General features: G+C 35.9%; 12 protein-coding genes, 3 long non-coding RNA genes and 3 pseudogenes across 45 annotated transcripts; 6 read left to right on the forward strand and 12 right to left on the reverse strand.

The window, feature by feature from the left end:
* Positions 1 to 18,020: 18,020 nt before the first annotated feature.
* On the reverse strand, positions 18,021 to 20,793 carry LOC148695488 (small ribosomal subunit protein uS14m-like). The gene is made up of 2 exons (XM_088697730.1): positions 20,290 to 20,793; positions 18,021 to 18,297 (listed from the first exon to the last, which is right to left on the reverse strand). Exon 1 carries the CDS (start codon positions 20,644 to 20,646, stop codon positions 20,302 to 20,304), a length of 345 nt encoding a protein of 114 aa, XP_088553856.1. The 5' UTR covers positions 20,647 to 20,793; the 3' UTR covers positions 18,021 to 18,297; positions 20,290 to 20,301.
* A 2,445-nt stretch (positions 20,794 to 23,238) lies between these two features.
* Positions 23,239 to 27,908, reverse strand: LOC137734082 (LEAF RUST 10 DISEASE-RESISTANCE LOCUS RECEPTOR-LIKE PROTEIN KINASE-like 2.1). 2 transcript variants are annotated; one of them, XM_088697724.1, is made up of 6 exons: positions 27,031 to 27,908; positions 26,757 to 26,789; positions 25,136 to 25,165; positions 24,801 to 24,833; positions 24,652 to 24,681; positions 23,239 to 24,577 (listed from the first exon to the last, which is right to left on the reverse strand). In XM_088697724.1, the coding sequence occupies exons 1-6, from the start codon at positions 27,797 to 27,799 to the stop codon at positions 23,451 to 23,453; spliced, it is 2,022 nt and encodes a 673-aa protein (XP_088553850.1). In that variant the 5' UTR covers positions 27,800 to 27,908; the 3' UTR covers positions 23,239 to 23,450. The 2 variants fall into 2 exon arrangements, with proteins under 2 accessions (XP_088553850.1, XP_088553852.1); XM_088697726.1 differs by lacking the exon at positions 25,136 to 25,165 and having other exon boundaries at positions 27,031 to 27,875.
* Positions 27,909 to 28,203: 295 nt separating this feature from the next.
* Positions 28,204 to 30,575, forward strand: LOC137734083 (rust resistance kinase Lr10). Of its 2 annotated transcripts, XM_088697727.1 has the most exons (4): positions 28,216 to 28,645; positions 28,823 to 29,006; positions 29,198 to 29,224; positions 29,320 to 30,575. In XM_088697727.1, the coding sequence occupies exons 1-4, from the start codon at positions 28,328 to 28,330 to the stop codon at positions 30,432 to 30,434; spliced, it is 1,644 nt and encodes a 547-aa protein (XP_088553853.1). In that variant the 5' UTR covers positions 28,216 to 28,327; the 3' UTR covers positions 30,435 to 30,575. The 2 variants fall into 2 exon arrangements, with proteins under 2 accessions (XP_068329457.2, XP_088553853.1); XM_068473356.2 differs by having other exon boundaries at positions 28,204 to 29,006.
* Positions 30,576 to 33,578: 3,003 nt separating this feature from the next.
* LOC137734085 (uncharacterized) lies at positions 33,579 to 44,523 on the reverse strand. Of its 9 annotated transcripts, none has more exons than XR_015964581.1 (4): positions 44,276 to 44,522; positions 43,978 to 44,055; positions 42,063 to 43,747; positions 40,871 to 41,923 (listed from the first exon to the last, which is right to left on the reverse strand). XR_015964581.1 is itself a non-coding variant. In XM_088697732.1 (4 exons), exons 1-3 carry the CDS (start codon positions 44,432 to 44,434, stop codon positions 42,105 to 42,107), a joined length of 315 nt encoding a protein of 104 aa, XP_088553858.1. In that variant the 5' UTR covers positions 44,435 to 44,523; the 3' UTR covers positions 40,871 to 41,918; positions 42,063 to 42,104. The 9 variants fall into 9 exon arrangements, 6 of the variants coding, with proteins under 6 accessions (XP_088553860.1, XP_068329460.2, XP_088553858.1 ...); XR_015964582.1 differs by having other exon boundaries at positions 40,871 to 41,918; positions 42,063 to 42,189; positions 44,276 to 44,521; XR_011068562.2 differs by having other exon boundaries at positions 42,063 to 42,189; positions 44,276 to 44,520.
* Positions 38,828 to 39,588, reverse strand: LOC148695489 (rust resistance kinase Lr10 pseudogene; annotated as a pseudogene).
* A 1,996-nt stretch (positions 44,524 to 46,519) lies between the features above and the next one.
* Positions 46,520 to 47,946, reverse strand: LOC148695490 (rust resistance kinase Lr10 pseudogene; annotated as a pseudogene). Its single transcript, XR_015964580.1, has 2 exons — positions 47,918 to 47,946; positions 46,520 to 47,818 (listed from the first exon to the last, which is right to left on the reverse strand). The product of XR_015964580.1 is annotated as a rust resistance kinase Lr10 pseudogene (transcript).
* Positions 47,865 to 48,908, reverse strand: LOC148695491 (uncharacterized). Its single transcript, XM_088697199.1, has 2 exons — positions 48,107 to 48,908; positions 47,865 to 47,947 (listed from the first exon to the last, which is right to left on the reverse strand). Exons 1-2 carry the CDS (start codon positions 48,837 to 48,839, stop codon positions 47,865 to 47,867), a joined length of 816 nt encoding a protein of 271 aa, XP_088553325.1. The 5' UTR covers positions 48,840 to 48,908.
* Positions 48,909 to 50,373: 1,465 nt separating this feature from the next.
* On the forward strand, positions 50,374 to 52,691 carry LOC137734087 (rust resistance kinase Lr10-like). 2 transcript variants are annotated; one of them, XM_088697728.1, is made up of 3 exons: positions 50,374 to 51,073; positions 51,257 to 51,283; positions 51,373 to 52,691. In XM_088697728.1, exons 1-3 carry the CDS (start codon positions 50,416 to 50,418, stop codon positions 52,482 to 52,484), a joined length of 1,797 nt encoding a protein of 598 aa, XP_088553854.1. In that variant the 5' UTR covers positions 50,374 to 50,415; the 3' UTR covers positions 52,485 to 52,691. The 2 variants fall into 2 exon arrangements, with proteins under 2 accessions (XP_088553854.1, XP_088553855.1); XM_088697729.1 differs by lacking the exon at positions 51,257 to 51,283 and having other exon boundaries at positions 50,403 to 51,098; positions 51,368 to 52,614.
* Positions 52,692 to 68,789: 16,098 nt separating this feature from the next.
* Positions 68,790 to 72,638, reverse strand: LOC137735707 (S-adenosyl-L-methionine-dependent methyltransferases superfamily protein). 3 transcript variants are annotated; one of them, XM_088698056.1, is made up of 3 exons: positions 70,757 to 72,638; positions 70,496 to 70,672; positions 68,790 to 69,838 (listed from the first exon to the last, which is right to left on the reverse strand). In XM_088698056.1, exon 1 carries the CDS (start codon positions 72,576 to 72,578, stop codon positions 71,154 to 71,156), a length of 1,425 nt encoding a protein of 474 aa, XP_088554182.1. In that variant the 5' UTR covers positions 72,579 to 72,638; the 3' UTR covers positions 68,790 to 69,838; positions 70,496 to 70,672; positions 70,757 to 71,153. The 3 variants fall into 3 exon arrangements, with proteins under 3 accessions (XP_088554182.1, XP_088554181.1, XP_068331251.2); XM_088698055.1 differs by having other exon boundaries at positions 68,790 to 69,856; XM_068475150.2 differs by having other exon boundaries at positions 68,790 to 69,879.
* Positions 69,007 to 69,921, forward strand: LOC137734171 (rust resistance kinase Lr10 pseudogene; annotated as a pseudogene).
* Positions 72,639 to 79,052: 6,414 nt separating the features above from the next.
* Positions 79,053 to 82,082, reverse strand: LOC148695492 (uncharacterized). 4 transcript variants are annotated; one of them, XR_015964135.1, is made up of 5 exons: positions 81,707 to 82,082; positions 81,412 to 81,485; positions 81,172 to 81,302; positions 80,295 to 80,358; positions 79,053 to 79,293 (listed from the first exon to the last, which is right to left on the reverse strand). It is a non-coding gene; the product is annotated as an uncharacterized LOC148695492 (long non-coding RNA). The 4 variants fall into 4 exon arrangements; XR_015964134.1 differs by having other exon boundaries at positions 81,395 to 81,485; XR_015964133.1 differs by lacking the exon at positions 81,172 to 81,302.
* Positions 82,083 to 87,544: 5,462 nt separating this feature from the next.
* LOC148695493 (uncharacterized) lies at positions 87,545 to 88,705 on the reverse strand. Its single transcript, XR_015963913.1, has 3 exons — positions 88,426 to 88,705; positions 88,089 to 88,145; positions 87,545 to 87,665 (listed from the first exon to the last, which is right to left on the reverse strand). It is a non-coding gene; the product is annotated as an uncharacterized LOC148695493 (long non-coding RNA).
* Positions 88,706 to 91,325: 2,620 nt separating this feature from the next.
* LOC148695494 (uncharacterized) lies at positions 91,326 to 104,161 on the forward strand. Of its 12 annotated transcripts, none has more exons than XR_015964572.1 (6): positions 91,326 to 91,500; positions 91,619 to 95,150; positions 96,145 to 98,992; positions 99,142 to 99,460; positions 99,841 to 99,893; positions 102,656 to 104,161. It is a non-coding gene; the product is annotated as an uncharacterized LOC148695494 (long non-coding RNA). The 12 variants fall into 12 exon arrangements; XR_015964573.1 differs by lacking the exon at positions 102,656 to 104,161 and having other exon boundaries at positions 91,619 to 93,566; positions 94,621 to 95,150; positions 99,841 to 100,100; XR_015964567.1 differs by lacking the exon at positions 102,656 to 104,161 and having other exon boundaries at positions 91,327 to 91,500; positions 96,145 to 96,547; positions 98,315 to 98,992; positions 99,841 to 100,100.
* On the reverse strand, positions 94,221 to 103,354 carry LOC137735711 (transcriptional activator DEMETER). The gene is made up of 19 exons (XM_068475155.2): positions 102,616 to 103,354; positions 100,663 to 102,462; positions 100,222 to 100,575; positions 99,434 to 99,524; positions 97,916 to 99,335; positions 97,707 to 97,786; positions 97,521 to 97,605; positions 97,333 to 97,424; positions 97,190 to 97,258; positions 97,020 to 97,056; positions 96,847 to 96,929; positions 96,096 to 96,533; positions 95,703 to 95,739; positions 95,568 to 95,625; positions 95,242 to 95,381; positions 95,089 to 95,154; positions 94,789 to 94,903; positions 94,665 to 94,703; positions 94,221 to 94,392 (listed from the first exon to the last, which is right to left on the reverse strand). Exons 1-19 carry the CDS (start codon positions 103,352 to 103,354, stop codon positions 94,271 to 94,273), a joined length of 5,865 nt encoding a protein of 1,954 aa, XP_068331256.2. The 3' UTR covers positions 94,221 to 94,270.
* A 5,904-nt stretch (positions 104,162 to 110,065) lies between the features above and the next one.
* Positions 110,066 to 115,060, reverse strand: LOC137735599 (glucomannan 4-beta-mannosyltransferase 9-like). Its single transcript, XM_068475029.2, has 9 exons — positions 114,134 to 115,060; positions 113,798 to 113,896; positions 112,548 to 112,800; positions 111,868 to 111,978; positions 111,641 to 111,777; positions 111,274 to 111,387; positions 110,966 to 111,165; positions 110,669 to 110,863; positions 110,066 to 110,547 (listed from the first exon to the last, which is right to left on the reverse strand). The coding sequence occupies exons 1-9, from the start codon at positions 114,413 to 114,415 to the stop codon at positions 110,385 to 110,387; spliced, it is 1,554 nt and encodes a 517-aa protein (XP_068331130.2). The 5' UTR covers positions 114,416 to 115,060; the 3' UTR covers positions 110,066 to 110,384.
* A 6,742-nt stretch (positions 115,061 to 121,802) lies between these two features.
* On the reverse strand, positions 121,803 to 126,860 carry LOC137735007 (DEAD-box ATP-dependent RNA helicase 5). The gene is made up of 7 exons (XM_068474359.2): positions 126,545 to 126,860; positions 125,528 to 126,172; positions 125,176 to 125,264; positions 124,319 to 124,418; positions 123,387 to 123,638; positions 122,668 to 122,834; positions 121,803 to 122,239 (listed from the first exon to the last, which is right to left on the reverse strand). The coding sequence occupies exons 1-7, from the start codon at positions 126,704 to 126,706 to the stop codon at positions 121,954 to 121,956; spliced, it is 1,701 nt and encodes a 566-aa protein (XP_068330460.2). The 5' UTR covers positions 126,707 to 126,860; the 3' UTR covers positions 121,803 to 121,953.
* A 2,948-nt stretch (positions 126,861 to 129,808) lies between these two features.
* LOC137735410 (GABA transporter 1) lies at positions 129,809 to 132,872 on the forward strand. The gene is made up of 7 exons (XM_068474835.2): positions 129,809 to 130,115; positions 130,738 to 130,968; positions 131,102 to 131,199; positions 131,466 to 131,655; positions 131,741 to 131,871; positions 132,054 to 132,287; positions 132,376 to 132,872. The coding sequence occupies exons 1-7, from the start codon at positions 129,998 to 130,000 to the stop codon at positions 132,754 to 132,756; spliced, it is 1,383 nt and encodes a 460-aa protein (XP_068330936.2). The 5' UTR covers positions 129,809 to 129,997; the 3' UTR covers positions 132,757 to 132,872.
* Positions 132,873 to 134,661: 1,789 nt separating this feature from the next.
* LOC137733158 (GABA transporter 1-like) lies at positions 134,662 to 139,594 on the forward strand. 3 transcript variants are annotated; one of them, XM_088697480.1, is made up of 7 exons: positions 134,662 to 134,785; positions 137,546 to 137,776; positions 137,919 to 138,016; positions 138,215 to 138,404; positions 138,491 to 138,621; positions 138,733 to 138,965; positions 139,142 to 139,594. In XM_088697480.1, exons 6-7 carry the CDS (start codon positions 138,777 to 138,779, stop codon positions 139,520 to 139,522), a joined length of 570 nt encoding a protein of 189 aa, XP_088553606.1. In that variant the 5' UTR covers positions 134,662 to 134,785; positions 137,546 to 137,776; positions 137,919 to 138,016; positions 138,215 to 138,404; positions 138,491 to 138,621; positions 138,733 to 138,776; the 3' UTR covers positions 139,523 to 139,594. The 3 variants fall into 3 exon arrangements, with proteins under 3 accessions (XP_088553606.1, XP_088553607.1, XP_088553608.1); XM_088697481.1 differs by lacking the exon at positions 139,142 to 139,594 and having other exon boundaries at positions 138,491 to 138,590; positions 138,733 to 138,850; XM_088697482.1 differs by lacking the exons at positions 134,662 to 134,785; positions 137,546 to 137,776; positions 137,919 to 138,016; positions 138,215 to 138,404 and having other exon boundaries at positions 138,498 to 138,590.
* The last annotated feature ends 1,618 nt before the right edge of the window (positions 139,595 to 141,212 follow it).

The following is a 141,212-nucleotide window of genomic DNA, read 5'->3' on the forward strand; positions in this document are numbered from 1 at the left end:
ACCACACGCTCATCTTAGATCCAAGTTAGGTGCACAGTCCTGTCGTACAGACCACTTTAGGTGGTTCCGACTCGTAGGTGACCCGCGATTATTCGCCCAGCCTTCACGTGATCGTAGCACTCGAGCGTACTTATTATACACCTAGTCCTGTCGTACAGATCACTTTAGGTGGTTCGGACTCGTGTGCAGGTATAGTTAGTGAGATGGAGATTCGAGCTCTAAATTCAGCCGTACATGTCACATTATGTGACTCTGGCTAACAGATTCATGGCATTGATTTTGACATTTTCTTGAGCACTTGCATTTATTCGAGGCATTTGGCATGGCATATTTCTGAGCATGACTTATATATATATATATGTATATTCTACTTTTCTGGGAAGTATACATGTTTTACGGCGAGGGGTTAGAACTTCTTTATGAAATGGTTTTTGAAAAGCTTTGTTTTTGCCCACTCACACTTTTCGTTTTGCGCCCCTCCAGATTCTAGTTAGCTAGTACTTGTGGTGGCTTCCCAGAGGATTTCCCCGGCATATCTGACAGATTATCACCAGTGTAGGACCACCTTTGGGGTGTGTTTTTGTAGTGTTATTTCTCCCGGACTGCATTTGGTCTTCATGCTCTGAACTTTCTTTTCACACTTACGCTTGCACATGTATGTTCTTACGTTGTGTATAGCTGGTTTTTATTTATTCGTACTTTTATTATTATTTTATTCGCTTCCGCACTGTGCACATGGTTACGTCACTTCCACGTGACGGCCAGCATGTCCTGATCTCGGTCGGGGTGTGTCATAAAACCTAAAACTATTTAGCCTAGAAAATTTAGGTTTTAGCCTAGAAATAGCTTTTCTGCTCCAACCCTTCTGGTCTAAAATTTTAGCCCGAGATTATCAAAGAATGAATTAAGGCTTTTTTTAAAAAAAATTAACTTAAAAAAAATTATGTAGACTATCCTAAATTAATTATATGAACATTTTAACCTAAAAATATTTAAATGCCGATAAATTTTGAAAAATGACTAAATCAATACATGAAAATCATGATAAACCACATGAACTTAATACAAACGACATTTAATAAACCACATAAACTTAATACAAATGACAATTAATAAACCACATAAACTTAAAAAAAAAACAAAAGACAATTAATAAACCACATAAATTTAATACAATCGAAAACTCATAAACTGAATAATAATATCCACCGTCTTGACCTGGTGATAGACTTGGGTGATAGTCTTGAGATGAATCATCATCTTGAAATATACTCCTTGTGGCATTCCTTTGTAAAATGTCTTATTGCTTACCACGTAAGTATTTCTTCCTCTTTGGAGTGTATTTGTCAAGGTCCTCCATCATCAAATTAATTTCGAACCTTTCTTGCTCCCTATCCCCTTGTTCCTTCATGGCCAAAAGCATTTGGGCCGATTCTTTTTACCGAGAGATATGGTTTTCATTCATTCTTACCATTTCACTAGCAAATTGTGCACGTATCAGATCTTGGGACTTCCCTTTTCTCTTTGCTTTCTTTTGCTTATCTCTACTCGTGGGTCTTGCAAAAGAAGAAGTTGGGGTCATTTGTTCAACACTTTCATTAACATCATTTGGGGGTGGGGCTCACTATGAAATAATCTTCCACATTGTTAGTTCGCATCGGTTCCCCACCTCGGACAATCCTTGAGGATGTTCCAAGCATGATGCAACTTAAAGGCTTGATTTTTTGGTGTAGTTCTTGTCTTGTAAATTGTCATTGCTTTGTCACCTTATTCAACAAATACATAAAAACAATTAGTTGCAAATTACTATTATGTACATGACAACTAAAATATCAACAAAGAAACTCAAAATTTCTGAGGTGCGTCTTCCACTAGGCATGTCAACCGTGGCTCTCTCCAAGCTTCCCTTCCACAAAGTGCATGCTTTGTTGATAATCTTCCACGGATCATAAACACCACCAACTTCCCTTTCGACCGGCGTTAGAGTTTTCATGGAACTTATCAAACGATTTTAACCCACAAAACCTTTCTATTTTGATTTGTGCCGACGACACCATCTTCGCTAACAGAAATCCATGCCAAACATAAAGCAATATCTTCATCAAAGGTCCAATTATGACCTCTAACATGCTCTTTTTCCATCTTGAAAAATTTAGAAATGAGAAGAAATGGTAGAAAGAAAAATTGGAAGAATTGTAGGAGAAAAGTGAGTTTTTTTGTGGGTGTTTGAACAAATACATAGGTATTTATAGAGTTTTTGGTTGAATTTCAAGTTAAATATTTTTTTAAAAATTATTTTAGCTGTTGGATTTAAATTTAGACCGTTAGATCTTTTTTTACCGTTAGATTTGATTATATTTGATCTAAGCCATTGGATTTAATAAATATATAAATATAAAACTATTAAAAAAAATAATTTGAACCTGGACCGTTGGATTAACCAATGGGCCATTTAAATGGAGTCGTTGGATGAAGAAAAGTAGCCCAACGACTACTTGATGGTCTGACATAGGGGGAAGAACCCCACTTAGGTTGGTACAAAAATCTGAAAAAGCCTAGCGCGTGCAGCGCGTAGGCGAGTAGGGATTGGGCAGTGGGCTTCACAACGCTGGTTTCAGTCTCAGTTGGTGAGGCCCATTTTGCTTTAGACCATCTCCAATGGTGGGCTAAAGCCTAAAATTTCCCTTTCCCCCCACACCCCCCCTAAAAAAAAAACCCACTCCAACCCATGACCTAAAATTAACCTAAAACCTAAAACCCAAATGGAGGGCAAGTATAGCCCCAATTTTAGGCCATAAAGCAAAATGCGCCCTAGCAACTGAGACTGAAACGGGGGTTGTGAAGCCCACTGCCCAATCCCTACTCGCCTACGCACTGCACGCGCTAGGCTCTTTCATATTTTTGTACCAACCCAAGAGGGGTTGTTTCCCCTTTGTCAGACCATCAAGTAGCCGTTGGGCTACTTTTCTTCATCCAACGACTCCATTTAAATGGGCCGTTGGTTAATCCAACGGTCCAGTTTCAAATTAACTTTTTTTTATAGTTTTATATTTATATATTTATTAAATCCAACGGCTTAGATCGAATATAATCAAATCTAACTGTAAAAAAAAAGATCTAACGGTCCAAATTTAAATCCAACGGCTAAAATAATTTAAAAAAAATTATTTAACTTAAAATTCAACTAAAAAGTCTATAAATACCTATGTATTTGTTCAAACATCCACACAAAACTCACTTTTCTCCTACAATTCTTCCAATTTTTCTTTCTACCATTTCTTTTCATTTCCAAATTTTTCAAGATGGCAAAAGAGCAGATTAGAGGTTGAAATTGGATCTTTGATGAAGATATTGTTTTATGTTTGGCATGGATTTCTGTTAGCGAAGATGGTGCCGTTGACACAAATCAAAAAAGAAAGGTTTTGTGGGGTAAAATTGTTGATAAGTTCCATGAAAACTCCAACGCCGGTCGAAGGGAAGTTGGTGGTGTTTATGATTCGTGGAAGATTATCAACAAAGCATGCACTTTGTGGAAGGGAAGTTTGGACAGAGCCACGATTGACATGCCTAGTGGAAGGGGTGCCTCAGAAATTGCGAGTTTCTTTGTTGATATTTTAGTTGTCATGTGCATAATAGTATTTTGCAACTAATTGTTTTTATGTATTTGTTGCATAGGGTGACAAAGTAATGGCAATTTACAAGACAAGAACTAAACCAAAAAATCAAGCTTTTAAGTTGCATCATACTTGGAACATCCTCAAGGATTGTCCTAGGTGGGGAACCGATGCGAACCAACAATGTGGAAGATTATTTCATAGTGAAGGCCCACCCCCAAATGATGTCAATGAATGTGTCGAATAAATGACCCAAACTTTTTCTTTTGCAGGCCCCCCGGGTAGAGATAAGCAAAAGAAAGCAAAGAGAAAAGGGAAGTCTCAAGATCTGATATGTGCACAATTTGCTAGCAAAATGGTAAGAACGAATGAAAACCAAATCTCTCGGTAAGAAGAATCGGCCCAAATGCGTTTGGCCATGAAAGAACAAGGGGATAGGGAGCAAGAAAGGTTCGAAATTAATTTGATGATGGAGGACCTCAACAAATACACTCCAGAGAGGAAGAAATACTTACGTGGTAAGCAAAAGGACATTTTACAAAGGAATGTCACAAGGAGTATATTTCAAGATGATGATTCATCTCAAGACTATCACCCAAGTCCATCACCAAGTCAAGATGGTGATAGGAGCATATTCATGCGACTTAAATGGCTTGTTCTCGTACATTTACGTTATGTTTCTTTAGTTATTTTAGTCCTTTATGCTTCTTTTGTGTGTTTTCAGGATCATAAGATGTGTTTGACGAAAGGATGCATTTTGGAGTAGTTTGGGGCATTAAATGGATTGCATATGCTTAAAGCCAAGTAGATGGACGAAATTGAAGACCAAACTATCATCACCACATATCATACACTTATCATAACAACATATCATACACTTATCATCACCACATATCATTCACTTATCATCACTTATCATAATCATTCACTTATCACTTATCATAACCATACACTTATCACTTATCATAACCATACACTTATCACTTATCATACCCATAATCATCTACACCTTGCAGCCATAATCATTTACACCTTGCAGCCACATTCATCTCCAAAAACACCATCATTGCCGTGCACCTCCCTTGCCATTTTCAGCCATCACACTTCATCATTGCAGCCACCATTCACCCTAGTTGTCAATCACATACTTTCCCATTGTATAATTCATCCACATGCATCTTTAATCAACAAACAAATCAGCCACAACACACAAACACACCATTTGCCGTGCACATCACCATGCAATTCTAGCATTCCACCAAGTTTTCCTAGCTGTTTTTCACATGCATTCATTCATAATCATTCACTCACCTTGCAGCCACATTTCCACCCACCTCCTAGCTGTCATGTTCCCTCTTATTTACCTATAAATAAGCATCCATTGCAGCCACAATTCATTCATTCCATTCACCACAACACAACACACATCACAAAATCCCATTCTTTGCCGTGTATATCCCTTCCAGTTTTCCAGCATTCTCTCCTCCATTGCAGCCACTCCAACCATTCCCCACTCCATTACACATACACCTAAAGCCCTAAACACTTCCTTAGACCTTGTGCCGCAACGAAGAGGAAGAGAAGAGGGCCTAAACGTTCATACAATTCAAGTTTGAGTTGTTGGAATGTTTAGGTGTTTCTTTGATTTCAATGTTTAATTTCAATTCTCTTTGTCTTGTACGTATGAGGAACTAAACCCCCTTTAGCTAGGGGGTGATTCGAAACTATGTTTATGCTTGCAATATGAATTGATTATCTTTGGTTGGAATTTCATAAGTTGTGGATTCAATTTGTTTAACCGTTTGATTGATAACTTATTTATGTATGTTTATTGAGAGTGCACGCTTAATTTTCATGCATGAATACGACGCTAGAATATAAGTGAGTTTCACCTAATAGTTATGAACTTATATTCACAAGTAGTGGAGGTTGCTTATAAACAATCGCGTTAAATGAATTCTTGGCACTAGTTTCATGCTCATCATAGTAACGAATGCCTTGTCAACACTTATAGTTTTCATAATGCTTAATGATCTTTGATTGTATCTTTATTGTGCTTTTCACGTAAAGGACTTTTGGAGAATGTGGTGAATTGCGTTGCGCTAACCCATCCAATTCATTAACTTAAGGAGAACTTGACGGTTAATTTAAGCGGACCTAATTGACCCGGGGCGTTGAGTTTCATAAGCAACTTTGCTAATCCCTTGGTTCTTTTCTTTTTGGTTTAGTTGTTTTCGTTTTAGTTTCTAACTTAGTGTTGTTTTCTTTGTTTGTTGTTACTTTTGATATTTGATTTGGTTATCTTTCTTTGATTTTAGGTACTAGAGAAGTAAGATATGGATTTTGCTAGCATTCAAGCTCAATTGGCAAATCTTACTTCTCAATTGTCGCCGTATGCCGAAAGGACCACAATGCAGAGTGTCCCTACATTTGGTGCTTCATATAGGCAAGGATTTCAAGCCAATCAATGTCCACAAAGAGATTGGAGGGATCATTCAAACTCTATGTGGTGGGAAGCTCAACAAGTTCAACGTGAAGCATATTGGCAGCCATATGAGGAGTTCTATTCAAGACCTATGCAGCCACCACAACTTCATATGCAATATGCTCAATTAAATTCAAGTTCGTCAATAGATTATAATCAAAAGCTTGATGAATTAATTTGTTTGGTGCAGGGCTTACAAATTCAAGGGCAAAGTGAACTCTCTAACTCAACTATTGAAAACTCGAAGGAAGATTTTGAAATCCATAATGCTATCACTTTGGGAAGTGCTATAGAGGTTGGAGCTGACCTAAAAATGTCCAAACATAGCCTAGAAGTGGATGAGGAGCTGCTAATTGAGGAGGAGGAAGAAGACATGCACACGGCAAGGGTAGAACAACCCTTGTCGTAGCCCCCTAAGCCCTCTAAACCACCCACCACAAGTAAGGACGTCCCAATTCCATGTTATTCTGATGTTATTCCACCCAATGTCCCTTTTCCTAGCAGGTTTTTGATTCCCAACCAAGAAGAGAGTAAAAAGGACATCGTGGAAGCCTTCCCAAAGGTGCAAAATGCTATTCCAATTCTTGGTGCAACACATCAAGTTTTAGATGGTGTTGAATTCTTCAAAGGACTTTGTACACCAAGAAGAATGATTCAAGAAAAGGTAGTGGCTGGAGAAGATGTAGAAGGCATCAAAGAGGACATATTTGAAACCACAATTCCCAAAGAAGTTGGATTTTATGACACGGGACAAGTCATAACTTTCGAAGGGGTGTTTATTCTTGAGTTCATTTCGGAGCACACATGTAAGCCGCCTCCCCGAATTTCAATTTTCTTTTATACTAACATGTTGTTAATGATTCAGGCACCCAATCTTGAATTTAAACTATTACCGGATCATTTCAAGTATCACCTTCCATTCAAAGATAAATTCCATGCCATTTGATTCAAAAAAAAAAAAAAAAAAAAAAAATATATATATATATATATATATATATAAAATAAAAATAAAAATGGCAGAATGATGGAGCCTTCACAAAGGATGTTTACGTGAAACCCCACTACGAGGCATAGAAGCGGGAGGCATAGAAGCGGGAGGCATCGAAGCGGGATCATTCGAGGCCACAATACTTGGTGGAACGCTGGATGACCCAAGAAAAAGGTGCCTCTGGAGATAAGCAGCAAGCCTTTGACGATCACTTTGAATCCGACCTTCAGATTCTTGCAGCTCATCAAGCTTTCTCTTCATACCCGTCGAATAGTTGTTTGCAAGCACGTGCAAACTTCTATTCTCATACTTCAGCTGCTTGATCTCTTGCTTGAGATTTTCCACCTCTGCCATCAACGATTCAACCTGACGGGAGCAAGCAAGTAGGCGTTGGCCCATGTTGGACACAGAGCCTACACACTGAACACTGAGAGCGAGGGACTCTTGAACGGCCAATTCATCGGACCGTCCTGAAAGCAGCCTACTATCCTTAGGAGTGATGAGGTTCCTAGCTACTATCGTAGCTGTTGTTGCATCCGTAATCATGGAGTCTTCACCTGTAAGAGGACCGTTAGAAGATAAGAAAGATGGGCGCCATACATTACCTTGACGGGGCACAACCGGATCGCTGCTGAGACTCAAATCTAAGCAAAGGTTCGATGTGTTAGTCATTTTTCAAAGGTGTTCAGAGAGAAGGTTGGATGGAGTAAAATTTCAAAAGGCCGGAGACGATTTTCAAGAATGGGCAATCTTCAGAGTGTGTATGTTGGAGGTGATCAATACCTCTATAAAAAGCCAAGGCGCCGCGACCACCGATTCAAAGAGTCGGATTTTCCTGCGTAAAGTTCGGCGACGATCTCTCGGCTTTTCAGAAAACGCGTTCAACTTTGTCAAAAGATCTCTGACAAAGTTGAAAACACGTGGAGGCCATCATCGCAACTACACATCTTTTGCCGACAAGCGCAAAGTTCGGCGACGCTTTCTCTGCTTTTCAGAAAACGCGTGCAACTTTGTCAAAAAGAGGCGCTCGTTCAGAAATCGAAGAGGCGTCGTTCAGAAATCGAAGAGGCGTCGTTCAGATATCGAAGAGACGTTTGTCGACAAGGGTAAAACAACAGTACCACCACTTGCTATTGAGAAATCCCTATATATGTCGACCTTCATCTCTTATGGCAAGGCAGACCTGAAGAAAATGCCCAACTCTTCCTCACCTCTGAGGGCGCACTCCCAGCAAAGCCTTTCGAAATACTCAATTTTTTATTCTTCCCCAAAGATGATACCAGATGCCTGGAGTATAGATGACCCAGGAGGAAACGGTAGATTGAAGCATGTGCTGATTCATTCACCGCTTCTTCAAAAGCAAAGGTATCTCATATCATCAAGGTCAAAAGCAAAAGTATCTCATATCATGCTCTTTCCCTGTCTTTTTCTTTGTTTTTGTTCTTACTCGCATGGCAAAGTGAAAGAAGCAATCAGCCGGCACTTGGAGTCAGTCTTCCGATCTGGTTCTGACTGCCTGGAATCTATTCCCTGGTTGCTTACCTAGCGTTGCTCTCGAGTAGTCATCTTCAACGGTTGATACACTTCCAGAGAAGGGACCACTTCTGCAAAGGGGAGCAAGTAAGGCAAGTGAAAATGATACATTGAAGCATGTGGAGACAAGCAACAACTGCATATGCTGAGCTATCCTCTAACCCTCTTCAATACGAATTGGAAAGATTGAACAAAGAAACAGATAAAAGGGGTAAGCTCAGACCTTCGGGGGAGACCAAAAGAAACCTGCTGCCCAGTTCAAGAGTAGCACAAAGGAAAATCAACGATGGGAGGAAACCAGTTCAAGATTAAGCCTGTGGAATCATCAAGATCAAGCCTCAATGCAATCACCAAAGAGAAGATGGAATTTACACTCCATAACCAGATTTGCGTCCCTAAACTCTTCTCTTTGTTAGTTACATTCTGCCATGTTTAGTATGTTTAGTGCTGTTTGTGTGTTTACTTATGTTTTGTGTGAATCTATGCTTAAAACATTGAGGACAATGTTTGATTTAAGTGTGGGGGGGGGGTAACATTCTGTTTTGAGATATTTTTGCATGAAATTCGTAGGGTATTACCACCTAACATGTCTAAACTTGTTTCCCACTGTTTTTAAAGTGTATTTAAGCTATTTTAGAGTGTTTTAGAATGTTTTGTTTTATAACTCCGAAAATCACATAAAAATTTGAAAAACATGTTTTGAAAAGCCTAAAAAGAGTGTTTTGAGTCGTTTTTGTGTGTTTGTGTCTTAGGGTACCTTCCAACACAATGATAAGGATTTGGTTTGTAATTGCATGACGGTTAAAAAGAGTTATAAGCATAGAGAAAAGTTTGATTTACTCTTGGTATATGCTTGGTTATGGTTATAATGTATGACTTCACATGCAATCATAAAAGAAAAATTCGTTTTTGGTAACATGCTTGAAGGAAGGAACTCAAACAAACGCTACAACCCTGTGAGACTCGAGCCATTACCTTCTTTGGAGAGTTATAATCTGTGATTCTTTGTTTTCTAAAGTTGTTGCATGATCTCATTATTCCTTGCTTGGTTGCTACTTAGAATGCAATTGTATCATGATAGAACTAAATGCTAGAACTTATATCCGTTTCATTCAAAGCATGACATTGAATTGCATAACATATATCAAGATGAAGTTGTGTAGTTGCCACCATAGCCAAATAGCCTTACTTCCCATATTTCGTATATGTTGTAAGTTTTACCCCCGTTGAGCTTTGTTTAGCCTTTATTCTTTGTTAACCCACATTATCCTCACCTAGCCTAGTTTAGGACAATCCACACCCTTATTCTTAAAAGATAGTGAGCATGACTAAAATGAATTTCTTTTGAGTTACATTATGCAAGAAAATGAGTGTGGGGGAGTAAAAGTTTGTTCTTAAGTTTATATGTATGTTTTGAGATTCAAAAGAAAAAGAAGAAGAAAAGAAAGAAAAGGAGTGAAAATAAGTAAGAATGAACTCACAAGCGTTGATGGTTGAAGAAAGGGTCCAAAAAAGTTGAATATGGCCCTAAGTTTTGTGTGATTCCCCCTTGGGTGATCAAAGTTGATTTTTGCGTTCTAAGGGGAATTCTAAATGTCTAAATCATTACTTTGCTCACTATTGCTTAAAGAACCTTTGTTTTCCATATCCCTTCTTTGTTATCCAAACACCCCAAGCCCCATTACAACCCGTGACTTCAATCTTGAGTGTTATGTGTTTTAATTTGTGGAGTTTGAACTTGGTATGAGCATATGGTGTCACTGGTTCTTGCATCTAAGTAGTAGCATTCCATTCATGAGATCATACCTAAACATGCTTATTAACTCCAGAAATTGCTCTCTTTATGATACATATATGTGAGTGTTCGTTTTTATGCTTACATCAATCTTCTCACATATAACTAGATTAGGGTGTGTAATCAGAAAATCTGAGTGAAAATTGAGTGCATATTTTGTAAGGAATTGAGCAAATTCTCTAAGGCATGTTACTACATTCAAAACATGGTTTTAAATGCTTAATTGTGAATTAGTATGTGGTGACTATGATTAAGTATGTACTTAAGTGTAAAGATAACCAAAATATGTGGGAATGATGATTTTTAACATGTCATGTGCATTGGAAATTCCTGAGGCAACGTTGGAAGGTTTAAGATTGTGTTTGGTTTGTTTCGTTTCGTTTTGTTTTGTTTTTCTGTTTTGCTCGAGGACTAGCAAAAGCTAAGTGTGGGGGTATTTGATAGGAGCATATTCATGCGACTTAAATGGCTTGTTCTCGTACATTTACGTTATGTTTCTTTAGTTATTTTAGTCCTTTATGCTTCTTTTGTGTGTTTTCAGGATCATAAGATGTGTTTGACGAAAGGATGCATTTTGGAGTAGTTTGGGGCATTAAATGGATTGCATATGCTTAAAGCCAAGTAGATGGACGAAATTGAAGACCAAACTATCATAACCACATATCATACACTTATCATAACAACATATCATACACTTATTATCACCACATATCATTCACTTATCATCACTTATCATAATCATTCACTTATCACTTATCATAACCATACACTTATCACTTATCATAACCATACACTTATCACTTATCATACCCATAATCATCTACACCTTGCAGCCATAATCATTTACACCTTGCAGCCACATTCATCTCCAAAAACACCATCATTGCCGTGCACCTCCCTTGCCATTTTCAGCCATCACACTTCATCATTGCAGCCACCATTCACCCTAGTTGTCAATCACATACTTTCCCATTGTATAATTCATCCACATGCATCTTTAATCAACAAGCAAATCAGCCACAACACACAAACACACCCTTTGCCGTGCACATCACCATGCAATTCCAGCATTCCACCAAGTTTTCCTAGCTGTTTTTCACATGCATTCATTCATAATCATTCACTAACATTGCAGCCACATTTCCACCCACCTCCTAGCTATCATGTTCCCTCTTATTTACCTATAAATAAGCATCCATTGCAACCACAATTCATTCATTCCATTCACCACAACACAACACACATCACAAAATCCCATTCTTTGCCGTGCATATCCCTTCCAGTTTTCCAGCATTCTCTCCTCCATTGCAGCCACTCCAACCATTCCCCACTCCATTCCACATACACCTAAAGCCCTAAACACTTCCTTAGACCTTGTGCCGCAACGAAGAGGAAGAGAAGATGGCCTAAACGTTCATACAATTCAAGTTTGAGTTGTTGGAATGTTTAGGTGTTTCTTTGATTTCAATGTTTAATTTCAATTCTCTTTGTCTTGTACGTATGAGGAACTAAACCCCCTTTAGCTAGGGGGTGATTCAAAACTATGTTTATGCTTGCAATATGAATTGATTATCTTTGGTTGGAATTTCATAAGTTGTGGATTCAATTTGTTTAACCGTTTGATTGATAACTTATTTATGTATGTTTATTGAGAGTGCACGCTTAATTTTCATGCATGAATACGACGCTAGAATATAAGTGAGTTTCACCTAATAGTTATGAACTTATATTCACAAGTAGTGGAGGTTGCTTATAAACAATCGCGTTAAATGAATTCTTGGCACTAGTTTCATGCTCATCATAGTAACGAATGCCTTGTCAACACTTATAGTTTTCATAATGCTTAATGATCTTTGATTGTATCTTTATTGTGCTTTTCACGTAAAGGACTTTTGGAGAATGTGGTGAATTGCGTTGCGCTAACCCATCCAATTCATTAACTTAAGGAGAACTTGACGGTTAATTTAAGCGGACCTAATTAACCCGGAGTGTTGAGTTTAATAACTTATCGAAAGACCAACTGAAAATCAATCTTGTATGCAAGTGTAACATGTGTGGAGAAGAACCTTCTAGCTAGTATTCCATCATCCATATTTTCATCACATTCATATTTACATTTTGCCCTTAATTATATTCTGTCCATTTAATTTAATATCGTCCAAACACATTTCCCCCATATTTTGTTAAGTCTTAGTCATTTGATTTGTTTTAGTATTTTACGTTTGTTTAGTTTTGCATTCTTTGAGTTTAGTTTAGTGTTTTAAACTCTATTTTACGTTTTTGAGTCAGTTTTCAAGTGATTTGCAATCCCTCCTAATCCCCGGTTAAGAACGATCCCTACTTATACTTATACTACAATTGTCAAAAAGAGGGTTTAATTTGTGTGCGTATAAATATCGCATCAGATGGTGGATATCATTATTAAGTTTATGAGTTTTCGATCGTATTAAGTTTATGTTGTTTATTAATTGTCTTTTTTTTTTTAAAAAAAAGTTTGTGGTTTATTAATTGTCATTTGTATTAAGTTTATGTGGTTTATTAAATGTCGTTTTTATTAAGTTTATGTGGTTTATCATGATTTTCATGTATTGATTTAGTAATTTTTCAAAATTTATCGGAATTTAAATATTTTTAGGTTAAAATGTTCATATAATTAATTGAGGATAGTCAACATAATTTTTTTTTATTTTAAAAATAGCCTTAATTCATTCTTTGATAATATCGGGCTAAAATTTTAGGCCAGAAGGGTTGGAATAGAAAAACTATTTCTAGGCTAAAACCTAAATTTTCTGGGCTAAATGCTTTTATGTTTTAGATCACCATTGAAGATGGTCTTATAGAAGAGAGCCTGGGGTTGAATGAGATAGGAGGAGAGGGACAGATAGAGAAAGGAAAGGCGAAGAAAGTGTAAGGTGTTAAGATTGACACAGATAAATTATAAACAATTGTGGGATTGGATATGTAAGGGACTCGAAAATCTACTTTTTATTTAAATATATTAAATAACGGGCATGAAAGCATTTATCGTGTCTTTGCAAATTAGTAAGAAAATTCCGAAAGGCCACATGCAAGCTGGTGGCATTAAATCCACAAAGTCATGGTTTCCGTGCCCTTCAATGTGTTTGTGTTCAATATTTTTTATTTATATTAGGCACAATTTGTGTCGCTCATCATTGAATGGGCACTGTGCTATCTTAGATAGACACAAACTTCTCAGTAGCGTCCTTAATTTTGTACCTAGAGCTTATTTTTCTTGTAGTGTTTACTATAACAATTGCATCAAAATCAAATTACAATATTTCAGAAAAAATTCTTGACACTACGTCATTGTATATGATTACAATGAACCTAAGAGAAGAAGCAGTGAAAAAACAAAGAGTAGTAAAACAAAAAATAACAAGGGAGCGAGCTCCCCGTCAGTCAAGAAAAAGAAGAGCAACTCTAATAAACGACGATCCACAACTACAAAATGAACGTTCAAATCTTTTAGCAAGGAAAAAATGACATCAAAACTTTTAGATACAATAAAATTGTACGACCAATTTTAAATCTTGATGCATTGACATTTTGAAGTTTATAAACTTCGACAGGTTTTTATTTTGGTATTTTAACGAAAACTAATGAAAATGGCTTGAAAACTTTGAGTTTTAACGACAAAGATAAAATAAAAGGTAAAGTGAATAGTACCAGGATTGACTTTTTAGTGTAAAAATATGGTTTTTCGTTAAAATGAACAGTATAGAGAGCTTTTCATTAAAGTTCCCTTTTTTTTTTTATTTACAAATTCTCTTTGCCAAGTCTTTCAACTAGTAAATGTTTAGTTTGAAGTTTTAAGAATGTTTGGTTTAATTTAATAAGCAGTTTGCGTTTCTTCTGTAATCAGTGAATTTTTATGTTCAAAAAAGGTCATTACATAGAGTAGAGCTCTCACTCTCTCTCTCTCGTAAATAGGTCTTGATTAATTCAGATGTTATGACATCTACTATAATTGATCTGCTAGTTCACGCAAATCTAAAGAAGTTATCACGACAATCCACAACCAGCCAAGCAAATTCTTCATTTTTTTTTTTTTTTTTTTTGGTATAGTAAACTGCACGAAACTCAACCATGTCCACCCATATAACTCACTGACAAGCTCTTGACCTTGCATGATAACTTATTCTGATGTTCACTAAGTGAATGGACCAAACCGTCATTCTCTAAAAAAAACCTGACCTTTCTGTACAACCAAAAACTAATCTGCATATGCATCCTTCGAATGTATTTACTTTTAGCATACGTTACACACGGGGTCCTTGTTGCTGCTGTTAAATATTACTTCCTTGCTGCTGCTTTTCACTTCATTCTCACTTCCCTTCTTTGACTCACTCTTCTTCCAATTTTACCCCAAACTTCTGGGGAAACAAATTCTATAGTCTGCCATTTAAGGTCAAGGTTTTTATAGCTTAAGTGGTTAAGAATGTTTTTCTGTATTCGTACCTTGTATTAAAAAAGAAAACTATAGGTTTGTTTTGTTGTATAAATACAATTTGTTCTGCTAAATAAAGATGAGCCCAAATTTGTGCCAAAGAGCAATTATTTATGTAATTACTTCTAGAGCAGAACAAATAATTCATTAATATAGATTGCGGTTGTGTACAACTTTGATATACATCAAATGGATGTAAAAATAACATTTTTAAAGGGAGAACTGGATGAAGAAATATACATGGAACAACCTGAAGGATTCATGCTTAAAGGACAAGAAAGCAAAGTGTGCAAATTAGTTAAGTTATTAAATGGACTTAAACAAGCACCAAAACAATGGCACGAGAAATTTGATCATACTTTGTTGACACATCGGTTCAAAATAAATGAATTTGATAAATGTGTCTACATTAAGAGTAATGATAAATCTTATGTTATTGTCTACTTATATGTGGATGACATGCTCATAATGGGAACTGATAAAGATGTAATAAATAAAATAAAGAAAATGTTGAATTCAAGTTTTGACATGAAAGACTTAGGTCAAGCCGATGTCATTCTAGGAATTCAAATTAAGAGAAATAGTGAAGGATATGTCCTTACACAGTTCCATTACGCGGAAAAAAATATTGAGATGGTTTGGTCATTTTGATTGCAAACTTGCAAGTTGGAGAAAAATAAAGGCAATGCCATAACTTAACTCGAATTTTCTCAGGTAATTACAAGTCTAATGTACTTGATGAATTCAACTAGGCTCGATCTAGCTTATGCAGTAAGTAGGCTTAGTAGATATAAAAGTAATCTGGCACAAGAGCATTGAGATGCTTAAGTGAGAATGTTAAGGTATTTGAAAAATACACTTGACTATGGATTACACTACACAAAGTATCCACATGTTGTAGAAGGCTTCAGTGATGTTACTTGGATTTCTGACACTACAAAATCCAAGTCGACAAGTGGGTATGTTTTTACCTTGGGAGGTGTAGCAATATCTTAGAAATCTTCTAAACAGAAATGTATAGCTCGTTCCACCATGGAGTCAGAGTTTATAGCTTTAGACTTGGCTGGAAAAGAAGCCGAGGGGCTCAAACATTTTTTGGAGGATATTCCAGTGTGGCCAAAGCTTGTAACTGCTATATGTATACATTGTGACAATATGGCCGCACAATCAAGGGCCAAAAGTCATGTATACAATGGCAAGTCGCGACACATTAGGTGTCGACATAATACTCTTAAGAAGTTCCTCTCCAATGGAATAATATCTATTGATTATGTAAAGTCAAAAGAAAATATAGCTGATCCCTTGACAAAAGGCCTACCAAGAGAGTAAATATTATTTACATCAAGGGGAATGGGTCTCAAGCCAATTCAATGAATCGAATTGGGCGGAAACTTAACCTAGCTGGTTGGAGATCCCATGGTCTAGGTTCCATAGGCAAATTGGTTGAGTTTGATTCAAAACTTACCCATTCTTAAGATAAAATGTGTGTTGTTTGTTGAAGTTCAAGGGGTTATGTTTTATACATTTAATGACATTAATATCTTGTTATCAAAAGGAATATGGCATACTATTCTTAATTAATGTCACCTACATAGGAGTAAATGGGGCCACATTTATGAGGATTAAAACGGCTAAGTTTTCTAAAGCTCATACGAAATCCAGGATCTGTTCAGGGTCAAAATGAACACAACCTTATGAATTGACGAGTGGCAGACATGATATGTGTGTAGCATATTGTCTTGGTTTACTACTGCGGTGAACAGTTCAAGATCTTCCACATCCATTGTGTCACAGTACACTCGATATGTTTTCACTAGTGTAAGTTCAAGTCCAAAAAACAATTCACCCAATGCATATCATGTCTATTCTCTCTCAATTTTAGGCAACCTAATCATACATTTGCATTCAAATGTGGGGTATTGTTAGAAATTTTGAGTAGAAATTTTATTGTCCCACATTGGCGATTCCCAAAAGGTTTCCTCACTTTATAAGACCTTGTCCCTTATAGATAGTGATTGGAGTGATGGACCATGCAGAATGAAACTGAGGAAAACTAATGAAAATGGTTTGAAAACTTTGAGTTTTAACGATAAGGACAAAATAAAGGGTAAAGTGAATAGTACCAAGATTGACTTTTTAGTATAAAAATATGGTTTTTTGTTAAAGTGAACAGTACCGAGAGTTTGTCGTTAAAGTTCCCATGAAATTGGGCTCAACCTTGGGGTTGGGCTTTAGGGTATACTAATTAATTGATAATTAATTATCAAAAGATGGGTCTTGGGTTGCTTAGCAAATGTGCAAGTTCTGTTACCAAAAAGAACGAAACTAGGACCTAAAACTATTGATTGTGCATTCATTGGATATGCAAACAATAATGCTGCTTATAGGTTCCTTGTTGTAAAATCTTCGATTTCTGACATACATGTTAACACTATATTAGAATTGGCAGATGCAGAATTATTTGAGGATATATTTCCTTATAAAGAAAAGGAATCTGGTTCTAATACAAAGAGGATTCATGATCATAGTCATGATGAAGCCTCTTCTTCTGGTGTCCAAGAAAATGACGTGGAACCAAGAAGAGGAAAAAGAACCAAAGTTTCTAAAGCATTATCACCGAGAGAACCACAAAGAAATTTTCCAGAAGTTATGTTTTCCAATGTTAGAATTCTAACTTGATCGTTGAATCCTGGTGAAGCAGACGTGCGTAAAACTACAAGTATTGAGTAGGGACGAAATATATGTTTCAAGGACATTGTGGTACGCAAGCCTCGATCTTCAGTTTATCTGTTTAATATTAGTTGATGTTTATGTTCAAACAAAGGTCATTACATACTTTGGAGGCTATTGAGCTCTCTCTCTCTCTCTCTCTCTCTCTCTCTCTCTCTCTCTCTCTCTCTCTCTCTCTCTCTCTCTCTCTCTCTCTCTCTCTCTCTCTCTCTCTCTCTCTCTCTCTCTCTCTCTCTCTCTCTCTCTCTCTCTCTCTCTCTCTCTCTCTCTCTCTCTCTCTCTCTCTCTAACTTTTCGGTTTGGGTTTTGGATTTTATGGTAAACCAGGCAAAATCGAACCATGCCCACCCATGGTCAAAAGCCTATTCGTGAGTTAACTTGTAAAATTGATTTGGTATTTCAATTGGTAACAGGTAAAAACCTAAATTTCAATTGATGTGAAAATGGATAACAAAATTTTAAGCCGAATGCTCAAATTTTAGCCCACAACCCAAAACTCCCAAATTTATGCCCAAAAGCCAAAAAGCCCAATAAGCGTTAGCCTGAAACTTTTATTCAGCAGCACCAATAAGCGTATACTTTTTTCCATAACCAGAAGTAGAAGGGAATGACCAGTCTGTCATATACCGACCAGTAACACAGCAACATATGAACTTTACTAACTTCTGCCGTCTCATCAGCAATCTGCAAGGCAAACAGGCGATGAACAGAAAAGGTCACTTTGATAATAATTTAATTTGTATAGAAGGAACGATAGAGGGGGAAAACGGTTAGATCATTGAAAACCATACTCAGCATCAACTCTAATAATGCACAAACTAGTACTGACAGAAAGTGGAGTTGTTAATTCCACCAGTGAACAGAAAGAGAACTACGGAAACTTATTACAGGAGGTTCTATCAGTCTGGATAAATCAGAAATTACAAAAAACCAGGTGACGATTACACCGAATTGCCAAAGCAGCAAATTAACAAGATCAAGCAAAACAGATCAGATAGGAGTCATAGGACAGACAGAGAGAGATAATAATTTGGACACAGAATTACACTACGTTTTAATTACGAGTCCTGCTCCTGACATTGCAAATATTGGTCGTCTTCACATGATAACTAGCACTATTTCTAGACAGACAGCGTTACCCCGTTAATCTAAATAGTGTAATATATCCATGCATATCACTGTTATCAAATAGTAAACATGAGCAATTAATGCAACCTTCACCAAGAAGGCCAAAACACTAGCCACTCAATCTTGGAACTTAATCTCCTTATTGCGTGCTGAATTTACAGATATGAAAATTATACACCTAAGTAATTATTCCTGAAAATGAGCAACCAAAGAATAAACGGTTTATGCTTTAAATAGATCATCTATGGAAAGAAAGTAAGGCTGACCAAACAGAAGTCATCTAACAGCACTCAGCACATCAACTGCCATAACATTACAAAGTCATTATAGAATTCTAGAGACTTCTTGAAAATAATTCTTGGAGCCAGCGATAAAAGAAACAAAAGGGGCGAGGGGACAAGAATTCCTTCATTTCTAAATGAAATTTGAGTAACATTAACACTACTAAATGATTCAAGAAAACTAACTTCTAGTGTAATCAGGAAATTGACTTTCAAAAGGTCCACCAAGGTGACATTGAATAGACAAACTAATAAGTCCAACCTTTGTTTCATCCAAGCACAAAAATTCTCTCTAGAAATCACAGAAATACATCGCCTATATTTAATGATGAACGGAAAAATATTTGCCGGGAAAAAAATTAGGTCAACTTACCTGCTCTCCTCATGATCTACCAATTTCTAGTTCCTTTTAAGAGTCACAAGTTTGCTATTTCTCCATCCAGAAACTATGAGTCAGTGGCACAGGGACATTTTTTTTTTTTTTTTTTTTTCAAAACCCACAGATTTAAATTCCTCCACTTCGTAACCTTTCCCATTTGAAAATTTTCATACAGATTGCTAAGTCTAGTCTAGTGTCTTTGGAAGCAGAAACCCATTTAATGTTTTCAAAGAAGCATCTACAAAAGACACTTATTTACCACATTCGCATACATTTTCTTCCTCTATTTCTCCTGAAAGTTACTTATTGAACATCACAGCTACTTCTCTGTTTCGGGCCACTTTTTCCTTTCTCCTAATTAGAACATATTTCCAATTCGAGCGTTTTCAAACACCACAACAAACTTCTAAAAATGGTAACAACTGCCATCCAAGACGGACAATTTTCGAGCTTGTATACCCAAGCTCTCGACTTTGCAGGCAACAGGCTTGGCAAAGAATACTAAGCTGCCGTATCAAACAATTCCATATAACCTCATCCACATTGACATTTTTAAGACTCTGACAGTCACAACCGAAACTTGTACGACTCAAAAAACTTAGCTTCATGATAATTACCAAGGTTTTCATTTCCCAATTAAACATTTTCGCCATTTCCTCAGCATCAAATCTCTTCCAGAGCACTAACGTTGCAATTCCGTAAGAAACCCATTTCGGTAACTAAGAAATGACACATAAATATTCAAAAAAATTGCAAAAACATAAAAATTAACAAACATGCATTAAAGAATACGCACAGTTTCGATTTCGTGACGAAACCCATTTCTGAAAGCGAAGAAATTGCGAACAAAAAAAGAGAAAACAATGGAAACGAAGATTGGAGGCGCACCATTTTGGGAGGCTACCAAGACGCTTTCTTAACGCCATTGAGCATGCCTTTGGAGGCAAGAGAACGGAAAACGATACGGGACATACGGAAGGTCTCGTAGACGGCGCGTGCGCGGCCGGAGAAGATGCAGCGGTTCCTGACGCGCGTGAAGGAGCTGTTCCGGGGCAGCTTGGAGAACTTGAAGCGGTTCTCCTCTCGCAGATCGCTGGGAAGGCTTGGGTCCTTGCAGAGGGCCTTGTACAGGTTCCGTCTCAGCTCGTATTTCGCCGCCAGCAAGCGGCGGCGGTGGTCTCGTATGTTGGCATTTTCCTCAGACACTGACATCACTTTTTTGGGTCGGGTCCTAGTTTTAAGCATTGGAGACCCGTCTAACCGGGTCGGATTTTGACGACTTGCTTTTTCTGAAACGAATCGTAGCAGCCCGGGTAAGAAGATTGGAGAAATGCTAGCAGCACTCGCCTAAAAAGCGAGTCCGCAAGACTCTCCGTCCAGAGCACCTCCACGTGTATTTCCCCTCCCTCGGTTAAGCTTTATATTAGTTATATATATATTTTTTTCACATACGACATTATTTACTTTATCAGGTAAGAAGTGGATTAAGTTTCAATGATTTAGTAATAATGTGGTTCAAATTCTTTTTTAATAAAAATCGAACATAAAACTTCTCACTTCAAACTGAAGAGAAATATCACTAAACTGTATATTACATGGCATATTAGTTTCTCAATTAAATAACAACCAAAAATAATATCCCTCTCTCTCTTACTCTTAGACCACGAAACTGGTATTCGCGGATCATAGAAAAACTCGATTAAACTAAAAAACAGCTTACGTTTTTAGACCGGGATCTAATTGCCCATAAAATAACATACAATTTAAAATGAATAGTTGTTTCCACTTGTAATTACACTGCTTTTATTATAAACTTCCACGCATGTCGCGATGTGAAAAACTCCAAGATTTCCATCAACAATGCCAGTCACTTCTGCAAGCACTTAATAGAGTCTGAGTTATGCCTTGTACACTCCGTTGAATTAGGCTAATGAGATTGTTGAGGTGGTAACCCACAACACCTCGTTTAGGATTTGTTGAACTAAATCCTCTCTAAGTTCAAAGTGGAGTTGTGCTTCATGTGTGGTTGGGAGAAATTAGAAAAACTCTAGTGTCCCACATGCCTTTAGAGCAACTCCACCCCTATCCACTTTGCGTCAGTACCCAGCCTATTTATCCACTTAATTGAACAGTAATAGACCCAATGAACAGTAATAGGCCAAAGCGTCTCCACCCCAAAAAAAATGTGCTAGCACCTAGTCTAAAAATGCGCTGGCACCCAGTCCATTTAAAATATTAAATAATTTTTTTATAAAATAATAAAAAAAAAATAGTTTTAATTTCGGATAGGATTTTTAACCAATCTCGTCATGCCACGTGTCATTATCCGAACGTACTATTTTTTGAATAGATTTCCGCTAAGATTTTCAACCAATCCCGACAACTCACGTGTCACTTCCTGTTTACAATAATTTAGGCAAGATTTCGATAAGATTTTTAACCAATCTCGTCACGCCACGTGTCATTATCCGAACGTACTATTTTTTGAATAGATTTCCGCTAAGATTTTCAACCAATCACGTAGTGCCATGTGGGTGGAATGCATATAAATAAATAAAAATATTGTTACCTCATCCGCTAAACTTGTCCCACTACGCAAATTACCAGAAGCATAAGAGAGGGCGTTTTTCCAACAAGTAAAGGATGCGTTGAGTTTTTTCCAACGACCTTGAAGACCTTGACTGGATCTTGCATCTTTTCCATGTACATCTTTTCCATGTACATCGTTGAACGATTTCGTAATTTTACTCCACATTTCTCACTTATCCATCTCATTACCCGTAATCGGGTCATGAGTAGTGCGAACCCGACATTCACACAACGTAACATTTTCACTGAGCTTCCACGAAGTCATTTTTTTCTCTCAAAGTGTACAAAATATTCAAATGTAGAAAGTGTAGAAAGTGTAGAAAATATTGAAATGTGGTGTAAGGTGGAAGATGAGGGTTAGGTATTTATAGAAAAAAAAAATTAATTTTTTAAAATTTTTCTGTATTTTTTAAAAAAATTTTGACATTTTTTAATTAATTTTTAATAAATTTTAATGTTGTAATTAATCTGGACCGTTGGATTTGAAAAATAATCAAATCCAACAGCCAACACGCTGCCACGTGGCCAACGATCAAATTTCTGACCGTTGGGCCTTTTTCTTTTTTTTTTTTTTTTAATTTTTGGTGAAATAAACGTGGACCGTTGATCTGTGATCGGACGGTCCAATTTAAATTTTAAATTTAAATTTTTTTTACAGTTGGAAATCCAACGGCCTACAAAAACTAGCCGTTGGAAATCCAACGGCTCTGAGGAGGGCCACGTAGCCCTCAGCCGGATGACTGCAAGTTGGCCTACACGTGGGCCCCACCGCCTGCAAAGCCTGTCGGCTACTCGCCTGCAAACCCGCGTGTTGTGCACGCGCCAAGAAACAGACCGGCCTCTGGGTCTATCCATTTTGGGCTGGGCTCTTGACTGGCACGGGCTGGGTGCCAGTCACTTTTGCGGGCTGGAGCTCATTCCATGCAAGCCGGGCCATTTTCTTCACTTGGTGCCAGTCAATCCAAGCCGGGCTGGAGTTGCTCTTAGCTTCACACCGAAAGTGCTTTGGATGATATTATGTATTTGGACATAAGATGTAAAGAGTGTGGAATATAAGTAGGAAATGTGGATGTATATAGAAAATGTAAAGTGTATGTTAAGAGTGTGGGGTGTGAGTGTATTATGGAGAAATATGTGGAGTGTATTAATATAATTCTTAACTAAAAAAGCAAATGTGGGGTGTATTAAGTATGTGAGCTGTATTCAACAATATGTGTGGTGTTAATATAACAACCATCAAATAATGTATTACCAATAAAAAATAAGCACATTAATAACACTTAAGTATCAATCCAATCCTCAACAACCATATCATTTGGCTTAAAAATTTGATCTCCATAACATTACCCTATTTTTTAGCAACTTTTTACGAAAACAAAATATAATTATTACCTAACAGTAGGAAAATAAAACTTAAATACTAGTTTGATGAATCTTTTACCATCTTGATGACCACCGATTCACCTAGCTGACAAACTCCACGTTATCTCGCCGTTAGAAGATTTTGGGTTCAAACTACCTTGAATATCGACTCCCGGCATTTCTTGTTGATTAAAAAAAGGTTTGGGGGGCAATTTTAGGTTTTCAACATCTCCTCCAAGCATTTGTATGACTTTGTCCATCGAAGGGCGATCACTTGGCTTCATTTGAATACACCAGAAAGCAGTCATAACCATCTTTTTTATCATTATCTTTTCCTCCTCTGTAACATTGCCCATCTCCAAGAGATCATTTCCCTCGCTATATTGATCGTAAGCCCATAACGGGAAGTAATCTTGGCTCGAATGCTCTGCGGTTGTACTAAAATTCTTCCTTCTACTTGCCATTTCCATCAACAACATTCCAAAACTATAGACATCAGCTTTGTATGAGACCCCTCCAATATTTTTGTAGAACAACTCTGGAGCAATATATCCGATCGTCCCTCTTGCTGCCGTCAAAGTAACAATGCTATTGTCTATGGGATATAATTTTGCAAGCCCAAAATCGGAGATCTTCGGGTTAAAGTTCTCGTCAAGAAGAATGTTATGAGGCTTGATATCAAAATGTAGAATTTGCATGTCACAACCTTGATGTAGATATTCGATCCCTCGAGCAACTCCAAAAGCAATCTCATACATCTTCTTGCAACTCAAAGGGATACTTCCTTCTTTGGAATAAACATATTTATCAAGAGAACTATTAGGCATGAAGTCGTATACTAGAGCGCGCTTTGATCCTTCAACACAATAACCAACAAGTTGCACAACATTAACATGGTGAATCCTTCCAATAGTAGCTACCTCACTAGTGAAGTCCTGCCCATTGTTTTTAGGCTTGCCCAAAAGTTTAATTGCCACGAAACGACCGCTGCGTAACTTTCCTTTAAATACAGAACCATAACCGCCTTGGCCCAGCTTGTCCTTGAATTTATTAGTCATTCTTTTAATGTCCAAGTAAGAGTACCTTATTGGCATGAAGTTGTTTTCGGTTTGCAGAAAATCTTCGATGATGCTAAACCCCGACAAATGTCTTCTTCGCCATCTATAGATCAGAAATGCAATCAGAAATGGAACCCCTAAAAGTAGTCTTCCTACTAAATATAAACCTGCACAAGAGATTTATCATCACCAAAAGAGTCCAGATAAAGGAAATTGAAAGAGAGAACAATTGCAAGCTTACCGAGGCAAATGAGTATCGCCCATCCAGGTCCTGCAACAAATTTTGCAACAGTACGAATTGTCAAAAGCTTGAGCATAAGTTATAAAAGTGTCTCAAATGAATAAAATCAAGGACTTGAGATATTATATGCAAGAAATACAAGTTCTTACTGAAGGATATCCCCGGAAACCATAGAGGATTATCTGCAAGAAACGTAAAATACAAAGTATGAGATGTGCAAGCCCAAATATATGATGGTAAAAGGGAGCAAAAAACAAAGAAAAACTGAGTTTACTGTGACTGCTCTAGCAAAAGATTTGTAGCTTAGTTGCACATTCATCATTTTCCTAGAGATCGAGAGTATGATTTTTCCCTCTCCCAAATATTATTTGTGTAAAAGAAAAGAAAATTGTGACTGTTCCTTGGATTGACAAGTGTCGTTTAAACAAAAAGAAGAAGAAAAGAAACAAGAAATGAAAGAAACTTTTGGAGAGAACGTTCTTACTAACGTATAATCTTCCACGAGCAAAGAAATCTGCAGGGATGAAATCATGAAAAAAAAAAAAACATTAGTCTACATTTAAAATCAAGTTTTGACACATACTCACCAAGAAATGGTGTTTGGTGCATTTTACTTTTTTTATTGTCCTGATTTTTGTATGATATGTACAGAAAATCCAAAAGGGTTGTTTTATTCACACTCCACACATTGTTGAATACACTCCACATACTTAATACACCAAACATTTACTTTTTCAATTAAAACTTATCTTAGTACACCCTACGTACGTTCCTATAATACCCTCAAAACCCCACACTCTCTACATACACCCCACACATCCTACACCCCACTTATCCACATCCTAGGTACAGCCTCAGTGTCCCATGGAGAAGCATCGCCTTACGATCGATCCTATTTAAGTATACAAAAATTGGTAAAATTGGATAACTAGCCAAAAATTGGTACCCGTCAATCAGAACCCTCACAGATTATCTTCGAATAACATTTATTTTGTGATCAGTGTTTTATTTGAATGGATGGTTCTTACTGCCTTAGCAATGATAAGTAAGCAGGATTAGTTTTCCATAACTAGTCAAAGAAGTACTGAACTAAACCATTTAGGTTCCATAACCAGTCAAAAACTATTTTTGTTGATAAGGAAAATCTGCACTCACCAATATTTGGTTACATAATTTGCATAACGAAGTCGTTGACATCACTAAAACAATGAAAAATATAAGGTCTTACTTTATGTGAAGCTTCCAAAACATTGATTTCAAGTTATGTTCGTCAAAATGATTTTTTTTTTTTTTCACCCAATGTGTTTGTACATATATCGGTTAGTTAAAGTTTTGTTCTACAATAGAGGGTAGGAGTGATTTTGAAAGCTCTAAGAGAAAATTAATCTTATATACATGTACAAGTTAAAAGTGATAGAGGTGTATTTAGAAGTCTTATTTAAAATAAAAAAACTTATGAGGCCTCAATCGTCATCGCATATTAGAGTACATAGTTATTCAATAATGAATTTTAATATGCGGTTTTTTATTGTATTTGGGTAAAAACTTAAAAAAATGTTTTTGACTCATAGAAGCGCAATTTGAAGAAACGTCTTTGAGAGGAAGTGCTTCTTAGAAATTGCACTTGGATTTTTAATTAAAATTTGAACATGTTTATAATAAAAAAACACTTTTAGCAGAAGTTCTTCGCAAAGAAATCAGTACCAACGTTATTTTTATATTAAGCCATGTAACCAGTTATTATGTGTTTGGTATTGCTTTCTTTCAAAAGTATTTCTGCTCAACTTGTGCAAAAAAATTTCTGACAAATCCAATTGATTTTTCGAAGATCTTAAAGTGCTTTCTGAAGATGCATTGATAGATTTATCGATGCTTCTCCAACTAGTGCTTATATGAGCGGAAAGAACTTTAATGTTTTCTGTCAAAGGCAATTGGAAGTGATTTTTTCCTTTCAAGAGCAATCCAAATATGCCCATGTTCAAATATAATTAACTATTTCCCAGAAGGGTTACCTCTTGTTGTGAACTCAGAAGCTGTAACAGAATAACATTGGATTAAAAAAAAAAAAAAAGAGGGAGATTAACTTTTGAGACGAACTCCCTTACCGTAAATCGCCTCCCACAGAAATCGAAAGAAACCTACAGGGACAAAGAAGAAGACAACATTAGCAATTCAGCACACAAAGTTGGAAGAGATTTTCTAAAATTGTACAGGTTGTTTTTCTGTTTTTGTTTTCATTCTTTTGAAAATGGAAAACTGAAAACAGTTAATGGTTACCAAACGTATTAACAACCTAGATATAGTAAAAAGGTTGGAACTAATTTTAGTAACAACTCAAACTTTTGGATTGGTCTTTATATTCGATGAGAATTCACGCACCTGGGATGCTGTGTGGAAAACATTTAGGATAAATACTCCATTGGCCTTGGCAGATTGGACCCAGTTCATCAACACTATATACTCGAAGCTCAAATCCATACATGAGCGCCTTGTGTATGTTTTCATAAGAGGTGTTGTAGTCCTTGATGTAGCTTGAGAGCACCGAAGTCATCCACTCTGCACTGCAACCCTCATCCAAATCCCCTACTTCCATCAAACCGACCTTGACGTAGCTATACGTTTTTGGTTGGCTCGAAGAAGAAGCACTTGCATCGAAGCATGGGGCAGTGTCCACATACAGAGAAGAATTCATTGGATTCGAACACTTCAAGTAAAATATAACTGTTGAAAGCAGTGAATCCGTTGTATAATTACCATAAAAGCTATATGGTAAATCCAACGTAGAAGGCACAAGCGGAAAGTTTCTCGACATGGAGGAGCAATTGTTGTTCTGAAGGCCAGGATCTATGATGCGGATTGTGTGGTTATCATAGTTGATTGCCTGGACATAGTATTTTCCGGAAGGCGGTAGGTCTACTACTGTGGTGTCGTTCTCACAAGACAGCGTATACATAACATGGCCGCAGTGCTTTGGACTATCTTTTAGTCGAAAAGGGTAGCTTATGTTGTGAATATTGCCGCAGGAGAAGGTACAGTTTGTACTATCATCCCTTGCGCTACAAGTTTCACCGGATAAGCCAACGACAAGAAAAGCCATAATCAAGAGCCAAGCAGACCAAGTGAAGGACCTGCTTCCCCTTATTCCCATGGAGAGAGAAAGAGAGAGATGAGAGAGAGAGAGAGGGGGTTTGATAATCAAACTAGCTTTCCTACATATGTGATGGTAATTGGATAAGATGTTAGAGCACCTTATCCAATTAAACGAAGTCATGCGTTTACCAATTAAGCAGTAAAAGTCGTCTAATTACGTAAGCAATGACGACTAGAGAGTCAGCCTGGTTTATTTGACTTAATTGTCTGAGTGTGATTTTCCTTCTGTATTTTAGTCCGAATTTTCAAATGAAATGTTAGAGCACCTTATCCAATTAAACGAAGTCATGCGTTTACCAATTAAGCAGTAAAAGTCGTCTAATTACGTAAGCAATGACGACTAGAGAGTCAGCGTAGTTTATTTGACTTAATTGTCTGAGTGTGATTTTCTTTCTGTATTTTAGTCCGAATTTTCTTTCAACACAACACGTAACGAACGAGTTCATGTTTATCGGTCCAATAAACATCCCTCAATACTAGCTCTGCTTAGGGAAAAAAATTCTCTCTAGGCATTGTTAGCTCGAAGATGCAGCAATTGATCATCTCTTCCTTTTGCGTATTATTGTTATTGGCCTTCATCGAAGGGGTCGGGGGAAGCCAATATGCGTGCACAGAGTCCAAGTGCGGCGATGATCATGGCCTGGCTATCCATTTCCCCTTCCGCCGCGGGCATCATTCCGGGGATAATAAGATTGAAAGCAATGGCGGATATGAGGCGGTTCTTGACCACCCAATGGTACTAGTAAAATTCCTTGTCAAACACATAGATTACAAGCATCAGGAAATCCAAGTATATCACCCAGATAACTGCCTGCTGTTGAAGCCTTTGGAAATCACCAACACGGTAATCTCTCACTTCTACTTCCGACGTAGCTTACGTAATGTTACCTTATTCCGTTGCCCTACTCTTGTTGAAAGAGATATATATGCCTATCAAGTCCCCTGCCTTGGTGGCCATGGATACAGAGTTTATGGCGTCTCTTCTTTCTTTGGATTATTTGATAGTTTCACAGCCCTACAGTCTTGTACAAGGATGTATGATGTTTTATCAGTTCCATTTGGCGATTGGGTGGAAAATGGCAATTTTCTTCAATTCAAATGGTCCCAACCAAATTGCACAGAATGTGAAGCAGAGGGCAAGAGGTGTAGATTGAATATCAATGGCACCAAGAGCGAAATTGAATGTGTTCACCATAGGAAACCAAGTAAGGAAAACATGTAAATCTATATTTCGCATACATTCTGCTCATGATTTTTTTTCAAAGATTATGATCGATATGCTCTGCTACCAGCCGTGATTTTTCTCCTTTGATGTAATTAGTGGCTTATATATGTGGTGACGATATTAATCAATTTCGATAACTGACAGTCTAATTTTCACAACTATCTTTTGCAGGCAAAACAAAGACGTTTGTGGCCACAGGTGAGTTGTGTAAGAGTGGTGTTTAGCTTTGTTTCATGTCCAAAGGACGCTCGAGAATAAATGTTTACTCATGGGTTGAATCTATCTATTTGCAGGAGCAACCCTGGGTTCATTTGTTCTGTTACTAGGGTTCTTTGTAGCGTATCGCGTCTATAGTGCTGATCAAAAGGAAAAAGAGAATCGATTAAAACTTGAAACATTTTTAGCAGACTACAAAGCTCTCAAGCCAAGCAGATATTCATATGCAGATATTAAAAGGATTACAAATCAATTCAAGTACAAATTAGGCCAAGGAGCCTACGGAACTGTTTTTAAAGGAAAACTTTCTTCTGAATGCTTTGTTGCTGTGAAGGTACTTAACAATTCTAAGGGCGATGGGGAAGAGTTCGTAAATGAAGTGGGAGCAATGGGTCATATTCACCACGTCAATGTGGTTCGCTTGGTTGGTTTTTGTGCGGATGGATTTAGACGAGCTCTGGTTTATGAGTTCTTTCCCAATGGTTCGCTCCAGGATTATATTTCATCAGTAGATAGAAAGAACTCTTTCCTTGGTTGGGACAAGTTACAAGACATTGCTATCGGCATAGCCAAAGGAATGGAATATCTTCATCTGGGATGCAATCTACGAATCCTCCATTTCGATATCAAACCCCACAATATTTTGCTAGACCAAAACTTCACACCAAAAATCTCTGATTTTGGTCTGGCCAAATTATGTTCCAAGGATCAAAGCATAGTGTCAATGACTACAGCGAGGGGGACCATGGGCTACATTGCACCCGAAGTGTTTTCCAGGAATTTTGGAAATGTGTCTTACAAGGCAGATGTTTATAGTTTTGGAATGCTGCTGCTTGAGATGATAGGAGGAAAGAAGAATATTGGTTCAACCACAGAGGACACGACCAATGAAATTTACTATCCAGAATGGATTTATAACCTTCTAGAGGAAGGAGATGACCTACGAATCCATATCGGGGAAGAAGGGGATGGTAAGATTCCAAAGCAACTTGCAATTGTAGGGCTCTGGTGCATCCAGTGGCACCCAGTGGATCGTCCTTCCATGAAAACGGTTGTTCAGATGCTAGAAGGAGGAGAAAACTTGACGATGCCTCCTAATCCTTTTGTTTCTGCAGGTCTTACACAAACATCACAGGCAGGCATCCCCAAAAGGCGCCGCCTAGAGTTGGAAGCAATTGCTGAATTAGAGTAACATGTAGATGTATACCACCAACCAGTAGTTCATAGATGAATTCAAGCACAAACATTTGTTAGTGTATAAGCCATGAGCTGATTACATTAGTAATAATGTCTTGTATTTAATTATTATAACATTATTGCACTTTCTTAACAATTTGATATTCACCTAGTTGACGATGAACATGTTAGCTCGATGTTAGAACACATTGGGTTCGATTTATTTTCCTAAATATCACCCACAGTCACAGACGCCTCATGTGGGCACAAAGAAGGCTTGAGAAGCAATTGCAGACATTCAACATCTCTTCCAAGCATTTCGATTACTTTGTACATTGAACGGCGATCACTTGGTTTCATTTGAATACACCACAATGTGGTTATAATTAACCATCTTTCTCTTCCTCCTCTGTAACTCATTTTCAGACACCAATCGTTAGATTTCACTTCATATTTATACGACTTTAGGCCTTAACGACTATACATTGCACTACCATTGTTGAAAAGGTCTACTGGCTTTATCTATTTTACGGTAACATGTTTTGTGAGGTTGAATTCTGTAACACTATTTACAGTAACATGTTTTATCTATTTTACGGTAGCATGTCATCCCCACCCAAGTTTTTCTCTTCGCATTTAGTATGGAATACCAAAACTTGCCTAACAAAGCCAATTAATTCATAAGCAAAACTAATTAGTCGGCCGAACTTTCCTTCGAATGCTAGTCAGATGAAACAATATGAATCATAAACTAAACACAATAATTTGGGATGTAGTTGGACGTGCATGGGTGCTTGGTGAATCAAGAAACTTCATGGATCTAGGATACCCAACGGTCAACACGCATACAATATAAGTTAGGAATGAAGATTGTCGTATCAGTTGGCTATACCAAAAGAGTTTTTGGCATCTAGAGGATTATTCTTTCATAGAAATTTCCAAAGATGAGAAAGTTAAACTAATCAAATTTTAACAAGTTTGAAAAATCAACTATTTATATATAAGAGGATCCTGATTGACGTGTTACGTTGATTTGAAGATCGGTCTTGAAGTTATGGAGTGATTCATTCATTTAAAATCAACTATTTATATATAAGAGGATCCTGATTGATGTGTTACGTTGATTTGAAGAACGGTCTTGAAGTTATGGAGTGAGACATTCATTTAAAATTAGCAAAAGAATGTAACAATTAGAAAAAGGGTTGTCTAAATGGTGGGGTACTTTTACTTTTAAAGTCTTTAAGGAACAAGAGTGGCAGGTTCTAAGTTGGAATAATGCAATTTTCACGCAATTAGGACAAAGAAAGAAGTCTTATTTTGTATTCGATAAAGATTCTTGCGTATGACTTACGACATCCCACACTTTTTCTACAAGAGTGGGCCTTGGTGATACAAAATTACAAGGCGGATTTGTGTGTGTAGCTGATCTAGAGGTCATACACTAGATTAAGATTTCCTCCGTTACGTAACTCCATGAGTCCCATAAATTCATAATGGTTTGAACCAGTTCAACGACACTTCAACGTCTGACTAATGTTGTAAGAGGTTTGCGACATCCAAATATCACCAGTTTGAGATAAAACACAGATGAAAGAAATTTTTCATATTTTATTTTACTTTTTTACTAGTATGACGAAATGTATGTCAAAACAAATCAAACTATTCTATTTCTGTAAAAATACCCAAATATGAATGAAATCAATTACAATCGAAGACTCATATATAACCAAAACATTGCTTTTATACTAAAATGTATGTGTCGATTGAAATGACTTTTTGGCTACATATGATATTTTTTTATAAAAACTGATATTTTTAAAATTACAGGTCAATTTTTTGCTATATTTGGTAAATACTTGCGTACATGTGCCATGAACGTCTTTCTCATATGTTGGGAGCTACCGGATATGCTGGAATCAATTAGGAAACGTTTAATTAGGGAGATATAGAGGTCCCATAATTAATTCTGAAGTATTGAGCAGCTCCATGTGCAGGAGGTGGAATTTGCCCATGTGTCCCGTCATTGCAACGGAGTAGCCTTAACATCCTGAACGACATCACAAGGGTACTCATTGAAAATATGTACTTTGAGACAAGGACTCTCCAAATATCATTCAAGATGTTTTTCTACAAGATCTTGAGTATATTCCTTCTAAGTTCCTATTATCATTTCCACTCGATAAAAAAATAAAAATTTCTTAAATGAACTGATGAAGATACTCAACAAAAGAAAATTGAAGCAATAATCCCTGAACTCAAAACTCGTGAGTATTAATTTCTAAACTTACTACAATGTGGAACAATAATCATTTTAGCAGTCCCTCTAAACCCTCTATTTTGAATGGAAGTTCTAACATAGTTAGCAAAAAGAATCATTGCTTCACGTCACCTCACGGATTGTTAGTTTAGGAACTAAAACTCTGATTAAGCTAAAGTTTAGGGACCATTGCTTCAGTTACCTCACTGAACAAAATCATCCCAAAAATTCAAAACTTTATTCAGAAACCACTATAAAAATTTGATTAGGAGTTCAATACCAAGACGAACAATTCATCTATAAAGTTTAAGGGAAATGATTTTCACACACAATTTTTCTTCCATTGCACAACTATGTTTATTTCTAACTGTAGAATCAATGGACATTCTAACCGTAGAATCAATGAACATAAATAAACCGACTGCGCAGAAGGACACGAGAGTATGAAAATCGTTTCCCAAGTTTAATCATTTTACAGAAACCCACTCCCACCCAAACACAGGACATGTATATCACTACATCTAATACAACCATAGCACCTGTAACACATCAAATTCATAAGGATCAACTACGTTTAGTCAAAACTATCCAAAACTTAGAGGGCTTAAAACGTTTTATTACATATGAAACAATTAGGCAGTTCGTCAATATTAATTCCAGCAGAAAATAAGCAAATCAACCAAAAGCAAACAAACCAATCACTAAGAAACAGTATGCGATGCAAGCTGCATTTTGAATGAGATCCTATTTCCGTTACCTGCAGCATAACATATATAAGTTTCATCATAAATGTGGAACTTTATGAACCAAAGTAAGCCACGAACACAATACGAGCAGAAAATGACACTCTCAACAGAATCAATGGAACTGAGTAAAAACAATCACATAAAAGACAGGAAGATAATAGAAAATCCAAGTCATCCCATTAATGTTTAAGAAAAGATGCCACGAAGAACACCGATACTCAACGCAGAGCGATTCTCACAGAAGTTATATACACTGTTATTATTCATGTTTACTTCCAAAGGAAAAGCTTTCAAGTACTGCCAAAGTGCCCATCACCATTTCAGCTTTTAATGTGTCCCATCAGCCTTCTGCAAAAGAGAAACGACCGTGTATGTGGAATTGAAATAATGAATGAAATCCAGTCATACTATAGGAAGAATGTCTTAGAAGTAATAACTGATTAAAATTAGAATAAACCAGTCAAAACTCATCACTGCCACAAGTATCTGGTTGAAGTGTCTCTATTTAAAAAAAAAAAAAAAAAAAAGCATTCTACTATAGCGTTTGCGGTTAAAATTTCGTGATAGATGTAACAACAAAATATTCTACCACATCAAGTGAAAAGGACATGTGGTATAATTTGTTAGTATTCAAGCAGAATCGCTAGGCCATCAAACAGGCCACATAGGTTTATGCAAAGGGCTGTCTCCCAAGGATACTCTACACTTTGTAAGAAAACAAATGATCTAGTTTTCAAAAAAATGCAGACTTTTCACCATAAACCTATGTTCCGTTTTTACCCTTGAGGTCATCTGTAAGACTAAGATAGAACCCAAGAGCCAACAATTCTCTCTCATTCATCTCGAATAAGCAACAAATTTGAAGTTATAGAAAGCGCTTGTTGAAGGAGCTGCAATCTATCTTTCTTTTTATTATTCTTTTTTTTAATGGTTGAACCCATTCATAAATAAGCAACTAATGCAGAGAAACATGTAGCTTCCCCTGATGGACGCCATGTACCTCAATAATGACATTTTAAGAGCAGATTGCAGGAAACCTCGATGATAAGTATAGACGTTCTCACTAGTAAGCCTAAGTCTCAAAGTTGGTTCAGAAAAAAAGATTGACAAAACTGTGATGTGAAGGCTAATTAAGCAGTGAAATGTAGGCCATGGTCATCCGTGCCAACGGGCCAAGGAGACCAAAGACAACATTGAAAGGCTTGATAAGCTAGTTAGTCTATTCTAGACAACCAGGTGATACTATTCAATTAAACCTCAAGCCGGCATAAATTAATACCACTCCTCCAATCCCAACCTCATCATTTTGATCACTCAGACGGAATTCTCTCTTATTATGCATTTACTCAATACCCTGTCCTTTCCTCCAGTAATTTCTGAGTACATTATATTATAATGCTAACTCGAGTGATCAAACATCGCGAAGCTACGCCTCACTTTCAGCAATTGAACACATTCCAAATGTCAATTTTATATGTGTGTGTGTGTGTGTGTGTTCTTGCTTACTAAAATGCACAATTCACTACGACATACAGCAACAACAGTTTTCTACTATCTCGTAATTACGCAGACACCACAAGAAATCACAGGTCTCTGTAAATTTGTGCCAGTCTCATTCGGCACAGTGTAAAATCCACACACAGACACAGAAACACACATATCCTCAATAAAGAATTAATCCGCACCTTATCAGCATTTTCTTTCGCTTTCTCGGCCTTTTCCTTCTCAGCCTTCTGCTTCTCCAATCTCTCCCTCTCCTTTCTCTTCACAAATTATTACCAAAAAAAAAAGAAAAAAAAAAAACAGAACAAGTTGATTCGATTACAGAAATTCAATAAATTCAAAATATAATTTTTTTGATCGGACAAAACATAATAATAACCTAAACACAGATTCAAATCTGATTGAAAAATTAGTATTATAAAACAAAGTTTAAAAAAAAAAAAAAATTTAAAAGAGAAGAGAGAACTTGGGGTTGCGTACTTGGATGTAGACATTCTCGGCAGCGCGCTCCTCCTCGCTGAGGATTTTGCCGTTGCCTGAGCTCAAGTAGCGAGTGGCTCCCCGAGACGACTCCATGGAGCGAGTGATCAACGCTCGAGTTAGCACCGCCAGGCTCTGACCGGATCTCATTGCCGCCATCGCTTTTTGCTTTCTAGTTTGCTCGTTTGTCTGTTTCTACTGCTAATAGTAAATTAGTACCAGAGCAACTTATAATTATATAGGGTGCAGCCATATGGTTTTAAAAAATAATACAAATATGTGAAGCTTGATCTTATCGGTTAAGTTATCTTATCCGTTTAAGTGGATGGATCCATTATCAATGTTGAACAAATTATTAAAAGACAAGGATCAGCCGCCAATATCCGCAATTGGCATGAATTGAACAATCTGTACAATTAAATTCAAAATTTCTCATTTACAAGTAAAAAAAAAAAAAAAACTATTTTGGTTGTTTAATAAAATGTTGGAGCTGTGTTAGTTGTTTTTCCTGGGTCTTTTGACCCCCAATTTAACCCAAAAAAAAAGTGTTGGAGCTGCTACCCTCAACCAATAACAATTTGACAAGTGTTAAAGAAAATTGAAAAATTAAAGCTTGAAAAAACAACTAAAATATTGGTCAAGTTGTTATGAGGTGAGAGTAGGAACTCTTGCATTTTTTTTTAAGCAGCCAAGCTTTTGGAAAGAAAAATATCATTAAACTGTAGTACGGCGTAAAATAAACAATTGACCTCAAATACAATCAAACCCTCCATAAATTAAATAGTGTTTAGAACAAGAAAAATCTATTAATTTAGTGCATATTAAATAATCGATTAATTAATAGTTTTTTTTTTGTCAATAATTAATAGCTTATTAATTTATTAATGTATTCTTTATTGTCTTAGATGGAAAGGGATCCTCGGATCCCTTCCACCAAATTCACATAATCCGCAAATTTGAACCCTTGAAATTTGGAAGAGGATCCTCTCCTGAGCTCAGGATGAGGATCCTCCTGACGACGAAATCAAGACCGTTCAATTTTAATCCAACAACTTTAAGCAGGGGGTCCCCTAAAAAGTTATAATAATTGCAACTGTTGGATTAAAATTGAACGGCCCGGACTTCGTGGTCAAGAGGATCCCCATCCTATGCTCAGGAGAGGATCCTCTTCCTTGAAATTTGTTCCAACGGCTATAAACAAAAAGCCCCTTTAAAAGTTATAATAACTTTAGCCGTTTGATCAAATTTCAAAGGTCCGAATTTATGGATTTTGTGGAAATTAACACGTCGTTACTTAACGGTTAACTTAACAGATTTTTTAATGGATGTATGAAACTGAAAAGAAAATATAACTAAATGTATGAAATTAAAATGTTTTAAAGATGTTGTATGAGGTTGTAATTGACCCTATACTTGAGGGGGTTAAATGTAATTTACCCACAATTTTATGTATTTGTTTAAATGTGGAAATTTTATGAACTTATTTATTTTTGAGTGTGCTATCCACACACTTTTTTTTTTTTTTTTTTTTTTTTTTTTACTTCTCATATACTTCTTATTAATTTTTGTCCTTTGATTATTTTTAATTCAATTGATCTGACATCCGCAAATTAAGAAAATGTGTATGAAGTAAAAAAGTGTGTATGGGTAGCACATCCCACTTATTTTTTTCTAAAACTAGATTGTAAATTATTCGATGTAGTACATTATTCTATTTTATAAACATTTAACCAAGCCTAAGCTCTATTTAAATAAACAAAGACTATAGTAACATGAAATTATTAATTTATATATTACGTGAGACTTATATGACTATCTAAAATTATTATTAATTTGTGGAAGTTCTACTGTAGTTGGTTTATGGATGTTAGGTTATCAAACTTAACATTAACGTGAATGGAAACTGAATGTAGGTGGTATGTATTGTCAAATGTTTTATGCATGGGTAGTTAATGTAATTCTATTAGTTTGGACAATATATGCATAAAAGGTGAACTCTCAATTTTAATATTTTAAAAATCATTAGGCAGTTGTCGGGCAGTGAGGAGAGGCCTAACGCCTAGTGCCTCGAGGTCTAGTCGAGGCCTAAGTGGTGTTTTTAATATTAATTAAGTACATGTGTAAATATTAGAGTATTTTATATTAGTTTATAACATTTTATGAGTTAGTACCATTGTTCGGCCTTGTTTTCACATTTTAAAAAAGTTGGCTGTGGTTTTGTTTTTCCTGTGTACCATCATGTGCTCGACAGCTCGACGTTTTTGTTGTATGATTACGTAAGTGCATTCGAAGTATGTTAGACTGCCTCACTCGAAAGTTTGAAACCAATGGCTGGCTATATGCATCAATTATGCAAAAATATTTACTCAAAGTGTTTACAAGATAATTCATAACTAGCTTTGTTATGATCCTTGAATAAATAAGAAATGATGTAATTGAATTTATAAATATAAAATTTTGAGATTATTGTCAAAGCGATGTTTTCAAGTGGCACTCAAGGAACAAACAAAAAAAAAAAAAAAAAAAAAAAAAAGGATTTAACCTTGTTAATTTTAGTGAATAAACCTCATTTTTGTTGAGAGTGACCTTGCAAGTTGGTTGAGTTGGAATGATGAATTTTTAATGAATTTCTAGAAAGAAACAAATAATAAAAAATAAAAAAACCAACAACAACAACAACATTTGTTTCTTCCAAAAAAAAAAAGGCAATAATTCACCTTGATATCATGGGTTAAATTACGAATTAGCTACCGGTTTAGTGACAAGGCAAATAATAGAGCCACTTACCTAAAAGCATCTTTAAACGACTAGGCAAATGCCTAAGCAATTAAATTTGATGAGTCACATAAGCAAACTTGGCTCTAAGAGACTAGGCAACTGCCTTATGGAAAGTTTAGGCAAATCGGACTCCACCACCTTTTTATTTAAATAAAGAACACAACACATGCATATTTTCTAGTCATTTTCTTAAGAGGGGTGTCATCCACGTACTTTTATTAACTTTTATATTATCTCTCCCACATCCCTATAAATTTTGTCATTTGATCATTTTTAATTTATTTAATCTGACCGCCAAAGATTGAGAAGAATTTGTGGAAGGCAAAAATGGGTGTATGGATAGCACCACCCTTCCCTAATCAGTTGCCTTATCCCTTGAAGTCACATATAAGGCAAATATTGAAGACAAACAGTTACTTAACCCATCAAAGTGCACATTTGCCTCAATATTTTGGGTGGACCTGATGAGCAAATTTGTCGTATAATCCAGTTATATCTTATTATGTCTACAACATTAGTCAAAATTTTGACTAATACATATATATCAACTGGAAATACATCCGTTCGCATTACTTTCAACACATTAAAGACAAGAAGACGGCAAAACTATAACAAGTTAACTAAATATTTGGTAAACAACATATAATCATTTTCGCAGAGTTTTATACATGATACTTGCAATCATCAAATCTTATCATTTGAAGCAAATGGAAAGAGCCTGTGCTAGGTGTGCATCACCTTCCCGACAACGTCCATGTTAGCTTCGTGTTAGAGCACGTCAGATTCGGATTATTCTGAGGATCTCCTATCGGTATCTCTTGTGGAAACAGAATAGGCTTTGGAGGCATTTGCAGGCACTCAGCATCTCCTTCAAGCATCTCTATGACTTTGTTCATTGAAGGACGATCACCTGGTTTCATTTGTATACACCATAAGGCCGTTATAACCATCTTTTTTACTATCTTCTTTTCCTCTTCAGTGGCATCGCCCATCTCCAAATCTTGTCCTTCATTATATCGATCGTACACCCATGTTGGCAAGTAAAGTTGGCTCGAATGCTCTGCCAATGCGTTCAAATTTTTCCTTCTGCTTGCCATTTCCATTAGCAACATTCCGAAACTATAGACATCAGCCTTGTACGAGACACCTCCAATATTTTTGTAGAACAACTCAGGAGCCATATATCCCACTGTTCCTCTTGCACCCGTCAACGAGACAATGCTATCATCTGTTGGATATAATTTTGCGAGGCCAAAATCAGAAATCTTTGGGTTGAAATTCTCATCAAGAAGAATATTGTGAGGCTTGATATCGAAATGCAAAATTTGCACGTCGCAACCTTGATGTAGATATTCAATCCCTCGAGCTACTCCAAGAGAAATCTGATACATTTTCTCTTAACTTAAATGCGTAGTTCCTTCTTTATCGGTTTGTAGAAAGTCTTCTATAGCGCTATACATTGACAAATTCCTTCTCCGCCATTTCCAGGCCAAAAGCCAAATAACACGTGGAGCCCCAAACATCAACTTTACCATTACTAATCCTCCTGCTCGGGAATTTTAAATCAAAATTATAAGAAAACGTAAATCATATTACATACCAAATTCATGATATTTTCCATCGACGAAGAAGACTAAATAGCTTACCCATGCTGAAGACTATTCCCCATCGATATCCTGCAAGAAATATGATCAAAGCGAAAAAAATCAAAACACATGCTTCCGTATCTTACTCCCCCACTACTTCTTGCGTTAACATTTTCATAATTAACACGTTCAGAAAGTTCATCATATGATAGTATATATTCTATATAGCAAAATTGAAGGTTAAAAAAAAAAAAAAAAAAGAGAATACATTTATAACTCTAAATAATTTACAAACCTGTGAAGCGGCACGGATCTATTAGAGAGCCAAGAGAATACTGAAGCTCAAAGCCATACACCAGAGCATTGTGTATGTAACGGTAACAAGTCGCGTTTCGGTGAATTTCAGTCCAGGAAGCCATGGCCGTCCACCCTATTACTGCACCCCTCCTCCAAATCTGACGCAATTGTTGGGCCCACCGCGACATAACTATACGTTTTTAGTTGGGACAAAGAAGTAGTACTACCACTGCTTCTAGTAATATTCGTGCATGGAGCTGCATCCACGTACAGCGATGAGTTCACTGGACTAACACAGTTGAAGCAAGTTATAGCTCTTGAAATCCATACTCTATCACCATGGCCATCATAGTTATACACAATATACGGAGATTCACAACGTAATGAATCGGATGATAAAGAATGGAGAGGAATGGAGGAGCAATTCTTGTGATCAAAACCAGGATCTACAACTCGGATTGTGTTGTTGTCGTAGTTGATTGACTTTACGTAGTATCTTCCCGAGTTTAGGCGTAACACTGTCACGTTGTCCTCGCAAAACAGATTATGCATTGAGTGACCGCAATTCTTCGGGTCATCGCTGAGTCGAAAGGGGTAGCTTATGTTCTGGATATTGCCACAGGAACAAGGCGGACATGATGACGCTACAGCGTTAGAAGTTTCGCCCAATAAGCCAATTGCAAGAAACGCCACAACTACAAACCGAGCAGACAAGGCCCTTCCACTTTCCATGAAGAGAGAGCAAGCTATGGGCTCTCTCTCTCTCTCTCGAATCGGAGAGCCGACCTAGTTGCTTTTATGAGCAGATAAGGCCTTCCACGTTGGTTTTGATTAGCTCAAGGGACTCAAGTATGACACTCAGCAATTAACCCAATTATTAGGCAGAAATTCTCACCGAGATTCCGTTCTACAGAATTAATGTCAAAATTTCCGGCCCACTGCTGTTGAAGGACTTACAGGGCTTTTCGACTTTTCCTGCCTGCTCGTGAATGGCCTATGGAAGAAGAACAAAAAGTCAAGACAGCGTTGGTTGGACAAATATTTGGGAGGGCGTCATGATAGCTTAGTAATTTTTGGTTAGAGCAAATGAAATTAGTAATGTTAAGGAAATTAAATTTGAAGACTAAAATTGCAAACTAAATGATGTGTCACTAATAGAAATAAGCACGTCTAATAAACCAATTATCAACTTTCATGTCATTTAGTTTTTAAAGTTTAATCTTCAAATTGAGTCTCCCTAGCATTACTCAAATGAAGAAGACCGGCACTAAAAAAAGTAGCTAGTATATTTCTCAGAAGTTCATTTAATTATCTAAAAAGAAAGGGTTTTTGCCGTAATCAAAATATTGTTTTTATTTATTGTTGTACTTTTATACAAGAATATATCTAATATAAAGGGTCAAGGAATAAATTGGTTTCGAACTCGCTTACAAGAGGAATACCATTAAATTTAGACATATTTTGAACGTTAATCTGTTTGATTTGGACAAAGGGAATAGATGGTTATTTTAAATCAAATTAGTTTAATGCTGATTTATTTTAGATATATATAGTACCATAACTTAATCAAGGTTAGATTTATACTATCATACGTGAATACCCTTTTTTTTCTTCTGCTCAGAAATGAAGGAAATACTCATCTCTTCCTTTTGCATATTGTTAATAGCTTTCACCGAAGTGCTTGGGGAAACTCAGAATGGCTGCAAAGAATTGAAGTGCGGGGATCAAGGCCGGCCTATCCCTTTCCCTTTCATCCTCAAAGATAGACAACCAGATCATTGTGGCTATCTTGGGTTTGTCTTGTCATGCAATGAGAAACAAGAGACCGTTCTCGAGCTTCCAATTCCGGCCAACTTCTCTGTCAAAATCATTGATTATAAGTATCAGGAAGTCCATCTATATGATTCAGATAATTGATTGCTGGTAAAAGTTTCAGAAATCCTCAACATTTCAATCTCTCCTTTCCACTTCTCAAAAGAGTTTCTGAAGAAACTTACCTTATTCAACTGTTCTTTAGATCTTGAAAGACAACAGAATGTTTACGTTTTAAATGACCCCGCCTTACCAGCCCCGGCCAGCAAGTTTATGCGGTTAATCCCGACTACGAAATTGATAACCTGCAGTCTTGTACAAAGATGCGTAATGTTTTATCAGTTCCATCTTCGAGTGTTATAAAATGGTGTAAACCAAACTACACAGAATGTGAAGCAGGGGAAAGAGGTGTATGCTGAAGAGCAACGGGAACAAATGTGACATTCAATGTGTTTACTTGACAAAAGCAATTCAAAACTCATCACTGGCACAAGTATCTGGTTGAAGTAACTATAAGAATGAGTAGATATTCTTTGGTTGTTACATTACACAGACTTTAACATTAGGTGACACATAATCAATCCAACAGATACACTATCATCTCACAAATTGTAAAGGGAGTCAAGGACGAGAAAACATAATCAGACTCGTTCCAAGACTTCATCACTGCAGATTCAATGCAAGAATTGAAACAATAGCTTCCCCCAAAACAAGAACTGGAGAACAAGACATCATCAAGGCAGATTTTAGAATGCTCTATATTCATGAAAAATTTAAAGATGTACGAGTGAAAAATGTATTGTATGAGCTCATACATAACAGCTTTATCTCACATCCAGACACATATTAGAGAAACCTCATTACAGCATGGCTCATACATGAAAGTAAGCATAAACGGTGTATGGATACATTTCTATTTTAAAAAACAAATGCATTCCACTAGGGTCTGTCATTATCATCTACTCTAGCATTTGTGGTTAAAATTTCATGATAGATGCAACAACAAAATATTCTACCGTATCAAGTGAAAAGGACTTGTGATATAATTTGTCAGTACTCATACAGAATCGCTAGGCCATCAAACCAGCGACATAGGTTAACCCAAAGTGGAATGCAAAGGGCAGTCTCCCAAGGATACTCTACACTTCGTAAGAAGAACAATGATCTAGTTTTCACAAAAATGCAGGGACTTTTTACTATATACCTATGTTCCGTTTTTACCCTTGAGGCCATCTGTAAGACTAACCGAGAACCCAACAGCCAGGAGTTCTCTCTCATTCATCTAGAACAAACAACCAATTTGAAGCTACCGAAAGTGTTTGTTGAAAGAGCTGCAATCTATCTTTCTTTTTATTATTCTTTTCTTGGTGATTGAACCCATTCATAAATAAGCAACTAGATGCAGAGAAAAATATAGCTTTCCCTAAAGTACGCAATGTACCTCAAGAATGACTTTTTATGATGAGGTTGCAGGAAACCTCGATGATAAGTATAGATGTTCTCACTAGTAAGCCTAAGCCTTAAGGTTGGTTAAGAAAAACAGATTGACAAGCCTGTCATGTGAAGGCTAATTAAGCAGGTAAAACGTAGGCCATGGCCATCCGTGCCAATGGGCCAAGGAGACCAAAAATAAGACAGCATTGAAAAGCTTGATAAGCTAGACAGTCTATCCTAGACAACCAGATGATATTCTTCAATTAAACCTCAAACCGGTGTAAATTAATATCAGTCCTCCAATCTCAACCTCATCATTTTGAACACTCGGCACAATTCTCTCTTATTATCGTGTCCTTCCTCCGGTAATTTCTGTTTACATTAAATTGGAACGCTAACTCGAGTGATCAAACATCGGAAAACTATGCCCCACTTTCTGCAAATGAACACAATCCATGTCACTTACATGTGTGTGTTCTTGCTTACTAAAATGCACATTTCACTACAACATACAACAACAAAAGTTATCGACTATCTCGTAATTACGCAGTTACCGCACGAAATCACATATATCTGTAAATTTGCGCCAATCTCATTTGGGGCAGTGCAAAATCCAGACACAGACACACATATCCTCCATAAAGAATTAATCTGTAGATTCTGTACCTGATCAGCATTTTCTTTGGCTTTCTCGGCCTTTTCCTTCTCAGCTTTCTGCTTCTCCAATCCTTCCCTCTCCTTTCTCTTCACAAATTAAAAAAAAAAAAAAAAAAAAAAAAAAAAGAAGAAAAAAAAAAAGAACAAGTTGATTCAATTAGAAAAATTCACTGAATTCAACATATCATATTTGATCGGACAAAACATAATAACATAAACATTGATTCAAATCTGATTGAAAAATTAGTATCATAAAACAAATAAATAAGTAAAAAGAGACTAAGAGAGAGAGCTTGGGGTTGCGTACCTGGATGTAGACATTCTCGGCGGCGCGCTCCTCCTCGCTGAGGACTTTGCCTTTGCCTGCGCTCAAGTAGCGAGTGGCTCCCCGAGACGACTCCATGGAGCGAGTGATCAACGCTCGAGTTAGCACCGCCAGGCTCTGACTGGATCTCATTGCCGCCATCGCATTTTGCTTTCTAGTTTGTTCGTTTGTTTGTTTCTACTGCTAGTAGTAAATTAGTAACAGAGCGACTTATACTTACATAGGGTGCAGCTATATATATATATATATTAGCAAATGAGCACAATGTGGGAACTATTTTATTTTATTTTTTGTTTTTTTTATTAAGGAGTATGATTAATTTTTAAAATCTTAAAAAAGAATATGAGACGATGATGATGAGACAATTTCTCTTAATAAAGATATATTTTTTTCTTGTTACAGGGTAAAATAGGAAAAATAAAGCTATGTTTGTCATTTTCTCAAAAGGTTCATAATTATTGTTTTGTCATTCTTATGTGAACATGATATATAAAAAATGAAGATAAAATAAAAATATGTTTGTCATTTTGTCAAAAGATTGATAAAAAAAAAAATTTCTTAATAATAGTATAGATACACACACAAATATGTGAAGCTCGATCTTATCGGTTTAAGTGAGATGGATCCACTATCAATGTTGAACAAAATTATGAAAAATGGATCGGCCGTCCAAAATCTGCAATGGGCATGAATTGAACAATTTTTTTTTATCAATCCAACTTAGGATTTTGTATTTACAAATAAAAACAAATATTACTGAAAAAAAAAAATTAATAGTGTTTAGAACAAATAAAAAAAAAAGAAAAATCTATTAATTTAGTGCATATTAAATAATTAAATAATTAAATAATTTATACTTTATTAATTTATTAATGTATTCTTTATTGTCTCAGATATTATACATTGTATTCAAGTTTTCGATTCATGAACCAATAATTTATTTATTTGTTTATGCGGGTAAAATTCATGAATTTATTTGTTTATAGCTAAAACTAGATTGTACATTATTCCATTTTATGAATATTTAATCAAGCAAAAACATTATTTAAATAACAAAACCTATGGTAACATGAAATTATTAATTTATATATTACGTAACACTTATATGACCATCCAAAAATATTATTTAACCAAAATTATTAATTTGTCAAAGTTCTACTGTAGTTGGTTTGTGAATGTTAGGTTATCAAACATAACATTAATGTGAATGGAAATTGAATGTAGGTGGCATATATTGTCGAAATGTTTTATGTATGGGAAGTTTACGTAATTCTATTAGTTTAAACGATAAATGCATAAAGGGTGAACTGTCAATTTTAATGTTCTAAAATCTATTAGGTGGTAGTCGAGCTACGAGAAGGAGCCTAGCACCTAGAGGCTTAGGCGGGCTTAAGTGGTCTTTTTAATTTTAACTATAAAAATTATAAATATGAGAACATGTGTAAATTTTAGAGTATTTTATATTGGTTTTATAACATTTTTTAAGTCAATAACATTGTTCGGCCTTGTTTTCGCATTTTAAAAAAGTTGGCCGTGGTTTTGTATTCTGTGTACCATCATGTTTTCGACAGCTCGAGGTTTTTGTTGTAGGATTACGTAAGTACATTCGAGGTAGGTTAGATTGCTTGGTTTTTCACTTGAAAGTTTGAAACCAATGGCTGGCCATATGCATCAATTATGCAAAAATATTTTACTCGAAGTGTTTACATGACAATTCTTAACTAGCTTCGTTGCCATGCTTGCTTCGCTACGATTCACAAATAAATAAATGAAGTAATTGGGTCTATAAATATAAAATTTTGAGATTACTGTCAATGAGGTGTTTTTAGAAATTTTTTGAAGAGTGGTGATATCCACACACCCTTGTTAATTTTTATTTTACCTATCACACTCCCTTGTTAGTTTATATCCTTGATTTTCTTCAATTCATTTGATCAGACGGCAAAAAATTAAGAGATATGTGTGAAAGGCAAAAAAGAATGTGTGGGTAGCACCACCGTTCCCTAATCAGTTGTCTTATCCTTTGGAGTCACACTAGTTCTTCATAAGGCAAATATTGAAGGCAAACAGCAACATAACCCATCAAAGTACACATTCGTCTCAAAATTTGGGGTGGACCTGATGAGCAAATTTGTCGTGTCATCTAGTCATATCTCTTTGTGCAACATTAGTCACAATTTTGACTCATACATATATATCAACTTGAAATACATCTTTTCTAGCTCATTACTTTCAACACATTAAAGACAAGAAGGTAAAACTACAAGAAGTTAAGAACTAAATATTTGGTAAACAAGATAAAACAACATATAACAATTTTCGCAAAGTTTTATACATGATACTTGCAATCATCAAATCTTATCATTTGAAGCAAATGGAAAGAGCCTTTGCTAGTTGAGCATCACCTTCCCGACAACGTCCATGTTAGCTTCGTGTTAGAGCACGTCAGATTCGGATTATTCTGAGGATCGCCTATAGGTATCTCTTGTGGAAACAGAAAAGGCTTTGGAGGCATTTGCAGGCATTCAACATCTCCTTCAAGCATCTCTATGACTTTGTTCATTGAAGGACGATCACCTGGTTTCATTTGTATACACCATAAGGCCGTTATAACCATCTTTTTTACCATCTTCTTTTCCTCTTCAGTGGCATCGCTCATCTCCAAATCTGTTCCTTCATTATATCGATCGTATACCCATGTTGGCAAGTAAAGTTGGCTCGAATGCTCTGCCAACGCGTCCAAATTCTTCCTTCTGCTCGCCATTTCCATTAGCAACATTCCAAAACTATAGACATCAGCCTTGTACGAGACACCTCCAATATTTTTGTAGAACAACTCAGGAGCCATATATCCCATTGTTCCTCTTGCAGCAGTCAACGAGACAATGCTATTATCGGTTGGATATAATTTTGCGAGGCCAAAATCAGAAATCTTTGGGTTGAAATTCTCATCAAGAAGAATATTGTGAGGCTTAATATCGAAATGCAGAATTTGCATGTCGCAACCTTGATGTAGATATTCAATCCCTCGAGCTACTCCAAGAGAAATCTGATACATTTTCTCATAACTTAAATACGTAGTTCCTTCTTTCGAATAAACATATTTATCAAGAGACCCGTTAGGCATGAAGTCATAGACTAGACAACGGTTTGATCCCTCAACACAATAACCAACAAGTTGCACTACGTTAACATGGTGAATCCTCCCAATGGTAGCCACCTCGTTGACAAAATCTTGTCCATTAGCTTTAGACTTGCCCAACATCTTAATAGCTCCAAAACGACCACTGCGCAAATTTCCTTTAAATACACAGCCATAGCCGCCTTCACCCAGTTTATCCTTGAATCTGTTAGTCATCTTCTTAATGTCCGAGTAAGAATATCGTTTTGGGATAATACTGGTATCGCCTTGTAGAAAGTCTTCTATAGCGCTATACATTGACAAATTCCTTCTCCTCCATTTCAAGATCCAAATCCAAACAACACATGGAGCCCCAGACATCAACTTTCCCACTGCTACTGCTCCTGCTCGGGAATTTTAAAACAAAATCATAAGAAAACATAAATCATATTACATACCAAACTCACGATGTTTTCCATCGATGAAGAAGACAAATAGCTTACCAATGCTGATGATCACTAGTGGCCGATCTCCTGCGAGAAATATAATCAAAGTGAACAAAATCAAAAGACATGCTTCCAAATCTTTTCAAAGTGAACATAAATCATATGATGATACTATATATTCTTTTCAGCAAAATTAGAGTTTAAAAAAAAAGTGAAAGCATATATAACTCTAATTAATTCACAAACCTGCGCCGTACGGATCTGTTGGAGAATACTGGGGCGGATCTGTTGGAGAATACTGGGACGGATCTGTTGGAGAATACTGAAGCTCAAAGCCATACACCAGAGCATTGTGTATGTAACGGTAAGAAGTTGCGTTTCGGTGATTTTCAGTCCAGGAAGCCATGGACGTCCACCCTATACTGCACCCCTCCTCCAAATCTGACGCAATCATTGGGCCCACCGCGACATAGCTATAGGTTTTTAGTTGGGACAAAGTAGTACTACCACTCCTGGAAATATTTATGCATGGAGCTGTCTCCACGTACAGTGAGGAGTTCACTGGACTAGCACAATTCAAGAAAGTTATAGCTCTTGAAATCCATACTGTATACGGAGATCCAAAACTTATTGAATCGGATGATAAAGAATAGAGAGGAACGGAGGAGCAATTATTGTGATCAAAACCAGGATCCACAACTCGGATTGTGTTGTTATTGTAGTTGATTGACTTTACGTAGTATCTTCCCGAGTTAAAGCGTAACACTGTCACGTTGTCCTCGCAAAACAGATTATAAATTGATTCACTGCAATTCTTCGGGTCATCTTGGAGTCGAAAAGGGTAGCTTATGTTCTGAATATTGCCACAGGAAGAAGGCGGACAAGATGATGCCTTAGCGTTAGAAGTTTCACCCAATAAGGCAATTGCAAAAAACGTCACAACTACAAACCACGCAGACAAGGCCTTCCCACTTTCCATGAAGAGAAAGCAAGCTATGGGCTCTCTCTCTCTCTCTCTCTCTCTCTCTCTCTCTCTCTCTCTCTCTCTCTCTCTCTCTCTGAGCTGAAGGCCTTCCACGTTGGTTTTTATTAGCTCATGGGACTCATATATTGTAGAATTTTTCAGGTCCACGGGTGGATGGCCACTCTAGCAATATCGATATTGTCCTCATTTTACCACCTGCTCAATCCGTCAAGTATGAGGTTTTATCACAAAAGATCTCGGTTTTAATTAGAGTGGGGTAATTCTATTTAAATGCCTCTTTCTCCTTCATGGAGTCATGTCTGGACTCACCCATTGCGTGGCGTCAAAGGGGATCCACCCAATCACGTGTTAGTACGAGTTTATTCTCTGGCTCTGATATCATGTAGAATTTTTCAAGTAGACGGGCCGAGAGCTCACTACAACAACATCAATACTATCTCTACTTAATCACTTGCCCAATCCGTCAGGTGTAGAATTTTATCATAAAAGATCTTGATTTTAATTAAAGTAAAATAATTCTATTTAAATGGCTCCTTCTCCATTCCTCTGGATTCCGACATATATTACAATCAGCAATTTTCTCGCTCTTATTAGGCAAAAGTTTTCTGGCTCACCGCGATTCCATTCTACAAGATTAGTATCAAAATTTCGCCACTGTTGAAAGACTTTAATACATTCGACTTTTCCTGCTTGCCCATTAATGGTATGGAAGAAGAACAAAAAGTCAAGGGGTTTAACTTCGCTGCTGAAGAATTCAGCAGCACAATTGGGATTGGGTATAAGAAGCAACTGCTGTTGAATGGGAGGGCGTCACGTCAAGATTGCTCAGTAATTTGGGTTAGAGCAAACGAATCCGGATTTTTTTGTGAGGATTCTTAAAATTCGTAAATCGTGACGGTTTATCATATATTTTGTGGTCAGAAATCATTTTAAATTTTTTATTTAAAATTAAATATAAATAGTACTTGACGAAAACTGACCGTACGATGTATGATAAACGAACACGATTCATAGATCTTCAGAATCTTCACAAAGAGGATCAAAGAGGATTTTGTTGGAGAGCAAACGAAGACCGGCACTGAAAAAGTAGCTAGTATTTTTCTCTGAAGTTAAGTATCTAAAATATTGTTTTTTTATTATACATTTATACAACAACGTATTTATATTAAAAAGTGGGAGAATAAATTAGTTTTGAACTCGTTTACAAGAAGAATACCATTAAATTTAGACGTATTTCAACCGTTAAATTGTTTGATTTGGACAAAGGGGATAGATATTTATTTTAAGGAAACTTTAACGAAAAGCTCCCGGTACTGTTCACTTTAACAAAAAATCACATTTTTACACTAAAAAGTCAATTATTATACTATTCACTTTACCATTTATTTTGTCTTATCATTAAAACTCAAAGTTTTCAAGCATTTTTCATTAGTTTTTCTGTATTTGAAATCAAATTAGTTACTTCAATGTTGATTTATTTTAGTAAATGTCATATATATAGTACCATAACTTAATCAAGATTAGAGTTATAGTATCATACGCGAATACCATTTCTTTTCTCTGCGCAGAAATGAAGGAAATACTCATCTCTTCCTTTTGCGTATTGTTAATAGCTTTCTCCAAAGTGCTTGGGGAAACTCAGAATGGCTGCAAAGAATTGAAGTGCGGGGATCAAGGCCCGCCCGTCCGTTTCCCTTTCATCCTCAAAGATAGACATCCAGATCACTGTGGCTATCCTGGGTTTGTTGTGTCATGCAATGAGAAACAAGAGACGGTTCTCGAGCTTCCAATTCCGGCCAAATTCTCTGTCAAAATCATTGATTATAAGTATCAGGAAGTCCATCTATACGACTCAGATAATTGCTTGCTGGTAAAAGTTTCAGATATCCTCAACATTTCGATCTCTCCTTTCCACTTCTCAGAAGAGTTTCAGGACAACCTTGCCTTATTCAAATGTTCTTTAGGTCTTGAAAGACGACAGCACGTTCACGTTTTAAATGGCCCCTGCCTTACCAGCCCCGGCCATCACGTTTATGCCGTTGATCCCAACTACGAAATTGATAACCTGCAGTCTTGTACAAAGATACGTAATGTTCTATCAGTTCCATCTTCGGGTGTTCTGAAATGGTCTAAACCACACTGCACAGAATGTGAAGCGGGGGGAAAGAGGTGTATAGTGAAGAACAACGGGAACAAAAGCGAAATTGAATGTGTTAACCTGACAAAAAGTAAGATTAACACTACATATTCTGCTTGACATATATTCTGTTCAAAAGCAAAAGCATTTTTAAAATAATGATTAATACTCTCTGCTGGGGAACAGGATGAACTGAACCACTAGTATTAATTATGTACCAATATTTTCACAATTTCATGACTAACAACATGCTTTTTCAAATTATCCTTTGCAGGTGAAGCAAACAAACTAGTGGCTACCAGTGAGTCACCTAACTGATCTTCTGATTTGTAACATTTCATGTCCAACACATACTGAGGATAGATGCTTAACTTTTGGGATTTCTTGTAGGTGCAACCTTGGGTTCATTCGCCTTCTTCCTACTAGTCGTTGCAGTTTATCAGGTCCATTACTATGATACAAAGGAAAAAGAAAATGAAATTAAGATTAGAAGATTTTTACAAGATTACAAAGCTCACAAACCAAGCAGGTATTCCTACGCAGATATTAAGAGGATCACAAACCAATTCCACGACAAGTTAGGCCAAGGAGCCTATGGAACTGTTTTTAAAGGAAAGCTTTCTTCTGAATGCTTTGTTGCTGTAAAAGTTATCAATAGTTCCAATGGAAATGGGGAAGATTTCGTAAATGAAGTTGGAACGATGGGACGTATCCACCACGTCAATGTGGTTCGCTTGGTTGGTTTCTGTGCTGATGGATTTAACAGAGCTCTTGTTTATGAGTTCTTCGCCAATGGTTCACTGCATGATTTCATTTCATCGGCAGACAATAACAATCGTTTTCTCGGTTGGGACAAGTTGCAAGATATTGCTCTAGCTGTAGCCAAGGGAGTTCAATATCTTCATCAGGGATGTGATCAACGAATCCTCCATTTCGACATCAAACCTCATAATGTATTGTTAGACGATAATTTCACTCCAAAAATTTCTGATTTTGGTATGGCCAAGTTGTGTTCTAAGGATCAAAGCATAGTGTCCATGACTACAGCTAGAGGGACAATGGGATACATTGCACCTGAAGTGTTCTCTAGGAACTTTGGAAATGTGTCCTATAAGTCGGACGTCTATAGTTTTGGGATGCTGCTCCTTGAGATGGTAGGGGGAAGGAAGAACATTGATTCAACCTCCGAAAACACAAATGAAATTTACTATCCAGAATGGATCTATAATCTTCTAGAAGAAGGAGACGACCTACGAATCCATCTTGGGGAGGAAGGAGATGGTAAAGCTCCAAAGAAACTTGCAATTGTAGGGCTCTGGTGCATCCAGTGGCACCCAGCGGGTCGTCCTTCCATGAACAAGGTTGTTCAGATGTTGGAAGGAGGAGAAAACTTAACCATGCCTCCCAATCCTTTTGCTTCTACAGGTCCTGCACGAAAAAATGCAACTGCGCCTGCGAGAAATCTAAACATTCAGTTAGAAGCTATTGCTGAATTAGAGTAACATATCTACTTTGATATATAGAGAGTTATGTGTGCACACACTTAAGTATGTAACTAAGAACTATTGAGAAGTGTAACCATTGTACACCTAATTAAAGTACATTCAAGGTGCGTGTGTGACCACGTAAGTACATTCAAGGTGTGTTGGATTGCTTAGTTTTTCACTTGAAACCAATGGCTGGCCAAAATGCATCACCTTTCTACAAAACTTCGATGCAAAAATCATTACTCAAGTTTTTACACCACAGTTCTTAACTAGCTTCCATAGACATTGTTGTCATGCTTGCTTGGTTATGATCCTTGAAAGTTTCTAGGTTCTCAGATCCAATTCAAACTATCCGTTTTGCCAAATTTTTCTTTATTCAATATTTTTAAATGTTGAGAGAGCGATAATTGCGCGACGTGGTGGATTTGGAATGATGAAATATCAGCGGGAATTCCTTCTTTTTTTTTTCTTTTTTTTTTTTAACGCAATAATTCACTTTAGAATGAGTTATGGGCACGATTGTTTGGGTTCTTTAAGGGTGCGTTTGTTTGCACTCGTTAGCCTTCACCAAACTAGACAGGATTACAAAGTAAGACTTCTCTCTTTGTCCTAATTGTGTGAAAATTGCATTATTCCAACTTAGAACCTACCACTCTTGTTCCTTAAAGACTTAAAAAGTAAACTGTACGATTTTTCCTCTATTTAAGGTCATGTGTCAATGAGTACCCCACCATTTAGACATACCTTTTTCTAATTGTTAGATTTTTTTTGCTACTTTTAAATGAATGTCTCACGCTATAACTTCAAGACGTTCTTCAAATCAATGTAACACATCAATCAGGATCCCCACATATATAAATAGTTGAATTTTCAAACTTGTTGAAATTTGATTAGTTCAACTTTCTCATCTTTGGAAATTTCTATGGAAGAATAATCCTCCGGATGCCAAAAAATCAACTTATATTGTATGCGTGTTGACCATTGGATATCCTAGATCCATGAAGTTTCTTGATTCACCAAGCACCCATACACGTCCAACTACATCCCAAACTATTGTGTTTAGATTCATATAGTTTGGTTGTAGAATTCATACCGCATGTAGAAATATGACTCCCTAAATTAATCAGTTGTTTACAACATATAGGGTTAAAAGTAATCTGCTTTTCCCTTGCTGTTTTTTGTTTGCTTGTCTCGTATTTTATTTTACTTTTTTATTAGTGTGACGAAATGTATGCCAAAACAACGAGAAATCAAACTATTCTATTTCTGTAAAAATACTCAAATATTAATGAAACAACCGAAGACTCATATATAACCAAAACATTGCTTTTACAGAAAAAGGTATTTGGGTCGATTAAAATGACTTTTTGGCTACATATGATTTTTTTTTTCTTCTAAAAACTGATATTTTTAAACTTACGGGTAGATTTTTTGCTATATTTGATAAATACTTGCTTACAAAAATCAACCCATAATTTTAAAAAAATATCAGTTTTTATAAAAATAAAATATCATATGTAGCCAAAAAGTCGTTTCAAACGACACAAATTCCTTTTGTGTGAAATGGTTGTATTTGTTTAAATATGAAAATTTTCTTTCATCTGTGTTTAAGTTATCTCATACTATGGTGATATTTGGTTGTCCCCCCAAACCTCTTACAACATTAGTTAGACGTTGAAGTGTCATTGAATTGGTTCAAATCAATATAAATTTATGGGACGCAAGGAATTACGTAACGGAGGAAATCTTAATCTGGTGTATGATCTCTAGATCGGCCACTTACACAAATCCCCCTTGTAATTTGTATCACCAAGGCCCACACTCTAGTCGAAAAAAAGTGTACGGTGTCGTAAGTCATACGCAAGAATTTCATGTCGCTTACAAAGTAAGATTTCTCCATTTGTCCTAATTGTGTGAAAATTGCATTATTCCAACTTAAAACCTGCCACTCTTGTTCCTTAAAGACTTAAAAAGTAAACTGTATGATTTTTCCTCTATTTAAGGTCATGTGTCAATGAGTACCCCACCATTTAGAGAAACCTTTTTTTAATTGTTAGATTTTTTTGCTAATTTTAAATGAATGTCTCACTCCATAACTTCAAGACATTCTTCAAATCAACGTAACACATCAATCAGGATCCCCACATATATAAATAGTTGATTTTCAAACTTGTTGAAATTTGATTAGTTCAACTTTCTCAACTTTGGAAATTTCTATGGAAGAATAATCCTCCAGTTGCCAAAAAATCAACTTATATTGTATGCGTGTTGACCATTGGATATCCTAGATCCATGAAGTTTCTTGATTCACCAAGCACCCATGCACGTCCAACTACATCCCAAACTATTGTGTTTAGATTCATATTGTTTCATCTGACTAACATTCAAAGGATTATATGAGCTCACACATAACAGTTTTATCTTATATACAGACATATACTAGAGAAACCTCGTTATAGCATGGCTCATACATAAAAGTAACGGTAAATGATATTACATGCATACATCTATATTTTAAAAAACAAATGCATTCTACTCTAGCGATTGCGGTTAAAATTTCACCACAAACCTATGTTCCGTTTTTACCCTTGAGGTCATCTGTAAGATTAACATAGAACCCAAGAGCCAGCACTTCTCCCTCATTCATCTAGAAGAAGCAACCAATTCGAAGTGATCAAAAGCGCTTGTTGAAAGAGCTGCAATCTATCTTTCTTTTTAATATTCTATTTTTGGTGATTGAACCCATTCATAAATAAGCAACTAGATGCAGAGAAAAATGTAGCTTTCCCTAATGGACGCCATGTACCTCAATAGTGACATTTTAAGATCAAATTGCAGAAAACCTCGATGATAAGTATAGATCTTCTCACTAGTAACCCGATTGTGGTTGCAGGTTACGTTCTTAAAAATATAGTTTGGTTGTAGAATTCATACCGCATGTAGAAATATGACTCCCTAAATTAATCAGTTGTTTACAACATATAGGGTTAAAAGTAATCTGCTTTTCCCTTGCTGTTTTTTGTTTGCTTGTCTCGTATTTTATTTTACTTTTTTATTTGTGTGACGAAATGTATGCCAAAACAACGAGAAATCAAACTATTCTATTTCTGTAAAAATACTCAAATATTAATGAAACAACCGAAGACTCATATATAACCAAAACATTGCTTTTACACTAAAAGGTATTTGGGTCGATTGAAATGACTTTTTGGCTACATATGATTTTTTTTTTCTTTCTAAAAACTGATATTTTTAAACTTACGGGTAGATTTTTTGCTATATTTGATAAATACTTGCTCACAAAAATCAACCCATAATTTTAAAAAATATCAGTTTTTATAAAAATAAAATATCATATGTAGCCAAAAAGTCATTTCAAACAACACAAATTCCTTTTGTGTGAAATGGTTGTATTTGTTTAAATATGAAAATTTTCTTTCATCTGTGTCTAAGTTATCTCATACTATGGTGATATTTGATTGTCCCCCCAAACCTCTTACGACATTAGTTAGACGTTGAAGTGTCATTGAATTGGTTCAAATCAATATGAATTTATGGGACACATGGAATTACGTAACGGAGGAAATCTTAATCTGGTGTATGACCTCTAGATTGGCCACTTACACAAATCCCCCTTGTAATTTGTATCACCAAGGCCCACACTCTAGTAGAAAAAAAGTGTACGGTATCGTAAGGCATACGCAAGAATTTCTTGTCGCTTACAAAGTAAGACTTCTCCCTTTGTCCTAATTGTGTGAAAATTGCATTATTCCAACTTAGAACATGCCACTCTTGTTCCTTAAAGACTTAAAAAGTAAACTGTATGATTTTTCCTCTATTTAAGGTCATGTGTCAATGAGTACCCCACCATTTAGACAACCCTTTTTTCTAATTGTTAGATTTTTTTGCTAATTTTAAATGAATGTCTCACTCCATAACTTCAAGACGTTCTTCAAATCAACGTAACACATCAATCAGGATCCCCACATATATAAATAGTTGATTTTTCAAACTTGTTGAAATTTGATTAGTTCAACTTTCTCATCTTTGGAAATTTCTATGGAAGAATAATCCTCCGGATGCCAAAAAAATCAACTTATATTGTATGCGTGTTGACCATTGGATATCCTAGATCCATGAAGTTTCTTGATTCACCAGGCACCCATGCACGTCCAACTACATCCCAAACTATTGTGTTTAGATTCATATTGTTTCATCTGACTAACATTCAAAGGATTATATGAGCTCACACATAACAGTTTTATCTTATATACAGACATATACTAGAGAAACCTCGTTATAGCATGGCTCATACATAAAAGTAACGGTAAATGATATTACATGCATACATCTATATTTTAAAAAACAAATGCATTCTACTCTAGCGATTGCGGTTAAAATTTCGTGATAGATGCAACAACAAAATATTCTACCACATCAAGTGAAAAGGACATGTGGTGCAATTTGTTAGGATTCAAGCAGAATCGCTAGGCCATCATACAAGCCACATAGGTTTATGCAAAGGGCTGATTCCCAAGGATACTCTACACTTTGTAAGAAAACAAATGATCTAGTTTTCAAAAAAATGCAGACTTTTCACGATAAACCTATGTTCCGTTTTTACCCTTGAGGTCATCTGTAAGATTAACATAGAACCCAAGAGCCATCAATTCTCTCTCATTCATCTAGAAGAAGCAACCAATTCGAAGTGATCAAAAGCGCTTGTTGAAAGAGCTGCAATCTATCTTTCTTTTTAATATTCTATTTTTGGTGATTGAACCCATTCATAAATAAGCAACTAGATGCAGAGAAAAATGTAGCTTTCCCTAATGGACGCCATGTACCTCAATAGTGACATTTTAAGATCAGATTGCAGAAAACCTCGATGATAAGTATAGACCTTCTCACTAGTAACCCGATTGTGGTTGCGGGTTACGTTCTTAAAAATATAGTTTGGTTGTAGAATTCATACCGCATGTAGAAATATGACTCCCTAAATTAATCAGTTGTTTACAACATATAGGGTTAAAAGTAATATGCTTTTCCCTTGCTGTTTTTTGTTTGATTGTCTCGTATTTTATTTTACTTTTTTATTAGTGTGACGAAATGTATGCCAAAACAACGAGAAATCAAACTATTCTATTTCTGTAAAAATACTCAAATATTAATGAAACAACCGAAGACTCATATATAACCAAAACATTGCTTTTACACTAAAAGGTATTTGGGTCGATTGAAATGACTTTTTGGCTACATATGATTTTTTTTTTTTCCTTCTAAAAACTGATATTTTTAAACTTACGGGTAGATTTTTTGCTATATTTGATAAATACTTGCTCACAAAAATCAACCCATAATTTTAAAAAATATCAGTTTTTATAAAAATAAAATATCATATGTAGCCAAAAAGTCGTTTCAAACGACACAAATTCCTTTTGTGTGAAATGGTTGTATTTGTTTAAATATGAAAATTTTCTTTCATCTGTGTTTAAGTTATCTCATATTATGGTGATATTTGATTGTCCCCCCAAACCTCTTACGACATTCGTTAGACGTTGAAGTGTCATTGAATTGGTTCAAATCAATATGAATTTATGGGACACATGGAATTACGTAACGGAGGAAGTCTTAATCTGGTGTATGACCTCTAGATTGGCCACTTACACAAATCCCCCTTGTAATTTGTATCACCAAGGCCCACACTCTAGTAGAAAAAAAGTGTACGGTATCGTAAGTCATACGCAAGAATTTCTTGTCGCTTACAAAGTAAGACTTCTCCCTTTGTCCTAATTGTGTGAAAATTGCATTTTTCCAACTTAGAACATGCCACTCTTGTTCCTTAAAGACTTAAAAAGTAAACTGTATGATTTTTCCTCTATTTAAGGTCATGTGTCAATGAGTACCCCACCATTTAGACAACCCTTTTTTCTAATTGTTAGATTTTTTTGCTAATTTTAAATGAATGTCTCACTCCATAACTTCAAGACGTTCTTCAAATCAACGTAACACATCAATCAGGATCCCCACATATATAAATAGTTGATTTTTCAAACTTGTTGAAATTTGATTAGTTCAACTTTCTCATCTTTGGAAATTTCTATGGAAGAATAATCCTCCGGATGCCAAAAAAATCAACTTATATTGTATGCGTGTTGACCATTGGATATCCTAGATCCATGAAGTTTCTTGATTCACCAGGCACCCATGCACGTCCAACTACATCCCAAACTATTGTGTTTAGATTCATATTGTTTCATCTGACTAACATTCAAAGGATTATATGAGCTCACACATAACAGTTTTATCTTATATACAGACATATACTAGAGAAACCTCGTTATAGCATGGCTCATACATAAAAGTAACGGTAAATGATATTACATGCATACATCTATATTTTAAAAAAACAAATGCATTCTACTCTAGCGATTGCGGTTAAAATTTCGTGATAGATGCAACAACAAAATATTCTACCACATCAAGTGAAAAGGACATGTGGTGCAATTTGTTAGGATTCAAGCAGAATCGCTAGGCCATCATACAAGCCACATAGGTTTATGCAAAGGGCTGATTCCCAAGGATACTCTACACTTTGTAAGAAAACAAATGATCTAGTTTTCAAAAAAATGCAGACTTTTCACGATAAACCTATGTTCCGTTTTTACCCTTGAGGTCATCTGTAAGATTAACATAGAACCCAAGAGCCATCAATTCTCTCTCATTCATCTAGAAGAAGCAACCAATTCGAAGTGATCAAAAGCGCTTGTTGAAAGAGCTGCAATCTATCTTTCTTTTTAATATTCTATTTTTGGTGATTGAACCCATTCATAAATAAGCAACTAGATGTAGAGAAAAATGTAGCTTTCCCTAATGGACGCCATGTACCTCAATAGTGACATTTTAAGATCAGACTGAGGATTTTGCCTTTGCCTCCGCTCAAGTAGCGAGTGGCTCCCCGAGACGACTCCATGGAGCGAGTGATCAACGCTCGAGTTAGCACCGCCAGGCTCTGACCGGATCTCGTTGCCGCCATCGCTTTTGCTTTCTTGTTTGTTCGTTTGTTTGTTTCTACTGCTAACAGTAAATTAGTAACAGAGCAACTTATACTTATATAGGGTGCAGCTATATGGTTTAAAAAAAAAATTGATACAAATATGTGAAGCTTGATCTTATCGGTTAAGTGAGATGGATCCATTATCAACGTTAAACAAATTATTAAAACAAAAGGATCAGCCACCAAAATCTGCAATTGGAATGAATTGAAGAATTTTTTCTGAACAATCGAATATAAAATTTCTCATTTACAAGTATAAAAAAACAAAGCTTGACTGCTTAAAAAAATGTTAGAGCCACAATGAATTAAACAATTGACCTCAAATACAATCAAACCCTCCTTAAATTATATAGTGTTTAGAACAAAAAAAAAAAAAAATCTATAATTTAGTGCATATTAAATAATCGATTAATTAATAGTTTTTTTCTTCCTGTCAATAATTGATAGCTTATTAATTTATTAATGTGTTCTTTATTGTCTTAGATATTGTACATTGTATTCAATTTTTCGTTTTGCAAACATTTGTTTAAGTGTGAAAATTTTATGTACTTATTTTGAAATGTGTTATTCAAACTTTTTTTTTTTTTTTTTAATTCTCACACATCTTTTGATAATTTCTGTCTTTTTATCTTCTCTAATTCAATTGATTCGACGATCGTAAATTAAGAGGATATGTATGAAGTAAAAAGGAATGTGTAGATAACACATTTCACTTATTTTTTGCTAAAACTAGATTGTACATTGTTCAACATAGTACATTAATTATTCTATTTTATAAACATTTAACCAATCAAAAGCTCTATTTAAATAAACAAAGACTATAGTAACATGAAATTTATTAATTTATATATTACGTAAGACTTTTATGACTGCCTAAAATTATTATTTTACCGAGATTATTAATTTGTCGAAGTTCTACTGTAGTTGGTTTATGGATGTTAGGTTATCAAACTTAACATTAACGTGAATGGAAACTGAATGTAGGTGGCATGTATTGTCGAAATGTTTTATGTATGGGTAGTTAATGCAGGATAAATGCATAAAGGGTGAAGTGTCAATTTGATTTTGAAGTAAATCGATGTTTTTACACTAGAAGGAGGGGTAGTTCAACTAAGTTACACAATATGCAGCTTAATTTGATATTAAATTTGTCATCCATGAGATTCGAATCTAAGACCCTCTCATTTTCAAGTGAAGAGGAATACCACCAAACTGTTCTGCCGAGTGACTATCAATTTTAATGTTTTAAAAATCGTTAAGCGGTTGTCGGATAGTGAGAAGAGACCTAACGCCTAGCGCCTGCAGGCCTTGGCGAGGCCTATGTGGTTTTTTTAATATTAATTAAGTACATGTGTAAATGTTAGAGCATTTTATATTGGTTTATAACATTTTATAAGTCAATACCATTGTTCGGCCTTGTTTTCACATTTTTAAAAGGGTTGTAGTATCCACAAATCTCATTTTACTTCTCACACACCTTTTTAATTTTTGGCTATCGGATCGGATGAATTGAAGAAGATCAACGAACAGAAATTATCAAGAGATGTATAAGAAGTAAAATGAAATGTGTGGATAGCACACCTCTTTAAAAAATTTGGCTGTGGTTTTGTTTTCCCTGTCTACCATCATGTGCTCGACAGCTCGAGGTTTTTGTTGCATGATTACGTAAGTGCATTCGAAGTATGTTAGACTGCCTCACCTGAAAGTCTGAAACCAATGGCTGGCTATATGCATCAATTATGCAAAAATATTTACTCGAAGTGGTTACAAAATAGTTCATAACTAGCTTCGTTACGATCCTTGAATAAATAATAAATGAAGTAATTGAATTTATAAATATAAAATTTTGAGATTACTGTCAAAAAGATGTTTTCAAGTGGCACTCTAGGAACAAACAAACAAACAAAAAAAAAAAACAAAAACGAAGGATTTAACCTTGTTGATTTTAGTGAATAAACCTCATTTTTGTTGAGAGTGGAGACTGACCTTGCAAGTTGGTTGGGTTGGGATGATGAAATTTTGGGATGCTTTCTAATTTGTTCGTTGGTTGAGTTCAAGCGCTCCAACGGCTACAAACTAAGAAGGTGTGTATGAAGTAAAAAAGAATTTATGAATAGCACACCCCACTTATTTTTTGCTAAAACTATATTGTACATTGTTCGATCAAGTACATTATTCTATTTTATAAACATTTAACAATCAAAAGCTCTATTTAGATAAACAAAGACTATAGTAACATGAAATTATTAATTTATATATTACGTGAGATTTATATCACTATCTAAAAATAATATTTAACCGAGATTATTAATTTGTCAAAGTTCTACTGTAGTTGGTTTATGGATGTTACGTTATCAAGCTTGACATTAAGGTGAATGGAAGCTGAATGTAGATGGCGCATATATTGTAGAAATGTTTTATGTAAGGGTAGTTAATGTAATTCTTTTAGTTTGGACGATAAATATATAAAAGGTGAATTGTCAATTTTAATGTTCTAAAAATCGCTAAGCGGTTGTTGGGCAATTGTGCAAAAGTATTTACTCGAAGTGTTTACAAGATGGTTCATAACCAGCTTCGTTATGATACTTAAATAAATAACAAAGGGTTTTTATCCCAAATAGTCTATGAAATTGACCTTCATCATCAAGATGGTCATTGAAATTGAAAATTAATAAATGTAGTCCCTGAAAATAGGTGTTGCAAATCAATCTAGTATTTCCGTCACAATTCTGTTAAAAATTCTATTAAGTGCTGATGTGGCACGTAAATGGGTCTCATAAGTCATTTTTTCTCACAAATGGTCCTTGAAATTGACTCATAACATCAAAATGGTTCCTGAAATTGACCCAGACATCAAAATAGTCCCTAAAATTGAAAATCGATCAATGTAATCTAGCAAGTAAGTATCTCAAATCAATGTAGTCATTCTGTCACAATTCTGTCAAAAATTCTATTGTGTGATGATATGACACTTAAATGGATCACACGAGTCTAATTAAATTAAAAAAAAAAAATGACAAATAGGTTTAATAATTTAATGGTTAATAAAAAGTTATCAACCCAAAAACTCAATCTTGCAATCACCTCTGATCTTAGTCCATATTCTTCTACCTTCATCGCTATCTAGTCTCTATATATAAATAAAATAAAATAAAATAAAATAAATCTCAATACACCCACCTTTACACACTTCAACACCCTTCATCAAATTGAACTTGGATCGAGATCACCTTTGGTGACAGCTTGGCTGATTGGCAACGATTTCTGAGACATTACCGTTAACATTTAGGCAATCAACATCCTCACAACCTTAATCTTAGAGAGCTTGTTTGGCGCTTCTTTAGTGGTCTAGTGACTCAAAGAATGGCGATGTTTGCCTTGAGATAATGAGGTTATAACCAAGATGCATCTATTATTTTTTGAAAACTATTTCCAAACCCCTTCTTAGGCATTGGTTAAGACTTGTGCCTTTGAGAATTTATGGAAGAGATTTCTCTTCCGAGTAGGTCCTATTATAAGAAAAAAAATTCCATTGTGCAAAAATTTAATTGATAACTTTTTTAAATTATTAAACTCACATCAGCACATAACAAATGTTTTTTACATAATTGTGACAGAAGAATCATATTGATTTGCGACAACTATTTTTAAGGACTACATTCAGCGATTTTCAATTTTATGGACCATCTTAATGGTGTGGGTCAATTTCAGAGACCATCTTGATAGTATGAGTTAATTTCAGGGACCATTTGTGATAAAAGCTTGTAAATCTTGTGGACACATTTATGTGTCACATCAGCACTTAACAGAATTTTAAACAGAATTATGATGGAATGATCACATTGATTCGCGACACCTATTTTCTGGGACTACATTTATTAATTTTCAATTTCAGGAACTATCTTGATGGTGAGAATCAATTTCAAGAACCATTTGTAATAAAAATCCAATAATAAATGAAGTAATCGAATTTATAAATATAAAATTTTGAGATTACGGTCAAAGAGATGTTTTCAAATGGCACTCTAAGAACAAACAAACAAAAAAACAAAGGATTTAACCTTGTTGATTTTAGTGAATAGACCTCTCTTTTTTTGTCGAGAGTAACCTTGCAAGTTGGTTGAGTTGGAATGATGAATTTTTAATGAATTTCTAGAAAGAAACACCAAAAAAAAAAAAAAAAAAAAAAAAAAAAAAAAGAGAAGCAATAATTCACATTGATATCATGAGTTAAATTACAAATTAGCTACTGGTTTAGTGACAAGGCAAATAATAGAGCCACTTACCTAAGAGCATCTTTAAACAACTAGGCAAATGCCTAAGCATTTAAATTTGATCAGTCACATAAGCAAACTTGGCTCTAAGAGAACTTTGATGAGTTACATAAACTCATTTCATGTAAGTTCTTCTCTGATTGAACCCCATGAGCAAATTTGTCGTTTCATCTAGTTATATCTTGTTGTGTCTATCGCATTATTGGACTCCATGAGAAAATTTGTCATTTCATCTAGTTATATATTTAAAACATTAGTTGCCTAAAGAGTATTATAACATTAATAACATAATGAGTGTTGTAGAAATAAAGGAATATGTTTCAGATTATTGGTGCTAAAATCATACAGAGTCAAACTATATCCTCACATGATTTGACCCAATGTTTATTTTGCACAATGACAAGAGAAATGATGATTACATGAGTGCTATTGTTAGAGGCTGTCAACATATCGTGTTTGTATAATGATTTTGCATGTTTGCATGAGATTTGACTGTTTAACCAAACTATTGAGCACCGAATGAAATGTTGATCGGTTAAATACTTTTTATGCCTAAAGAACCGAGGACTTTGTGACAACCCGTCCCTAGTTCTACGATTTTATAAATTTTTAAAATGTGAATTTACGAAAATGTCCTAGAGGCAAGGGCATTGACTTTCGTTGACCGTTAGTTCATGATGCATATGAACTATTACTTTACTGTATTCCAGAAGTACTTGATGGTGCAAACGTGTAGACACAAGCAGAACTGAGATTGGAACTACGACAGAGATTTTACAGAACTACAACTTCGAAAAGTATTTTTTTTGTAAAGGTTACTATTTATTATATTATTATTTTAAATTATATTGTGAGAAATGAGGGAAAAGAGAAGAAAGAAACGGAGGAAAGAAGGGAGAAACGAGAAGAATGAGGGGGCTACTGCCCAATAAGTGAGAAAAAAGGAGAGGGCTGCTGCCCAATCAGAAAGAAGAGAAGAAGAGAGTGACCAACCATAGAAGAAAGCAAGGAGGGGAAAGGAGATACACCGGATCCTCCTTGACCCATTTTGCAATCCGACCCCATGCCGATTTCCGACAGCTTCCCGTCCAATTTTTCGGCTTTCTTCAACCTCCCATCACCATCAACCCTCATCACAACATCCCAGCACCTAAGTCTAGCTAGAGCCGACGAGTTTTAGACCTGATGTACGAGAAAACCCACTTACAGGTCCAGGTGGTTCTCGGCTTTGAACCACCATTGGTGAAATGATTTCTTTCGATCTCCACCACCATTACACTCTCCTTGAACCCAAGAACAAAGCCCAAATAACCTTGGGGGTGGTGGAGCACCGGAGAAGGCAAATTGAAGTGCACCCATTTCTAGGGTTCCAGCGGGTTCGTGGCGAATTAAGGCTTTTCCCGGCCAAATTGGACTTGTCCACATGTATAAAACTTGCTCCACTCATTGAGATCTTCATTTTAGTAAAATTTGAGAATGTTTAGAAATAGTTGAATTTTTCCGGTGAGTCACCGCGGTGCTTGGGCCAAGCCCCTACCTACCCTTCCTAAACTAATTTGGGTACCCAAATTCCATATTTGACACCCGATTGACGAAATTCCGTCATTTGAGCATACTTTCGTTAAGGTTAGCCACTTGAACATTATAGCAATCGATGATTCGACCATTGGATCGTCACCAAACTTTTAATATGTAATAGTAAATAATATTTATGGACCATAGAAACTTATGGATCGGGAATTCGACGTACGGATCTCTCCAAATTGGATTTGTAAGTTCGTAAAATAAAACGTTGACCGCTACTTAATTTTAGCGATTGGTGGATATCCGACCGTTGGATCGTTTCGAAACTTTAAGATGTTATTCTAGAAGCTTATTGAAACTATTGGGAAGTTACGGATCAGAAATCCGAAGCATAGATCTTCGGATTGAGTTACATAGGGTTGTGGACCATACTGTCAACCTTTGACCGATGGTTGACTTTTGGTTGATGGGTTTCAAATCATTCTAGAACATTCTTAGAGATGTTTTTTATGCAAGTTACATGTTCTATCGTTAAAAATTCTGAGACGTGATTTGATAATTGTTCTGGGCAATGATCGTTCGTGATGCCTCGATATTCATGCTAAGGAGTTGTAACGCGGACTCCAGATTAGTGGGTTTTTCCTTTTTAAAGTGTGTGTGTGTGTGTGTGTGTGTGTGTGTGTGTGTAAGTGTGTGTAAGTGTAAGTGTGTGTGTGTGTGTGTGTATGATTGATAGTTTCCATTTATGCCTTTGAAAAAGAATTCCTTACGTACGCTCAGATTTGACTAAAGTTTATAAGAATTAGTGAAATAATGGAAAATTATGAAGTTATCATAAATCCTACGGGATGCACAGGTATGTTTATAATCTTTGATGCCATGATTAAATAATGTTATAAGAAATGTTGCACTATTATGAAATGCCAAAATAATCCTACAGGATGCGCATGTAAGTTTATTATGTTAATTAGAACTATCAAATCATTGTGGCATGCTTATATTTATGTAGTCTGCTCATCATTGTTGCACCCCGTTTTTAGTGCTCACCCCAGGCTAGGGCCAGTCCTTCACATGTATGTTCACCTCTGCACCGCACCCTCACCGTTCACCTTGGATCCAAGTAGGTGTCAATCCTGTAGTATAGGTCGCATTAGGTGACCGCGATTATTGCCAGTTTTCATGTGATTGTAGCCTTAGAGCGTATATTATGATTACACACAGTCCTGTCATACAGGTCGCATTAGGCAACATCAACTCGTAGATGACCGCGATTATTGCCAATCTTCACGTGATCGTAACACTAGAGCGTATATTATGATTACACCTAGTCCTGTGATACATGTCGCATTAGGCGACTCCGACTCGTGTACTAGCATAGATTGATAAGCAATAAGAACGCATTAGGCGACTTTGACTGGTGTGCTAGCATAGGTTGTTGAGCACCTTATTTTATTTATATTACTGTTGAGATTTTGTGATTTTGGGATGTCATACATTATTTACGTTTTGCAGGCTACGGTAAGTATTTTCATACTATACGTAGTATGTATATTTTGGAAACTGTACATGTTTTACGGTGAGGGGTTCTAACGTTTTCAAAGGTTTTTATTAAAACTTTATTTTCAGACCCACTCACCCTTGTTTTTCGCCCCTCCAGGTTTTAGTAGCTGAGCTTTCATATCAACGAGGATTCTTAGCAAATCTTGGGGTAGACGGTTACCTTCAATGGTATAATTTCTCACCTTATTTTACTGTACTGTATTTATGCTCTGACATCACGTGTGAAATGGATTCATTCCTGCTCACAGCGTACTCTTATATTTAGGCACTTTTAAGTTTTTCACATATTTCACCACACTACACTTTATGGCTTCGTCACATTCCCGGAGTCGACCAACACAGCTCGATTCGAAGTTCAAGTGGACATTCCGTGTCGGGGTGTGTGAACTTTCTGTGTTGTGGTTGCGTTATTCGAATCTAAAAAAACTGAGCCTAAGGATCAAATGACCCGGACTATTGGAATTTGATCCAACAACTACAATTATTATAACTTTTAAATAGGCTTCTTGTTTGTAACTGTTTGATCAAATTTCAACGGTCCGGATCATTTGATCTTTAGGCTCAGTTTTATTAGATTCGGAAAGGACTTGGGTTCGCGTTAAATGTATAGTAACAACCTTGGGACCACCTAAACATCAAATCAAGTAACCAAGTTAAAATTCAAAGTACTGAATAAGGATCCTTTCCGGATGCTCATTGAGAGGATTTCAGAAATCTGTGTATCATATCCGTTCATTATACATCATGCGGTCAAAAATCATTTTAAATTTTATTATTTAAAATTGAACACAAATAATATTTGACAAAAACTAACCACACGATGAACGGACACGACTCACGAGTCCTTAGGATTCTCGTAAATAGAATCTGGATTCCAAAGTACTATCTACATATTGTATCTATTAAGAGTTAATTGAATTATAATTAGCATAATCATCCAATGTGTCCAACTTATTTGAAACAAAGGAAAATGAATGAAAATGGCTTAAAAACTTTGAGTTTTAACGATAAGGACAAGATAAAGGGTAAAGTGAATAGTACTAGGATTGACTTTTTAGTGTAAAAATATGATTTTTTTTTAAATAAACAGTACCGGGAACTTCTCGTTAAAGTTCCCTTGAAACAAGTGCATACAATGAATATTGAATCAAAGCAAACACTATTTAACCTAACAAAAGACCAGTGCGTACAAATTTACCACGTTGAATGCCTAAGTGGGTGGGTATCTTGATTTTTTTCAAATTTTTATTTTTTCTTGTTTGTGGTTTCATGGGTTTTCTTTCAAGTTGAAAAAAAAAATTCAAAAATAACCTAACAAAAGACAACACTACCAAAATGTCAAATTCTATGTGACATGACGTGTAATGACACCAAAGATGGTTGATGTTAAATTTGACAGCAGCTTCAAGTAATTTGTAATTTATTATTAAACGCTTTTTATTAATTTTTTACCAATACAATATTTAAATATTTTTACACCTTTTAGTTCATTTCTTCTCATTCCAATTATGTTTATAATTTGACATACCAGGTGAGGTGCAAAACTTTAAAAGATGTAAAAGTAAACCGATTATGTTTATGATAAACTAGCATATACCTACACACTTTGTTTGTGAACATGTTTTATTTTTGTTTTTAAAATTGGAATAAGAGAGGGAGAGAGAGAACATGAAGTGGGGAAAGAGATTTTTGCTTTTCATTTTTTAATTTTTAATATTAGATAAATGAAAAAAAAATCACCTGTAGGTGAGGTTTAAATAAAAAACAGAAAAATTTGGTAATGTGAAATTATATTACTGCCCACCATATTTTGTTGTGATAAAAGACTAAATAATATTTTTCACCATCTTTCGATTGATAAAGAAAATTTTGTTAATAGGTAGTTTAGATAAAAGCAAAAGGTATGGAAAAAAAAAATGTAAATTTATTGCAGCAATTATTATTTGTGCTCACATGATTGAGATGTGAAAAATGATGTATACATACATCCTTTCATCTCCCGGCAGGGGTCCTTCCACACTAATCACAGCCCTTTGCATCGACAGACAGAGGGAAAGACCTAGTTTCACTCCAGCAGGCGCTCTTCCATGTTCAAATCCTCTTCATCAACATACGAACTAATCACATGCTTTCGGTAAATCGGTGCACACACTACTACATTAAGAGGGTTAGAAATCAATTCAAAGACAAGTTGGGAGAGGGAGCCCATGGAACTGTTTTTAAAGGAAAACTTTATTCTGACTTCTTTGATACTGTCAAACAAGGTCCTCAACAATTCTAAGGGTAATGGGGAAGAGTTCATAAATGAAGCGGGAACGATGAGCCATATCCACCACGTTAACGTTGTTCGCTTGGTTGGCTTCTGTGATGACGGATTTAGACGTGCTCTTGTACATGAGTTCTTACCTAACGGGTAGCTACGGAGTTTCATTTCATCCGCAGACACTAGGAATGCAACCTCTTTTGGGGCAAATTGCAAGACATTGCTCTAGGAATAGCCAAAGGAATTGAATATTTGCACCATCGATGCGATCAGCGAATCCTCCATTTTGATATCAAACCACATAACGTTTTGCTAGACTATAACTTCACTCCAAAACTTTCAGATTTTGGTTTGGCCAAGTTGTGCTCCAAGGATCAAGGCATAGTGTCAATGACTAAAGCTAGGGGGACCACGGGCTACATTGCACCGAAGTGTTCCCGAGCAACTTTGGAAATGTGTCTTATCAGTAAGATGTCTTTAGTTTTGGGATGCATTTGCTTGATATGGTACGAGGTAAAAAGGATATAGGTGCAACCATGGAGAACACTGACAGGTCTTACTACCTAAGGACGGTCTATAATCTTCTAGAAGATGGAGAAGACCCAATGGCACCCGGTTGATCGTCCTCCTAGGAAGGTGGTGATTCTGATGTTTGGAGGAGAAAACTTAACCATGTCTCCTAATCCTTTTGCTTCTGCAGGAATAAGCGCAACTGTGCCATCAAGAAATTTGAATCTACAGTTAGAAACAATTGTTGAGTTAGAGAGTAATGAGTAATCAGACATTAAAACAAGAGTCCACGTCAGTAATGATCCAAAAGGGTAATCATCCGACATAATATAGGAACGTAGGATTGTCAAGAGAACATTTCTTGTACTACGGATGTGTATGCGTAACCGTTGAATAAGAATGATATGCATGTGAGTTTAGGTCAACACGGTGCTAGAATTGTGTCGCTTAATACAAGATGTAGATGAGGATGGACAAAATTCCACCTCTCAGGAAAGTACCACAATGTCATAATTTTATTCAAATCTTGGCCTATATATGGATTCTAATGGTATAAACAAAACCTTACAATGTTATCTTCTAATAGTATAAATAAAAAATTCTCCGAAGGCTCAGTTAGCAAGAGGCCACCCTGAATTTTTGAAGCAAAAACGTCGCCTAATCAAATAAAAACCCTATCAATCAATAAATACAAGTTGAATGGTTCTTTTATTCTCGTTTTTTCTTTTTTTTCCTTTTTCTGAGTGCTCTTAAATTATTAGAAACAAGATTATCAACATCCATTTGATAACCTAATAATTAAACCATGACCAAAAATAAAAGAGAAAAACTGTTTTGTTACCTTGGGGCTACCAGATAAGGCAAAAAACAAGTCCACTCATTGACAATGTTGTCCTCAATCCCACCCCACTCGTTGCCATGACCACCTCGACATCCAATCCTTGCTGCCTCATCACTGCTTTAATCTTCACCCGTTTTACCAAAACACCTCACCAGCATCCTTCCCCAATAATCACTCCTGCAGCACATAATAAACATAATATGCCTCGATGCAGCAGAGAGAAAGCCTGCCTTCAAGAGAAAAATAAATTGTAAGTATTACCTTCTTTTTCCCTCGACGGCAACATTATAGGTGTTACTTGAACCGAATAAGTTGAGTTTTTTCCTTTTACCTCATACCCAATAAAGGAGCATAAGTTTCCAAACTACTATCAAAGTCTCAATTTCTTCTCAAGAGAACAGTCAGAGCTAGTATTCCAAGCCCACCGTTGATGCATGTTTTCACTCAAAATAAGAGGATGGAGAACCAACAATTAAGTTGCTCTAAATCTGGAGATCTTAACACCAAGATAACGAATACTGGTCAAATTATGAAGAAAGTGTCCTCTTTACAGTCTCACCTTCCCCAGACCCCAACCACCACCACAAAACCCCACACCACCCCCCCCCCCCCCCCGCGGGCACCCTCTCCCCCTTCTACCAAACAGTAGAGTTAGATCTTAGATGTTCTTTATGGAATTCAAGTATGCTCCTGATACAACCATTCTTAGTTTGTTAAGGAAAGAGTTTTCACAATCACTAGTAGCAGATGTAACGGGTGACACAACAGCAATAAGAATAAAATTTTCCCCATTTCCAACGTCTATTTCATACAACTCATGAAAAACTTCTCTAAACTCACGTATCATTGTTGTGTAAAATGACCGATTTGGAGGAATAACATTTATAGCAAAGATACCATTATCACAAAGAACTGATTTGGCAGCCAAAAGCACATGCTTCCTAACAAACTCGAACGGCGGAGCAATTATACCATCCCCAGCATCACTTGAATCTAAATCAACAAGCACTACATCAAATTTAGTATGAACGTCATTGCCATCGCCCATGTCACAAGACTCACTACTATCCCCTACCTCATCTGCAAAAATAGAACCGGCAGTCTGTCCATTAACACGGAAAGCAAGTTTCTCTATAAACTTTATTGCATCCCCAACGTGAACATTGATATGCTCACCATCTTCCAGTCCAAAATACTTCTTAGCAACCCTTAGAACCTCCCCATCCGCCTCCACACCCACAACCTGAAAACCCAAATGGGCACTTAAAAATCCAAGCAAAGCTCCACCACCAACTCCTAAACACAAAGCTTTGGGTCTAAACCCACTTCGAATCTGTTCCTCGACACAAGAAGCAACAAGACTCAGACTTGCTACCATAGGAACCAAATAAGGGTGCACTAAAACACTATTATCGAGCCTAAACTCTATTTCTCCAAATTCCACACAATCAAAACCAAAACCCGTCTTCGGAACAATGCGTACCTCCGTTTGAACCAAATTGGGCAATCTCTTAAACCTCAAACGCCTCCTGAACTCCCTCTTCGAAACCTCGGCGCCACTCTCAATCTCCACATCTTCCACCACCATTTCCCCAACCAGAGACCCAACACACCTCTCCAAAACCACACTAGAAACCACATTATCTTCATAACACAAAATGGGTATCTCAGGAATGCCAAATTTGAAGCAACACTTTGGAGATAAAGCAAGCAATAGAGGTTTCAATTTCAAACTCACCCCGACTTCCTCATCACACGACGTGTCGTTTTTATCCTGACGGTGGTAGATTGGCGGTGAATGGTGAGCGTCTGCGGATTGGTTGCTGCCGATGAGGATTAGGCGGGAGATCCCGGGAGAGCTGAGAAGGAGCTGGAGGTGGCCCCACTCGGTGGAGAATATCCAGTCGGACTCGCGGTGGTTGGGGACTAGCATGGCGGCGACTCGGGGTGAGTCAGTGAGTTGAAGAGGTGAGTCGAGGACGGCGACGCGGAGGAGTGAGGAAGAGTTGGAGGGGTTTGGGAAAGTGAAGGTGATGAAACGAGATGGGGTTATGGTTTCGAATGTGTTCTTCTCCAAAGCCATTTCGAATGTGAACAATTCGGAAAAATGGGGAATTATGAATTCGACAAAGCTCGGACTTATGATCAAGGGAAGCCGGCTTAGGCGTGAGGCAAAGCCTCACGGATTAAATTTTTTTTTTAATATATATGTTTTATATATTATACATATAATTGTATAAATGATAGGATGTGCTATCCACACATCCCATTTTACTTCTCACATACCTCTTGATAATTTTTGATCTTCTATGTGAGAAGTAAAATGGGATGTGTGGATATCACACCCCTAAAAAATAATACTATGTAAAATAAACTTCCATTCTCAATTTATCATTCAAATCCATAGTCATTTAAAAGATAATATCATCTAAATTCATCATTCAAAGGTAATATCATCCAAATTCATCATTCAAAAGGTAATACAAACAAAGAAATCAATCATTCGTCCAAATCCTCTTTATCTAAATCAAAATACAAACAAAGAAATCAATCATTCATCCAAATCATCTTCATCTAAATCAAAGGCAACATCATCCTCTTCATTGCCAATTCTAGATGAACTCGTATGGTATGTCATCAATTCATCAAAAGAATCTTCCGAACCATATTCTAAATTTCTTTGACTTGAGGATCCTTCAGTACCCCGTTTTCTTTTGTATGCAATAGAACCCCGAGGTTAGTAGGCTCTTGAGGAGGAGTAGGCTCACGACGAGGATGAGGAGGAGAAGAACGGGATCTTCTATCTCCGTTATCCATTCATCACCGGAGGCAATTTCTTCCACAACAATGGGATTGTACTTCTTCCTCCTTTTCTCATTGCTCTCTTGTAAAGTCAAATAGTACTTAACATAGGCTAAAACATTAAGCCTTTTGTGTTCAAGCCTATTCCTTCTTTTTGTGTGAATCTACAAATAAATCAATTCTATTATTCAAGTCTAATCATCTTAAGCAAAAATGACACTTAAGATACTGATAATATAGTTACTTACCATTGAAAATGTGCTACAATTCCTCTCACATCCCAACGCACTACAAGTAAGGCTAAGAACTCGGATAGCTAACTTCATTAACTCAGGTGTTTTAGTCCCAAAGTGCTCCCACCAAGCCGCTAAAAAAAACAATATTAGTAAAGTAAGTAATTTAAGGGTTAATGATAAAAATATATTAACAATTGACTAATTAAATCTTACTTGGTGTTCGCCTTTTCCTAGTTTGCATTGGCATAGAATCTGCAAATGCACCAAGCCTACCATTATATAAATCCAATTGAATATCGGCCTATTCATGTTTTTTCATTTTCCCTAGCATCCTATCCATGCAAGCATACAACCCATTTCGTACTTCATCACTATTTGAGAAATTGTCCTCATTCTGAAATTATGGGTTTAAGTAATAGCCCACAGCATATAGTAGTTGATGAAGGTGATCATCCCATCTACGATCTATCTTTCTCGAAATAGGCATATATTTTATCTCCATTTTGTTAAGATTGCTTGCAATTTTCTCTTTTGCAACATCCATCAACTCATATATAAAACCCATGGAGGGGGTTTCTCTCCTCCGAATCAACATATCTCAAGACACAAACAAAAGGAAGAACACCCTTAATGCAAAAGGAAACTCGACCCCAAAACTCACGATCATGTAGCACATAATGCTTAGCCAACTTTGCTTCACAAGATTTTGCATAGGTACTTTCCGACCATTCTTGAGAGGTAAACCAAGCAATAAGATTTTTCTTTTGCTTTTGTAAGCTTTGTAGTGTAAGGAAAGAAGTGGCAAACCTAGTGACCGTCGGATGAAGAGTTTCTGAATTGTTGGTGCACTTTCTCATCAATGCTAGTACCCATTGATGCCCATATAGATACTTTGAAATACACCTAGCACGTTTGAGTGTGTCATCAAACCATGCCATCTTATAAATATCTTCTAGCATCAAATCAATGCAATGAGCCGCACATGGAGTCCACCACACCTTCTCTCCTTTTCATACGTTTTGCCCCGGCATTCTTATAGTTCAAAGCATTGTCGGATATAACTTGAACCACATTCTCCTCCCCGATTTCTTGAACAACATCAACCAAATATCCATACAACAAATCTTCATTCTTAATAGAGGCCGATACATCAACCAATTTTAAGAACCAAGTACCTAGCGAGCTATTGACAAGAAAGTTGATTAAACACCTACTTTTGCCATCCGACCATCCATCCGACATAATAGTGCATCCATATCTCTTCCAAGCCTTTTCATGTTCTTTCATCATGCTTTGTACATCCTCAACTTCTTCTTTAAGCATCCAAGTTCTATATTCATGGCTTGTAGGAGCATCAAAGCTAGGACCAAAATCGGATACCGCTTTCACTGCTTTAACATAATATTCGTTGTTTGCCACATTAAATCGAATGGCACTAGTGTAGAACCATCGCGCAAGTGCTTGAGATGCTTGTCTTCTTTCCTCTTTTTTGAAAGATGTATTCAATGTGGTTTGACGAGCTTCCGAAACATGCCTATCAAGTGGTCCCCTTGACCTAGGTGGTAGAAAAGAACCGGTTTGTTGTGAAGGTGTGACACTCACACTCCCACTCCCACTACTTACATATTGTGTCCTTGTTGTGCCCATATCGACACTTTCACTTTCTTCTCCACCACCACAACACAACTCATGGCTAGCTTTCTTCTTTTCTTTAGTTCTCATAACATTAGCAAAGCATTCTTCCTTCACATTGGCTGGGACTTTTTTACAACTAATCATTCCTCTTGAACTTACACCACCCAAGTGATGTTTGAATCTAGAAATTGAACCCGTGCATTTGTGGTTACAAAAAACACAATAGAAGTGCTTGGTGATAGGATCAAAATCTTTTGTCCATTGCCAAGCAAAATCTTTTGTCCATTGCAAGCAAAATCTTTTGTCCATTGCCAAGCAAAATCTTTCTTAGAAGAAGCCATATTCTTCAATGCCTAAACAATAAACATTAGATGCATACAGTTAATGAACCAACAATTTATTAATTTATGTACCAACAATTTCTAGGTATTCTGGAACAATTAGTATGATGAACATACTCAATTTATGCATACAGTTAATGAACCAACAATTTATTAATTTATACGTCGCTCTGGATCTTATGACCATCATAGACAGCTGACGTCAAAAACACTTTTCAAGAGCTTCCCTGGTACAAATGGTGAAAGCGGGTTTATTTCAGTAATATTATTTAGAGTTTAAAAAGAAATAAAAGAAATAAAAGAAGTAAAAGACCTGCCTCTGTCCTTGACTGCTCCATATCTCAGACCCAAAACTACTACATCGCACCCAGCCCTATCCTAAAATGCTCCCTCTTTCGTACCCCTACCCCAGATTGCTCCTCAACTCCCATATCAAGCCAAAGGTATTAGATGTAAATATGTATTATTTATTAAATATGGATTGTATATATTGTATATTAAATATGTATTATTATATTATTATTTTATAACTATAATGTAAGTTAAAAAAAATGAAATTTTATTTATTTATTTTATTATATATATAATACAAAATTTATAATTTATAAATATATAATACATCACATACTCACAGTTCACACCAGTGTTAAAAAAAAATCAAAAAATAAAATCCATAACTTTTCAAAATTTCAGAAACCCTAACCTTTAAAATTGGGGATTTGTAGGCTTGCTGACGGCGGTGGGGTGACGACGACATGGCGACCGTTGCTGCTTCAAGCAGGCGGCAGCTGCTATGTGTTTTGGCACGTGGGAGAAGAAAGTGAAGAAGGCAGAGGATGATCGAAGGTATGGTCCTTGTATGGATGGATTTGTGGAATTAAAACTAAAAATCCTTACCCAAACGGCGTTGTTTTGGATTTGGGTGGTTTAAAATAAAAAAATTTGAAAAAAAAAAAAAAAAAAGGGCAAACAAGGCGCCTGGACGCCTTAAGGCGCGCCTCCGCCGCCTCGGCGTCTCCAGCAAAGCTTTTCGTCCACTCTTTCAAAACAGAGGCGTCAACCCTCATGCCCTAACTCAGAGAACGCCTAGACATGCCTTGAGGCGGGCCTTTTTAAACATTGTACTAAATGACAACAAATTTCAATGTTAAATAACTATTTGTTAGAAAACAAATAATTTATATTATGAGGTTGCACTGTAGAGTGCACCCAAACAAATATTCGACAATGTACACACTAATTGATCAATTTTGAGCATTTTTGAAAATTATATGATTGGAAAGCAAGAGAATTACATAAACAACTAAAATTAGTACTAAACTAGAAAATTTTACCCGTACGTTGTTGCGGGGTCGAAAATTCAACTTTAGATTATTTTGTAAACACATAAACACACACATATTCAAACACATAGAAATCAAAATGGAGACTGCAGAGCGAAGGCAATGTCTAAATTTTTACAATTTATACAATGAACATTATCAGATGTCTTGCTATTTACATACAAAAATGGTTAGCCTGGTATTATTCCCCATTGGCAAATATCCTAGTTTTTCATTGACGTTGCCACTTGCAGATAAAACATTTTAAAAGATGAGATTGTTTATATACATAAAAAAAATAGGGAATTGATGTTACGATGGGCTATTCACACGTAAAAAATATGAACACTGTTCTTGTTTGTACAATGGATGAGAATATTGTTCAGTACAACACCAAATGTTTTTTTCTTGGAGCAGCAGCTGTAGACAACAAAGTTTGTGTTATTGGAAGAAAAAAAAAAAAGGAATGGTAAGAGATATGGAATAAGTTTTGTATATGAATGGGTTTACATTGCTGAAAAAATAACAATACAGTTAAGTTACCTAGTTTTTCTTCTGGAGGGTCTGTTTTTGAGCTAGTTGGGGAGGATTTTTTCTTCAACAGCTTGATTGGAACCTGGTCAAAATCTTGATATCCGCTTCAAAAAATTTCTTCTCCCTCATTACTTTAAACATAGTAAAAACAGCAAAGAATGAAATTTAGATTGGATTGAGTGTAATCTGATAGGTGAATAAAAATATTGTTATGTAGAATACAACCTTTTTCATATGTTGTGAAAAGAGCTTTCCTGATGGATTCTCTTTTTCTTTTGTGCTATTCTCCAGTTATTTCAGGAGGAGTAGTGGAAGATGAAACCGTTGCAGAGAAGATTGTGATTTCCCGGCTAATTAACTGCGGAGTTGCTAGCTGATCATCATGTCTTCGTAAATGTTATAGATCAAGAAATCATTTGAATTCAATGAATTTCTTCTGGTTCCAAATCGGAGGTGAAAAATCTTTCTCTGGCCTATGAGTCTAAGAAACTCACTCAGCAACTACTTTTGATCTACCGATCTTTGATTGAAGACTAAATTGTTACAGCTTATCCTAAGCACCTTTTCCCCTGATTTGCCAATAATAAGAGCGCTGATCTAATTTGTTTCATCTTCAAGGACTCAAAACACTTTGTACCTTCATTTAAAAACAAAATGTACAAATTTGAAAACATAAATTGTTTAATGAGTTTAAAACTGGATCTATATAAAGTTTTTGATGGTGCAGTTTAATGTAACACAAACCACACGATAAACAAAAGAATAGCTGCATAAAATTGCTTTTCAAAATTGAATGAATCTGTGGTCAGTTTTGTAGTTGCATGACTACATATTGCACTGTACAAATTTGATGTTTCGTTGGCTTAATTTTGATAGTATTTTTGTAACCAACCAGTGATCATCAGTTAAAAGGGTTAATACTTACTTAAAGGTGTAAAAATTAAATAAGCAGTAAATGTTACTGCAAGCATGACATGAGAGTACTATTAATTAGTGGAATTGAAATATAGCGTTTAAGTTATTACCAAGGATTTCAAATTTGATTTGGATGTTTTTGGCAAATTAGTTGACCACTTGTTGGATCCTTGTACATTTGCTTGGCACATGTAGGGCAAGCGGTGTGCCACTATTCATACCTCGTGTTAAACCGCTTCATTGATGCTTTGCACAAAAACGTGTCATCCTATAAATATTCAGATAACTATTTATATGTGTGATAATTATTAAAGAAATAGTTTTTGTTAAAGACGCAAAAATCGAATGAGATGGCTTTGATTCAATATTACAACTTGTATATACCTTATATAAATCTGGATCCAAATAACCTAGTTCGTCGATTGTCACTCTCTTTCCAGTTTGTAAAATATCAGTCTCATTCGCCTGATTGGAAGGAGGGAGTGTTCTGATAGGGTGAGGCCAGTTGGAAAATCTGCAATAGTGTAGATTGAATATTAGCTAAATAGGTGTATAAAAATAGCTGTTTTTGTTTAATTGTGCTAACCATGTTATGATTTCGATTTTATTGTAATGAATGGACTTACATTGATTTGTACGAATTTAATTCTGGAGTGTCTGGATCAATGAAGAAAAGTGTTGATTCAGTGTTGTTCAAGATAATATTGTCTGTGGAATAAAATAAAAATAGTAAAACAGAAATTGAATGCATTAGTATACACTGCAAATAGTTATATCCTAGCTAGTAATGCCCGCGCGTTGCTGCGGGATTATAAATTCCAAGAATAACAAATTTGCAAGTGGAAGTACCTCAATGAAAGCCTTCTGGAAGCAATACAACACCTTTTGGAACATTTGCCTCATTCTGGTTCAGAGTGCATAATGCGCAAGCAGTTTAAGCATTTCCCAGCATTCCAGAGCATCATATTTCCTAGGATTAATCAACAATGCCTCCTCCAGCTTTGAAATAGCAGCTGGGCAAACAAACACAAATCCGCATTTACAGATTTTCACTTCATTCCCAAATAAATAATTAATAAAATTAACATGGAGAATTTCTACATCTAAATAATTAATAAAAAAAAAAAGGTATTTCGGGGAAATTCAAAGTTAGCACCTTGAGTTAGCTTTTTTGATTCCAGTACATTCTAAAACTGAGACAGATTGCTCTCTATTTTCTCTCATAATACAGATGTGCAGTTTCTATTTTTTGATCAACCAAAGCATAGTCGACATCTTTTACAGTCACTTATATTGCATCTCCTTACATGATTGAAAAAACAATTGAATCACAATTAACATTTGTTAACAGAATTTTTAAATCATATATCCAATCTCACAGAGAGATTACAATCAATCAGTTGTTATCTGGCGATGAAACTTCAAAACCAAAAATGCACCTTAATGTCCTAGAGAGAACAAAATTGCAAGCAAAAGTAGAATATTGAAACAATATCGTGATAATTACGAAATAAGTTTATGCGTTTGCTAATATTGATTTATTAGGTTCCAACTTTGTCTCAATTTATCATTTTCTGTTTAACTGAAAGTGTAAACATTTAGGCACTTACCAAGAAAAAAGCAATTAATTATTTGATGCTACTTACAAAACCAATTGGCATATATAGGCTTTGGTTAAAAGGTTAAGTATTTACCAAAAGATTCCAGCTGCAAAAATGCATGAAATATCTACAAAGTGTTTGATAAATCCAGAAATAGTCATGCTTCCAAACAACTGAACACAATTGATACCAAATTGCAACAATTTCTTTAAATTAGTCACATTAATCTATTGATGCACGAATAGAAAATTGTTGTATATATTCAGTTTCACCTTTTGCAAGGAGTAGTTAATGATATCCAAGAGCGATGTGAAGACATATCATGGGTTAAACTATCTATGAGTTGAAAAAACTAAAACGCATTGTTCAGAGCAAATGAAATAGCTAAAAAGCAAGTGAAATAACTAAGTTACCATTCTTTGTCTTAAGCAGCAAAACTCCCATTCCATCAGGTTCCTTTCCACTTCTTCATATCCTCTACAACAAAATAAACTATATCAACATCGAAGTGATATTCACCAATTGAAGTCCACATGATACAAAGCCTCGGCCAAAAAAAGGACCAAAAAAGTAGTTAATAAGAAACAATTTCATCAAGCAAAGATACAAAGTGGACTATAGGATTTTATCAGAAAACTCATATATTAATTCTTTATAACCCAGCAAGAGATTGGCCAATGCATCATTGAGTTGAGTTCTTATACATATTTGACTGCATAAACCAAAAGCTCAAAGTGGGATTCAAAAAGTCAACATGTTCAAATGCTATATTTTTATAGGGATGTAACACTTGGTAATTTCTCGAGTAGTAAGTTCCCATTCTTTATCTAGCTAATTTCACACGCCTACAACAAATAAAATAGTTGAACAATTTCAGTATAATTACCAAATTTTGACCATTCAAAACCAAATCTCCTTTTTTTGTACCTACTAAAGTACAAATGAATATCAAAACAAAAACCTCCAATTATCATAACAATCCCTTTCTATCTTAGTTTTTGAAAAAGGAAACACAGATGGAAGAAAAAATTCAACAATTTGATCTTGTAACTCATAACCACATAGAGTCAAAAGCACTTCAATTATGTAAGGATGGAAAAGGGGTGCAAATAACTTATGCCCAATCGAAATCACTGCCTAATTGTCAACTTTTATAGACAAAGATTAGAAAAGTTTAGAATCAAGCACCATAGTTAAAGTTACTTTAGATTTTCCAATGTTCATAATCATTTTGCTGCTATATAAACTGATGTATTGGCAATGGCATAGAATGCCTATAAAGCTACTTACAGCGCAACAAATTCCAATGTATATATACTGATGTTCTTGCCATTGCAAACAGTCAGCTTCTACTAACCCATTGAAGTTTCAATAAATATTATCTATTCCAATAATTGAATCGAAGCCTCCTTCCAAAAATCCTAATCGCAAAACCAAGAATCACAATCAAAACAAATGATACAAACACATACACAGAGATATACACTTATATGTACTTAGCTACTGTACAAACCACTCTTTTTTCATAACCTTGGCTTCAAAGTAAACCTTCGTACTACGCTTCAACCGCCTCGTTATTTCTTCCTGCAAGTGTTCGAACGAATCTGTAAAATAACGTGAAAGAGTAAAACACATGGCTTCGCAGTCTTCAAATGTAATTTCAGCAAAACCCAAAAACCTGAAAATCTAATAAAAATGAAGAACAAATATTACAAATCAGATAACCAAAATTACAAAAAAACAAAAAAATCAACATGCATCAAACGGAAAACTAATCTATAAAAGCGAGGAAATCCATTTGCAAATATGCTTTTTGGTTTTGAACCTGGAAAGTTTGGTATTTTGACCAGCACACCGAGGAATCGAAATAGAGACCCGATGAATGATGATTTCTATGGTTTAACCGCTGCGGAGCTAGCCGGAATCCACCAGGCACCAAAAATTGAGAGCGAGAAAGGGCGAGTTCGAGAGGAAGATAAGAGAAATCTGTGAGAAAGCAGCAAATACGAAGAGAAAAATCCAGAAGACGGACGAAAGAGAGCGGGTAGATGACTGACACGCGGACGGAAGGGACAAAACAGTCAATGGACTGCACAAAAGGGCACGCAGCAAGGGAAACCAAGAAAAAACCCAGGGGCAAAACCGTCCCCCCACTGGTCATCCACAGTACCCAACCCCTACGAGTTTTAGTATATATGATATATATATATATATATATATATATATATATATATATATATATATATATATATTTTTTTTTTTTTTTTTTTTTTTGAAAACAAACTGTAAATTCAATTTTACAGGGGTTAAGGATTTTGTAGACAAGGGTTTTGTGTATGGTCTAGAGATTTTATGGGGTAACAAATCATGGTTAACTAAAAAATAGTAGCTCTGTCACGACCGAACTCGGAGTGTGACAGAATGGTATCAAAGCATAGGGATTAGATAGCCTTGGGCAGAAAGAGGAGGAGAAGATTATCATATGCTAGATAAGTTTGAGCATAAAATAGCTTGTGACTTGGGTTTTTAGAAGAAGATTTTGATTGGCTTCTAGTGATACGCATAGTGTATGAAATAGGTTATATATAAAGTTAGGGTTTCCATGCAATCTTGGCTATTGCATTTATATGTGGATACTTTGAGGGAAAAAAAAAAAAAAAGTTAAGTTGATGTGGTCTAAGAAAAAGGATAAAAAGTTATGTAATAAATGCATATCTATTTGACTTTTTCAAGTGAAGTAGGTTCTAAAGTTGTGATATGGTGGTGAAAGAGCAAAATAAGAGACAAAGGTATTACTTAATCACTCTTTTAGTTTTGTTCTTTTAAAAGGGAGTGATGTGGTTGTAACAAATAAGTTGGTGTGATTGAAGAAAAGAGAAATGAGGAATGTTAAGTACTAGTGCATATGTAAATTTGAGTTTTATTGACTTCCTCAAATCAAATGTGTTTGGAAAAAAATTATTGACTTTTTGTTATAAGAAGAATTTTATTTTCCAACCCGTTTCAGTTTTATTTTATTTATTTAGTTTTTAGTTCGCATTTCGGACTCGAGATTGAATTCTCCACCTACCCCGGGTCCAAGGTGTGACAAGCACAAAAATTAATTTTCTTAAAATTAATGCAGCTTTTCCAAAATGTCTATTGTGAGAATGCACTGTTAACAGACTGTTAGACATACCTGGAAATTTTTCATTTGGTAGAGATTATATCTTAGAAAGTAATTTTTTAACCATTGATAAAAACTCTTAAGCATCATGACATTTGCGAGAAAAAGTGGATAAAAGTTCAGAGAAAAAAGGACATTTGGATTTCATCTTGTAATTGGAACAGAGCACAATTTTTTGCGGAAAAATTGATTCAACAGCAGCAAAATATTAAAATTAAGCTGTAAAAACAATCATGACAAACATAATTAATTAGAATAGACCACATCAATAGCCAGAAAAACTACTAAGTTAGAGATGGACTGATTTTTGAAAAACAAAGTTAAAACAAAAGTGATGATATCATACATAAACAATAATGTGCACTAACGCACTATCATAGCATAAGAATTTTTTTTTAAGGAAAATTAATGAAAATAGCTTGAAAACTTTGACTTTTAATGATAAGGACAAAATAAAGGGTAAATTGAATAGTATCAGGATTAATTTGTTAGTGTAAAAATGTGATTTTTCATTAAAGTGAACAATACGTAGGCTTTTCGTTAAAACTCCCTTTTTTTTTATGCACCAAATTTTTTTAGCTATTTAGGTAGAGTGTATTTTAAGCTATTTTGAGAAACAATTTAACGCCAAATAAAATTATCCAATAATGTGTCGCAAGGAAAAAAAACCAAATTAAAGCTAATCAAAGCAAATTATCCAATACAAAACGAACAAATTTTTTATTAAAGTAAATACTTGCAAATAGCTTGAGCCTCGAGCCTGTAAAAACGGCAACTATTGGTTGGGGCAATGCTTCCAATGAGACAGAAGAAAAGTTGTGTGTAATGTTTGACCATAGCGTAAGCTTAGCATCTTCTTTTCTGTGAAATAACATGATTAACCAAAAAAATTAAAAAACTAATTAATAATTAATAATTAAAACAATTTCTAATTTTATTATACAGAAGAAATAATCTGATATTTTGTATGACTAAATCACACTTGTGATCAATTCTCTGATTAATTTTTATGATTTCTAAATGCTGGACTGCAACTATGTGACCAATAACATCTTCAAATTTGAAAGAAAAAAAAAAGATAATTAAGTCATGAGAAAATCTTTTATAAAACAGATAGCAATACATTTTACTATACATGTACATATACATACGCATAGATACATTATTACCTGTAAGGATATCAAGCTTTTTAAGTGAGGGACACATCCTATTATAGTCCTGCAAGAAGAATCTATGGTGCGGAATAGGCGGAAAGACACTTGCCAACTTGTTAAAAATTGTTTTAGAAATAAACACGATGTGTGTGTAATGTGGCACCACTCTATACTGGCCCCTCATTTTGTTAGTGCGGAAATTCATAATTTCATAGCAACCTCCTGCCTCAATTTTCTGCAGTATTATCTCATAATCCATCTGTCACATCCTGGCTCGGGCGGGACCACTTCTGGGGCCCGACTCTACCGTAACACGATATTGTCTGCTTTGGGCCCCCATCACACCCTCACGATTTTGTTTCTGGGAACTCACACGAGAACTTCCTAGTAGGTCCAGCATGCCTTGATCTCAGTCGGGATGTGTCACCATTTCATCAGATGATGCTTCGATTGCTTGTTGCTTGATAATTCAACATGGGAAAGGGCAAGAAAACAAATTGTTAAATATAGAATGAATAAGTACATCATGCTCAATTTTGTACTTGAAATAACATGGAAACAATCGTAGATCACATACACTAAACAAAAATATGCAAAGTAAACAACAATAGTGAAATTATCGTTGTAATTAACAGTATAATGGAATTGGATACCGCAGAAGAAAAAAAATTATATGTTGTTTAGAGCTAATATGAGAATTTATACATTACTTGACAATAGAAATCAGAGAATGAAAATAATGAAAATACATTGCATAGACTTTTTAACTCAGAAAGCAGAAAATATTATCGTATTAAAAACCAAATAAAAAATTGTTAATAGACAATGTCAAATGTGCAGGAATTAATATCATCAAAGAACGTTCACCTTTTCATTGACCACGGTACAATGCAGATTGCATATTTGTTGCCCAAGCCCGGATATCTTGGTCTTCATATTCTACACACACGAACTTTAATTTTCACAACCTTGTTATACAGTATAAATCGATCAAGAAGAGTTAGACATTCGTCTTCCATTTGAGCCAATCAAACCAACAAAATTTCTGTAAATTTAGAAATAATCTATTAGAAACCTTAAAACAATAACCATAATATTAATTTTTACAACTGTCATAAATGTTTAGAAAAAACGAAAATTACAATTCAGTTTACATTGATACCGGTTAAAAAGTAATTATCATGAAATGAAAAACATAAATATAAAGTGTGTTTAACAATAAAATATTGCCATGTAAAAGACTGTTAACATTATTTCATCAAATAACAACATAAGTTAAAAAAGAAACAGAATGACTGAATAAATTGTTAAAAAAAATAAAAAAAATAAAAACTCAAAATACAGCCAACTCATTAAAGGGTGTAAAAAATTGTTAGAGAGATTGACAAAGCAAACAGAAAAATAGATAGGCTCAATAAAATCCAAGAACACTAATGATGAGTCAATATTATATTATATATTTTACCCTATTATTCGTATTAATTTAGTAATTATTTTGGTAGAATTTAGATACTTTGCTTTATATTTTCAATATAGGACATTTGACTTCTTCTGGAGCAAAACATGACCAAACGGACGAATTTTAGAGTGATTCAAATTGAAGGACATTCGTGTGTCTCTTGGCTTATTCCTATCAAAATTTGGAATTTTTCTACCAAGCGGTTATTTTCTGGCGATTAAATAAAGAAACAGTGCGCGTTGCTGGAAAGTGATGTTTTTGGGTTTGAATTGCGTTTTTGGAGCCCAAGAATATGAGTTCGTGGGCTTCTGGAGAAGTGTTCAGAATAGTTCAAACTTTAAATCCAGCTATTTTGGGCCAGTTTTGGAGTTGATTTGGGTTCAGAACGTGGCTGTGCAGATTTCTAGGCGAATTTACCAAGTCAATTTAGGACCTAGTTTATTTATTGTTTTCAGGTTTACTAGTTTTATTCTAAGACCTTTGACTAGAAGGATTTTAATGAGAGTTGTATAAATAAGCCTTTTGAAAACCTAAACCTAGTGGGGTAGAACGTATGCAACTTTTGAGAGGAATATTTTGGCTAAAGCTTTAGAGATTTCAAGACTTATACCACCGTGTTATCCAAGGTTTACATTCATTATACATAGCACTTGAAAATATGGAAAACACTTCTAACTACTTGTTGAAAAGAAGATAAATCTTTCCTTTTCAACAAACACCTCAAGCCATGAAAACAACCGTGTTATCCAAGGTTTACATTCATTATACATAGCACTTGAAAATATCAAGAATGTCAGTCAACACTGGTGAGAATGCAATAGATCTTTTTTTTTTTTTTTTTTTTTTATCAATTTAATAACATAGAAGTCCTTTATTGATTTAATAATATTCAAAACACTGCATAGAATTTATTGAAAAGAAGCTCAATGTTTCCTTTTGACAAACAACTAAAGCCATGAGCAATTGTGGTATCAAAGTTGTGCATTAATTACATAGAGAGTTGTAAAAGCCAAGAATGGCAGTTAATACCAGTCAAAATGTAATAGACTTCAATTACGAGCACACCACATCAAATCACATTGATAACCAACGTATACTAAAAGAAAAATCAATTGAACACTGCGAGGAAGGCATCAACTACATTGCCATTCACATGAAGTGCCAATAATTACATACAAATGGCTACATTCATTATATAGAGCAGTTGAGAAAACTAAGAATGGCAGCCAACACCAGTTAGAATGTAATAAACTTAAATTAAGTCAAGACCGCACTAAATCACATTGATTATCATCATATGCTAAAAGATAGATTAATTGAACACAGTGAGCAATGACACATCCCGACCAAAATAAAGGCATGCTAGACGTCACATGAGGGTGACGTAATCATGTGCGCAGTGCGGAAATATCTACCCCCTTAGGGGCCTGATGCCCACGTCGTCACATCCCCGCCCGGGCCCCTACCACATCCCGACCTCGACTCCACTGTAGCATGATATTGTCCGCTTTGGGCCCCGACCACGCCCTCACGGTTTTGTTTCAAGGAACTCACACGAGAACTTCCCAATGGATCACCCATCCTGGGAATGCTCTCGCCCAAACTCGTTTAACTTTGGAGTTCCGATGGAACCAGAAGCTAGTGAGCTCCCAAAAGGCCTCGTGCTAGATAGAGATGAGAATATACATATAAAGCTTAGAAGGATTATTGTAACATCCCACATCGCCCAGGGAATTCTCATCTCTACCTAGCACGAGGCCTTTTGGGAGCTCACTGGTTTCGGGTTCCATCGGAACTCCTAAGTTAAGCGAGTTTGAGCGAGAGCATTCCCAGGATGGGTGACCCATTGGGAAGTTCTCGTGTAAGTTCCTAGAACAAAACAGCGAGGACGTGGTCAGGGCCCAAAGTAGACAATATCGTGCTACGGTGGAGCCGAGCTCGGAATGTGATGGGGCCCGAACCGAAACGCGACAAGTAAGGCATGAACTACATTGCCATTCATACACTGCCAATAATTACATACAAATGATTAATCACAAACAAGATGTTACACAAATTTTACACAAATGATTAATCACAAACTAAATGTAAAAATCCATGAATAGATTCAATGCCTAGATCTTACACAAATTTTTTTATTCAACCTAAAATAGAAAAGAGCAAAAACTTAAAAAATGGAAAAAAAAGGACAAAAGAAAAACAATCACATCCACACCCATCAACCTGTGCATAAATAACATAATAACAAATCAAAGGAGCAAAACATATCGCCACCATACTGCCAAAACGAAAGTGAAACGAATAGTCTAAAATAATCAAAATGCAACCAAACTACGAAACAAACAAGCAAAAATAATCAAAACCTAACTGAACAAACCCAAACACAACACCAAATCAATTGATAAACCGTGGCTACTCGATCTAATACCTGAGAGAGAAGCTGACCACTGAGAGTGCAAACCTTGACCAGAAGAACTTTCAAACGCTGTAAAACAACCATAAAAAAAAAAAAAAAAAAAAAAAAAAAAAAAAAAAAAAAAAAAAAAGAAGGAACATCACGGCCTGCTAAAAGACTAACAAAAGATAACAAAATCAAACATCCGTGCCTACATGAAAGACTGCATACAAAACAGCAAAAAACCCAAAGCTTAAAACCCATTGCACAAACAACAGTTTAACAACGGCATAAAGGAAGAAGAAAAACCGAAGGTCTAGAGAGAAACTAACAACAACAGAAAAACGCAAGGAAAGAGAACAAAACTTACAAAACCAAATTTGACAGTAAGAAAACGCAGAGGTCGGAGAAAACACGGGAGTCCAAACTGAAATGAAAGTTGAGGGAAATAAAAAAATAAGGGAGGAAAGCCGAAAAGGCAAACTCCCTTAGATAATCGACATGTGACAAACGCTCAGCCCACAAAACGAAACAGTAGGTTTGAAGGTTGGGCAACACACGGCAGCAGAGATACCAGAACATAACACGCAAGCACAAGAGCAAAAATGAGAGAGGGGCAAAATGGCCAATTCACCGTACAACCCAGCCGAAAAAACATGAAGAGAATGAGGGGTAAAGCCGGATGGGCACTGCTTATAGACAGAACCTATCCACCGGGTTTTAGAAGAGAGTAATTTTGATGAGAAATACTTGTTAATAAGCGATAAGAAGAATGCTAGGTACTTTCCCCTTCTGTATTCCCTAACTCGTCTTTCCCACACAATGGATGACATATGGACATTGTGTTTAAAATTTCTTTCTTCGCATTCTACTAGTATCATGAACTAAATCTCATATATCAATCAAATTATTAATGATATCCATCGAAATACATATGTCAAATATTCGCAATTATACCTAAACGGTTTGGGAGAGGCAAAGTAAACAAAAACTTCAAACTACAAGAACTTAAAACTAGAAAGATACAAAATTAAACAAAAATAAAAAGGAGAATCCTTAGAAAATTAAACTTGCATAAAAAATAATATTAATAATTAGACTTGTGGTGAATAATATCAATGATTTGGTTGATATACATGATTTAATTAGGAGTAATGGTGGAAAGAAAAGAAAGAAATTTTAATATAATTAATACATAGATTTAGGTGTAATGATTGTCCACATGTATTCATTGAGCGAAAAAAAAAAAGTTGGAAAAGGCAAGTGTAAAGGGTATCTAACATTTTTCTTGTTATAATAATATAAATATAACATGAGAGTGGTATTGCTAATTATCTTAGGGTGTGTTTGTTTGTCATAACTAACTTTCAATGGATTAGACTAGATTACATATTAGTTTAGGCACGTGTTTATGACAGGCAAGACTAAGTTTGATGGGACAAAGGAGGGCTCGCCTCAAGACCTCCCAAAAAGTATCAGACTGCTAAACTCGTCTACTTTGCTTCGCCTCGAACTCGTCTTGTCTGCTTGGCACCGTCTTCGTGGCTGTCCAACAAATAAACGATGGACCAGCATCTTCGTTGAGACCCAAATTCCCAAAAGACGAGATCTTCGTGAACCCAATGGTGGGTGCAGAACGCGATGAGGGGGAGCGTAAAGAGGCTTACGAGCCACCTAGTGTGCTTGAAGGAATACATAAGGCCAAGAATGCCAGCAATTTCCCATCGAAATCATTCCTTCGTCCATGGAACTGTCGGAAGAGCGCTGATGCAGTGATACGACGTCGGGAGGAAAATCGTACTGTCAAAAGAACTACGATCAAATCAGAAATAATGCTATGAATAAGAAAATCAAGACGAGAAAATCAGATGGAAACAACATATAATCTCAAGAAGAATCGTTGATCCAAAGAGGTGAAATATCCAAAATTATTATTTTTTTTCTTCTTAAATATTCTAAATTTTATTGGAATCAACGGGATTAAGGATTTTGGATAATGTGTTTTGCAGAAAAAATCTGGCAAAAAATGAGAAAAAAAGAGAAATGAGAGGTAGAGAATAGGACAGAGAAAAGGAGAAAGATAAAAATAAGTGTTTCCAGAGGGGGAAGAGTTTTTTAGAAAAAAGAAAAGAAGGATTTAATAATAAAATATTACTATATAGATTAAATAATATAATATTAAGGTTAGTTAATTATTCTACTTCTCGTACAATACAGCACAGTCCAACTTAGTCTATTCTAAGTCAGTTCATTTTAATCTCTAAAACTAATCTAATTTGAGATTGTCCATGCATTAACGCACTCTTAGGGGGCGTTTGTTTGCCCTCACTAAGTTGGACTGGACTGGACTGGACTAGCTATTTGTCCAATACTGTGTTTGTTCCATGCTGGGACTAACATTAATGAGACTAAAGGGGACTAGCATGGACAAAACCCTTCGCTAAGAGGTCTTAGCGAGACCCCCCAATAACCATGGGACTAGCTAAGACTATCTTCTATTTCTCGTCCTCGTCATGCTCAACGACCACTCTCGATAGACTCCTCGTCATTTCCGGTCACCTAGATCAATCATTAATTTTCCGACTCTCTTTCAGATCCATTTCATAACCAACTTTCATACAAAATATACCAAATTGAAGCTGGGAGTGACAAGATTACGATTTTACTTGAATCGAGGCCAAAATGTGGTCGAATGTGGCTGGAAAATGGCCTGGAAGTCTCGGCCTGTTCGGGCTTCTTCAAATCCATGACAGATTCGAGCATTCAAAGCTAAGATCTCGGTCCAGGGATGGTGATGAATTTTTTGGCGGTGCTAACTTCATCCAATTTAACGAGGAAATGGTAGGAAAAAATGAAGAAAAAGATAAGATCATAATAAAATATTAATAATTTATATATTAAATAATATAATATTATAATTTGTTATTATCCAGCTTCTTAGTCCAATACTGCACCAAACGCTTCACTAAGTTAGTCCAGTTTAGTCTAGTCTAAGCCAGTCCAGCTTAGTCCTTGAAGCTAATCCAGTCCGAGATAGTCCAGCGCAACAAACGCCCCCTTAACGAGAGTATTGCTATGCCCTTAAGCCTACTTTAAAGTGAGTGAGAATGAGCTAATAAACATAGTTAAAATATAAAAGTCAAAATATTACTGTCGACTGCTGATAATAGTATGACGGGAGACATTTTTTAATGTGTTAGAAATACAGATAAATATATAATACAATTGCATAAAAAAATTATTCAAATGTTCAACTAATTATATTATTAGACTTGGCTGATTAGATGACCCTGGCTGTCACCGAGTAAAGTTTCCAATACTGGAGGTAAGGGCAAAAGGCGGCAAAAATTTCGAAGGCAACTTCCGCTAAATCTGCGGATATCGCAATTTCCAAGCTTCAACACAACTCTATCTCTCTGCGCTTGGTCTCCAATAAACACAGCAGGTATATATATATATATATATATATATATATATATATATCTCTCTCTCTCTCTCTCTCTCTATCAGTACCTGATCTCTGCATTTTCTTCTTATTTTCTGTTTGGTTGCCGAGAAAACAGAAGGACAATTTAAAGGAGAAGAATTATGATGGCCGCGTTAATCGTATTATCGGTGGTTCTGTGTTTTAATGTATTGAATCCAACATTGATGAATTAATTATTTGTTAAATAACAGGAAGGATTTACAATTGAGATTCATCTTACAAGTATCTTAAATCATATAGTTTTCTTCCTTTGTAGATCCTCCGAATTGCTCCGCTAGCTTCGATGTGTATAAGAGGGCATTTTCTAGAAAGTCGTTTATAATTTTCATTCAAGTACTGCTTTCTGATATTATTACATTGTCTTGGATGTATTTTTTTCTTCTCTGAATTTTGTTTGTATTATTTTCTATGAAGGTTTTTATTTTTTTATTTTTTTTAATCTTATTTTGTGGTGCTATACCGTCGTAGTTGCTTTCCCTTTATGTATTTGTGCTTAAATGTTATCGTTGTTGAAACTTATAAGTAATTGCTGCAATTGCAAAGGTTATGAGGTTCATGCTAAAGGATGGTGGGAAATTGAATCTTGATATAATTGAAATTATGAAACGGCAATAAATGGTTGTCATCTTAAACAACATTTGCTTCTTGCTCGATGAACTGAGGTTGGTAAAACAAATCTAGACAGTAAACATTTGAAACTGTCTAATGTCTACCCAAGTGATCCTAAAAAAGGAGTATTTTTCTATGTAAATAATTGGATATAATGGCCCAAATGGGAGAATAAAGAAAAATTGTCTTAATATTTGTGATGGAATTTATGATCATCCCTGGTATGCTTGTCTGTGTATTATGGTTATTTGAAGGATAATTCTGGATGCGGTGAGAATGGTTTGTAAACTTTTTTTCTGTAATGTCAGAAATTGTTCTTGAAATTTATTCTTGACAGAAATTTTCATAGTACAAGAAAAGTGAACTTAGAGGAGATGTACAGTCCCAACTCATATCGGATATGTTTGTAGTTTATGGAGTTTTATCATTTTTAGAGAATATTTACTACTGGGAACATATGGGTTCTTATAGATTTCCTTGCTATATTTATCTCTCTTGTAGGATTTCATATATTTATTTAGGTTCCTATGGAGATTCCTGTGGAGTTAGCTTAATGCGAATGCCTCTAACTTATATCTGGACAAAATATAATTGTCAACGATTTAAAAGTTGAGCATTAGTGTCGGGAGAAAATGATGATAATCTTGACTTAAGAGTTTCAAATTATTCCGGCGTACATTTCTTTATTTCCCATTAGGTTGTTTGAATATGATCTCCATGTATATTGTTTGTGCAGACGTTTTTAACTTCTGTTTTTTCTTGGTTTCTTATTGCTCATTCCATTGTTGGAGTAGTTTCTACTTCCTGTAACTTTCATGCAGTGGTTTAGAATTAAAAATTCTTGCCTATGAGTTCGGTATGTGTCTCAACTAATTGGAAGTACATTTTGATGATGAGTCAAATGCAAAAGCTCCTATTATAAGCTGGGCATATTGATTTGAAGTTTGTCACATGATGTAAAGAACCAGAGTATTTAATATTATCGCAACTATATGTTTGTTGCAGTGATATGAACAAGTAATAAAACCTTACTTTAGTGTTGAAACTCTAATGTAAATCTGCTCTCTATACGGCGTCGTTGTTTTTGTGGTTTGCATACTGTTGTTCTTTGTGTAAGTGCGGTATTCTTTTTTTGTGGGTGTATTTACTTGGTTTCAGTCCATGGTAGTATCGTATGAAGTAGATGTTGTGGATTACATTTTGATTAAGTTAATTTCTTTCAAGTTGGTTACATAAGGAATGGACTTTTGGTTTCTAGAAATTGCAATGACTTCAGGATACTTCTTGGAGGCAGGTTTTTATTTAAGGTATATTAGCTTCGACAGAAGTACTGTGGGTGGTTTCATCTCCAGAAGCTCTATTGTAGCAATAGAAGCTTGAAAGGATTTTTTGATCATCAGAACTCTATATTGCAGGTAAATGCATTGACAATTTGTAATTTCCCGTCTTCATAACATTGGCATAGTTGCAGCTAACTTCATTAAAATTTTTGTTTGATAAATTAATTGAAGCTTTCCTGAGATCCTTTTAAATGCTTTCAGACCTTTGTACCGATTGAGGTTCTGTATGATTTGAATATTACCTGTAACTTTGTTCATACACTTGATGACCTCAGATCTCTAAGATTTAGAATACAAGTGAAAGATTGGTAGCTTTTTGAGTATTTCGATGGAGAAATGTTGTCTAGAATTTTTCTTCTGCGATATGTGAATGACAGGCATTAGGATATGTTTCTGTATTATACATTCTTTATCGCTTCATCCAATCTATGTTTTTCCATTCACACATCCATACATGTAAATTTTCTTTTTGTTGATTATCACCGAAGAGTTTTTTTTTTTTTTTTTTTCATTTGGGCAGTGATAATGTTGCACTGTTTTGGAAGGATTGCTCCTTTTTGGGCATTTATTGAAAAAATAGTAATGTACATACAGACTACGATCTGATCACAAATCTCACATATTGCACATGATACTTGCTATCAGCTGCTTCCTGTCATATAATGAATTCTCATTCTAGAGGATGAATAATTGAAAGCAATAGAATTTGTTAGTCATTGTTCTTCTCACACAGTCAGTAGGCTTCTGTACGTCTGATGAAAATCTTCTTTGCACCGTGGTCAGTGCTGTTTGTTCCCTTCATTTTGTGTCCTGCTCAACTTACTTGCAGGAAAATGCAGTCTGGGCATTAAGGGCCGCGGTGCTCTTGTTTTTCTTTCAAATCCTCTCACACACACATATCCTGCATATAAGTCAATCAGTCAATATGTAAGCTTGTTTGTCAATTTGCACTATCAATGATTTGTCCTTTTCATAAAAAATTACAAATCAGTTCAAAGTTTATCATGTACATTTTTCTTTTTCTTAAACCGTTGGTATGTATACCTTTGTTATATAACTAGTTAGTTCAGAGAAGTTAAATTCATAATCTTGTGTTATATCCTTATTTCCGTACTATGTTCCTATATAGTTATCTGCAAACTAATATGAAGAACTGAAGTGAGTATTACATACCTCTCCAAAAGCAGTATTGAATTCCCTCTGTTGATAAACCTGGTAGACATAAATATTTCAATGTAAGTATACATCTCTAACTGGGATGTGAATGCAGTGACCCTGGTATCTTAATTTCTCTTACCTCTGAATATTGTTGATACAGAAGTTCCAAAGTATACGGTCCGTCTTGGCAAATTCCATATCCACCCCCTTGGAACATCAATTGGGTTGTGACTAGACTCATGATCTGCGAACATCTGCATTGTGATAGAATTTTGTTTGTAAATCTAGAAATTAATGGCTCTAACATTCAGGCTTACCAAAAGTGGAGGAGTACAGGATCATGGTTAAGTTAACGTGCACCGGCTATACTTGCTGGACTGCTATTAATTTTGTCCAGATTCTGCACATTAGATAAAATTGAAGGAGGAATATCACTTGCCTCATTAACTTGGAAATATGTGCCGTTGAGTGGAAAGCTCCCTCTCATTGCTGTTCTACAAGGTATCTGTGACAAGTTGAATGATATTTCAGTATAAAACTGCATGTAGTTTCGTTTTGTCTTTGATATATTACCACAATCAATTTTCCTCACCAGAATAGTCCCTCTGACTGTTTGTGACTTTTCTTCCCTTATACTATTACATGAAAAACATGTCTTCTCATTGCACAATTTGTGTTGGTCTTTGGAGCCACACCTGCTTTCTGGTGGTTGAATTGAATTTGCAGTCTCACCTGGTATAAATAAAATAAATGTATCCCTTAGTAAGATGTACAATATTTTCAACTTCATACATGCGCTAGGCCATCCATGCATCTGTATTCTAAGTTCTAACTTTGTTTAGTGAATCAAATGCGTTAAACTTGAATAGTCTCAAGATTCTAAACAGTGTATCCAGTTCTTTTATGTCTGGAGCTTACCTGGTGTCCATATAGAAAGAAGGTAAGGGCTTGGATCATCTGGTTCCCGTCTGTCCATCTGTAAAGTTGAATAGTGATTAATTGAGAATAATAATGCTTCATGTATTCTTGATATAATATATAATTTTAACCTACCCCTTTTAAGAGTGGATGTGAATCTGGTATTTCATACCTGCATTATACCAGCACAGAATGTACAAGTGTGTTAGAGAAGTTACACTTATGTCTGTATACACATGCTTGATATGGGTATATGTGCCAAAACTCGGAACATACTGGCTCCTAGGCAGAGAGTTGTTTAAAATTCAGTGCAAGAATTCTGATGGCGGTGAATTCAAAATTTAGGCACCTAAGTTTGTTTTCCTAGATTGAATATGCTGTGGTTTCGTTAAAAATGATCAATCAGAGATATTAGGAAATTTTAGTGCAAACCTTTAAAGTAGACTTTGGCCCTACTATATTTCAGTTTGTGTTCAGTGTTTTGCTAAGAATATGTGGGTTTGTGACTATGGGATGAAATGTACTTACACTTGGTGCTCTGTTCGTAGTCGACTGACATTCTTTAGCTTGGGTGTAGGAATAAAAGCAGCTTCGGAAGTCAAGGCAACTAAAGCCTTGGACATGTCACCTTCTTGGAGCTCCATCTTCTCTTGCATATAGTTCTGTAATGTCGATGTGAACTGTTCCATGTTGAGTTTGATGGTTGGAATCTCGTCAGGATCCTCATAGAACAAGTCCTCAATGTCACTTTGTGATAGCTCAGTGAACTCTTGTTCTGGCGATGCTGGTTCTTCGATGATCGGTTCGCAGTTGTTAATCTCAGCACCTGCTATCTGGAATGAGTTGATTTCTGGTGGAGGCAGTGACATGGGGGTGACAGCTAATGTAGGGTTTATCTCGGCTGCAATTGGAACACTTGAACTCACAATGCTCTTCTCTTCTGGACCTGGCAGGGCAAACCTTGCACTGCACCAAACATGGTTGGTATCAATTTGATTAATACATTCTTATTTCATGAGTTGCATAATAATATAATTGTAATTTTCTTTTACTTATCTTAATTGTTCCGCATGATTAGTGAAACATAGAGTAATTTATACAACTACAAGTCTCCATGTGACTATCTAATATTCTTAGTTCCTTAGACTTCTGATTATTATTTAATTGATCCTGATTCCCGTGTCTCAAGATATCTGGAGATCCTCATGACTTCCTTCAATGTATTTTTTCCTGCACAGTGGCAGCAATACATGTAACTATCAGAGTTTATTGCTCAAACCTTGCAAAAGCACTTGCGAAGTGTCTGCATTCTCCTCTCATTGGACATGCATTGCAATTTGGTTTACTCTTTGTGCAGAAAACCTGCATACAGATCAAAATATGAGGCTTTATTTTATTTTTGATTAATCACATCTAATTTAATATTTCTAACTAATGAAACAGCATGCATACCTTTCCAAATGTAATCATCTGGTAGTGCAGCTCATAACTGTGATTCAATAGTCATTGGGTTATCAGTAAAAGCACAAGTCCAAAAATTAAAAAAAAAATTACATGAAATTTTGGACATTAAAGTATTGCTCTGAAATTAATATGAAATGTTTATGGATCTATGAGCTTACAGCGTTCGTTGGTCAAGTTTGCATAATCTTGGCCATAGATACTTTTGAATTGACTCCAGCATTGGGTACCTAGAGAAGTATATGGTTAGCATTTGCAAGTATTGGAAATGTAATCATTCAGTAAGCACAATATCGTTTGTTACATTTCTAGGAGGTGTAACTGAAGCGATTCAGGTAAGGGTTGGAGGGGGACCCATCCCAGTCTTACTGCTATCCTTCCAACATTAGTGTCAACCTATAAGGAGTGAATAAGAGATATAATTTCATTGATTGTAACATGTTCCGAGACTACTGTAACCAAATTACTAATTAGCAGTCACATAATTGTTACCGGGAAAGCAAGGTGGTGAAGTGTTAAAAGCCGGACGCATTCCACACTTTTCAATCCCAATCCTCTTATGCTTAATAGATAATCCCTGCGGAAAATTCATTTGTGTAACTAGGTATAAACTTGCTGATGCATTGCAGTGCATTATTCTTATAATTTCTTGTTATATAACTGTGTGGAATGGCTTACTTTGCTTTATCAGGAGGAACATCTCTTAACCATTCCAGATCGATGCTTCCATGTTCTCTAACCAGTCGGTTTAGGAATTCCTACAAAATTTTTGCAACCCGTCTTATCATGAATGATAGTCTTAACCTATCCACTGTTGCTATTCTGGTGAAAATTGAAGTGCAATTAACAAACATGAAGTCTGAGACTGAACACTAATAGTAGAGCACCTGGATCCGTTCCGCTAGCATGATGTTCATCCCTCGCTCCTTGATTGCCTCAGAAATTTCTTTTACATTAGCATTTTTTAGTGCTTCATAGTCCAGTGAGTCCGTTGCATCTTTATTTCTTTCCTTTTTCCTACCATTGGCCTGCACCTGCTTTCTCAGGATGTCCCAGTTAACATCATTCTTTTTCTCACTATCAGTCTTTCCTTTTCTTCTTTTTGAAGATTTTTTACTTGTCTCTTTTTGTGACTGACCATATGAATATAGTTGCTCCTGTACATTTGAATCAATTGATTGATTTTTCATCTGTATTTGCCTACCGTCAACGACGTTGAAAGATTTTTTACTGAGATCACCAACATTTTCGACATGCTGCATGCTAACACTCTTATTTCTCTGAAGTGATTCAGCATGGTTTTCGGGCTCTCTGACTGACGTGCTTTCTAATTGGAAGGTTAGGTTCTCCCTTCGTTGATGACTGTAGTTGGAAGGATTATGCCCAGTGCTTGGCCTTGTTTCAGAACTGTTTTTCAGGTCTATTGAGTGCTGTCTGAACAATGCATACGGGTCCACTGGTGGCATTTCTTGAGATCTCCTCAGACCATTCTGTTGCATAGAGGAATTAACAACACTTCCTAACAGTTCTTCATTTCTTAAGTTCTTGTACTTGTCATGTTCAATATTGAACGTGGAAGCAGTTGAAGGCCAAGAGGATATGGCGTCCTCACTGAAATTTCCAAATCTCCATGGCTCTGGCTCTCCAGAATTTGGGTACATGTGCAATTGATTGTTGCTGGAAGGAACAACTGGTACTTGGATATTTTCGTTGTCAAGATTGATTGGATTTGTGAAAGAACTGCCAGTGAGATGATTGATTTTGTCTAATCGTGTCTTTATCTGTGAATATTCCATTTGCGCATTCTTGGATCCATCATCTAATAGTGAGCTTCCATTTACTTGACGGTAAAAGTCCTGAAACATGGTCACTTTCTCCATTTGTTGATACGTTGAAATGGAAATGGGAATCTTGTTGGGCTGGCATCCAGTGATAGGATCTTCTGTTTCTGAGTTGGACACTTGGTACGATCTGATTCCTACAGCTCCTTGAGTGACTGAGGATTCAATAGAATCTTGAGACGATACAAATTCGTCCTCAAAACATTGGCTATGTGCCTCATCTAAATTCCTTTCTGTCAATGAGTTCTCACTGTCTCTCTGATTTTCTGCAGATTCATGGAGTGTCCTAGAAATCTGGCAGTAGATTGGTTGACTTGATGCATCTTTATGCCATTTGGTGGCATCATCTGGACTTGTCATTCGAACTTCTGGTTCGTTAACCAAGATGTTTGTTCCAACCTTGTGTGGAGCTTGGTGATTGCTTGACTGAAGCGGAAACCGTGCTGCCAATGACATGAAGGCAGAGCTACAAAAGACACAAAGGAACAAAAGAAAAATTGTTCACCATAAGACATTCATATATGGGCTACCTGGTTGATCTTCAAGTCAAAATTATGAATGTACCTTGATAGATGGTCTGAAACATTCTGGGTAAGGAAAACTCCAATCACCGAGTCAACAACTGATCCCTTCCATTTTGAAAAACGTCTGTCTCCTGTTCATTATAAATTTTTATCAAGCGTTGATGTGCATGATATCTTATAACGACGTATCCATAATTGAAGAAAATTATAATGAATTTATGTTTTTCTGGTATACATGAGAAGCAAAAAGTAATTCGTACCCCTGTTATCTAATTATGCAATCTTTCGCAATAAAAAACTTAACAAAAATGGTACTGTCCTGGTTTTTTACATGTTTTATATGTAGTCAAGTTCGAGTTTTCTTGGTTGAGTTTACATCTTGCGTTGACTTTCAAGTTGAATACTTTAGATTTTCGTGCTGAACTGGAAATGCATGTCGTGCTGCAGATTTCTATAAAATTAGCCAGAAATTGGTGCTGAAGGAGAAAACGAAAAAAAAGGTCAGGCTAGCAAGTTTTCTGCAGTTAACATGTTCATAATTTTGTTAGTCATATTATTATTTTTTGCATTTATCATCATTGTTGAAGTGTTTGATTTGATTTGATGCTAGTAGAACCTCATTACATGGTTCCCTGATTTTAGACTTGAATTAGAAACATTCTGTGTTTGCCAGCATAACATACATGTAATTATTGTGTTTTCATTAATTTTTTTCTTCCTTATCAATAATTGTTTATGTGATGAGAAAGCTTGTGTATAAATCGTGTGTATAGCATAGGCAACAATTCGTGACAATCCAAAATAGGAATGAAATAGAAGGTATTTTACCTTGAACAAGGTGCATGCGTGCAATGAATGAGTCAACTCGTCCTTGGAAAATCTTTCTTTCGTCTTCCCAATGCTTCTCTTTCTCGTTATCAGTTCTTTCAACACCTTCGCTTCCCTCCTTGCCCATCAATAGATTCCATATCCTATTTGTTTCTGGGTCAAGCTCTACTCTCGGCCGCGACTTACGTTTCTTAATAATACCTTTAAAGGGAACAATTGCACCATCTCCTTCGTAAGGAACAAGTGCATTCTCCTGCTCTAGAATTTCGCTGCAGCTTCCATTGAGGTTGAGACCATTAAATTGATGTATGATATCATCTATTGGTATTGTACTTTTTGTTCTTATTGGAAACCCTGCATCAAAATCAAGAGTGTCATTGTTTAAGTGAGTTGAAAGTAGTTACAGAGATGAATTCAGAGGTTCCTTATGATGGAAAGTACCAATTGCTATTGCAGAAGGTTGCTGGTAATCATACGAGGCATCCTTCTCTTGCCGGACTTTATCTGTACCTGATGAAATTTTCGATACAGTAGTTCCCCCAGCCTGCTTCTTTGCTGACATATTATCATGAGATACCAGCTTGGTTCCTAGCTGAAAGGATTTTTTAGGAGGTGATGAGGCTAGTTGGTTACATGTTTGACTTGGTGAATGGGTGGAAAAGCTAAGAACTTGAGTGGAACCTTGGCATGAATTTGATTTGGATGAGATTGGCCGATGTAGAAAACCATTCCCAGAAGTGATGGAGTGGGCGTACCTATCGGTCGTAAACTTGCTGATCCCTTTGTTCTCCCTGTCAATCATTTTGTTATTTTCAAAGTAAGAACTCAGTATTTTATGGTTCTTCGATGCAAATCCATTTGAATTGACATTATTTTCCCCTGTTCTATCAACTTTTCCCAGACACTTTTCAACTGCCGTAACTTTACAAGGCATATTACTGATGCTCAAGTGTCCATTCTCAACTTTCTTCTTCTTATGACTTCCTGAACAATCTTTGCTGGGAGTGCCACTGTTTTTCTGAATTCTATCCAATTGAAGGATCTCTTGGAATGACAGTGGACTTGGTGGATTGTTGGTAGAACGAAAAGGGTGCTCAGCAGTTCGAAAAAATTCCCTCTTGGATCCCCTTCCTTCACTTGGAAGGGAGAGAATTTTTAGTAAAGAATCACCCTGGTTGACATTTTCTTTAGTCTTCTGAAGGTTTTCACATCTAATCTCTGCTCGAATGACATCTTGGCCTATTCCTTCAGCATGGGTATGTTGCTGCACAGGAGTGTCTTCATCTCTGCATTTTCTCAGGCATAGATCAGAATTTGCAGTCTCTGTACATTTCCTCATGACATGCGAGTTTTTCAGATGCATGTCTTTTGCTGTAGCAAGCAGGGATGCAGATGCTTGGCTTTCTGGCCGGAATGTATAGTTATTTGGCATAAGACTCATGGAAGGGATAGGGTTCCTCTTAGTGCTTGGTATATGCTTATCTACCATCAATTCGTTCAGTAGGACACTTCGCTCAGCTGCCTTTTCAGTCAAAACCTGGTTCGTTTCAGTGACCGCATGTGTCCCTTGAGAGTCAAAGTTCAAATCAAAAGTCCTCTTGTTCTCTTGCTGACCAATTTCTCTGCATAGGTTTTCATCCACGGTCTTTTCCAAATCAAAATGCAAAACTCTTCTACATGATTTTGCACTTTTTCCAGCAGTAGGGCCTGCTGTCTCCCGTGTTACCTCTGCCAATTGAGTTGGGGATTCCTTTTGGACATTCTTTCTTGCATACTTCCTCTTTTCCAGTCGGGTCTCCTCAGACTCTGTATTCTTTGGAGTTGTAGGTTTTGGCGTCCTTTTGGGCTTACCCTCAACGATTACCTTGGGCCTGTGTTTTCTTCGCTTGGGTGGTTTCTGTTGGGGCGTCTTATTCAGATCAATCCCTCTGTCGCCTCCCCTGCCAGACTCTTTGTTTTTGTTGTACAGTGTAGAAATGGCTGCAGATGATGACTCCACAATGTTCTGCAAGCGGCCATCAGCATTTTTTTGAGTTGCTTCATCTTCTATAGACAAGACCTGCTTGCCTTTTTCCTTCCTAGCACTTTCGTCCGTCAATGATTTCAGCATTGCAGAAAGCTGGTCGTTCTCCAAATTCTTGGCCTCATTTGTTGTGAATTGGAGTTGGCCGGCAACACCTGAGGCAGTGTCGCCTTCTGTACTTGGAAAGGAGTTTAGATCATAGTTTGGTAGGAAACCATCTGTGCAGAAAAGCAGTTTCTCTGTCAAGTTTATTATTTTTTTGTATTAATTTCTTCTCAGTTTTTCCTGTTCAAAGTTTTTCATTTCTTTCTATCAAGGAAATCAAATTAGAGCAGAATAAATAAATATCAGAACCGAGTTGAAATACTTACGTTGACTTATCTGGGATGAACTGTCACCATTACTCAACAGGTTTGAGCTCAAACTTGAGCAGTAATTTTGGTTTCCAAATAACCAATGGAATGAGTTGGAATCTCGCCGACTGTTGTCAACTGGGGATGGAAAATCCATAACCAAGGACCTGCTCATCATGTTACTTGAAGGATATGAAGTGCTGCAATTTTGCTTGGTCAGCAAGTAACTTCCCAAGTTGTGTCCTTGGTTTCCCAATTGAGGATGCAACTTGGGAATTAGCGGCGTGTTTGCTGCTATGTCCACGCTTCTTTCCAGATTCATGTTTGCGGAGGGAACATAAGCTGCCTTATCATGCAGCAGTTCCGTCATTGGATTGTTGTTCCAACACGAGAAGTCACCGCGCACCAACTGCGTGAATGAGCCTGCATTGTAGGGGCCTCCAAAGTGATTGATCATCAGATTTTCCTCAGCCAGACTTCCATCATAACTATATTGCCCTCCATTTCTAAGTAGCTGTCCATTTGGGCTAACATCTTGGTTCATGCCATTGTAGTTGGCAATGACCGGTACATGTTCACTTGAAATTCCAGTCAGTTGTTGCTGCCAGTTTGCTCCTTGCAGGAGGTTCCTGCGGTGGTCGACTGGTATTGGATGACCCTTTGCCAGAATCAGCTTCTCTGGAGTCATGGGTACCCATGGATCCATGAACCGTAGATCGTCATCTTGGGGAACCGAAAATCCCCTTCCAAACTTCATCCTTGAGTCCCTTCAATTTACAAACTAACTCTCTTTCCACTTCCCTGTTTCATTGAATCCCTTTCCTCTTCTATATATAACCCTCTGGTGTCTCCCTCTAGCAGATTAAATTTTGAGGAAAATCGAAAATGTCTGATTTCTCAGCAAACCCCTCTGCTGCCTGAAACACCCGGTGCGAAAACACTCAAATGCAAGTCCTTCACAGCTAACATGCAGTGCAGAATATAAATACACACATTGAAGAGAAAATCTTTCCTTGAGAGATAGGAAAATGCAGAGCAGCATCTCTGTGATTAATGCTCGAAATCACGCAAACGAGATATTTTTACAAGAAGTACGGCCAGCCATGTTTTGTGTCATGGAAAACATGGAAAACATGAACGACATAGAAAACGAATTAAAGCAGGAAAATGCAGAGTAACTGAGACATTACATATCTTCTCAATCTGTGTAAATTGACTTATTTAATTGTGGTTTAAATGGCAACAAATAATCATATCTCGAGAAAATCTTCTTGTGATATGAAATGAAATGGTAAAATGTGTTTCCCTGCTGGCGGCTTAGCTCGCCGCCTGTCCGGCCGAGTGTTGGAGCCGGGTGACTTGCAGGTCAGTCAATGGCGGAAAATACAGTCAGTTTCCACAGCAACACAGGAGATATGTGTGTGTTTATATATATGAGAGAGAGAGGGATGAAAATTAGTCTGGGCACTTCAGTCAATGGCGGAAACTGCTTTTGGTAGTTTGTTACTTCAATTTAGTACGTTGCCTTGAATGACGATGTGGTAAAGTTCAATGTAAACGGATGCCAAAGCGCTGTTACATTAACGATTCACAATTTTTTTTTTTTTTTTTTTTTTTGTCAGTTGAAAAATAATGACTTTTGACTTTTGTCTTGTAAATAGAACTAGAGGACCTCCCAAAACAAAAATTAAAGGGATCCAAAAGTTTTCCAAATTTCAGCTAAACCCAATCATACATACTGTTTTTCTCATCCAGTGTCTTATTTTCCTACCTACTTTTTAATGAATTTTTTATTTACAAATTTGCCTTTTGTAAAATGACCGATAAAGATCTTAAAAGATATATAATAATAACAAAAGAATAACAACAACAACAACAACAACAACAACAACAATAATAATAATAATAATAAGTTGGACACAAAAGGTAACAGGAGCCTTAAACTTACATTTCATTGATGGACAATATGTAAGCCGAATTCGTAGAAACAAAATAAAGCATGAAGATAGAAAGAATTTTGGAACAAAAAAGTGTGGATAAAGGGTATGAAGCTAGCAACTGATGATGATTGGGTATTGATGGTAGTTATCGGAGTACAGAATCATACAACAACAGAGCATTTGAAGGGTCATTCACTTACTAGTAGATTATTGTCGGCGACTTAGTTGGTGGGGAAATATCATTTCAATTTTTTAGGAACAATAGTGGGGTGGGGAAATAACATTTCATTTGTAGCTTCTTATGGTGCGTGAAATTTTAAAGTGGGTGAAGAAATAAAACATTGAAGTGGGTCTAGCAATTCGTTATATATTACTTACTAAACTAAATAAAACTAAAGAGAGAAGTTATGAACAAATAAAAGACTGTCACATTATATGTTACCTCCATCCATTTAATTAGACTTAATAAACTTTTCCATATGCTCAACCTATGGTGATGTCATGTCCAAATGCATTTTTTCATTATCTTTGCCTCATATGATTCATCACATGTATAGAAACTATCCTTCTGAAAACAAGGTAATGATTGTTTTGTATGTCTTTTTAGATAGTATAAACCGAAACTCTCGAATGCATATATTTTCCATCCAACGAAAAAAAAGTTACCTTTTTAAAGGGTGTATGTTGTCTATTTCTACTCTTGTATTAACAAATCTCTAAGAATGGTATTTTAGTAGGTGTAACGCGTGAACTGCCTTTACATTTACTTGACTAGAAAATAAGTGCATTTTGTGAAAGACCGCTTTGTCATTTGAGAATAGGGTGCTCAAATTGGAAAAAGGGAGTGCATGAACAACAATAAAGTTTTATCCCACTAAGTAGACTAAGCAGTATGAATCCTAAAACATCACTGTGCCCGGTTTTGCGCCAAGTTTTTCGTTAGCTCTAATACTCCATGTCTTTTCTTAAAATCTCTTTCTAAGTCTTCCTAAATCTTCTTCTACCCTTTTTTCCCTGAGTCTCTATCTCATAACTGCATTTTCTAGCCGGAGCATATATAGGTCTTCGTTTCACATATTCAAACCACCTTAGTTGGTTTTCTCTTATCTTTAATTGCGGCGGCTCTTACTTTACCTCGAATATCCTCGTTGCTAGTCATGTCCTTTTTTGTGTTCTCACACATCTAACGAAGCATTGTCATCTAGTCCTTTCTCGAGTACTTGAATAACTTGGCATAATAACTTGGCATGCCTAGCAAGTAACATCTTTTGTCATTGTCTCCCAACTTATGAAAAAGTGTGCTTCAGACACAAAATCAACCCAATTACAACTTATTAAGAAGTGTTTAAGAAACAATCTTTTTAAATAAATCAAGTAAATGTGAACTTATTACTTTTGGGATTAAAACGGTCAAAGCAAAATATGAAATTAGTGCATTTCCATTTGTAGTTATTTGTTTAGGCATAAATGAGTGGTAGCTTAGCTCCTCCATCTGAGTAAATTGACTTATTTAATTGTGGTTTAAATGGCAACAAATGATCGTATCTTGAGAAAATCTTCTTGTGATATGAAATGAAATGTTAAAATGTGTTTCACTGCTGGCGGCTTAGCTCGCCGCCGGTCCGGCCGAGTGTTGGAGCCGGGTGACTTGGGGGTCAGTCAATGGCGGAAAATACAGTCAGTTTCCACAGCAACGCAGGAGATATGCGTGTGTTTATATATATGAGAGAGAGAGGGAAGAAAATTAGTCTGGGCACTTCAGGTATATTCAAAATGGGCACCTGGGGAGGCTAGACAAAAGCTCAGGAAACTGTTTTTGATAGTTTTTTTCTTCAATTTAGTACGTTGCCTTGAATGACGATGTGGTAAAGTTCAATGTAAACGGATGCCCAAGCGCTGTTACCATAACGATTTACCATTTTTTTTTTCTTTTTTTTTGGTCAATTGAAAAATAATGACTTTTGACTTTTGCCTTTTTGCCTTGTAAATAGAACTAGAGGACCTCCCAAAACAAAAATTAAGGGGATCCAAAAGTTTTCCAAATTTCAGCTAATCCCAACAATCACACGTACCGTTATTCTCATTTCAGTGTCTTATCTGTCTATCTACTTTTTAATGAAATTTTTATTTACAAATTTTCTTTTTATAAAGTGACTGATAAAGACCTTAAAGAATATATAACAACAACAACAATAACAACAACAACAACAACAACAACAATAATAATAATAATAAGAAGTTGGACGCAAAGCGTAACAAGAGCCTTAAACTTACACTTCATAGATGGACAATATGTAAACCGAATTTACAGAAACAACATAAAGCATGAGGATAGAAGGAATTTTGGAACGAAAAAGTGTGGATAAAGGGTATGAAGCTAGCAACTGATGATGATTGGGTATTGATGGTAGTTATCAGAGTACAAAATCATATGACATCAGAGCATTTTGGAGGGTGATTTACTTACTGGTAGATTATTGTCGGCGACTTGGTTGGGAAATATCATTTCAATTTTTTAGGAATAATAGTGGGGCGGGGAAATAACATTTCATTTTTAGCTTCTTATGGTGCGTGAAATTATAAAATGAGTGGAGAAATAAGACACTGAAGTGAATCTAGCAGTTCTCATCATATGTTACTTACTAAACTAAATAAAACTAAAGAGAGAAGTTATGAATAAATAACAGAATGTCACATCATATGTTACATTCATCCATTTAATTAGACTTTAGTATTAACTTTTTCATATGCTCAACCTATGGTGATGTCATCTCCAAATGCATTTTTTCATGATCTTTGCCTCATATGATTCATCACACATATAGAAACTATCCTTCTGAAAACAAGGTAATGATTGTCTTGTATGTCTTTTTAGATAGTATACATCGAAACTCTCGAATGCATATATTTTCTATCCAATGAAAAAAATTACCATTTTCAAAGGGTGTATGTTGTCTATATCTACTCTTGTATTAACAAATATCTAAGAATGGTATTTTAGTAGGCGTAACGCGTGAACTGCCTTTACATTTACTTGATTAGAAAATAAGTGCATTTTGTGAAAGACCGCTTTGTCATTTGAGAATGGGGTGCTCAAATTGGAAAAAGGGAGTGCATGAATAACAACAATAAAGTTTTATTTCATTAAATGGAGTAGGCTATATGAATCATAGAATGCTAATGCGGTCGGTTTTGCGCCAATTTTTTCATTAGCTCTAAGTACTCCATGTCCTTTCTTAAAATCTCTTTCCAAATCTTCCTAAGTCTTTCTCTACCCCTTTTTCTCTGAGCCTCTATCTCATAATTGCATTTTCTAGCCAAAACATCTATAGGTCTTCTTTTCACATGTCCAAACCACTTTAGCCGGTTTTCTCTCATCTTCTCTTTAATCACGACGGCTCTTACTTTACTTCAGATATTCTCGTTCCTAGTCATATCTTTTCTTGTATGCTCATACATCCAACGAAGCATTGTCATCTAGTCCTTTCTCGAATTCTTGAATAACTTGGCATAATAAATTGGCATGCCTAGCAAGTAACATCTTTTGTCATCGTCTCCCAACTTATGAAAAAGTGTGCTTCAGAAACAACCTTTTTAAATCAACCCAATTACAACTTATTAAAAAGTGTTTAAGAAACAATCTTTTTTAAATAAATCAAGTAAATGTGAACTTATTACTTTTGGGATTAAAACGGTCAAAGCAAAATATGAAATTAGTGCATTTCCATTTGTATTTATTTGTTTAGGCATAAATGAGTGGTAGCTTAGCTCCTCCATCGCTAGCCTTTGGTGAAATGAAACGGCCTTTGGTAAAAACTCCTAAACAAAATAAAGGCCATAAGTTTTGTTGTTCCTTTTCTTGGTATACAATGAGGACCATATGTTTGTATGTAACTACAAATCTGCAGGAAGTACTTAGAAAGCAAAACTTTCATTACATTCTCATTTTGCATTGTCATTTTGTGGAGATCGAGCAATTGGTTGCTTTGCTAAACCTTTACTCCCACATGTATTTTTTGGGTCACCGACTTGGAGATGGGGCAATGTATTGACACAATCCAACTTGAATATCCACATAGATACCGAAATCGAGGTATGCTGGTTGGCACCCAAAGGGTAACGAAGCCATAAAGTGAAGGTGATATGTAACGAAGCCATATAGTAACCTCTCTCAATCATGTAGTTTGCAAAATCATACTATGTAAGTATGAAAATCAAGGTAACGAAAAAATAAATTAATCTCAAGAATATGGGTACATCGCAAATATCTCCACAATATAATATAATATAATAATATGATATAATGTAATGCTTATCAAAACGTGCAGGCACACTAGTCTATGAAGAAAGTAGCTATATGAATAGGTTGAGTGTATAAATTTACGTTCTAGTACAACATACATATAAAGATGGCGTCAAGGGCATCATATACAAGTTTTAGTTGTCTAATGCAAAACTAGTACATGTTGGCACCTACAATGGATCCATTATGAATGTAACGGTGCATGTGAATATACACATGAAGCTGGTCCTAGCCCCAAACAGTGCTATAAACACTATGCATACATACATGATGAGCAAATAAAGTATATTTATGATCATACCATTGACGGATTAACAAAGTTCATAAATCATAACAATAGTAATGTATAAAAACATTTTGTTTTTTTACAATCAAAAGTCATAGCATGATATATGAGTATTCATAAAACAATTATGGAAACCATATAACATATATATAGTTGAAAACAAAAGCCCATTCACTGTAGGGACGTAACCGTCTTATCCTGTTTACCCTATGAAGTTCTCATGATAAGTCTCTTCAATATGAGAAACAACTATACTAATCATTAATCTAATTTCGGGAGTTACAAGTGTTTGAAAAAGAACTCATCCGCCATCACACGTCACCAGGTGTTGTCAATCACGCGTCACCACGCGCCGTTACCCGCCGACATGCACCAGCACTCGCTGACACGGCATAAAGCAATGTTCAGGGTAAGAACATTGTATTGTACTGTTTTGTTTATGTACTGAAATTTACATTAACATAATACTTTCATCTCTTTCTTTTTTTTTTTTTTGAACAATTAGTTTTTATTTTTTTATTTTTTTTATTTGTCGAAGTTGAACAATTAGTTTGACCTCATTTTTTTTGCAACATGTTTTATGTTTCTTCGGACAACTTATTGTTTTACAAACAAATCAACCATTTCGCCTTTTGTAGTGTTGAGCTTGTTCATTCTACATAAAAATTTAATCGTAATCAGTATCTCAAAATAGCAAAGTGGAGGTACGTATTACAATTAAATTAATTCAAGAGGGTGAGTACTAAAATAAAATCACTCAAAGTAGCAGTAAGGTCCTGACCCTCTTGAATTAATTTGATCGTAATCCGTTTCTCCACTCACCCTCACAACAGGAATACTGTTATTTTGAGTGATTTCATTTTAGTACTTGCAAGACTTAAAAGTTATGTGTGCCTATTGAGCAATCAGTGCAAAGAATGAAAGATGGCGCCAGTCCACTTAAACAGAGTAAACCGTCATGTGAACCATGTTCAAAATTTTATTCTTGTCACAGTTTCAACAAGTTTGGTAAGCTTTGTTGGTGCTTGTGTTTACAATATGATGCGCTTCCAATACATATCCTTGTATTTTCCTAGACTATCCACAAAGAAATAACTTATTTTGAACCATCGCTCATCACAAAAGAATGATCCGCCTTCATTAATCTTAAAACACCGAATCTTGATAACGAAAAAACAGTAGTCTGATCTTCTGATGAAAATGCCGGAAGGGATGTTGATGAATGAATTCTGGAAACAATTTGAGGCAGTGTATGCGACTATGAGTTGGGGACAAAGGTACCAACGTAACCAACCCCCGCGATGAAGAATGCAATAGATTGGATGAATAGGAAGATGAAGTAGCCGTTCTTTCCAAAGGCAAGATCATAGCACCCGCAGAAGAAGAGGTAGAATCCAACAATTAGCTCAAGCATATGCAGTCTGTTCATTAGGAACCAGAAGAATGGAAAACGTAAACATCATATTCTCGCCTTCAAAACAGACGGACATATGGTTCTACGAATGATAAAGAAAAGAAACGAAATGCAAAGAATCATTATACCTTTCTCCAATCCTCGATCGAGGTCTCCTTGCAGCTTTTCCTCCTGATTTTGTCTTGAGAGCATCTCCCAGTTTCTCCGTGACGACCCATTCATTTACTCTCCCTGCTTCAAATAGACCTATAAATGTTGCCTTGGTACGGTGCAGAGACATGACATTCTCAAAGAGGATCCAGAAAATCATAAGGTGGAGTGATCTGTAAATACGACCTTTGAAAGTATTAGTAATGAACATCTATCGCATTATCTGTCAATGTAGAGATAGGCTTTAGTTCGTAATAATTCGAAACAACAAAGACCTTGGAGTTCCAACGGCGTTGAGGAGAGTAATGATGGATGGAATGTAAACAGCACCCCAAATGGGAACTTGAACTTCAGGAACCAAAACAGTAGCTGGTAAAATGATACAGTAGAACACAAATGTAACAATATGCGCTACAATCTTGCGAACAAAGAAAAAGCTGTAGATCACATGAAGCTTTTTCATTGGGGACACCTTCTGCAATATATTTAGAGTAACAGTGAGTAGGAAGAAATTAAAGGACCTAGTACTTGTGCCTTCATAAACCGGTTTCATAAACACAACAGAAACGGTGTGGAAATTTACCTTGTTTCTTACAATCTCCATTACCATCTTTCGGAAGAGATTAGCAGGGCCACAAGACCATCGGTGCTGTTGATAACGGTATGCTTTGAAAGTACTTGGCAATTCATTTTTCACCTGAAATGTACACAATTATTAATATCGGATCAAAAGTGAAATGCTCACATCGAAAAAATCACAGAACAGGATTTCTACTAAAACGGTAGAATTATTCATTTGCACGGTAATTTTCGAAACCTCGATACCAGGGGATGATTATCATGGAAATCGTCTTTCTTAAGGCATGATTAATTCGAACTTGTTGTAAATGTAGGTAGCTAAGATTTCTCGATATTTTGACAAGACTGTTATCATTAGCATATTTGATTACCTTAACGTCAGAAAGATATACGAATTTCCAGCCTCCGAGACTAGCCCGGACAGCTAAATCCATATCCTCCACAGTTGTTCGGTCCTTCCATCCTCCGGCCTCATTGAGTGCTGCAATTCTCCAGACACCAGCCGTGCCTGCATCACATTCTCAGTGTCATGTCATTAATTGGGGAAACCGGAAACTGCTTCGTACTTCCCTTGGCAATTTTTTCAAAAATGCTTTACCATTGAAACCGAAGAAGGCATGAGTTGCAGACCCCACTTCTTGCTCCACTGTGAAATGGTAATCCAGTGACATCTCTTGCATTCTTGTCATCAAGCACTCATCAGAATTTACTGCAACAGCAGCACCAATAAATTGTGATCACACCTTTACCCTTGCGTGTTTTTACAACTCTATTTTCCTCCATTATATTAGATCGTAAAGAGAATCTAAACAAACTCAATCACATAACCACAGAATATTTGAAAAGCCCTGAAATTGTGAAGTGCTCAACTAATCTTGGATTATGGTTTTTATGCATCAAAGTAGAAAAACCTTCATGATGATGTTATGCTAACATATGTATACGAACACTTCTTCTCTTCTTATAGTATCTAAAATTATGCAACAAATGTTTACTAACACTTCTTCTCTTCTTATTCATTTATTCGAGTGGTACTCTAATTTATTTTAAACCAAATTACATAAAGAGGGATTCGAACTTGATCCAGAAGATGGAGCACACTGTTATAGCTAACTTAGCTACACCCGATCTTATCCTCGCTTTAAGAGACATATTTAAGAAGCACTCAACTCACATTCCACATAAAGTATAGCTATCAATAATTAAACAAGTTTAATTAAGTATTTAATAATAATTATATGATAATAATAGTAATTAAGAAGAAATAACGATGATTACCAAATTTCCAACGAGTTTGGACAAGACCAACTTCAGGATTGTGGATGAGAAACGGAATGGTGCGCCAGAGAAAATCAGGCTCAGGTTGGAAGTCAGCATCAAAGATGGCAACATAATCACAGTGTTTGACATAACTGTGCTTCATTCCTTCTTTCAGAGCCCCTGCCTTGTACCCATTTCTGTTGCCTCTGATCTCATACTTTATGCTTATACCTTTGCTTGCCCATCTTTGCACTTCTAGTTCCACCAAATCCTGTTGTTTTTCTAGGTCAAAACCCACATCACAAATTGAAATGTTTGTTGATTTAATTGGGCAAGTTGTGGTTTTTTTATTTTTTGATGGGGAAATTGCTGCATTGGACATTTCCCCAGAAGGGAAATACTTGCAGAAAAAAGTTATTAATTAGTGGGAATCCGGATGTCGTTGGATTCTCTTTGTGAGGATTTTAGAGATTCATAAATCGTATTCGTTTATTGCACATCTTGCGATCATAAATCATTTTAAATATTTTTATTTAAAATTAAACACAAACAGTACCTGATAAAAACTAACAGCATAATATACGATAAACAGACACAATTCACAAACCTTCAAAATTTTCAACCCAGAAAAGATCCTGTTGGAATTAGTGGCCTGGCTGCGTTTTGTCTCATGTTTTTTGACCTAGATGGTTTTTTATTTTTTATTTTCAGTCAGATTATTAATTTTCTGGAGGAAAGTTGATTGAAGAATTGTTTTTTCTTTTAGGGGTGTAATATCCACACATCTCAAATTACTTCTCACACATCCTTTGTTCATTTCTGTTCGTTGATTTTCTTCAATCCATCCGATCTGATGGTTGAAAATTAAAAAAATGTGTGAGAAGTAAAATGAAATGTGTGGATATCACATCCCTTCATTTAAAACACTCAAAAAGGGTAAACCAGCTTGGGCAAAAAGTACATAAAACTCATAAAATGTGCAAAAGTTCACGTCTTTGTGTCATTGTCACTTTCAAAAAAGTCATTCATCTTCTTTCTTATAAAGAGATGAGATGTTACAGTATAAATAGATCAGGATGATTTTTTTGTAATGTTAATACCAATTCTTAGATTTGAATAATCTCATATTTCATATATTATGTTGTCATACTGTCAATCTAAGGTATGAATTAAACAACTCTTGTCTAAATGCCTAATCAGTCTATCAACTTTGAAATTGCGAAGAAGAAAAACTCTTGAAGTTTAAATAATATGCTAGAATAAAGAACCTTGATGGCTGGATCTGTTGAATCATCAAGAACTTGAATGACGATCCTGTCAGATGGCCAGGAAAGCCCACATGCCGCTCCAATTGATAGCTGGTAAACCTGCATCATGCACCACAATATTACACTCAAAACTCTAAATTCATTTTTTTTTTTAAATACGATGCTATAATATTTATAAGATGGGAAAATAAATTATTATTGAACTTGCTGTCTATAAAATTAATTTAAATCTAAAATCTCCAATATAAAAGTAAAGAAAAATATTTTTAAACTGTAGTACAACGTGGTAACTCCAAAACCAAACTTAAGCTTCCGAAAAAAGAACACAAAAAATACCTCTTTTTCATTGTACATTGGAATTTGCACAAGAACCATGGGATAAGCTGAGTTTCCAAGCTCAACATCATCCTTAACGGCCTCCCATTTCCACTTCTTCTCAGGCTTTCTTCTAAACAGCTTAATCAACGTTATGACAATGCCCATGTACACCTTCTCCACAAAAAGCATCACAGACATACCCAAGCACAAAACCACCACCAACTTCAGCAACGGTACGATTAGCGGCGACTTAGCTTGCTGCAAAACTAACCCAATTTGCCCTCCTTGCATTGCCTCCATTGTCAATGGTAAGAAATGAACACTGAGTTGGCTTTGACAATAAATGCTTATTTGGAGGTTTGGGAGTAGAAGTGCTTATAAGGTCCCTGCTGGCTTTGCGAAAAGAACAAGTTTCTTTTTTTGGTCTAGCTTTTGGTTGTGTTGGTGTGCACTGATTTTTGCTTCTGCGTTACTTCAACCTAATGCTGGAGAGCTGGATGGAGTTGTGTCAGTGAGTTGGGTTTTATGATCACAAAGGAAAAATTGGAGACTTCACTCAAAATTCACCAAGAAAAAAAAAAGTAAACGCAAGCAGGACCTGGATTTTTTTGCACCTGATGAGAGAGAAAGAGAGACTCATAAAATTGTATTTTTTTAGGCCTCTCTTTCTCTTCACCAACGGCTTGCCCTGCTCTGCAATATATTTTTGAATCCAGAGAAGGGTTAGCTTTTGAACCTGCAAATTATGTGTGACATACAGTGTGTTTATATAGAGAAAAATATTTATTATATGAAAAATAGGAGACAGGTCAAAATGATGAGGACAGTGGACCGGAAACAATGTGTTATACTCCGGCAGCGTTTGTATTACAATTTACAACTAATTAGAAGAAAAATAGAGTTGTTTCGCATAATTAATTTTATCATTACATTATAAATTTCCTTTTGGAACTACCATATTTTCTTCATATATAGCATTAAATTTTCATTAACTGTAATTTGCTAGTTTAGATATCATTTTCTTGGAAGGTGAAACGCTGGCTATATCTTGAATTAAGTCTCAATTAATCGGGTTCTGAATTCATTTGGATGGACTCCTCCAGAACCAGCTAATTATTTCTTCGAAAGTTTAAATTAATTTGAATCATTTGTTCAATCATGACTCTGCACGAATATGATTGCGTTCAAATTGATAATTTAACATATGCTTTTATGAAAGATGTTACTGACACTCTAAAAATGTTATTGTACACTCCTTCAATATCAAAATATCTGCAAGAAATTGTACTTTCAGTAGTTCATAATGACTTTTTAAGAGTAACAATTCTCTCTAAAATATTTGTAAGAACATTTCTTATCACAGATCGACTAACTACATTTGCGTTTGAAAGACAATTTTGAAACCTTTTTGTCGAATTTTGAAACCATGTGAAGTCACGACATTAACTTTACATACATGTTTAATTACATCCTCTTAAAGCGAGCTTCCTTAATTACTAAATTTAATTAAAGCATAGAATATACCTCGGTGCGTTCTATCTTTTTGTTCATATACCATGGTATTCCAAATGCATTTGAGAGTAAAATTTAGAATTGGCTCTTCAACTTTTAATTTTAGGTTACAATGAGTTTTTGAATTGAAATTTTAAAAACTTGTTTGTTTGTTTTTAAGCAACGATGTATTAGCATTAAAGGGTGGTGATGAATAAATTGGTTAGGAACCTGTCATTCTATACGATATTTGAATTTAATACCTTTAATTTATAAGTGAAGAGTAATGTCACTAGATCGTTGTACTAAATGGATAAAAACTTGTTATTTGATGTCTTTGAATTTAACAAAACATGCACTCAGTAACAATCATTAATGAATTTTAGTTAAACTTCAGAATTTAGGACTAAAGTAACATGTTCATTAACCTGAGAAATACCTCATATGAAAATTCAGGAACTAATTCTTAATTTCAATTTTTTTAGGACTAAAGTACCGTGTACATTTGAGGCCAACTCTTTTTTTATTTATTTATTTATTTATTTTTTATGTTAATTAAGCCTGAAAAAATTCCTGTGATTTTCTATCCACCTATGGTGGTGTGGTGCATCCTAGCCGCTAACCCCCTCAAAAGCTTCTAATGTGCATTTGAAATCATCTTTCTAACATGGTGAGGAAGAATTATTTTACAGTGAATTTTTATGGGTCAAATAATAGCGTCCACGTCGAGGGTGCACCTCATTGTCTAACCAATTGTGTTTGACCAATTTGCACGATACACATGTCATAATAAAAAATATTCGCTTTTTCTTAAACCTTATTTAAAGATCATATTTGTAATAAAAATAAAAAATCAAACTGGAAATCTTAATTTCATTTTTATCGAACAAATTCTAACGATTAAAACCCTAATAATGAAACTTAAATAGTTTGATGCGTATGCATGGACGCTAGATGATTGATCTCTAAATTGATTGATTCCTTGCAAAGATGGTTTATGAAGAATGACTTATAAAAGGATTTCGGTTATGATATGTGTATTTTTAAAACTCGATCATAATTACTACGTGGACAAGAAAATGCACCCTTGAAGTAGCGTATTGTGCAATTTTTATTGGATGCATTTTTGCTCATTATCCTAAAGTGATAGAGGTGAACATCATCACCACATTGATTGTCGTTAAATGAGTGTGATTTAATCTATTTACTACACATATATTTCTACTTTTAACGGCAATCCATATGGTGTTAGTGCTCACCACCACTTATAAGTGGTGAGCAAATATATTTCTTTTTTATTTAGGAAATTATACTATTATTATTTATTAGATTTATGGGACTTCAAGTAATTATTATTAGACCATTCTTATTGTGTGCGTGCATAATGCATATGTGTAGGGGTGTACTTCTACACATTCTAAGCAAAAATATTTGTCAATGTGCTCGTAATTACTTAAGCCCGCATGCATTCGGATCTCTTTGGGAAGAACCCTCCTCACAATGCGCAGGTCCTCTCTGTGAGAATAATTCTATGGATTACATATACATATATGGGGATAGGATCAAGAGACAAAGATTTTTACTTGTAGCCTCTAGATCTTATACAATCCAAGGTGATTAAGAGTGATTTGGAGGCTTTTAAAAATTAAATGACTTGGATGATTATGTGGATTATAACTAATAAGGAAAACACTGATTTAAATAAAAAGAATATCAAATAATAATAAAATTGAAAAAGAAATAATCAAACCTTGAAATATCCAGTGTAAAAAAATTAAAAAAAAAAACATGAAATTCCATTTCCATCTTTGTTGAAGAGGTCTACAACTTCTTGATGAAAAGTCTTTCTTTCCTTCAAACAAAGAACCCTAATTACAGAAGGAAAAAAAAACATGATACCACGCAGAAAGAGTTTTGCTTCGACAATAATTTGTTTTTAGTTTAAGCACCCTAATCCTAGGCTAGCAACTCAATCACTTTGCCACCTCCATGCATGTTTGAGATTTCTACAGCCACAAACTCATCAACCATTCATTTGCACCGTATTCAAAAAAAAAAAAAAAAAGTGAAATCCAAGAGTCAAGATTGAAGATTTAGAATTTAGGGTTTTTTTCCTGAGAAGATTTAAGAGACTGATAGCTTGATTCGTATCAAAATTTTTATTAGTTGAATTAGAGTATCACATGTAATGAGGCGTGAGAACATGGATATGTCTCCTCACCTTTCTTGGTTGTTCTTCACTATGGGTTTTACATTCTTTTTTTATCAGTTCAAATTTTGATTTTTTTTTTTCAATTTTAATGTAGATAATTCTATTTAATTTAAATTTGTGTTTTCCTTATTAGTTATAATCCACAAAATCATCCAAGTCATTTGATGTTTAACAATCTCCACATCTTTCTTAATCTAGACCATTGAATGTTATAGAATCCAAGGACTACAAAAGAGTGTAAAAATGTTTGTCAAATTCTTTATCCCTTAATCCTATATATATATATACAGTTTTCAACTTTCATATCTTTTATTTAAAGGCTAAGGGATGAGTAGAGAGGGGGGCAGACTCTAGGCATAAATGGGTTAGAAAGTAAAATCATTACGCAAAGATGTACGTTTTCTTTGTAGTAAAGGACCATCCTAACTAGTCCAGCTTCCAGAAACCCTTCGATATGCTCTTGATTGATTGAAATGCCAAAGAATACATTGTTTATTATCTGAAGGTAAAATAGTAAAAATCACATATTGAGAAGGTAGAGACATATTTCACTCACCAACTACAATTCGTAGTTCTCTGCAGATTAGTCAGTGTCATATCTCAATTTTTTTTTCGATCTAAAATATAAGAAGCTCAAACTCTATGAAAAATAAGATATTGTGATGTAGAGAAATTACATTTTGTAAGTTAATGTGAAGAGATAGGGTCCACTAATACAAGTCATACCCTTTATTACATAGATAATTTAAATGCAATCTACAAAATGTGATCTACCTAGAGAAATTTTCTCTTGTGCCCGTAACACAAGTAGTACACCATATGTTATTATATAAATAGTGGAAAATTTTAGTTTTTATGTTATTGATTTTTTAGCACAAGAATCTTACCACTTATATAGAGACATATAGTGTACCATCCCGTGTTCCAAGCACATTGAAAAATCTTTGATCTGGCTAACAATTTTTCTTATCAAAATAATGGTATATGGAAGCGTATTCGTATCGTGCATGTCTGGAGGCTAATGATACACTAATTTAATTAGCATGCAAATTAGTAATGGGTCAGGACCACCAAAACAGCTATATATACGTTTTCACGCAAGCTAATTGATCTATAATTTGTGTCGGACATGCTCGTTGCTAATTAATTACATTTTTTCATAGAGGTAGGATCTTCACGAGATCCATTTATATACTTAGTCGTTCATGCATGATCCATTTATATACTTAGTCGTTCATGCATGGATGCCCGCTAAACCTACGTACGTGACCTCAAATGTTAAGTTACATATATAAATGGTCAATGAATTTTGTACATAACAAATTTTCACATGAGAGTAGACATCTATTTTCTTTGTGGGCATCCACTTCAAACTCTACCTAACATTTTTATATGTGTCGTTGCACCCAGTCAAAGAGTAAAATTGTCTACAGTTACTTGAATCGATAAGGATAAAAAACTTGAATCCATAATTAAGGAACAATTTGTCAGTTATAAACCTATTGTTAAGGTGGAATAAAATGTCTATTAAACGAACAAAAAAAAAAAAAAAACTCAAAAATCATCAACACATGGACACTTAGGGTTAGTCAATTAAAACATTATCAATAGGTAGGAAAATTCTATCTACATCACCTTTGCGATAGGTATCAAAACCTATATTTCCACGTACATGCATAACCTCTATATTTGGTATCAAATTCATCTATATTACTACACATTTAGTATCAAATTCATCCACTTCTACCCATCTATAAGACTCAAATATAATAAATTTTAAATTAAAAATCAATTTGTTTCACATAACATTAAATAAGAAAAATGATGGTTGACAAAAAAAAATTATGGCGGTAAAATAGGCATGAAACAAAATGACAAATGAGAACCTTAGTTATTAATTGACCTTATCATCTTACCATGGAAAGTTTTTCAACATCACAAGATTGTCAAAGATGTGTGAATTTTTCCTAAGATATTCTAACGAAATTGGGTCGATATCAAATTTTCTATTTTTTTTTTTCATGCACAAGTGACAGATAGTAATACTACAAGCTTACAATTTACAAATTGGGTAGTGCTATCCGTAAACCTATTTTTACTTCTCACACATCCCTATTAGTTTTTGTTAATTAATCTTCTTCAATTCATTTACTGGCGGAGGAAAATTGAGAAAGTTGTGTAAAAAATAAAAATAAGTGTGTGAATATATAGCACATCCCTATAAAACTATTTGATCAACTATCGCGCATGCTATTAAACCTTTATTTACTAACTTAAATGCACAAACAATAAATTCATCAGTAAGATCGGGAAGCTGGTTACTTGACAAGCTTGATTACTTTTGTACATGGGACGGTGATCTTGCTGGCCGCTCATGCATGGCCATTTCTAGACCCACACAAATTAATTAAAGCAACATTTTCCACGTGTTGTGGAAGAACAAGTTAATGTACTGGCCGTCAGGTCATGTGGGAAAAGAGGAACAAAATGTAAAAAGAACGAAATCTTTTCATGATGATGACTGGATTTACAAAATGTAAATTCCAGGATTAATATATAGTAAGATTTATTATAAAACCTTAAACTATATATATATATATAGGTGAACTTCAATATTTGTAACACAAATCTCAGATGAAAAGCTGAGTTAATGTCAAGAAAAGCAAAGATTTATATTAGACCAAAACATGTGTCAAAATGTGTCGCAAAAGCATAAGATATACAATCCCACAAAAATTTATGTTAAAATGTGTTGTAAAAGTGTGTGTTTCCGAATCCTCTAGTTATAATTTGATCTGGCTATACAGACAATCATGAATTTTTATCGTTAATATCGTTAATAGTGGTCACAAAAGACTATGGGTGCCTGAGTTTTAGAGCGTCAAGGTAGGGCAAGAGTTTGACAACTTACTTAAAGTAGATTGATACTGAACAGAAAACTGATGATATTCTTCCATTCAAACCTTGGAACTAAAGCTTAAAAAGGTGTGTGGTTAAGGCGTCCAACTCAGAGAATGATACTTCATTTGTGGCAGAAACTTGAAAAGGAAAATTGATGTGGATAAAAGTGATGTAGAATAGCACGCATAGCTCCAAAAGCTTATTCAACTCATGGTCGATGGCACATCATTTTTATGTCGTGACGTGAGGAACTTAGACATCCTACTCTTCTCCCCAACCAATAAACCTTTGAAATTAGTGTTCGATCGAAACTAAACAGATAATATGATTTTATTGATAGCAGTAATTTCATTACACTCTTCTCCACACTTTCGGAAACGTTGTGCTGCCCATAAGCCCATAGCAAAGCTAATTGGTGAGAAAATATAATTACTTTGATTTTCTTATCAATTCGAGAGGATTTAAAGTTGGGACATCATTTGACTTAGGATACGCGTATTATATTCGTACGTATGTACTTTTCATAAAACTTCCGTTTTCTGTATACATATTAATGATCCGTTAAATTGGATGTTTTTAAAATCTCCGACATAAGATACACACATTATAAACATACATACGTATTTTTCACGTTTAAACATGTTATTTTCACATATTTTTTAATAATATATAAAAAAAATTCATGCATTTTACTAGTATTTTAACTTTCTTTTACAAGCGACAACATTAGTGTGTTAACTTGGTAAATGTTAAGGAGAGGGAGATCAGTGGGAATTTTAAACTCAAACCAGACCAGGGCGTATAAGCATTATTGCTTTCTATCACTACGAGTATTTTGACATATTATTGAATAAATAAAAACAAATAAATTTTAAATTAAAAAATGGCCAAAATTTTCAAAGTATTATTTAGCAAAATTGCTGAATATTACACGGAACATATTTTTCACGTACTATATCCATTTGCATTTTGCTAACCATGCTTCCAACATAATTAAGAAAAATATCACAAAACTAAAGAGCTAATTGGTGAAAAAAAAAAACTAAAGAGCTAATTGGTGAAAAAATAGAGAGAGCCAAACGATTGATAAAGAGGAGAATTTTTCTTAGGGGATTCAGGCAATAGAATTATAACGTATTACAACTAAGACTTGGAAGAAGAAATCAATTATAAAATGACAGCATTTGCCAAAATTGGTGAATCAAAACGGACGAAACAAATCCAAATGTCATTGCTATGAAGACGACATTTTCCTTAGGGCTTCAGGCACTGCTTGCCCACATTGTTCAAGGATCTTAATCAACGGTGCAGCAAGCTTTGCATCTTCTCTGGTAAAAAAGCTATGCAATACGCCATTCACAGAGTACCGAGCCATTCTCGTGAGGATTTGAACGTAACTGTCAATTGAGAGAATCAGATCGGGTAGAACTACACATTCGTATTCACTGAAGTCGGTTGCACCAATTTGGTCTATGTCAATCATGGAGACTGCAGGCCTGGTCCTGCCCTTCATTTCCACACTGAACAGATGACAAAGACAAACAATGAGCCATTCTCAGAAAACAGAGTATGAGCATACATTGAGCAGCAGTTTAGTTTTTGGGACTGCAAAAAGGAATACAATACTGTTTTCTCATAAGCACACCAGTCGACTACTGCCACGAGGAGCGTTACCGCAGTAACTAACTTCTCCCTGACCAAAGAAAAAACTAACTTCTACCATTCTGTACATGATACAAGCCCTCAAATTTGTATAGCATGCCTTTAGTTTAAACTAACTCAATTAATTGAACATTCGACCCAAAAAACACTCGGTTTATTGAACAAGATGCCTTTAGTTTAAACTCCGAATTTGTATAACGCAATAAACTCCAAACAAATGCTGCATGACAAAAATGAAATACAAGTCATTGAAGGCATTCATGAATAAAATAAAGAGAATAACAACCTGTTCCCAACTTCTGTAAAAACTGAGTCAGATGTGACGGAATAACCCTTGAACTTCAGAGCGGTAGCTAGTTTACGATACTTATCATCTTTCCCTACTATATATAGCACCTTAGAAGCCTGAGGCTGGTGTCGACCACGATAAGCCTGATCAAGAACTCCGATAGCCTGCAAAAGTACTTGACAGGTAGGTATAACTGAATTCTGTTTCAAGGATGTATTCTCCAACAATCCAGAGCTAATTAAATGAATAAATAACTACATGATGAAGCCTTCTCCACTATAACTGAGCAGCATTTTCCTTCATATTACTCGTGTAATTACTCTTTCTTTTTCTATAATGCACATTAAAAAATTCAAGAGAGCGAGAGTTATGTTTACGAAATCCTTCGCAAGTCTAGCTACATCAAGGAATTTTAGAACTTGCACATTTAAGAATTCAATAGCATCCTGTCGCTCTTCAACAAACCAACCCTAAGTCCTCTAATCATCACTACCATCCAATTCCTTAGGTAAAGATACACATTATGTATTGAGGCTTACAGCGTACCTCCACATTACAAACTTTTTATCAAGATATGAATTTTAAATATTAAAAAAGACAACAGTTATAGTGGAAAATTGAAATAATTAAGAAACAGTATTCTTTCGAGAATTACAGTTAACCTTACTATCAACATCACACATGGAAAGTAGATTTTCTTTCAAAAGTCCACATACCTTTGGCAATTTTTCTTTCGAAAGACACATGTTTACAGACTGAATGATGCATGCACTTTGACTGGTGAGAGAACTATTTAGGGATAATCTATGAACTGATCCCGTCAGAAGATTTTGCACCACTCGTACGCAGGCATATCTATGGCAATCGTTGAAAACAACTGTATGGGTTTTTCCACTTATAGATTGGCGAATAGAATTTATTTTATCCAAGCACCCTTTGCTATAGAAAGATTCCAGTCCATCAACAACCTGTTCAAGTGACAAAGGAATACATTAAAAAAAATCTTTCTAAAAGTAACGTAAAAGGAACAAAACAAAACATCATTATGGACACTTGATGGATTCATGAAACATACTTAACTGTTAGCTATCATCGATCTTAAAGTGAAAATTACTACCCTATGTTTCACAAAGGTCTATGAAAAGCATTGGCTAAAGGTATTGTGAGCTAAGGAGACGAATTATGACTTTATGGTGTGGTTGGATGAGGAATTTCCAGTAACAAGGGATTTAGGCTAAACTAGTTCGAAATGCACCACAAAACATTAGGCAGAGGGAATGAAAATGCACTTAATAAGCCTTACAAAGCTGTTAAACAAAGGATTTTCAAAAGACTCATTTGAAGTAGTTATGTACAAATCCCTTCGTATTCATGTTTCATCTTTTGTAGTTCATTTGTTAATGTAGCCAAAATCCTTGGTACTTGGTACTCCCTCATCCAGCACAACATTCCAATGTATGGGAGGTAACAGTGATAGTGTAACTATACCTACAGTAAGTCATTACCGCTCATTTTGAAAATTCAATGGATTTACAAATGGGCTAAAGAGTAATTAGAAATTTGATAAGAAGTAAGAAAAAATAATGTAAGATTAACAAATGTACACCTGATTCTGCACAATAAATAAAAAAGTTCAGGAACAAAATACCAGCAAGGAAACCCCAGATGGATCAACGGCCTTCAAGGAAAGAAGCTCCAAAAGTCTCTCAGGTGTTGAAATCATAATCTCAGGTTCAGAGCTTTTCAGACTATTTACAAAACCACAACTAATCAGAAACTGTAGTAAGGAAAAACTGTTTATGAAAGGCTAAGTAGATCCAGCATAAACAAGAAAGGCACACAACCAACAACTTAAAGCTTGTGTTTATAATTCTGCATGCATAACTTAATAGACAACGAGCATAACTTAATAGACAACTATACAATGCAAATTTACATGTGCATATAAGCACGGAAGAACAGTCCCATGACAAACGTGCACCCACACATACAGGCATACATGCACACACACACCTGCAAGCCCGCATATATACACGAACACACACCCCAGAGCACTAAGCATACTTATTAACTTGATAAGAACGATAAGAGATGTGCTATGCCAAATGTACTCCATTTTGTTTCCTTTTTACATCATTTGCAGTTCATGCTTAAAACAGCAAAGCCACTGCATCATAGACCTTTTTCTTTTTCCCACAAGTTTAAAAATCAGAATCATGTTGTGTAAATGGTCATGTTGTATCACTGGTCTGAACAAGCATGCCACAGAGGTTTTATATGATATATATATATATAGATATAGATATAGATATATACTAGTATGAAAAACTTTAAAACAAAACTAAAAACATCAAGCGTTAAGGTTACATGAAAGTCACTAATTAATATGGACATGGTAAATCAAGAATGCCATGACAAGAATTGCAAAAAGCAAATGAATTAATTTTGCGACAAATGCGCCAAAATGGCATTATCCTGAGGCACCAATTTTGAAATATCAATTACCCTTCAATCTGGTGATCCAAGGAAGCACCAGGATGTATACTCACTGTATGTATTCCAAGAGCCTTCAATGGTTTGCATACTGAACGTACCTGATCATCATTAAACAAACATGTCATACAACAACATAAATAACTTAACGAGGACAAATGAAACTCTAGAGAGGGTGTATGTGATTCCATAGATATGGAGTCAGAGCAATGCATCGTGCTTGAATTAACAATTTAACAGTCTCATGCGCCGCATTTATGTGTCACTTTTATGCAACCTAGATTAAACCTTAAAGTGGTCGGCCACTCAAAGTGAGCTTTAAAATTTTCAACCAATGATTGCTAAACTACTATATCATACAAACCTTTGTGGCTTTCTCCTGGGATGGAACAAGGAACAAAAGAAATGGGCTGGTGACTGATAAACCTTCTTCATCCTTTCTAGAAACTGAATCAGCAACGCAGGAAACCATCCATGCAATTTGCTCCATCGTAGAAGAGGTTCCGGTTGTCTCGAGTATATCCTTCCCAGCTGAATAACATTTCCAAAACTCAACTCCCCAAGTACTCACAAACAAGGGCTTGTCCTCCTCGTTATCATAGGTACCATCACAGCGAAGTGAATTTTCTATGGCATTCAAGCACTGAATAAGATACTTAGATGGACAATCTAAGTTTTCGCAGACCTTTCCCTGATGCCCGTAGATGCCACCATTCCCATCCAGCTGAGTCTTTGTATTTCCAGGGTCAATTCGGCTTCTACGAGCCATGGTATCAATAGACGCCAGTGATTTCTTTAGCCCATCCTTCAAAACCGTTACCATCTCCTTCTTCTGCGCTGGACCATCCACCATTTCAGTATCGAGAGTTTCTTTACTTTTTTCATTCAAAAACACATTCTCATGCTTATGTGAAACCATGGATTTCTTGGTTGCTTTCTTCTCAAAATCCTTTGCACCATTCCTGTCGTTGAAGGGATCATCAAGGGTAGGAAGGCTAAAGCACATACCCTGCAATGTAATGATAAATAAGACTCTGCCTAATTACTCGGGGACCGGTATTCAAATCTAAATGCTTCCGTTACAAAACCGGCAGTAAATTACTTGGTCTCACATATCATATGGAAGGTAGCAACACATGAACTTAGGAATTACCACCATTAATTAGTGTTAAAATTCACCACCTCGTTATCTGTCGTTAGATGATTTTAAATTTCGAGATTTGTGTCCTGCTTACATTAAATCAAAATCATCCAACAAACAAAAATAATGTGAGCAAAATGCACTCTAATTAACATATAATCAATTTCTGTTTTCCTTCTTTTCTATAATTAACATATAATCAAAGTAAAGGAACTCCAAAATTCGGGTTGGAGGAAGTACCTGACATTTGCGGCGTTTACCGGAATGGCGGCGCTTCTTGGCAGCAATAATGGAGGCAACGCGGGCAGAGATTGCAGAGGAAGAGCGGTCGTTCTTATTGTGGAGCTTCTTTCTTTTGACCTTGTTCTGCTTCTTCCTCACTGCATCATCACCTTTCGCCATTCTGGAATTCCAGAGATTCAGAGAGACTCGCAGAGAGAGGGGTTGCTCGCTCTTCCTTCCACTTCAACTGAGACCCTGAGAGGTCGCGGCGGTTTATAGTTCGTGGCATTCGTGGGAATTTTGTTGCTGTTTGGGGTTTAAGGGTACTTTGGTCATTTAAAATTTCTATGAGAGCTTCACATGTGATTGAACAAAAGAAGAAATTTTCAATGTTCCGCGAACATAATTCATATATTAAATGTTATAATACAATTAGTTAAGATCAATCAGTTAAATAATTACACACTTTATGTATTATGTTATATTCACGATATTCTGAAAAATTTTTCGAACAACAAACTCTCAACGTAACAAATACGTACCAAAAAAAAAAAAAAACCCTAGCAAATACGCACTTTTCTTTTTTGGATTAGCCCATGCTTTATCTTTCTACATGTTTTTTTAATGTTTTGTCATCAGATTAAATAAATAGATTCTGGTAATGTGTTATATGGATATTGGATATCGGTAATGTGTTTTGGAAGCCCAAGAAGAACTTCTTCGAATATAGGAGAAGATTCAACAAGCTCATGACCACCTAGTCGAAAATTCAAATACCATATTGGAAGTTCAAATAACTGTTTCTTCATGTTGTATTCTAATTACTCAGTCTTTGTAATAATTTAATGGCTAACTGTTCACGTCCCAAATTCGCCGGCCTACGCCGGGAATTTATTTATTTATTTATATATTTGTTAAAAAGCTACGAATTTATTTGAACATGAGATTGGAGATTGTGAGCATGCGACCACTAGTTACCTCTAGTAAATGAGATTTGAGTGATGAAGATTGCGCTATTTAACTTCTAACCAAAAAATTGTATCATTGAGGGAGAGGAACTCAACTTAGGTTCTTTCTTTGTCTTATATGATAAAGAATTTACTTATGTAAATAATGCAATAACAATATGTAAAGGGGTGTGATATCCACACACCCCATTTTACTTCTCACACACCTTTTTAATTTTCGGCCGTCGGATTGGATAAATCGAAGAAGATCAACGGACAGAATGATCAAGGGGTGTGTGAGAAGTAAAATGGGGTGTGTGGATAGCACACCCCTATGTAAATAGTGAGGAGAAAGAAAAATTGCTTAAGTACTTTATATTGAGATGACAATAACAATTCAAAGAGAAAACTTGTATTGAATTGGAGGAATACTAGTAAAGACAACAAAGCTATAATGAATTGAAAGAGTGCTTTGACTTTAATTGAAAGAAATGAAAGAGCTTGCAATGAAATGAAATGAAAGAGCTTTGAAATGATTGAAATGAAAATGGTGCAGCTGTACAGAGGTTTGTTTGATTGTTTGAGTGTCCCTTCTCAGCTTTGGCTTCAAATATATAGAGAACAAACCATAATGTCAACATAAAGCCACTTGATGCAGATTCAACCTTCCCGAATTCCACCTCTTTAGGAAATGATATTAAAAGAAGTCACTTGCTGCATTCCACCATCCAAACCTCAATTATATGATAAATATCTACAAACATATATCATATAAAAATGGGTGCCACTTGATATCTGTAAGCCAAACATGTGCCACTAGTCTAGCCTAAGTTCACAATAACCCCACAAAATGCCATAATTTGGCTTTAGTCCCAAATGAGTGAAATTTGCCAATTTTAGGCACAAACACTTGCATAAAAAAACTCCCCTTTATATGTACAAGAAGCTTTTGAACAGAAGCAGGCATCCATGTTTGTTGCTTGGGATAGGCTATGTGCCTTGCACAACGCCTTACTGGTGGAATCGTGGTCAATGAAAGCAGTCCTTTTCTACCTCATATGGATGCTTGTCATTTACATGTTAACCAGCACAAAGCAAACTATCCAGCGAGAAACTGGCTTTAATTGTGTAAGTATATCATCGAATCATTGTCAGTATTTTTAACTAATGTATGTTTTGTGATTTCTTAACTAAACTGGCACTGGAACGATTTTTCGTCACAGTTCTGTGCCTGGCATTCCTGCTCGAATTCACGATACTTAGATTTCCAACAATAGAATAGAGCAGCGGACTCCGTGGGTTAGTGGAGTTAGGACGTTTATGTGCTGTATGCTGCACTTCACATATTATATATGCTTGTTGGAAATACAAGTAGATGAAATTTTCACGGACCACGAAGGGCTAAACTACGATATGCTACATAAACCAACGGAGGATGTTATGATTAAGCTTGCGAAAAAATGCAGAGTTGTCGTGGGAATCATCAGATGATGAATCTGACTGGTCTGCATACGCTGACAAAGACAAATCAGATGGCATTGGACACCTGAAGGGTTCCAACTATTTCAGGGAAGAAGTTGGAGATAATCTACGTGAAGATATATCCTGGAAGGTTTCTGCAGTTGCAGTCGAATATAATTTGATATAAAAATTTATCTAATCTATTTGTATTTTGTATATATAAATCATCATTCATCATCAACATATGTAATCTTTTTTTTTACTAGATATTTAAAGTGGGTACTAGAATTATGTGATCAAAAAATCAGAAAAGGCTAAGAGAGAGTGTATATAGACAAACGATGGTACCATTTATACAATTCAATTAGATTGTAGTATTACGTGATTGTTAAATGGAGTACTTCAAAGAAGTTATCACATCCTCCAAACAAAAAGTATATGCGAAAAAATACGTTTGGTGAAGAAGTTAAGGTCCCTCCTACCATCAATGTCAAATTCATTCTCAACACGGCCACTCATATGTGGCGAATTTTCAAGTCTCACACGTGGACAATACAAATTGGGTGACGTGGAGCACGTATGGCCACTGGCCTTCACACATTGGCAACCTGCTCTGATACCATAAAGAAAATGAGATTTCACTATAAAACCAATTGACAATATAGAGAGTACCTCAATTACTTATACGCACATGCAAGATCCGTCCTCCCATGAATGTAAGATTGATTCTCAACAATTACAAGATAGCAAAATGATAGTTTCAAGTGCTAATAACATTTCCCTTTAATTACTGTGGGATCCTAATTAAATCCATTGCCTTCTTTGTCAAATCAGTTTTTCCACTTTAATTTATTTTTCTTTGCTAAAAGACGACAGTGGCTTATAAACAAGTCAAAGTGTTTTTCCTGCTTTGTTTATATCTTCACAAAAAAAAACAAAACCATTTCCTTTTCCAATTTTCTGTGAAGGGGAGGAATATGCGGTCGTCAATTATATGAAGTTCATGTTGCAGCAATATTGTTAATCCAAAGGCAAACCAAAACATTCTGATAGCTAGAGAGCTATGGAGTCAGTTCTTCCCAGTTCAAATACTGATTTATCAGCAGAAAATAAGGAAGATGAAGAAGTCAACATGTCAAAGGAGCTTGATGCTGGAGCTTTATTTGTGCTCAAATCTAGAGGTATTGATTCTCTCTTTGCGTCATATGAAGGAATTAAGATCTGTAGTGATGTTAGACTGGTTTATTCTCTCTCTCTCTCTCTCTCTCTCTCTATGGAAGTGAATTGGAATGAAGGAAATGGTTTGACTGCAAACTTATTTCTAGGCAACGAGAGGGTACCATAAAACAAGACCCTTGTTGAATGGCTGTAACCTTTAAAAGAGGTGCAACCCTTGATCCAAGGGGTGTACCTTATTATACACTCATTGTATTTGGTTCACACTTCACATGTGAAGCGATGTATATCTCTTCACTAGAACCGAAGCCCCTTTTCCTAGAGTCATGCCTCTTGGCCAATAGGCGTGTCATTCCTGCGAAAGCCCTATCACTTGGATCACTCATTCGTTCATCATAGGCTTCTGTTAGGCTGTATGTGTCCGCCACCTTGCGCCCAAATTCGAATCAACTTTTCCCTAGATTGAGTAGTTCATATATCATTTAGTCAAAAAATGAAATTAAAGTGTGTCAAGAATCAAGATCAGTGAGCTTTGGTCTGTTGTTAAATTGAAGAGTTTAATTGATGATGATGATGATGATGATGATGATGATGATGATGATGATGATGATGATGATATGTATGTAGGGTCATGGTTGCATTGTGGATATCACCTGACAACTTCAATTGTAGCTCCTGCCCTTTTAAGTCTTCCCTATGCACTTTCCTTGATGGGTTGGTTTGCTGGGGCTTTATGCCTCACCGTTTCAGCTCTTGTAACGTTCTACTCCTACAACCTTCTGTCCTTGGTTTTAGAACACCATGACCAGCTTGGCATGCGCCAGCTTCGATTCCGCGACATGGCCAGAGATATTTTGGGTGAGTACTATTTATAGCTGCCCTCTTCCCCTTGAGATTCCTCTTAAATGTAAATTGTCCTGTGATTTGAGGCAAAATTATTAACATTGCGAAAAAAAAAAATGATATGAGCATGCATGGTCTAATTTTACAGGACCAGGGTGGGGAAGATACCTTGTTGGTCCAATTCAATTTGGCTTGTGCTACGGTGCAGTTATAGCTTGCATTCTTCTGGGAGGGCAGAGCCTTAAGGTGATAATCAGTTTAATATTTCTGTCGAAATTTCCCCTACCCTGCATTCTCTTCAAACTTTTGTTTTGTGATCTTTTACGAGAACACTGAATTATGAACTTATAGTTTATTAATTTATCTTTAATTTCTTTGAAGTCTGGAAATTATGTCAAGCAGCAGTAGCTTGCCCAACAATTAAAGTAGTAGTTTGATTGCAGATTATTTGGGATGTTAACTGAATTTTAATTTTCTTTTGTTTTTCCCACATATAATTCTTCTTCTACAAGTATATATATTTGCTTTCTAGTTCCCGACCAGAAGCCATGCAACTCTACCAATTTGTTATAATTTTTGGTGTCCTGATGCTGGTGTTGGCACAAATTCCATCCTTCCACTCCTTGAGGCATATCAACCTTGTCTCTCTAATCCTTTGTCTTGCATATAGCATCTGTGCCACAGCTGGTTCCGTATATATCGGTAAGAAATCACAAAACAATTTCTTTACATTATTAGGAATGTATAACTTGCGATCAGTTTAATTAACTAACTTCCATGCTCATAGGAAATTCAACTAATGCTCCTAGGAAGGACTACTCTTTAAGCGGAAGTGGACAGAATCGTGTTTTTGGATCCTTCAGCGCTATTTCAATCATCGCAACCACATATGGAAATGGCATTATTCCTGAAATACAGGTTTTCCAATTGCTTTATTACTTGAGGGAAAAAAAGGAAAAGAAAAACAAAGACAACGGAATCCTATTATTTCGAATTTATTGTTTGCTTTTGATCTTATGCAGTGATAAAAGATAGAGGTCAAACATTGTTCAGTAGAATCAGTAAATTCTCACTTAATGGGGCAATTTATATGTTTGCAGGCAACAATAGCACCTCCAGTTAAAGGAAAAATGTTCAAAGGATTATGCGTATGCTATGCTGTCGTACTTTCGACATTTTTCAGTGTTGGTATCTCGGGTTATTGGGCGTTTGGAAATCAGGCCAAAGGAACAATTCTGCTCAATTTTTTAGTTGACGGAAAGCCTCTGTTGCCAACTTGGATTCTATTGATGACCAATGTTTTCACCTTCTTGCAAGTATCAGCTGTTAGTGTGGTAAGTCTTCTAATCCGCTTCACAACACCAAGAACGAATCGTAAAGACTACATTCAGTGGATGATACAAAACTTGATCGGTTCTGCAGGTTTACTTACAACCAACAAATGAAGTACTTGAACGCAAGTTTGCGAATGCAAAGGTTGATCAGTTCTGTGTTCGCAATGTTGTGCCAAGATTGGTTTATCGATCTCTGTCTGTGGTCATAGCCACAACTGTTGCAGCTATGTTTCCATTCTTTGGCGACATCAACGCTCTGATTGGAGCATTTGGATGCATTCCTCTGGACTTCATTTTGCCAATGGTGTTCTACAATGTTGTATTCAAGCCCTCCAAGTACAGCTTACTTTTCTGGGGAAACACAATCATTGCCTCAACATTTTCTGCACTAGGACTGTTGGGTGCAATATCTTCGATCCGACAGATCGTTCTTGATTCTAACACCTACAGTTTTTTTGCTAACATATAAACTATAATGTAGGACTGCTTCAAAATCTCGTCGCAAGTTTGTAAACGGCATTTTGAACTGTTTATCTGCTTCTTTTCTTTTTTCTCATGATTTTAGCAATTATGCATTACTTATTATTTATCGTTGATCAGATGTTTCTCTATGAACATTATGAATCAAAGTTTAATTAGGTTTGAAGAAGGGGGTACTTGAAAATTAATCAACTGACTGCGATCACAGAAGCTAATCCGCAACCTAAATAGTCAAACTAATTAAGCTAGCTAGCTGAAACAAAGTCTCCCATGGCAATTTTTATTACTTGCAAGTTGGTTGATTAGTTCATGATAAATTCCTTATCCTCAGAGCCAGAGGACATGTTGCGGCAAGGTTAATGACCTAGAGCAAAAATGAGATACTCTAACAGGCTGTTCGGTAACTATTGTTTTTCAATTTTTATTTTTTAACTGACAACGAAATAGTCATGAGCGAACCAGACAGATTGCCACTTTATTTGGGATAAGATACATGATGGTTCAGTTGTCACAAGGTATGCTCCCTCTTCACACCAACTTACAGATGTATTCATGAAAGCATTGGTGAATGAAACTTTCTCTAGGATTATACACAAGTTGGGAGCTCTCGACATCCACTCTCCAACTTAAGGAGGAGTGCTGTTGAGAAGTCAATGATATCATTCCTGATATCTTGGCTTAGTTTGGGAAAAAAAGTCAACGATACCATTCCTGATATCTTGGCTTAATTTGGTAAACAAATTTGTAATTTGTTCATAATTGATTTGTAAACCTCGAATGTAGGTTAGATTACTTCTTTGTCAAGAGTTCCTCTTTATATAAAAATCTTTGTATCAATAGAAGAGAGTCACTTCTGCAAAACATATTCCCTTAGTTATTTTACACACACACACACACACACACACACACACACACACAGAGATATATATATATATATGCTTGTTAGAAATACGAGTGAAAAGGTAGTATTTGAAATTTTCAGGGACTACGAAAGGCTAAACTACGATATGCTACAAAAACTGAGGAGATTGATACTTGCAAAAAAATGCAGAGTTGTCATGGGAATCATCAGATGATGAATCTGACTTGTCTGCATACGTTGACAAAGACATATCAGATGGCATTGAACACCTGAAGAGCTCCAACTATTTCAAGGAAGAAGTTGGAGATAATCTCCATGCAGATTATCCTGGAAGGTCTCTGCAGTCGCAATCCAATATAATTTGACCTAAAAATCTGTTCAGATCATTCACGACTCAATAGTCCTAATGCATTTGTAACTGTATACATAAATAATCATCCATCATCAACATAAGTAATCTTTTCTTTAACAAGATATCTAAAGTGGATACGAAAATTATGTGATCACAAAATCAAAAAAAGGTAAAGAGAGAGTGTATATATCGAACTCGCCATTCATGAAATTCAATTAGACGTGGTTGTTAAATGGAGCCCAGCTGTTGTTGTACTTCAAAAAAGTCATCATGTCCTCGAAAGTTCGAAACAAAAAAATACATGGGAAAAAATGCATTTGGATGACAGGAAAATGATTGTATAAATCTACCGTTGATTATTGTGGGATCCTAGTCAAATCCATTGCCTTTTTGTCAAATCTGAGACTAGAGTGAAGCCGCCCTTGGTTGAACTGTAGTCATCAAATAGCTAAACAAATATGTAAGTGTTCAGTTTTTCAACTGTAATATATTTTCTTTGCTAAACGACGACAGTGAATTGTAAACAAGCAAAGTGTTTGTCTTGCTTTGTCCAAGGTGTTTATCTTGCTTACCATTTATTTTTCCAATTCGGGGAAGGGGGGAATATTTGGTTGTCAATTATATTAAGATCGTGTTGCAGAAATATTGTTAATCCAAAGGCAGACCAAAATATCAGCTAGAGAGCTATGGAGTCAATTCTTCCCAGTTCAAACACTGATTTATCAGCAGAAAATAAGGAAGATGAAGAAGCCAACATTTCAAAGGAGCTTGATGCTGGAGCTTTATTTGTGCTCAAATCCAGAGGTATGGATTCTCTCTTTGTGTCATATGAAGGAATTAAGATCTCTAGTGATCACACAGAAAGATGATTCTCTCTCTCTCTCTCTCTCTCTCTCTCTCTCTCTCTATAGAAGTGAATTGGAATGAATGAAATGGTTCGACTGCAAATCAGTTTATAATTTTATAGACAACGAGAGGTTACCTGACACGCCCCAATCCTGATATCCGAGGGACATCGGGATGGCCGACATCCGAGGGTGACGAAAGCCATTTAATGAATGCATATGCCGAGAACATGGGAAATATGCATATAAATTTTGTGCGCAACCATGCAAAGTAATATTCAAATATAAGTCTTACAAAATACCATAATAATATTCAAGTGCCAACAATGAATATAATGATAATGCATGACATGTTCAGAGCATACAACTAATCCAGAGTACAAGCAGAAGGTAAAATAGAGAGGTGCTATTACAATAGATGCAAAGCAAAGAGGATGATAAGATATCACTGGTAGGGGAATGCCTCATGGCTCGGATTGTAAGCCTCGTTCCTATGTCTTGAGGGGGCGCAAAACAAATATGAGTGGATCAAATTGATATATATATATATATATATATATATATATATATATATAATACTTAAACAATTATTCAATAACGTACTAACCCCCAAAATTTTATAAAAACTCAATAGTATAATATGTAATAGGTTTTCCGAAAAACCCTTGCATGCCATAAAACCTTTCATAAAGCATATATTGTACAATGTGCTAAATAGTGGTATCATAATCGACCCGAAGGCCCCTACATCACCCGTCCCGTGGGCCAAATATATATATCTTCATTTGACCCGTTGGCCCCTACATCATCCGACCCGCATGCCAATATAATATCTCCTGACCCGTAAGCCCCTACATCACCCGATCGAAGCCAATATAAGTATCATCGCCCATAGGCAGAACAATGACCACTAGATGCGCACAAAACATTGAATATAATCTTTCCAAACATAGGTACGTATATCTCAAAACATCTTCATAGCATATAGTCATCCATCATATATACTACAAAGAAGTGTAAAAACATGTTCATAAATAGTATATAGTCATCCATCATATATACTACAAGGAACATAATTTCATAAAGTATGGTATTCCAAAATATTCTCAGTAAAGCATGATAATCATAAGGTGTAAATCTAATTTACTCATAAAACGTAACCATTTAATCATACTTTTCATGTATGCATTTCTACTATTAAAACATGCATTTTAGAAAGGGTCCACTCACAGATAATCCGTCGTCAAAGAGCCGTACGAAATAGGCTAGACGAAAACGCTACTAATAATTGCACCTAAGCACATAAAGGGTCCAATTAATAAAACTATACTTAAACAATTGAATTTCATAAAACAGATGTCATAAATAGATTTAAGACGTTGAAAAACTTAAAAGGGGACCTCGGGTACCCCCACACACCCTCACACACCTCCATGGGTCGCCGGAAAAGTCACCAGCACCGCTGTAGACGATGGCGCGTGTACTTAACACGCCAGCACCTGCAGGCACTCACGCGCAGCTGAGCTTAAGGTTTGGACCTGGTTTGGGCCTGGGCCTGGGATCCTGGCTTGGGCTGAAAGCCCAAGCTATGCACGGCCCGAAGGGTTTTGGGTTCAATGGGCCTAGGCTTGATAGCCTGACCCAATGGTTTAGTGGGTTGGGTTCCAACGGGCTAGAGGCCCGGGTTGGTGCGGCCTGAAGGGCGTGGTTTCAAGGGTTTTGGGTTGGGGGTTTTACGGGCCTTTGACTTGTAAGCCCAGCCCCAAAGGATTTGGGTTTAGGTTGCTCAGTGGGCCGAAGCCTTTAGGTCTTAGGCTAAAGGGTGCGGGTCAACTGACCTATTTCTCGTTGTGAACGAAGGTCGAAGCCTTTAGAGCTCTGGTCGACATCAACACGTAAACCTAGGCTACGATCAACCTATGAAAACAAAGGTAGAGGTGAGAGGGAGAGGTTTGTACCTAAGATTCATTATGAAATGGCTGGAGGTGGCCGAATCTTTGCTCGAAACCTACCGGACTCGCCAGAGTCTGGGTTCTCGATCTCTCCGAGTTTCACAGAGACTAAGGAGAGTGAGAGAGAGTCCACGTGAGGTTGGTGGTGGTGGTGGTGGTGAGGTCGCTAGTGGTGTGGGTGTGTGAATGGGTGCGTAAGTGTAGGTAGGGGAGAGAAGGAGAGTATGTGCAAGAGAAGGAGAGAGAGTTGTGAGAGAGAGAATGAGTGAGCTGAGAAAGAGTTTGGGGAGGAGAGGAGAGAGAATGGGGAGATGAGTTTAGGGGCTGCCACATAGCAGGCAGAGAGAGGAGGAGAATCCAAAAAGTAAACAGGATTAGGTAAGGATAAGGGACCAATTCGTAATTTCAACAAATCTTTAAGGAAAAATGTGAAATTACATAAACTTTGGGGGTGGGGTTTCACAGTACCATTGAATAAGACCCTTGTTGAATGGTTGTAGCCCTTATAAGAGGTGTAACTCTAGGTCAATAGGCGTATCTTTCCATGTGAAAGCCGCATCACATGGATCACTTATTCGTACATCAAAGGCTTCTGTTAGGCCATGCAACCAAGTTTGAATCATCTTCCCCTAGATTGAGTAGTTTAGAATATCATTTAGTAAAAAATGAAATTCAATGTGTGTGTCAAGAATCAAGATGAGTGAGTTTTAGTCTGTTGTTAAATCAAAGAGTTTTAACTCATGATGATGATGATGATATGTATGTAGGATCATGGTTGCATTGTGGATATCACCTGACAACTACAATTGTAGCTCCTGCACTTTTAAGTCTTCCCTATGCACTTTCCTTGATGGGTTGGTTTGCTGGGGCTTTATGCCTCACCATTTCAGCTCTTGTAACGTTCTACTCCTACAACCTTCTGTCCTTAGTTTTAGAGCACCATGAACAGCTTGGCATGCGCCAGCTCCGATTCCGTGACATGGCCAAAGATATTTTGGGTGAGTACTGTACTGTGTATAGCTGCCCTCTTCCCCTTGAGATTCCTCTTAAATTTAGATTTTCCCGTGATTTGAGGCAAAATTATTATTGACATTGAAAAAAAAGAAATATGATATGAGCATGCATGGTCTAATTTTACAGGACCAGGGTGGGGAAGATACCTTGTTGGTCCAATTCAATTTGGCTTGTGTTATGGTGCAGTTATAGCTTGCATTCTTGTGGGAGGGCAGAGCCTTAAGGTGATCATTAGTCTAATATTTCCGTCGACATGTCCCCTAACCCGCATTCTTTTTTAACTTTTGTTTTGTGATCTTTTACTATAACGCTGAATTATAAAACTTAAAAGAATTATCAAGTTTGTTTGCTGATTATTGGGGATGTTTACTGAATTTTATTTTTTCTTTTGTTTTTCCCACATATAATTCTTCTTCTGCAAGTATATATATTTGCTTTCTAATTCAAGACCAGAAGCCATGCAACTCTACCAATTTGTTATTATTTTTGGTGTCCTGATGCTGGTGTTGGCACAAATTCCATCCTTCCACTCCTTGAGGCATATCAACCTTATCTCTCTAATCCTTTGTCTTGCATACAGCGTCTGTGCCACAGCTGGTTCCGTATACGTTGGTAAGATATCACGAAACAAATTTCTTTACATTATTATGTATGTGTATTTTGTGACTAATTTAATTAATTAACTTCCATGCTCATAGGAAATTCGGCGAATGCTCCTAGGAAGGACTACTCTTTAAATGGAAGCGGACAGAATCGTGTTTTTGGATCCTTCAATGCTATTTCAATCATCGCTACCTCGTATGGAAATGGCATTATTCCTGAAATACAGGTTTTCCTATTGTTTGCGTTTGATCTTATGCAGTGATAAAAGATAGAGGTCAAACATTGTTCAGCAGAATCAGTAAATTATCACTTAATGGGGTAAGTTATATGTTTGCAGGCAACAATAGCTCCTCCAGTTAAAGGAAAAATGTTCAAAGGACTATGCGTATGCTATGCTGTTGTAATTTCGACATTTTTCAGTGTTGGTATCTCGGGTTATTGGGCGTTCGGAAATCAGGCCGAAGGAACAGTCTGCTCAATTTTTTAGTTGACGGAAAGCCTTTGTTGCCAACTTGGGTTCTCTTGATGACCAATGTTTTCACCTTCTTGCAAGTATCAGCTGTTAGTGTGGTAAGTCTTCTAATCCGCGTCACAACACCAAGAAATGAATCGTAACGAATACATTCAGTGGATGACACAAAACTTTATTGGTTCTGCAAGTTAATTTACAAGTAACAAATGATGTACTTGCACACGAGTTTGTGAACGCAAAGGTTGATCAATTCTCTGTTCGCAATGTTCTGCAGGTTAATTTACAAGTAACAAATGAAGTACTTGAACGCAAGTTTGTGAACGCAAAGGTTGATCAATTCTCTGTTCGCAATGTAGTGCCAAGGTTGGTTTATCGATCTCTGTCCGTGGTCATAGCCACAACTGTTGCAGCTATGTTTCCATTCTTTGGCGACATCAACGCTTTGATTGGAGCATTTGGATGCATTCCTCTGGACTTTGTTTTGCCAACGGTGTTCTACAATGTTGTGTTCAAACCCTCCAAATACAGCTTACTTTTCTGGGGAAACACAATCATTGCCTTAACATTTTCTGCGCTAGGACTGTTGGGTGCAATATCTTCGATCCGACAGATCGTTCTTGATTCTAACACATACAGTTTTTTTGCTAACATATAAATTAAATGTAGGACTGCTTTAAAATCTTGTTGCAAATTTCTAGACGGCGTCTTGAACTGGTTATCTGGTTCTTTTTTTTCTCTATCGTGATTTAAGCAATTACGCAATGCTTATTATTTATCGTTGATCAGATGTTTCTCTATGAACAATATGAATCAAAGTTTAATTAAGTTTGGCTCCGGGGGTACTTGAAAATTAATCAACTGACGGGGATCACAGAAGCTAATCTGCAACCTAGAAGTCAAGCTAGTTAAGCTAGCTAGCTGAAACAAATTCTTCCATGGCAGTTTTTATTACTTGCAAGGTGGTTGAATAATTCATGATACATTCCTTATCACTCAAAGCCAGAGTGTAAGATGTGAGTGTCAAGGAGAATGACTTCTAGTTCTTGTCAACTTGTAATTCAGCTTTGAGTTATCAAGTTGAGAAGATTACGTGCTTACTTGGCTGAGATTGGGAGTCCTAACAACGTGCAACTATATTCAGATAGCCTTATCATGTTTTGACAAGAGTTCATAATGGAATAGGACTATATCGAAACCCTAATCAATATAGAATATCCGGGTATCAATTGATAGGCCTGATATCTAGGATGGTTGGCTATATATTAGGATGTCCCTGCACTCACAGCGTAATCTTTCCTGAGCGAACCCTATTCTAGCTGGATATTGCTGCTGAGTGTAGAAGACTCCTATTATTCCTTGCACCGATGTCGAGCACTTCTCCAGGTAAGTCATGTATTACATTTACGTATGCATGTCATCGTGTATATGTGGTTTTATGCATGCAGTGTATAAATATCTAACACAGAGGACTTGTTGCTGCATGGTTAATGATTTAGACAAAAAATGACACTCTAACACACCGTTTGATAAGTATTTTTTTTTTTTTTAACTAAAAACGAAATAGTCAAGAGCAACCCTAAAATAACATCGATTTGGACTACAATTTCAGCATCACCATATCTAAAATAAACTAATATAGCTGAAAAAGCAATATTTAAGCACATAACATAATACAATAAATCTTCCGGCCGGGTGCCGTTGGTAGACCGTTTTCTTGCGTAGTCCAAAACAGTTTTCAACAATATGATTCTTCATTCTTCATAATACCCGATATTCTACTATGTCGCTGCATACACATTCTGAAACGACAGAGGAAATGTCTAAAGCTAATAGTACATTAGCAACTTACATGAAACAAAGTCACCTCAATGTTGCATCTAGAAACAAAAGTACATTGTGTAGTGAATAAGAACTTGTATATTTCAATGCATTATTAAGATATATTTCTCAATGTTTAAGATATACAAATATATTTTCTTTTATCTATCTAAATGTTTTTGGGTTGAATATATTGTCGTAGGGTCATGGTTGCACTGTGCGTACGGCATCCTTAGTAGTTCCTGTTATTCCAAGTCTTCCTTTGCGGTGACCTTTCTAGGCTGGGTTGGGGGACTCAGGTGCCTCACCCTGGCTGTTTTTTTCCTACAATGTTTTTATCCTTGGTTTTGGGGCACCATGAAAAGCTTGGACATCGCCAGCTTCGGTTTCGAGACATGGCCTAAGACATTTTTGTTGAGAATGAATACACAATGATGAGATGAGGGATTTTGCATGTGTTTATAGTAGTTGGGTACTCCCCATATGTAACAACCCGTTTTAAGTTATACATTTTAATTAGTTAAATT

Source organism: Pyrus communis, chromosome 7 (genome assembly GCF_041283825.1).
Source record: "Pyrus communis isolate YQ-2024b chromosome 7, ASM4128382v1, whole genome shotgun sequence".
NCBI classification, from domain to species: Eukaryota; Viridiplantae; Streptophyta; class Magnoliopsida; order Rosales; family Rosaceae; genus Pyrus; species Pyrus communis.

Excerpts from the sequence above, each read along its gene's own strand:
- LOC137733158 (XM_088697481.1), top strand. The coding sequence starts at position 134,668 with ATGGAGTCAATTCTTCCCAGTTCAAACACTGATTTATCAGCAGAAAAT. Across the intron at positions 138,017-138,214 it reads TGGGAGGGCAGAGCCTTAAG|TATATATATTTGCTTTCTAA; the intron begins GTGATCATTAGT and ends TTCTTCTGCAAG. Across the intron at positions 138,405-138,490 it reads AGCTGGTTCCGTATACGTTG|GAAATTCGGCGAATGCTCCT; the intron begins GTAAGATATCAC and ends CCATGCTCATAG.
- LOC137734082 (XM_088697724.1), bottom strand. The coding sequence starts at position 27,799 with ATGGGAATAAGGGGAAGCAGGTCCTTCACTTGGTCTGCTTGGCTCTTG. Across the intron at positions 24,834-25,135 it reads TCGTGGAAGATTATACGTTA|ATAATCCTCTATGGTTTCCG; the intron begins GTAAGAACGTTC and ends CGTTTCTTGCAG. Across the intron at positions 24,682-24,800 it reads GTTTCCGGGGATATCCTTCA|GACCTGGATGGGCGATACTC; the intron begins GTAAGAACTTGT and ends AATTTGTTGCAG.
- LOC137735410 (XM_068474835.2), top strand. The coding sequence starts at position 129,998 with ATGGAGTCAGTTCTTCCCAGTTCAAATACTGATTTATCAGCAGAAAAT. Across the intron at positions 131,200-131,465 it reads TGGGAGGGCAGAGCCTTAAG|TATATATATTTGCTTTCTAG; the intron begins GTGATAATCAGT and ends TTCTTCTACAAG. Across the intron at positions 132,288-132,375 it reads AAGTATCAGCTGTTAGTGTG|GTTTACTTACAACCAACAAA; the intron begins GTAAGTCTTCTA and ends TCGGTTCTGCAG.
- LOC137735599 (XM_068475029.2), bottom strand. The coding sequence starts at position 114,415 with ATGGAGGCAATGCAAGGAGGGCAAATTGGGTTAGTTTTGCAGCAAGCT. Across the intron at positions 111,166-111,273 it reads TGGAGATTGTAAGAAACAAG|AAGGTGTCCCCAATGAAAAA; the intron begins GTAAATTTCCAC and ends AATATATTGCAG. Across the intron at positions 110,548-110,668 it reads CGATCGAGGATTGGAGAAAG|ACTGCATATGCTTGAGCTAA; the intron begins GTATAATGATTC and ends CCTAATGAACAG.
- LOC137735007 (XM_068474359.2), bottom strand. The coding sequence starts at position 126,706 with ATGGCGAAAGGTGATGATGCAGTGAGGAAGAAGCAGAACAAGGTCAAA. Across the intron at positions 126,173-126,544 it reads GTAAACGCCGCAAATGTCAG|GGTATGTGCTTTAGCCTTCC; the intron begins GTACTTCCTCCA and ends ATTACATTGCAG. Across the intron at positions 123,639-124,318 it reads CATCTGGGGTTTCCTTGCTG|GTTGTTGATGGACTGGAATC; the intron begins GTATTTTGTTCC and ends TCACTTGAACAG.
- LOC148695491 (XM_088697199.1), bottom strand. The coding sequence starts at position 48,839 with ATGGAAAGTGGGAAGGCCTTGTCTGCGTGGTTTGTAGTTGTGACGTTT. Across the intron at positions 47,948-48,106 it reads AACAGATCCGTACGGCGCAG|GAGATCGGCCACTAGTGATC; the intron begins GTTTGTGAATTA and ends TATTTCTCGCAG.
- LOC137734083 (XM_068473356.2), top strand. The coding sequence starts at position 28,328 with ATGCAGCAATTGATCATCTCTTCCTTTTGCGTATTATTGTTATTGGCC. Across the intron at positions 29,007-29,197 it reads TGTTCACCATAGGAAACCAA|GCAAAACAAAGACGTTTGTG; the intron begins GTAAGGAAAACA and ends TATCTTTTGCAG. Across the intron at positions 29,225-29,319 it reads AAAGACGTTTGTGGCCACAG|GAGCAACCCTGGGTTCATTT; the intron begins GTGAGTTGTGTA and ends ATCTATTTGCAG.
- LOC137735707 (XM_088698056.1), bottom strand. The coding sequence starts at position 72,578 with ATGGCTTTGGAGAAGAACACATTCGAAACCATAACCCCATCTCGTTTC.
- LOC137734085 (XM_088697731.1), bottom strand. The coding sequence starts at position 44,434 with ATGGCGGCAATGAGATCCAGTCAGAGCCTGGCGGTGCTAACTCGAGCG. Across the intron at positions 44,056-44,275 it reads CCGAGAATGTCTACATCCAG|AGAAAGGAGAGGGAAGGATT; the intron begins GTACGCAACCCC and ends TAATTTGTGAAG. Across the intron at positions 41,060-43,977 it reads CCAAAGAAAATGCTGATCAG|GCCATTCACGAGCAGGCAGG; the intron begins GTACAGAATCTA and ends CTTCTTCCATAG.
- LOC137735711 (XM_068475155.2), bottom strand. The coding sequence starts at position 103,354 with ATGAAGTTTGGAAGGGGATTTTCGGTTCCCCAAGATGACGATCTACGG. Across the intron at positions 100,576-100,662 it reads ACCTTCTGCAATAGCAATTG|GGTTTCCAATAAGAACAAAA; the intron begins GTACTTTCCATC and ends ATTTTGATGCAG. Across the intron at positions 95,740-96,095 it reads CTACGAACAGAGCACCAAGT|GTATGAAATACCAGATTCAC; the intron begins GTAAGTACATTT and ends GGTATAATGCAG.
- LOC148695488 (XM_088697730.1), bottom strand. The coding sequence starts at position 20,646 with ATGCTTAAAACTAGGACCCGACCCAAAAAAGTGATGTCAGTGTCTGAG.
- LOC137734087 (XM_088697729.1), top strand. The coding sequence starts at position 50,416 with ATGAAGGAAATACTCATCTCTTCCTTTTGCGTATTGTTAATAGCTTTC. Across the intron at positions 51,099-51,367 it reads ATTAACACTACATATTCTGC|TGTAGGTGCAACCTTGGGTT; the intron begins TTGACATATATT and ends TTTGGGATTTCT.